At 46.5% G+C, this 129,076-nt stretch overlaps 4 protein-coding genes across 6 annotated transcripts; 1 reads left to right on the forward strand and 3 right to left on the reverse strand.

The window, feature by feature from the left end:
• Window positions 1–11,965: 11,965 nt before the first annotated feature.
• On the forward strand, window positions 11,966–16,916 carry DAZAP2 (DAZ associated protein 2). Of its 2 annotated transcripts, none has more exons than XM_023211090.2 (4): window positions 11,966–12,175; window positions 13,600–13,718; window positions 14,128–14,373; window positions 15,457–16,916. In XM_023211090.2, the coding sequence occupies exons 1-4, from the start codon at window positions 12,163–12,165 to the stop codon at window positions 15,583–15,585; spliced, it is 507 nt and encodes a 168-aa protein (XP_023066858.1). In that variant the 5' UTR covers window positions 11,966–12,162; the 3' UTR covers window positions 15,586–16,916. The 2 variants fall into 2 exon arrangements, with proteins under 2 accessions (XP_023066858.1, XP_023066859.1); XM_023211091.2 differs by having other exon boundaries at window positions 12,028–12,175; window positions 14,128–14,296.
• Window positions 16,917–18,730: 1,814 nt separating this feature from the next.
• SMAGP (small cell adhesion glycoprotein) lies at window positions 18,731–44,730 on the reverse strand. Its single transcript, XM_023211092.1, has 4 exons — window positions 44,540–44,730; window positions 43,729–43,800; window positions 20,111–20,188; window positions 18,731–19,495 (listed from the first exon to the last, which is right to left on the reverse strand). The coding sequence occupies exons 2-4, from the start codon at window positions 43,760–43,762 to the stop codon at window positions 19,317–19,319; spliced, it is 291 nt and encodes a 96-aa protein (XP_023066860.1). The 5' UTR covers window positions 43,763–43,800; window positions 44,540–44,730; the 3' UTR covers window positions 18,731–19,316.
• A 10,507-nt stretch (window positions 44,731–55,237) lies between these two features.
• Window positions 55,238–97,490, reverse strand: BIN2 (bridging integrator 2). 2 transcript variants are annotated; one of them, XM_023211089.2, is made up of 13 exons: window positions 97,258–97,490; window positions 87,163–87,243; window positions 77,535–77,589; window positions 77,133–77,227; window positions 76,465–76,560; window positions 74,083–74,190; window positions 73,683–73,768; window positions 71,260–71,335; window positions 70,011–70,093; window positions 66,563–67,313; window positions 63,560–63,640; window positions 59,859–59,930; window positions 55,238–55,729 (listed from the first exon to the last, which is right to left on the reverse strand). In XM_023211089.2, the coding sequence occupies exons 1-13, from the start codon at window positions 97,336–97,338 to the stop codon at window positions 55,700–55,702; spliced, it is 1,695 nt and encodes a 564-aa protein (XP_023066857.1). In that variant the 5' UTR covers window positions 97,339–97,490; the 3' UTR covers window positions 55,238–55,699. The 2 variants fall into 2 exon arrangements, with proteins under 2 accessions (XP_023066857.1, XP_026310467.1); XM_026454682.2 differs by having other exon boundaries at window positions 66,563–67,310; window positions 97,258–97,488.
• Window positions 97,491–101,971: 4,481 nt separating this feature from the next.
• On the reverse strand, window positions 101,972–121,521 carry CELA1 (chymotrypsin like elastase 1). The gene is made up of 8 exons (XM_023211088.1): window positions 121,482–121,521; window positions 120,699–120,781; window positions 118,644–118,744; window positions 117,453–117,578; window positions 115,849–115,985; window positions 114,479–114,624; window positions 103,404–103,553; window positions 101,972–101,989 (listed from the first exon to the last, which is right to left on the reverse strand). Exons 1-8 carry the CDS (start codon window positions 121,519–121,521, stop codon window positions 101,972–101,974), a joined length of 801 nt encoding a protein of 266 aa, XP_023066856.1.
• Between the last annotated feature and the right edge of the window lie 7,555 nt (window positions 121,522–129,076).

Raw genomic sequence — 129,076 nt, forward strand, 5'->3', positions numbered from 1 at the left:
CTCCCAAAGTGATGAGATTCCACCATACCTGTGGAATAATTTTTCAAGATGAGAAAACAGCCTCAGAAAACTGAGAAAGATAAGCAAACTGAAACTCACAAGTTATGTGACTTGTCCAATGCCAATAAGCTTATGAGAAACAGAACTAGGGCTAGAACCTAAACTTCCTTCCACATCCCATGTTTTGTTTATTTATTTTTGTAGAAACAGAGTCTTGCTATATTGTCTGGTCTCAATGTAGGCTGGTCTCAAACTCCTGGCCTGAAGCAATCCTCCTTGCCTCAGCCTCCCAAAGTGTTGAGATTACAGGGGTGAGTCACCATGCCTGGTCCACATCCCGTATTCTTTTTTTTTTTTAAGACAGATTTTCGCTCTGGTCACCTAGGCTGGAATGCAATGGTATAATCTCGGCTCACTGCAACCTCCACCTCCTAGGCTCAAGTGATTCTCCTGCCTCAGCCTCTTAAGTAGCTGGGATTCTCCTGCCTCTGCCTCCTGAGTAGCTGGGATTACAGGCATGAGCCACCATACTCGGCTAATTTTGTATTTTCAGTAGAGACGGGATTTCACCATGTTGCCCAGGCTGGTCTCCAACTCCTCACCTCAGGTGATCTGCCAACGTTGGCCGCCCAAAGTGCTGGAATTACAGACGTGAGCCACAGCGCCCGGCCTACAACCGGTGTTCTTTAAATTCTGTCTTACTAAGTCCTCTGGATGGTAAAACCCACCATATGAAATAAAACACCAATGAAATATCTGAAATAACAGGTATTTCATTGTGTTCTCTATGAACCACTGATTTTATTTTCCTTTTTTAATATCTTTATTATTTCTGTGGAATACAAAAGCAATATACGCTTGAAAGCACTAAACAATACAAAGTTCTGTAGAATAGAGAATAACAAACGTCCCAGCTATGGACAGGCAGCATATGGACTGCCGTGACTGCCAATGTCTACAGCCACCTCCATTTCCATAGGAAAAAGTGGGAGATGTTGTGATCAGGCCAGACCCACAGATATAGGTTAAGATCTGGGCATGGTCACTTACTGGTATATAATGTTGGGCAAATCAGCCTCTTTAAGCCATCATTTCCTTATTTGTAAAATGGGGCTAATGCCGACTCTTGAGGTTTTTGTGTTAAGTGAGATAATGTATATAAAATCCAGATGTCAGCATTTTCCTCCATTTTAAGGGTTACTTTTCTTGAGTATATTTGAAGTGGGATGGGAGCCAAGGTTTGTCTCATGCCTTTCCCTCGAGTCTTCTGCTTGACACTCTCTTCCATTCTGCCTTGGGCCACTCACTTGCCTGCTGGTTACAGCCTGGAACTCCTGGTGTGGTTCCTCTACATGAAAGGCCCCTATATTCACAGTGGGACACAGGTCTGAATTCTTTGCATCATAACTGCACAAGGTTGTTCTTTACTAAAGTGTTGGGGGACAAGTAAAGAGAATTACAATAGTGGAAAGTATTAAAACTTGGTGGGTTTTTGTTTTTGTTTTTTGAGACAGAGTCTTGCTCTGTCGCCCAGGCTGGAGTGCAGTGGCGCGATCTTGGCTCACTGCAACCTCCAACTCCCAGGTTCAAGCAGTTCTCGTGCCTCAGACTCCTGAGTAGCTGGGATTACAGATGCGCCACCACGCCCGGCTAATTTTTTCTATTTTTAGTAGAGATGGGGTTTCGCCATGTTTTGTTTTGAGACAGGGTCTTGCTGTCTCAAGCAACTCCTGGGCTGTCTCAAAGCAACTCCTGGGCTGGAGCGCAGTGGCGTAACTGCAGCTCACTGCAGCCTTGACCTCCTAGGCTCAAGCGATCCTCTTGCCTCAGCCTCCCAAGTAGCTGGGACCACAGGTACCCACCACCATGCCCAGCTAAACTTTGGTTTTAACTTTCCCTATAATCAAAGTGAAAAGCTGCCAAGAAGTTTAACCTTTATTAGGGAGTGTCAGGTCTACCCTGGCTCCCTGTCCTCAGGTCTGCTTCCCTCACTAGGAACTCCTTTAACCCTCCATTCCTTCCTGGGAAGCCCCAGGCCCTGCCTCTCTCTGGTCCCTCAGCTGTCCCCAGAAACACACTTCCCCAAATCTGACCCATTCAGTCCATATTCAGTCTAGATTCTGGATTTAAAGCTAGAGGGGTGAGAGTGAGTGAGTGACTGTGTGTGTGTGTATGTGCATGGGGCCTGGTGCAACAGGGAGAAGGTGGAACAGCAGCCTTGTGGGAATGAGCTTTGGCATATAGTCCCTCCAAGTAGGACTGTCTCGGGGAGGCTGGTAGTCCAAGTCCTGATCCCCTCCAGTCAGACACAGATGAAGCTCCGCTCTTCTGAGTGCCCTGGATAACTTTTGGTCTCGAACTACCAGCCTCAAGCAATCCTCCTGCCCCGGCCCCCTAAAATATTGACATTACAGATATGAGCCACTATGCTTGACCTTTTTTTTTTTTTTTTTTTTTAACTTTTTTTAGTTTTTAATTTTTTTAGAGTCAGGGTCTCACTCGTCACCCAGGCTGGAGTGCAGTCATGCGATTATAGCTCACTGCAGCCTTGCACTCCTGAGTTCATGCAATCCTCTTAACCCAGCCACCCTAGTAGCTGGGACTGCAGGCCTGTGCCACCATGCTTGGCTAACTGGTTTACATTTATTATGCACAGCAGTATTAGTGCCTCTCCTACAAGGCTTGCCAGGAATAAGAAATGAGGGTACATTTTTTTTTTTTGAGATGTAGTTTTGCTCTGTTGCACAGTCTGGAGTGCACTGGCGTGGCATGATCTCTGCTCACTGCAACCTCTGCCTCCCAGGTTCAAGTGATTCTCATGCCTCAGTCTCCCAAATAGCTGGGATTACAGGTGCATGCCACTACACCTGGCTAATTTTTATATTTTTGGTAGAGTCGGGGTTTCACCATGTTGGCCAGGCTAGTCTCAAACTCCTGACCTCAAGTGATCTGCCCGCCTCAGCCTCCCAAAGTGCTGGGATTACAGGTGTGAGCCACTGTGCCTGGGTCTAAGCCATGTATCTTATAATAGCTGTTCCCTCAGTTACACAATGACTAGATAAAGCTTTGAAAAAGTTGCTTCAACAAGGACAGGCACAGTGGCTCACATCTGTAATCCCAGCACTTTGGGAGGCCAAGGTGGGTGGATCACTTGAGGCCAGGAGTTCAAGACCAGCCTGGCCAACATGGTGAACCCCATCTCTACTAAAAATACAAAACTCAGCCAGGCGTGGTGGCACGCACCTGTAAACCCAGCTGCTCGGGAGGCTGAGGCAGGAGAATCGCTGGAACCCAGGAGGTGGAGGTTGCAGTGAGCCAAGATGGTACCACTGCACTCCAGCCTGGGTGACAGAGTGAGACTCCGTCTCAAAAAAAAAAAAAAAACAGGTTGCTTCCAAGAGTGACTGGATTCTTTCACAAAGCTTCACCTCTTTCTTTGGGCTGGGAAATGGGTTGTTTTGTTCTTCTGGTTACGTAAGAGCACAACACATAGTAGGTGTTGAATAAAGGTACATAAACAACTGTAGTCAACCTAATTAACTGGGACTAGGGTAAGCTTGTCCAGCCCTTGGCTTGCAGACAACATGTGGCCCAGGACAGCTTTGAATGTGGCCCAACACAAATTTGTACACTTTCTTAAAACATTATGAGATTTTTGGGTGATTTTTTAGTTTTGTTTTTAGCTCATCAACTATCATTAGCGTTAGTGTATTTCATGTGTTGTCCAAGACAACTCTTCCAATGTGGCTTAGGGAAACCAAAAGATTGGACACCCCTGGACTAGGAGGCCTAGCAGGAAGAGTCACTATCATTCTGTGAGCCTTCACATCACAGCTTACCCATCTCCAGTGTGGCACTTACCAAGTGCTGCTGTAATTTTCCTTTTAGCATCTGTCTTGCCCAAGGCACATTAAGATTCATTAGCTGGGCACAGTGGCTCACGCCTATAATCGCAGCACTTTGGGAGGCTGAGGCAGGCTAATCTCTTAGCCCAGGAGTTTGAGGCCAGCCTGAGCAACATGGCAACACCCCATCTCTACAAAAAATACAAAAATGAGCTGGGCACGGTGGTACGTACCTGTAATCCCAGCTACTTGGGAGGCTGAGGCAGAAGGATGGCCTGAGCTTCTGAGAGCAAGGCTGCAATGAACCATGATCGTGTCACTGCATTCCAGCCTGGATGACAGAGTGAGACCCTGTCTCAAAAAAATAAAATAAAGAAATAAATACAGCCTGGGCACAGTGGCTCACACGTGTAATCCCAAAAATGTGGAAGACCAAAGTGGGCGGATCACTTGAGGTCAGGAGTTGAGGCCAGTCTGACCAACATGGTGAAACCCTGTCTCTACTAAAAATACAAAAATTAACTGGTACTGTGGTGGCACCTGTAGTCCCAGCTACTCGGGAGGCTGAGGCAGGAGAATCACTTGAACCTGGGAGGTGGAGGTTGCAGTGGGCAGAGATCATGTCTCTGCACTCCAGCCTGGGCAACAGAAAGAGACTCCCTCTCAAAAGAAAAAAAAAAAAAATTGATTAGCCATCATCCTTGGCTTTTCCCTTTTCCTCATACCAACGTTATTATTATTATTATTTTTTTTTTTTTTGAGGCGGAGTCTTGCTCTGTCACCCGGGCTGGAGTGCAGTGGCCGGATCTCAGCTCACTGCAAGCTCCGCCTCCCAGGTTTACGCCATTCTCCTGCCTCAGCCTCCAGAGTAGTTGGGACTACAGGCGCCCGCCACCTCGCCTGGCTAGTTTTTTGTATTTTTAGTAGAGACAGGGTTTCACCCCGTTAGCCAGGATGGTCTCGATCTCCTGACCTCGTGATCCGCCCGTCTCGGCCTCCCAAAGTGCTGGGATTACAGGCTTGAGCCACCGCGCACAGCCATTATTTTTTAAAAAACGCCTTATTGAGGTATAGTTAGTTGACATAAAATAAACTGCTCATGTTTAAAATATACACCGGGCCAGACAGGCGCAGTGGCTCACGCCAGTAATCCCAGCACTTTGGGAGGCTGAGGCGGGTGGATCACGAGGTCAGGAGATCGAGACCATCCTGACTAACATGGTGAAACCCCGTCTCTACTAAAAAATACAAAAAATTAGCCGGGCGTGGTGGCAGGCGCCTGTAGTCCCAGCTACTCAGGAGGCTGAGGCAGGCAGAAGAATCGCTTGAATCTGGGAGGCGGAGATTGCAGTGAGCTGAGATTGCGCCACTGTACTCCAGCCTGGGCAACAAAGTGAGACTCTATCTAAAAAAAAAAAAAAAAAGGTACACCCATGAAACCATCACCGCAATCAAGGCAATGAGTATATATTCATCAGTTCCAGAACTTGCCTATATTCCATTTGCAATCTCCCTCCTTCCCCTTCCGCTTCCCTTCACAGCAACCATTGATCTGCTTTTTATCATTATAGTTTGTATTCCTAGAATTTTATATAAATGGAATCCAAGGGGCACAGTGGTACATGCCTGTAGTTCCAGCTACTTGAGAGGCTGAGGTGGGAGGATTGCTTCAGGTTAAAGGCTGCAATGAACTATGACTATGACCATGCCTATGCACTCCAGCCTGGGCAATACAGCAAGACCCTATATCTAAAAAAAAAAAAATTCTATAGTATGTATTATTTTAAAACTCTGCTTCCTTTACTGAGCATGGATTATCTATGTTGTTTTGTGGATCTGTACTTTATTCCCTTCTACTGTATGGCATTAAATTTGTTTATCCATTTACCTGTTGGTAGAAATTTTCATTGCTTCTGATTTTTGGATATGACAAATAAAGCTGTTATAAATATCCATGTATAAGTCCTTGTGTACCCATGTGCTTTCACTTCTCTTGGGTAAATACCTAGGAGTGGAATGGCTAGATCATATGGTATATGGATGTTTAACTTTTAAAGACCCTGCCAAACTGTTTTCCAAAGTGGTTGCACCATTTTATTCTTTCTTTTTTCATTATGACCAGTAGTTTGCCCTGACACAGGTTGCACCATTTAAGATTTTAACCAGGGCCGGGTGCGGTGGCTCAAGACTGTAATCCCAGCACTTTGGGAGGCCGAGACGGGTGAATCACAAGGTCAGGAGATCAAGACCATCCTGGCTAACCCAGTGAAACCTCGTCACTACTAAAAATATACAAAAAACTAGCCGGGCGAGGTGGCGAGCGCCTATAGTCCCAGCTACTCGGGAGGCTGAAGCAGGAGAATGGCGTGAACCCGAAAGGCAGAGCTTGCAGTGAGCTGAGATCCGGCCACTGCACTCCAGTTTGGGTGACAGAGCGAGACTCCGTCTGAAAAAAAAAAAAAGATTTTAACCAGAAGTGTGTGAGAATTCTAGTTCCTCCACATCCTCTCCAACACTTGATGTGGTCAGTCTTTTATTTATTTTTATTTTTTAAAATTTAAACAGAGATGGGGTCTCACCACGTTGCCCAGGCTAGTCTTGAACTCCTGAGTTCAAGTGATCCTCCCAAAGTGCTGGGATTACAGGTATGAGCCACTGCACCCTGTCCAGTGTTAATATTAGCCATTGAACAGGGAAGCCAACATTGTTTTAATTTTTTGACTAGGTAAGCATTCACATGGTTCAATTTTTTTTTTTTTTCTGCTCTTGTCATCCAGGCTATAGTGCAATGGCTCGATCTCGGCTCATTGCAACCTCTGTCTTCCAGGTTCAAACGATTCTCCTGACTTGGCCTCCCAAGTAGCTGGGATTACAGGCATGCGCCACCACACCTGGCTAATTTTTGTATTTTTAGTAGAGATGACGTTTCGCCATTTTGGCTAGGTTGATCTCGAACTCCTGACCTCAGGTGATCCGCCTGCCTCGGTCTCCCAAAGTGCTGGAATTATACGCGTGAGCCACTGCGCCCATCCTCAATCTTTTTTTGAGACAAGATCTTGCTGTCATCCAGGCGGGAGTACCATGGTGCCATTATCCTCACTGCAGCCTCGAACTCTTGGACTCAAGTGATCCTCCCACCTCAGCTTTCCAAGTAGTTGGAACTATAGGTACGTGCCACCACGCCAGGTTAATTGATGTATTTTTGTGTGTGTGGAGATGGGGTGTCATTATGTTGTCCAGGCTGGTCTCGAACTCCTGGCCTCAAGTGATCCTCCTGCCTTGGCCTCCCAAAGTGCTGGGATTATAGGTTCAAATATTTTTAAACATCTAAAAAGTATATAGTAAAAAGTCACTTCCACCTTTGTTTCACATCCTCCACTCTCTCCCCTTTATGTAACCACTTTTACAGGTATTTTGTGTATCCTTCCAGAATTTCGTTACTCAAATTCTAATGAATATTCTTGGTTTTCCTACTCTTTGACATAAAAAGTATCATATTGGCCAGGTACGGTGGCTCACGCCTGTAATCCCAGCACTTTGGGAGGCCAAGGCGGGCAGATCTCTTGAGGCCAGGAGTTCAAGATCAGCCTGACCAACATGGCAAAACCCCGACTGTACTGGAGATACAAAAATTAGCCAGGCATGGTGGTGCACACCCGTAATCCCAGCTGCTTGGGAGGCTGAGGCACAAGAATCGCTTGAACCTGGGAGGCGGAAGTTGCAGTGAGCCAAGATCATGCCACCGCATTCCAGCCTGGCTGACAGAGTGTGACTCTGTCTCAAAATAAAATAAAATAAATAAAATAAAATGTATCATACTAAGTATATGGTTTTGAATCTTTCCCCTTTTTATTTAAAGAACACTTTGGAGTACTTTCTCATTCTCTGTTGCAGCCACATAGTATTTTATTGTATGGATGTATCAAGATTTACTTTGCCTGTTTCCTATTGATAGAAATATGGGTTATTTATAATCTTTTGCTGTTACAGAAAAGCTGCAAGGAATAGCCTTATACATACGTTTCTCGTGAGTGCAAATATATCTGTAGAATCACTCCCATTAGTGGGAATGGTTTGTTTGCAAGTTTGATGGATTTGTACCAATTTTCACCCCCATCACCAATAAATTAGAATGCCTGTTTATCCACAGCCTTGCAAATAGAGTAATGTTAGCAAATGTTTGGATTTTCGCCAATCTGATAATATCTGCAGGGTTTAATTTGCCTTCTGATTATGACCCAGGCTGAACATCATTTCATGTGTTAGGGAGTCATTTGTTTTTCCTTTTCTGTGAACTGTCTGTCTGTAAATGTCATTTGCTATTTTTTTCTAATGGTTGATCATATTCTTACTGATGTCTAAGAGTTCTTTACATGCCCTTTGTGATGTAAATTGCAAATACACTTTTCCAATTTGTCATTTGACTATATGGAGTTTTGACTTTGTAGAGTTTTTGTCCCTGACATTAGTCCTGGAACTAGTCCAGTTGTTTCTGCTTCCTGCATATTTCTGGAATTCCCCCATTTCTCTCTACTGTACTGCCTCCTCCCTAGGCCAGTCTGCCATCATCACCCCTAAATGACTAAATTTGATTCTAACTGGTATCTCAGACATACCTCCACTCTTGCCCCTTCTCTAACCTATTCTATATTCTTTAGCCATCAGAGGGATTTTTCCTTTTATTTTTTTGAGTAGCCTCTGTCACCGAGGCTAGAGAGTACAGTGGTGCGACCACGACTCACTGCAGCCTCGACCTCGCAGGCTCAAGCAGTCCTCCCATCTCAACCCCTTGAGTAGCTGGGATCACAGGTGCGTGCCTCTATGCCTGGATTATTTTATTATTTATTTTTATTTTTATTTTTATTTTTTTTGACGGAGTCTCGCTCTGTCGCCCGGGCTGGAGTGCAGTGGCCGGATCTCAGCTCACTGCAAGCTCCGCCTCCCAGGTTTATGCCATTCTCCTGCCTCAGCCTCCTGAGTAGCTGGGACTACAGGCGCCCGCCACCTTGCCCGGCTAGTTTTTTGTATTTTTTAGTAGAGACGGGGTTTCACCGTGTTAGCCAGGATAGTCTCGATCTCCTGACCTTGTGATCCGCCCGTCTCGGCCTCCCAAAGTGCTGGGATTACAGGCTTGCGCCACCACGCCCAGCCCCTGATAATTTTTTAGAAATTTCTTGCAGAGATGGGGTTTCACCACGTTGCATAGGCTGGTCTTGAACTCTTGGGCTCAAGCAGTCCTCCCGCCTTGGCCTCCCAAATTGTTGCGATTACAGGCATGAGCCACTGTGCCCAGCCCAGAAGCATTTTTCTAAAATAAAAACACAGCCAGGAGCACTCTAGGCAACAAAGTGAGGCTCTGTCTCTACAAAAAAATTAAAATTAGCCAGGCATGGTGACAAGCACTGACTGTCCCAGCTACTCGGGAGACTGAGGTGAGAGGATGAACTGAGACCAGGAATTCAAGGTTGTAGCGAGCTGTGATTGCACCACTGCACTCCAGCTTGGGTGACAGAGCAAGACCCTCTCCCAATTAGTCAAACAAACAAACAAACACAAGATCATATCACTTTCCTGTTTAACATTCTTCAGTGACTAACTTGTGACCTTAACACAGAATCCAGTATCTTCATGTGGGATCTCACATGGGCTCTAAGGCGTCCCCCCACAGTTGGGCTCACAGTTCTTCAGCGTCATCTGTTTTTTGTTGTCGTTGTTTTGTTTGTTTGTTTTGAGACTGAATCTCGCTCTGTCGCCCAGGCTGGAGTGCAATGGTGCGATCTTGGCTCACTGCAACCTCCGCCTCCTGGGTTCATGCAATTCTCCTGCCTCAGCCTCCCAAGTAGCTGGGATTACAGGCACGCACCACTATGCCAGGCTGATTTTTGTGTTTTTAGTAGAGACAAGGTTTCACCATGTTGGCCAGGCTGCTCTCGAACTCCAGACCTCAAGTCATCTGCCCACTTTGGCCTCCCAAAGCGCTGGGATTACAGGCATTATTCACCATGCACGGCTCTTCAGCGTCATCTCTTATCAGTCCCCTTACCAGTATGCTCTGGCTACACCAAACTGTTTCATGCCCTACCCCTCTATAAGCTTTCTCACCTCTAGGCCTTTGCATAAGCAGTTCCCTCTTCCAGGAACCCTCTTCACTTGCTTAACTTGTTCTCACCCTTCAGATTTCATCTCAAACATCCCTTGCATCAGGAAACCTTCCCTGACTATCAGAATAGAGGAGGTGCCTCACCTACGTGTTCTCCTAACACCCCATGCTGTCTTTATGTCAGCACTAATCATTCTATGTTATGTGTTCACTTTTCTGTCTCTCCCATTAGGTAGACCATAAATTCCAATGGTAGACCATAAATTCCATAAGAGTAGGGACTATGCCAGTCTCTTCATTATGATTTCCATAGTGCCTGTCACAGGACCTGGCACATAATAGGTGCTCAAAAAATATTTGTTAAATTAATGCAAGAAAGAATGTTTGATAAACGACCAAATAAACATCTTCATCTCATTGGGCAATCTACGAGAATGAAGAAAATGTCAAAGCTTGATCCCGTCCAAGAAAGTAGCTAGTTACTACTACTTTTTTTTGTAGAGACGAAGTCTCACTATGTTGCCTAGGCTGGTTCTGAACTCCCGGCTCAAGGGATCCTCCTGCCTAGGCCACCCAAAGTGTTGGGATTACAGGTGTGAGCTGTTGAACCCAGCCACCATTTACTTCTTAATTCCACCTGCCACAGAAAGCATTAGCCTGCAACTCTTTTCGTTTCTGTTGGTAATTTCATTTGGCTCTGCCCTGGTTTTCCCAATGCCCAGGTCCCTGTGACAAGCAAAATACCCAACGACCTGCAAAGTAGGTTCTGACCAATCCGAGGGCAGCTTACATGAGCAGGAGGTAGGCCCAGGAGAGTTCCTGGGTCCTAAGAGTTAACGCTTTAATCATTGGACAATGCAGGTGGAACTATCCCTTGAGGCCAGGAATTCAAGACCAGCCCGGCCAACACAGCGAGACCCCATCTCTGTATTAAAAAATGAATAGCACGCGCCTGTAGTCCCAGCTACTTGGGAGGCTGAGGCAGGAGAATCGCTTAAACCCGGGAGGCGGAGGTTGCAGTGAATCGAGATCACACCACTGCACTCCTGCCTGGGCGACAGAGCGGCAGTCCATCTAAAAAAATAATAATAAAATAAATAAATAAATAAAAGAATAAAATATATGTATATATATATTTTTTTAGAAAGAAAGAAAACCAGCCTGGCCAACATTGTGAGACCCCTACTAAAATACAAAAATTAGCCCGGGATGGTGGCGTGCGCCTGTAGTCCCAGCTACTCAGGAAGCTGAGGCAGGAGAATTGCTTGAACCCAGGAGGCAGAGGTTGTGGTGAGATCGCGCCGCTGCACCCTAGCCTGGGCAAGAGCGACACTGTCTCAAAAAAAAGAAAAGAAAGACACTTAATCGCTGCCCTAAAGGATGCCATCTTTGCCCTTACGGGTAATTAAGTTAGAAAGCAAAGCCATACGTAGAGAAAAATAGAGGTGCCATACAGGTCACCTGTAACAGGTGCTAAAAAAGGGCAGGGCCACAAGAACTCCATGGGGACTGCAGGTATGTCAGTTTCAGTGCCAGCTGTTGCGAACACGGAAAACATAACCCCTTCCTGTACGTGAGAAAAAGAAACGAACACGAGAACATGCCGACAGCCTGTCCTGGAGCAGACAGGACGGCGAAGATTCCAGTGCAGGTCTCATCCAGGAAAGGATACATGTGAGCTAGAGTGGCAAAATAAATTTTAACGGAGCTGAAGCTTAAGTTGGGCTTGGTGGGGAGGGACGCATGATAAACTAAGGTGTGAGGAGCCGATTTCAGGCAGTGCGACAAATTTCCAGAAATATAAGCCCCTCGTGGAAGGTTGCCAAGGTGAGGTGACCTTGAGTGAATGCGTGTAGGCAGAGAAAGGTTCTGGGGAATGCTTGCATCGTTCTGCCGCCCAGCGTCCAACAGAGAAAAGATCCTGAATCGAGACAATACCTGCGTTTGCTTTTTCTCCAGCTGAGGGACACCGGTAGGGGGTGGAGGACGGGAACGAGCAGGGGGTGGGGCCAAGGCGAGTGGGCGGGACCGCGCCGACCCTCCCGCGACCAACTGGAGGCCGGGCGCAGAGGCGGAGTTTCCGGCGGCAGTGCCACTCGGGCGTCGGGTGACGCTAGGCGGACGGAACATCACGTGACACGGAAGTAGCTCCGAACAGGAAGAGGACGAAAAAAATAACCGTCCGCGACGCCCAGACGAACCGGACCCGCAGCCACCATGAACAGCAAAGGCAAGGACCAAGGGTGGCAGAGGCCGTCGGGGGGAGTACTGCTGGCCCAGAGTGAGCGGGTCCGGAGCCCAGGGTCACCAAACACCAGGTTTGGGGTGGGCTGCGTCGCGCTCCTTGGCCAGCTGCAGTCCACGGCGCTGCGCCTGACGCCTTCGTCATCCCCAAATTACGGCTGCTTGCTGCCTCCAGGCCCTTTCCTCCGTAAACTCTGTGGCGCAGTTTGGAGCTGCGGGCTCGGGTGGTGGGGGGGCTTGACATGATGGGCATCCGCAGGAGCAAATAGAGCGCTAGCGCAGGCATTCGCGTACGCCAATGGAGAGCCGGAGGAGGCGGGGCGCCGCGCTCCGGAACCCCCGGCAGGGCCCGAACTTAACTAGTGAGTTGCTGGAGTAGGCGCGTGGGCAGGGGCCTGCGAGGTCTGTTTTCTCCTTCCCTTCGCACCCCCTCGCCCTTCGCTGGCGGTATCAGAACTTATCCCCTTCTCTGTGGTTGTACCAGTGTGTCTGTCAGAGTATGATTCCTACAACCCAGGAATAGGGTGGGGGTGGAGGGCGGGGGAAGGAATAGAGAAAAAAAAAGAACAGGCCGGGCGCGGTGGCTCACGCCTGTAATCCCAGCACTTTGGGGGGCCGAGGCGGGCGGATCACCTGAGGTCAGGAGTTCGAGACCAGCCTGGCCAACGTGGTGAACCCCCGAGTCTATTAAGAATGCAAAAATTAGCTGGGCGTGGTGGCGGGCGCCTGTAATCCCAGCTACTCCGGAGGCTGAGGTAGGAAAATTGCTTGAACCCAGGAGGCGGAGGTTGCAGTGAGCGGAGATAGCGCCACTGCAATCCAGCCTGGGTGACAGAGCGAAACTCCGTCTCAAAACAAACAAAAACCCAAACATGATCCCCCGCTTTTCCAATGAGGACATTCCTCCTCAGCCCTCAGCCCTGCACCCTTTTCCCGGTCTCACGGTTCACTTCCATCATTCACACCCTTTGTTTGGAAGTCGACCTTGAATAGTAATTCTGTAAGGAAAATCAGAACTGTTAGCCACGAAGTCTGGGCTGGTTGTAGACAGGCTGTGGAGACTACCTAAAGCAGAGGCACCCTTGATAAGCCAGAACAGCAGCAGGCCAGAACCCCAGACCTGTCCTGCATTCCAGAGGGAACTTGTGCCCAGCTAGACTTAATCCCTTACTCCTGTGTTAGTAGGAGCAGTGAGCAGTGCCTTTCCTGTCCCGTCAGAATCCAGCACCTTCCATTTTAAGGGTGCAAAGACAATGCATATTTTCTTAGTTCCAGGAATCAGGCCCTCTGAGGCAGACTATTTGCAAATCCCCTTCTGCTTGCTCCCACTAAGTTAGCTACCCGGTATGACCTCTCTCATTTTGGTAGCTCTGTGTAGTAGGCAACTTGCATTTTTTTCTTGTCTTTCAGGTCAATATCCAACACAGCCAACCTACCCTGTGCAGCCTCCTGGGAATCCAGTATACCCTCAGACCTTGCATCTTCCTCAGGCTCCACCCTATACTGATGCTCCACCTGCCTACTCAGAGGTGCTTCCAGTTTGCCAGACTTGACCTAGCTGAGAATACTCTTAGAGTGGTCCTTTAGTCCTTAGCTACGTCTGACTTTACATGTTTACTCTTCACAAATGCTCACATGAATAATCTAAAACACTGTATAATTTGGCAGTTTTTGTCGGAGTTGAAAGTACATTATTTGATGATTTTGTGTTATTTGGCACAGGCTGAGGTGCAGAAGATGAATTTGCGTTCTGTGAGCCCAACATTAGCTATAGCAGGAAGTGATCCAGGAGAATATTGAAGGCCAGTGGAAAGGCAACTTGTATGATCTTACAAAAAGTATAACCTGCACAAGGAGAATTAAGAATTGGCTTATTAAAGAGATCTCTAATAGGAATGTAATCAAGTAACATTTTGCCTTCTCTTCTGCCTTTTCTAGCTCTATCGTCCGAGTTTTGTGCACCCAGGGGCTGCCACAGTCCCCACCATGTCAGCCGCATTTCCTGGAGCCTCTCTGTATCTTCCCATGGCCCAGTCTGTGGCTGTTGGGCCTTTAGGTTCCACAATCCCCATGGCTTATTATCCAGTCAGTCCCATCTATCCACCTGGCTCCACAGTGCTGGTGGAAGGAGGGTATGATGCAGGTGCCAGATTTGGAGCTGGGGCTACTGCTGGCAACATTCCTGTGAGTATGACCTCATCAGAAAGTGTTTGAGGGGGCAGAACTGTGGCAAGTGAATAGCATCTCACTGGGGACTGAGTTAACCTGATTCTTTTGTTTTCATGTCTGTCGAGTCCTGCTTGCTGCTTTTCCAGTTCATTTTGGTACACTGAACTCGTCTAGTAATGCTTCTTATTCATTCCATAAGCATTTACTCAATATTTGCCATCAGCATGGTGTTTTTACTAGGAACCCGGATGATTAAAAAAGTAGAATGTATAATCCCTAGTAAGTAGCTTTTAGATAGATGCTAACAATGTTATCATTTTTTCCTACTTAATTCCCCAGTGCATGGGATGTAGAGCCCAAATGACTACTCCGTAACTACATGCTAGAGATGAGGCGAATATGTGTCATTAGTGAGCCTTCAGTTATCCAGTAGTTTCTTCAAAAACTATGTAAGGGCCGGGTGCGGTGGCTCACCTGAGGTCAGGAGTTCGCGACCAGGCTGGCCAACATGGTGAAACCCCAACTCTACTATAACTACAAAAACGAGCTGGGCATGGTGGCAGGCGCCTGTAATCCCAGCTACTTGGGAGGCTAAGACAGGAGAATCACTTGAACCTGGGAGGCGGAGGTTGCAGTGAACCCAGATCCCACCATTGCACTCCAGCCTGGGCAACAAGAGCGAGACTCTGTCTCAAAAAAATTAAAAAAAAAAAAAAAAAATTAAAAACGATGTAGGGAGCATGTGGGATTCATCCATGGACTGGCACCCTGTCCCTGTTTTGGGGATGTGAATAGGGCAGTGGTTCCCTACCCTCCAAATGACTGTTGGTCTGGCCTGTTCATGTGCAGAAGCTAGCCATAGGCTTCCTCTTAGAGCTGGAACCCTTTGAATGAGTGGTAGGCTCCCTTTTCTCTTTGTATCTTTGGGTTCATGTGAAGTATAGACCTACTTTAGAACTCAAATTCATGGTGGAACTAGCTCCTTAAAATGCAGCTGGTTAGCACATTGCCTCATCCTAACAGGCTTCTCCTTCCCCTATGTCCCCTTCGCTTATATTAGCCACCCTGTGCCCATTCTATTATATCCTTTCCTTTCAGCCTCCACCTCCTGGATGCCCTCCCAATGCTGCTCAGCTTGCAGTCATGCAGGGAGCCAACGTCCTCGTAACTCAGCGGAAGGGGAACTTCTTCATGGGTGGTTCAGATGGTGGCTACACCATCTGGTGAGGAACCAAGGCCACCTTTGTGCCGGGAAAGACATCACATACCTTCAGCACTTCTCACAATGTAACTGCTTTAGTCATATTAACCTGAAGTTGCAGTTTAGACACATGTTGTTGGGGTGTCTTTCTGGTGCCCAATCTTTCAGGCACTTTTCAAATTTAATAAGGAACCATGTAATGGTAGCAGTACCTCCCTAAAGCATTTTGAGGTAGGGGAGGTATCCATTCATAAAATGAATGTGGGTGAAGCCGCCCTAAGGATTTTCCTATAATTTCTCTGGAGTAATACTGTACCATACTGGTCTTTGCTTTTAGTAATAAAACATCAAATTAGGTTTGGAGGGAACTTTGATCTTCCTAAGAATTAAAGTTGCCAAATTATTCTGATTGGTCTTTAATCTCCTTTAAGTCTTTGATTTATATTACTTGTTATAAATTGAACGCATTAGTTGTCTGCCTTTTCCTTTCCATCCCTTGCCCCACCCATCCCATCTCCAACCCTAGTCTTCCATTTCCTCCCACCAGTCTCCATTGAATCAATGGTGCAGGACAGAAAGCCAGTCAGACTAATTTCCTTCTTTCCTCGCACTTCTCCCCACTCGTCATCTTTTAACTAGTGTTTCACAAGGATCCTCTGAAACCCTCTCTGTGCCCCAAGCACAGATCCCATTACTTCTGCTTTCGTATCTCCTCAGGCAAAAGTGGAGGGTGCCTTATGGGCCCTTCTCATAGGTTGTCTCTGCATACACGAACCTAACCCAAATTTGCTTTGGTGCCAGAAAAACTGAGCTATGTTTGAACAAAGATATCGTGTAAAGTGTACTGTGAACAACAGTTGGTTTAAAATATGAGGGGCAAGGAGGAGGATGCATTTCAAAAGCTTGATTGATGTGTTAAGAGCCAAATTAAGAGGAGTTTTCATATCAAAAATTGGTTACCATTTTTTGTCAGAGTGTCTGATGCAGCCACTCATTCGGCTCCCCAGAATTCCTAGACTGGGTTAATAGGGTCATATTGTGAATGTCTCACTACAAAATGACTTGAGTCCAGTGAAATTTTATTAGGGTTAAGAATATTTCAGGGATCCTTAATGTTTTGATTTTTGTTTTCTGAAATTGGATTTTATTTTATTTTATCTTATAATTTCAGTTCATCTAAATTGTGTGTTCTGTACATGTGATGTTTGACTGTACCATTGACTGTTATGGAAGTTCAGCGTTGTATGTCTCTCTCTACACTGTGGTGCACTTAACTTGTGGAATTTTTATACTAAAAATGTAGAATAAAGACTATTTTGAAGATTTGAATAAAGTGATGAAGTTGCATTACACCTCACTGCAAGGATTCTTTACTTAGCTTGTTTTTAGATTTCTTCTATATATATTTTATTTATATCCCATCTAGAATTCAGCTAGGTGCTGCTGCTGCTGTGTTTCCTTTGATGACACTTTGAAATAAAGGCAGGAGTACAAGCCTAAGACTTGACCATTTTCATGAATTCCATTCCAGATGTTCAACTTTTCATCATTTTACTCCCTAACCTCTTCCAAATTTTGGAATTTAGGACCTAAACTTAGAAATGAGGAACTATTGGCCGGGCACGGGGCTCAAGCCTGTAATCCCAGCACTTTGGGAGGCCGAGGCGGGCGGATCACGAGGTCAGGAGATCGAGACCATCCTGGCTAACACGGTGAAACCCCGTCTCTACTAAAAATACAAAAAATTAGCTGGGTGTGGTGGCGGGCGCCTGTAGTCCCAGCTACTCGGAGGCTGAGGCAGGAGAATGGTGTGAACCCGGGAGGCGGAGCTTGTAGTGAGCCGAGATCGCGCCACTGCACTCCAGCCTGGGTGACACAGCGAGACTCTGTCTCAAAAAAAAAAAAAAAAAAAAGAAATGAGGAACTATTGATTCTCCTAACTTGCTCTAAAGTTTGGCTTGAAGAAAAGGTTCTGGTATAGCAATTTGTATATGTTGAGGATGACCTTCAGTTTCTCCAATGTTCTGTGTGGAGAAATACTGAAAACTCATAGAATCTAGGCTGTCAAGATAGATTCCTCAGCTTATTTATTTATTTAGTTATTTTTGAGATAGAGTCTCCCTCTGTCACCCAGGCTGGAGTGCAGTGGCGCAACCTCGGCTCGCTGCACCCTCTACCTCCCAGGTTCAAGTGATTCTCAGCCTCCTGAGTAGCTGGGATTACAGGCAACCTGCTACAACACCTGGTTCATTTCTGTATTTTTAGTAGTGACAGGGCATCACTGCATTGGCCAGGCTGGTCTCAAACTCCTGACCTCAAGTGATGCGCCTGCCTCGGCCTCCCATAGTATTGGGATTATAGGCAATAAGCGACTGCACCTGGCCAGATTCCTCAGCTCTTAATCTTAACTTGGTTGGGTTCGCGCTTAGACAATGGAGGCAATACATTAAGACTTCAAAGGAGATGTAGCTTAATTCCAAAGTGAACAACAACTCTTGGCTTGATTCAGAGGATACACTGGGAAAGGCGGTAGGTTGATTTTTCCTGGTTCCTTCTGTATATACATAGAAGGGATTCTAGGAAATTCTGGCCCTTGCCAGGATGGAGGCTTGAACCAACTCATCTCCCAGGGTATGTTTATTTATTTTATTTTATTTTTTTCCGAGACGGAGTCTCATTCTGTCGCCCAGGCTGGAGTGCAGTGGCGCAATCTTGGCTCACTGCAAGCTCCACCTCCCGGGTTCACGCCATTCTGCCTCAGCCTCCCAAGTAGCTGGGACTACAGGCGCCTGCCACCATGCTCGGCTAATTTTTTGTGTATTTTTAGTAGAGACAGGGCTTCACTGTGTTAGCCAGGATGATCTCGATCTCCTGACCTCGTGATCTGCCCGCCTTGGCCTCCCAAAGTGTTGGGATTACAGGCGTGAGCCACTGCACCCTGCCTTCCCAGGGTATGTTTCTAATGACATTACTCTGGAACAAGCTTTCCTGCACCATCTTTGTCTCAAATCCCTGAGATAGTTCTGCAAACTTCTAGAACTTTCCTAAGGTTCTTATTGCTTGGGAGAGACCATATGCAAACGCATTAAATAGGGAAAAGAAAATGTCAAAAATGTTTAAGGAAAAATAATTCAAAACGTAAAGGTAGTTACTTCTTGCACATGAGAATCGGACTTCTGTAGCAATGAAAAATTTTAATTTGGATAAAAATCACGTAAGCATGAGGTTGTCAGCGAACATGGAAAGGAAGGGCTCAGATTAGGGGATGTAGCACATTTATCAGGAGTTAAGATCTCCAGAGTCTCCTACCCCTCCTGGCCTGGCCTTTTACTGTGGTATCCAGCCTCTGGGAAGACCTTGTATGGACAGTATCTCCACGGGAGCTATCACTAGGTAACCAGGTAGGGGACAGAGTAGAGCAGCCAATGTCCCTAACGCTCTTTTCTCTCCCTTCAACCTGTGAAAAAAGATGACTGGGCACATACTCAGATGTCCCCTCATATAGCCCCATCTTTTTGACCAGTCACAAACACCAGCTCTAATAAGAGGGCCTGGTTAAAGATACCATAAACAACTTTCTCCATGTCCCTGGTCCCTGGAGTCAGTGATGTCGGCATTTGGGACTGCGACCTGGCTGGAGCTTGGATTTGCCCACATCAATCAATGCTTCTCCCTGGCTTCAGAGAAAACTTTCATAATAAGCAGTCAGTATGTTAGCGCTGGAGCCAGGAATAAGCTCCTTGGGGCCCAGGAGTCATTAGATGAAATATTCCTCCTTCTCCCTGCCCTTGGCCAAGTCACTCTCCATCTGGACGATGGCACTGGGCTCGCCTTCTGTAGGTTCATAGGTGACGTAGCTGCCTTTGTTCTTGTACAGGTAAAAGAAGATCAAGATCATGACCGAGAGCAGGGTGAGGAAGACCACGGTGATAACAACTTGGAAAGGAGAGGGAAAATGTAGAGATGTTTCAGGATTGAGGATGTCTCAGTAATTCCTGGAGTCATCTGATTTAGTCACTGTTTTCATAAAGATCCTCTTGTTTTCATTAACTAGTGTCCACTTCCATCCAAACCATGTTCCCCCACCAACCCCAATTTCCATGGCACATAACAGCTGGAGTCTGCTGGTGCTTAAGTTAAGCTAAGGACACATGCTTTTGATTTCTGACAAAACTGAACTTCCTCCCAAACCAGTTCCTGATTCTTATAGAAACGGGAAGGAGGGAACAGGAAATGGCTTATCCTAACAGGAAGTGGTTTCTCTGATCCTCCCCCTCTTCCTCACCCACTCAACCAACCACATATACCCTCGTCCCTACCCATGTACTCGAGTGTAACGTCCGTATGCATATCTATTTGTGGCCACCTCCCAACCTGTCATTTACTGGTAGTGCCTCTGACAGAAGCCTCTGAGTCTTTTATAGCTCTCTCTGTGTGTGTAATATAACTTGCATGCCAGAGTGAGCCCATTAATGGATTTGGTCAGGCTCTCTCTGCAGAGAGATGCCCTTGATCCAGAAGGTCCCTTGGAGTTGGCTCAGAGTCTATTACCTGCAATAAGTGCTGTGCTGGCTCCATCTTCTGGGGACAGGGCCTCAGTGGGCCGTAAAATTGGGGTGGTCATCAGTTCTGGAAAATGTAGAAAAGTGGAAAAGGAAATGGGGTAAATTCTTTTGTTTGAAAGCATATATTTGGCTTTTAAATTTCACCACCCCACCTTCTCTGCTATTCAAAAGTTTATCATTTAACTCCTATAGTAAATCCAAATAGAAAATCCTGGAGAAGAGAGAAGAAAAAAACCACCACCCAAAGACAACATGTTGATGGATTTCTCCCTGCATAATATCATGGTTAAGAGTAGGGCCTATAGGCCGGGTGCGGTGGCTCAAGCCTGTAATCCCAGCACTTTGGGAGGCCGAGGCGGGCGGATCACGAGGTCAGGAGATCGAGACCATCCTGGCTAACACGGTGAAAACCCGTCTCTACTAAAAAATACAAAAAACTAGCTGGGCGAGGTGGCAGGCGCCTGTAGTCCCAGCTACTCGGGAGGCTGAGGCAGGATAATGGCGTAAACCCGGCAGGCGGAGCTTGCAGTGAGCTGAGATCCGGCCACTGCACTCCAGCCCGGGCAACAGAGCAAGACTCCGTCTCAAAAAAAAAAAAAAAAAAGAGTAGGGCCTATAGAGCCTGACGGACTGGGTTTCAAATATGAACTCTGTCCTTTACTAGCTGTGTGACCTTGGGAAAAATTACCTAACCTGTATCTGCAAAATGGAGGTAAGAGTACCTACTTTAAAAGGTTGTTGTGACATTTAATAAGTAACTCAGTAAGGATAAGCCATTATTAGGAATGCATATGTTTACACAAGTGAGATCAAATGAGATGTACATGCGCATATATTTACATTATATTATATAGCATGTGCATTTTCTTGCAGCATTCTTACAGACTCTTTGTAAACATTATTTTAACATAATGAAATAGTGCTCCTCTCCTATTAAAAACCCTTTTCTACACTTCCAGGATAGGCCCTGCAATTTGAAAGGTTCTGAAACAGGCCTCTCCTCTGCCCTAAAATAGATCCTGCGCCCCCTCCTGCTACGGGTTTATTTATCCTTCAGCGCATGAAAGTCCCACCCTAAAGTCATTACCCAGGGACAGAACATGACAAAATGAGTGGTCTCCAGAAGTCCCTTTTAAGTGTTTACAGAGGGAGTCAGGAAGCCCTTCTGTTCTTTCCTATTAGCATTTTAATGTAGAGGTTACTGCAGGATAGAGGTCTCCTGGGGAAAACCGGCTGGCTGACCCTGGCATCACCCACAGGAGGCACCCCGACCTGACTGGCATCCCACAAACAGCAACACTCACCCACTGCCTCCTCTTTGCTAGGCCCTGTGCTAGATGAAAGGTCGAGCAAAATGGACACGGGCCAGCTTCCCGGGGCTCACCCTCCACAGCACCCTCCACAGCTTGCACGGTGAGGAGCTGCCGTAAGTGCACTTAGGAAAGTGTGTGGCCAAGGGCCCTGATCTAGTCTTCCAGCCAGGAGTGACCTCCCAAGGGAGGAATATCTGAGCTGGGAGCTGAAGCAGGGGTAAGAGTTTACCAGGTAACAGGGATGGGGCACATTCCAGGCAGAGAGAAGAGCCTGGGTCAAAGCTCTGAGACTGGGGGACTCAAAGGCCAGTGTGGCTGGAGCGTGGTGTGAGCATGACTCCCATCCAGTGCCTGACACATGCAGGTTTCCATCCACAGCAAGTGAAATGAGGGCATCAGTGGTGGTCAGGTGGGCCTGTGCTAAGAGGGGCCAAGACTGTTGAGGGGTCTTTCCACGCAGGCCCAGGGAAGCCTGATGAACCATTCTGGTCCCGCAATACAGAAAGCAGAGGCAGGCTGTGCAGAGCACTTCCCCTTCCAAGGCCAGGCCAAACCTTTTTCCACTGGTCCCCGCTCTTTGTCTAGGAATGGTAGTACCCTCAACCACTCTGTGGCCTTGGGCAAATGGTTACTGTGGTGTTTTTTACATATATACATACACACACATATTCTAGGTCTTCATCCACAGTTCCTGGCTCCTAATTCCCACAGCCCGTTAGCCTTGTGTTATGATGTGGGTGTCAGGAAACGGAATCTCTCCGGCCTTTTCCTGCTTTTCCCTTCACCTGCCCCAAGGCAGGACTCTCATCTTCCCCTGCCTTTCCGATAGTGCGTCATAAGATCCTCATTCCAGAGGGAGAATTTGGGAAAGTAATGCTGACATCATGAAGCTTCCATTAAAAACCCAAGAGGACTGGCCTCAGAAAGCTTCCGCATAGCTAAACATGGCTGGGCATGGTGGCTCATGCCTATAATCCCAGCACTTTGGGAGGCCGGGGTGGCTGGATTTCCTGGGCCCAGGAATTTGAGACCAGCCTGGGAAACAGCAAAATCCCATCTCTACCAAAAATACCAAAAAAAAAAAAAAAAAAAGAATCAGCCAGGTGTGGTGGTGTGGTACTTGGGAGGCTGAGGAATGAGAATCGCTGGAGCCCAGGAGGTCGAGGTTGTAGTGAGCTGAGATCGTGCCACTGAACTCCAACCTGGGTGACAGAATGAGACACCATCTAAAAACAAAAACAAAAACAAAAACAAAACGCCAAAAAACAACTAGCTGAACATGCAGAGGTTCCCGGAGGGTGACACACCCAGGGAGGGCATGGAAGCTCCGCCCCTCCTCCCCGCACCTCACCCTACACATGTCCTCATTTGTATCCTTTGCAATATCCTTTATAAAAAACCAGTAAACATTGCTTCCCTGAGTTCTGTGAGCTACTCCAGCAAATTAATTGAACCCCAAAGCAGGGGTTGGCAGGGGTGGGAACTCCAACTTGAAGCTGGTTGGTCACAAGTTTTGGAGGCCTGGACTTGTGACTAATGTCTGAAGAGAGGTGGAGCCTTGGGGACCCAGCCTTCGACCTGTGGTATCTGACACTGGCTCCAGGTAGATAATGTCGGAATTGATTAGAAGACACCCACTTGGTGTCTTTTTGAGACAGAGTCTCGCTCTGTCGCCCAGCCTGGAGTGCAGTGGCCGGATCTCAGCCCACTGCAAGCTCCGCCTCCTGGGTTCACGCCATTCTCCTGCCTCAGCCTCTGGAGTAGCTGGGACTATAGGTGCCCACCACCTTGCCGGGCTAATTTTTTGTATTTTTAGTAGAGATGGGGTTTCACCATGTTAGCCAGGATGGTCTTGATCTCCTGACCTCATGATCCACCCGCCTCAGCCTCCCAAAGTGCTGGGACCACAGGCATGAGACACTGCGCCCGGCCTGGGGTCACAGAAGTCTTTTGTGTTAACTGTTGTGTTGTGAGAGCTGAGGAAAAATGGTTTTAGAGTTTGTCTGGAACAGGTATACATTTTTTATTTCAGATGGAGTCTCACTCCATTGCCCAGGCTGGAGTGCAGTGGCATGATCTCAGCTCCTCCACCTCCTGGCTCAAGCGATTCTCCTGCCTCAGCCTCCTGAGAAGCTGGGATTACAGGTGTGTGCCACCATGCCCAGTGAATTTTTGTATTTTCAGTAGAGACAGGGTTTCACCATGTTGGCCAGGCTGGTCTTGAACTCCTGGCCTCAAGTGATCCACCTGACTCGGTCTCCCAAAGTGCTGGGATTACAGGTGTGAGCCACTGTGGCTGGCCTATACATTTGATTCATTCATCCATTCTCATCTGTTACCTATAGGAACTATATTAACCAACATTGTAGTTCTACTGTGAAGATTAAATGAGAGAACATGTAAGCATCATATAGTAGCTACTACTTAAATATTATTTAAGGTGACTTTGTTACTATGCTTAGTCATTAAAAGGGAAAGCTGGCCAGGCATCGTGAGTCACGCCTGTAATCCCAGCACTTTGTGAGACCAAGGTGGGAGGACTGTTTGAGGCCAGGAGTTTGAGACCAGCCTGGGCAACACGGCAAGACCCTGTCTACAAAAAAAAAATGTAAAAATTAGCCAGGTGTGGTAGTATGTGCCTGTAGTCCCAGATACTCATGAGGCTGAAGTGGGAAGATTGCATGAGCCCAGGGGGCTAAGCCTGCAATGAGCCAGCACTGCATTACTGCATTGTTGGGCAACAGAGTAGTGAGACCCTGTCTCAAAAATAAATAAATAAATAAATAAATAAAAGGGAGAGTTGCTCTGGGTTTGAATCCTGCCTAAGCATATTACTAGGTGACCTGGAGGAAGTTCCTAAACCTCTCTGAACCTGTTTCTTTTTTTTTTCTTTTCGAGACGGAGTTTTGCTCTGTCGCCCAGGCTGGAGTGCAGTGGCACCATCTCGGCTCACTGCAAGCTCCGCCTCCCAGGTTCATGCCATTCTCCTGCCTCAGCCTCCCGAGTAGCGGGGACTACAGGCACCCACCACCACATCTGGCTAATTTTTTGTATTTTTAGTAGAGACAGGGTTTCACCGTGTTAGCCAGGATGGTCTCGATCTCCTGACCTCGTGATCCACCTGCCTTGGCCTCCCAAAGTGCTGGGATTACAGGTGTGAGCCACACGCCTGGCCTTTTTTTTCCTTCATTTTTTTTTTTGTAGAGACAAGGATGATCTCACTATTGTCCAGGTTGGAGTGCAACGGCGCAATCTTGACTCACCGCAGCCTTGACTTCCTGACCTCAAGCAATCTTCCTGCTTTGGCCTCCCAAAATGCTGGGATTACAAGCATGCACCACCGTGCCTGGCGGTACCTCAGTTTCTTGATTTGTGAAATGGCAGTGTGGTGTACAGCTTCTGAGATGGCTCACAATGATTTCTGCCTCCTGGTATTGACATCCTTGAGCATGCCTCTCCTCTGGTATATGGGTTGAACCTGGTGACTTGCTTTTAACAGACTATGGCAAAAATGATGGTATGTAACTTCTGAGATTAGGTTATACAACACTGTACTCCCATCAAAGGGAAGCTCTGAAGTTTATCTACCTGGTCATGACTTCACACCTTTCACCATGCACTTTCCGCCCCAAATCTCCCAGGGCTGCAATCCATGTTCCTACCATGGATCTAGAGTTCTATACAGTTGTTCCTAGTTTTGCTTTCTTTAAACATTTGAGAATTTAGGATGTACAAAGCATTGAGTAGATTAATGTATGTCAGAAGCTTGAAGATGAGTAATTTCTGTTCAATCACCAACAATAACTTACTTTGTACATTAGGCTGAGTGTGGTGGCTCACACCTGTAATCCCAATACTTTGGGAGGTGGAGGCAGGAGAATTGCTTGGGGCCAGGAATTTGAGACTAATCTGGACAATATAGTGAGACACCATCTCTATTTTTTTTTTTTTAATAATATATGGAGGAGGCCAGATGCACTGGCTCATGTCTATAATCCCAGCACCTTGGGAGGCCAAGGCAGGTGGATTGCTTGAGCCCAGGAGTTGGAGACCAGCCTGGGCAACATAGCCAGACTCCCATCTCTACAAAAAAAAAAAAAAAAAAAAAGTTAGCCAGACATGGTGGCACACACCTGTAGTCCCAGCTACTTGAGAAACTGAGGTGAGAGGATCACTGGAGCCCAGGAGGTCCAGGTTGCAGTGAGGTGTGATTGTGCCACTGTACTCTGGGTGACAGAGTGAGACCCTGTCTCAGGGGGGAAAAAAAAAAAAGGGATAAAGGTGGGAGGAAACCAGATGATCACAATTAAATACAGACAGTTGTGCTACAAAGTGCTTCTTTAACATGAACTGGCTGACTGGTGATAGGTAACTTAGGGAATGATGTCAGTGTAATGCAGAAGTCATGCTAATTTATATGTAACTTCTTTATTTTTAGTTTATTTTCAGTTATTTATTCTTTAATTTTTAAAAAATTGAGCAGCCCCTAGAACCAAAAGAGGTTCAGAGGACTCCCCTCCTCTTTATACCTTTAATGTTTAACATGATCAAAAGCAAGCTTTCTCACTAGAGAATATTTTAGTCAAACAGGAAGACCTTAAGAAAAAAATTCTACAGAATGCCTTGCCGGGATGCAGCTATTAGTCGGTTTCCACTTATATGAAGCCATTGGGTGAAGCAGAAAGTGCAGATGAAGAAAGGTGCAAAGAAATTTACCTCAATATTTAAACAATGGCAAGAAGGCAGACTCTACATCAGATTTTTTTTTTTTTTTTGAGACAGAGTCTCGCTCTGTCACCCAGGCTGGAGTGCAGTGGCACAATCTTGGCTCACTGCAACCTCTGTCTCCCAGGTTCTAGCGATTCTCCTGCCTCAGCCTCCCGAGCAGCTGGGATTATAGGAGCGTGCCACCACGCCCGGCTAATTTTTAATATTTTTTTAGTAGAAACAGGGTTTCACCATATTAGCCAGGATGGTCTCGATCTCCTGACCTCGTGATCCGCCCACCTCGGCCTCCCAAAGTGCTGGGATTACAGACGTGAGCCACCGTGCCCAGCCTATTATTATTGTTTTTGAGACCAAGTCTCACTGTGTCGCCCAGGCTGGAGTGCAGTGGCTTTATCTCGGCTCACTGCAACCTCTACCCCCTGGGTTCAAGCAATTCTCCTGTCTCAGCCTCCCAAGTAGCTGGGATTACAGGCTGTGCCACCATGCCCGGCTACTTTTTGTATTTTTTTCGTAGAGACAGTTTTGCCATGTTGGCTAGGCTCGTCTCAGACTCCTGACCTCAGGTGATCCGCCTTCCTCAGCCTCCCAATGTGCTGGGATTACAGGTGTGAGCCACTGCACCCTGTGAAGGACAATTTAAAAAGCGTTATATCTGGAACAAGAACAAAGAAAAAGCTAGGCTTGTTTGGGCCTGAGGGGTCAGGTTGGAGGTAACAGAGAAAGCAGAATTCCCTCAGGCCTTTTCACCTCTGTCTCCTATCAAAGAGAATCATTTTTTTGTACTAAGGAGCAGTGGAGCCTTTGGGGACAAGGGGGAAGTGAGCTCAACAGAAACAAAGAAACTCAGCAAGCACCAGACTAATCTAAAAGGACCAGATATGACAGCCAAGGGCACTGCAAGAACTTGTAAATGGGATTTCTGTTAGTGACACAGGAGCTTCTGAGAAAGAGAGAGGGATTGGGAACCTGAAGGGGCCATGGAAGGAAGGTGGATTCCGCAAAGATGTGGTGAGCTTGATGTGATTCCCCAGCAAAGCTCTAGAACACATTATTACGGCCTGTTTGGAGGGCTTTGAACTTGAAACAGCAAGCATTGGAAGTCATAATGGGACTACTGAGAGCAAGCTGGGTCAGACAACCTGCACAGCCTTCTTAGACTGAGATTCTAGGTTCTTAGATAAGGAAATTAAACAGTTCAAAAAGAATTTACTGAGTGTGTACTCTATGCCAGGCTCTGGGCTTCTATCAGTGAACAACACAGGCAAAAACTCTTATCTTTAGAGTTCCTGCCAAGAGTAAACAGAATTACCCAGCAATCTCATTGCTGGGATGCTGGGTACGATCCCGCAATCCCACTTCTAGGTATATACCCAAAAGAAATGAATGGACTTCAACTGATACTTGTATATCATGTTCATAGGAGCATTATGCAATACCTAAATAAAAGGTAAAATGGACCGGGTGTGGTGGCTCACGCCTGTAATCCCAGCACTTTCGGAGGCTGAGGCAGGCGGATCACGAGGTCAGGAGATTGAGACCATCCTGGCTAACACGGTGAAGCTCCATCTCTATTAAAAAAAAAAATTAGCTGGGCGTGGTGGTGGGCGCCTGTGGTCCCAGCTACTCGGGAGGTTGAGGCAGGAGAACGGCGTGAACCCGGGAGGCAGAGCTTGCAGTGAGCCAAGATTGTGCCACTGCACTCCAGCCTGGGCGACAGAGCAAGACTCCATCTCAAGAAAAAAAAAAAAAAAAGGTGAAACAAACAACCCAAATGTCCATCAATAGATAAATGGATAAACAAAATGTGGCATAAACATATCCTTAAAGAGGAAGGAAATTCTGTAAAAAAAAAAAAAAAAAGGAAGGAATTCAGACATATACTACAACATGAATGACTTGAGGACATGACACTAAGTGAAATAAGCCAGGCACAAAAGGACAAACATTCCAGTCTGGCTAACATGGCAAAACCCTGTCTCTACTAAAAATACAAAAATTAGCCGGATGTGGTGGCAGGTGCCTGTAATCCCAGCTACTCGGGAGGCTGAGGCAGGAGAATCACTTGAACCCAGGAGGTGGAGGTTACAGTGAGCCAAGATCGTGCCACTGCACTCCAGCCCAGACAACAGAGCGAGACTCTGTCTCCAGAAAAAAAAAAAAAAAAAAAAATTGTATGATTCCATTTATATGAGGTGCTTACAGTAATCAAATTCATAGAAACAGAAAGTACTACAGGAGATTGTAAGGGGCTAGAGAAGGGGAAAATGGAGAGTTAATATTTAATGGCTATAGAGTTTTAGTTTGGGAGGATGAAAAAGTTCTGGAGATGCGTGGTGGTGTTGGTGAAGGTATAATAACGTGAATGTACTTAATACTGCCGGACTGTATACTTGAAAATGGTTAAAATGGTCAATTTTATGTTATGTATAATTTTACCACAATAAAAAACCCTCTCTTTATACAATTTACATTTTTAGAGGGGGAAGACAGACAATAAATAAAATAAGGCCGGGCACGGTGGCTCACGCCTGTAATCCCAGCACTTTAGGAGGCAGAGGCGGGCGGATCATGAGGTCAGGAGTTGGAGACCAGCCTGACCAATAAGGCAAAACCCCGTCTCTACTAAAAATACAAAAATTAGCTGGGCGTGGTGGCGTGCACCTGTAGTCACAGCTACTAGGGAGGCTGAGGCAGGAGAATCACTTGAACCCAGGAGGCAGAGGTTGCAGTGAGCTGAGATCGCGCCATTGCACTCCAGCCTGGGTGACAGGGAGAGACTTCATCTCAAAAAAAAAAGTAACAATAAATAAATAAATAAGTAAAAGGTATGCTATATTAGATGTGAATTAGCACTATGTAGAAATAAGCAGAAAAGGGGATGGAAAGCTGGGATGTGGAGTTGTGGTTTTAGAGAAGGCTGTCAGGGGTGACTTGAGTGAAGACCTAAAGAAGGTGAGGGAGGCAGCCATGCAAAGAGCTGACTGAAGAACATTCCAGGCAGAGGGGACAGCAAGTTCACAGGAAGGCTGTCCACAGCACTGAAAAACACCCCGGGGCCAGGCATGCTTGGCCTGTTAAATGCACAGCATGGAGGCCCCTGAGTGGCAGCAAGGGGGAGAGGAGAAGCAGAGAAAGTCAAGGAGGCCTGCACAACACAGGCCTCGTAGGCCAAGGTACGGGCTTTTTCAGTGAGTGAGGTAGGAAGCTTTTACAGGTTTTGGGGCAGAGACTGATCAGATTTTTATTTTATTATTTATTCACTTAATTATTTTTGAGACAGGGCCTCAGTCTGTCCTCCAGGCTGGAGTGCAGTGGTATGATCGTGATTCACCGCAGCCTCGACCTTCTGGGTTCAAGTGATCCTCCTGCCTCAACCTCTGGAGTAGCTGGGACTACAAGCATGCACCACCACGCCTGGCTAATTCTGTATTTTTAGTAGAAATGGGGCTTCACCATGTTGACCAGGCTGGTCTTAAACTCCTGACCTCAAGTGATCTGCCCACCTCAGCCTCCCAAAGTGCTGGGATTACAAGTGTGAGCTACCGCACCCAGTCCCTTTTTCTAATTTCCATGACAGCATTAATTGCTTTTGCAGCAGCTCTGAGAAAGTGGTGGGATTCTGAATATAATCTGAAAAAAAGACTGACAGGATTGGATGTGGGGTGGAGTCAAAGATGAAGGCATGGAGTTATAGGAGAGGGGGAAGCCTGCGGGAGGAACAAATTTGGAAGAAACATGATTGCTTACTAGATATCAAAGTTCAGATGTCAAGACTAGAATTTGGAGGTGGGGTGCGGTGGCTCACGCCTGTAATCTTAGCCCTTTGGAGGCTGAGGACAGAGGACCACTTGACCTCAGGAGTTCAAGAGCAGCCTGGGCAACATAGTGAGACCTCATCTCTATTTAAAAAACAAAAACAAATAACCCCCCCCCCAAAATATATATATATATATAAAATACAGATATATGTATGGTACTGGAGGTTGAAAAGTCATTAGATAATTAGGACCATAGACTGGGTGAGATCACCCAGGAGTAAGCGCAGATAAAGAGAACCCAAGACTGAGCCCAAGGAGACTGGGGAGCAGCAGCCAAACAGTTTTTGCCATGCAGAGATCATAAATGACCTTTACAAGAGAAGTTTTGGTGAAGTGCTGGATACAAACCCGTAATTTAGGGTGGGTTCAAGGAAGAAATGGAAGGAGAGGAACTGGAGGCAGAGTATAAATAAATGCTTACACAAAATTTCTCTGTAAAGGTGAGCAGAGAAATGAGGCTGTGACTGGAGGGGAAAGGGAGTTCAAATTTGTTTGTTTTTCTGATAGGAGAAATGCCAGCGTGTTTGCATACAGATAAGAATGACTCAGATGAGAGGGACAACTGATGATGCACAAGAGTTCTTGAAGAGACGAGATCTAGAGCACAGAGGGGCTGGCTGCAGACAGCAGCAGAGACAGTACCATTGGAAGGAGGAAAAGCAGAGTAGATGGGCACAAATGCAGGTGGCAGGTTGATGGTGGGGGTGGGAGCCTTTGGCAGTTCTCTTCTGAGAACTTTAATTTGCTCAAGAAAATAGGATCTTAACTGGGCCCAGTGGCTTGTGCCTATAATCCCAGTACTTTGAGAGGCCAAGGTGGGAGAACTGTTTGGGACCAGGAGTTCAAGACCAGCCTGGGCAACATAGTGAGACCCTGTCTCTTAAAATTTTTTTTTTTTTTTGAGACGGAGTCTCGCTCTGTCGCCCAGGCTGGAGTGCAGTGGCGCAATCTCGATCTCGGCTCACTGCAAGCTCTGCTTTCTGGGTTCATGCCATTCTCCTGCCTCAGCCTCCTGAGTAGCTGGGACTACAGGTGCCCGCCACCATGCCCAGCTAATTTTTTGTATTTTTTAGTAGAGATGGGGTTTCACTGTGTTAGCCAGGATGGTGTCAATCTCCTGACCTTGTAATCCACCCGCCTTGGCCTCCCAAAGCTCTGGGATTACAGGCGTGAGCCACCGCGCCTGGCCTCTAAAGTTAAAATAAATTTTTTTTTTTTTTTTTTGAGACAGACTCTTTGCTCTGTCACCCAGGCTAGAGTGCAGTGGTGCCATCTTGGGACACTGTAACTTCCCCCTCCCGGGTTATAATCATTCTCTGCCCTTGGCCTCCCAGGTAGCTGGGATTACAGGTACCCACCACCACACCTGGTTAATTTTTGCATTTTTAGTAGAGATGGGGTTTCACCATGTTGGCCAGGCTGGTCTTGAACTCCTGACCTCAGGTGATCTGCCCGTCTTGGCCTCCCAAGGTGCTGGAATTACAGGTGTGAGCCACTGTGCCCAGCCTACCCATTCTAAAATAAGATCTTAACTGGGCCCAGAGGTTTGTACCTATAATCCCAGCACTTTGGGAGGCCAATGTGGGAGGATCGCTTGAGGTCAGGAGTTTAAGATCAGGCTGAGAGCAACATAGAGAGACCTCCATCTCTACAAAAAAATAAAAATAAAGCAATAGCCAGGTATGGTGGCACACGCCTGTAGGTCCAGCAGTTTGGGAGGTTGAGGTGGGTGGATTTCTTGAGCCCAGGAGTTTGAGGCTGCAGTGAGCTATGATTGTGCCATAGCACTCTAGCCTAGGTGACAGACCCTGTCTCTCAAAAAATAAATAAATTAACAATTACAAAATAGGATGTAAGATAATCAGTTGAGAGTGAGGATGGGAGGGGCTTAAGGAGAACTGAAGGTGCTACAAGAGTAGATAGCATCAGAAAACATCATAACATTATTTATAGGCCAAGCACAGTGGTTCATGCCTGTAATCCCAGCATTTTGGGAGGCTGAGGGCAGACGAATCACCTGAGGTGATGGAGGCTGGGAGTTTGAGACCAGCCTGGTTAACATTGTGAAACCCCGTCCCTACTAAAAATATAAAAATTAGCTGGGCATGGTGGTGGGCACCTGTAATTCCAGCTACTCAGGAGGCTGAGGCAGGAGAATAGCTTGAATCCGAGAAGCACAGGTTGCAGTGATCCTAGATCACGCCATTGCACTCTAGCCTGGGCAACAACTCAAAAAAAAAAAAAAAGGCCAACTCAAAAAAGAAAAAAAGTGAGTGAGTGAGACTCCAACTCAAAGAAAAAAAAAAAAAAAAGGCCGGGCGTGGTGGCTCACGCCTGTAATCCCAGCACTTTGGGACGCCAAGGCGGGCGGATCACAAAATCAGGAGATCAAGACCATCCTGGCTAACATGGTGAAACCCTGTCCTACTAAAAATATAAAAAACTAGCCGGGCGTGGTGGCGGGCGCCTGTAGTCCCAGCTACTCGGGAGGCTGAGGCAGGAGAATGGCGTAAACCCGGGAGGCGGAGCTTGCAGTGAGCCGAGATCGCGCCACTGCACTCCTGCCTGGGCGACAGAGCGAGACTCCGTCTCAAAAAAAAAAAAAAAAAAGAGTATAATATCCTTGTGGACAAGGAAGAGAAATACAGACTGGCTATAAGGCCTAAGTGAGGCAGTAATGGATTGTTAAGGGATGAAGTGATGCCAGTCTAGACAGAGACTCTTTCACTGGGGTTTAACCTTAGTCTTTTTGAATTGATATTGTTACGTCAAACCATGCGAGGACCAAAATAAGGCCTTTATGTAATTCAAAATAAAAAATATTAAATAATAAAACTAGTATAACAAAGTCCAAGGCTGGGTGCAGTGGCTCATGCCTATAATCCCAACAATTTGGGAGGTTGAGGCAGGACGACTGCTTGAGCCCAGGAGTTCAAAACCAGCGTAGGCAACATGGGGAGACCCTGTCTCTACCAAAAAAAAAAACAGCTGATACTTGAACCCTGAGGAGGACTCAAGAGGACCACTTGAGTCTGAGAAGCTGAGGCTGCAGCAAGCCGTGTTTGCACCACTGCACGCCAGCCTGGCTGACAGAGTGAAACCCTGTCTCAAAAAATACATATTGAACTTCAAATTCTTTTCAAGATTTTTTTTTTTTTTGGTCTTATGCTTTATTGGTGCCTTCTACACAGGCTGAGCTGAATGCCCGTTGGGTAAATGCAGATCCTGCAGACCCAGGGAAGATTCAACAATTTAAAAATTTTCTGTACAGATGGAGTCTTACTGTGTTGCCCAGGCTGGTTTTGAACTCCTGGGCTCAAGCGATCCTCCTGCCTCAACAATACAAAGTGCTGGGATTACAGATGTGAACCACTGCGCCCAGCCCTGAGAAATTTGTTAAAGGCTTCAAAGCTGAGGGGCAACTAGTAAACTGATAAACACAGACACATTTCAAATGTCTAAAGAAACACACCAAATTGAACAAGATGAGAATTTAACACATTCTTGCTCTTAGGTTCAGGAAGCCAACTACTCACAAAGAATGGGGAAGCTATGGCTTAGCAGCATCACATATAAAGTACTTACAGGGGGTCCCTAAAAAACCACTAACACTGGAAGGATATACTCCAAAACAGCAGCAGGAGTTACAGGTAGGTTGTGGAATTCTCAATGATTTTGATTTTCTTCTTTTTTTCTTAGAGACAGGGTCTTGTTCTGTCACCCAGGCTGGAATGCAGTGATATAATCATAGATGACTGTAACCTTGAACTCCTGGGCTGAGGCAATCCTCCCACCTCATCCTCCTGAGTAGCTGGGACTATAGGTGTGTGCCACCATGCCTGGCTAATTTTTACAGTTTTTAGTAGAGAGGGAGTCTTGCTATGTTGCCCAGGCTGGTCTTGAACTCCTGGCCTTAAGGGATCCTGCCACCTTGGCTTCCCAAAATGCTTGGATTACAGGTGTGTGCCTGAATTTTGTTTTGTTTTATGTGCTTTCCTTTATATTCCAAATTTCTCACAATGATAAATAATTACTGTTATAATCATAAAAAATTTAAAATTACTGTTATTTTAGGCACCAGTAATATAAATATGGTCTAAAAATGGAGGCGACAGTACTGCTCTACTTCGTACCACTCCTAGACTGCTGAGTTCATCTGGGTGTCATTCATGATTTCATTTCTTTTTTTTTTTGGAGACAGGATCTCTGCTCACTGCAGATCTTGGCTCGCTGCAACCTCCGCCTTCTGGGTTCAAACGATTCTCCTGCCTCAACCTCCTGAGTAGCTGGGAGTTACGATGTGCACCACCATGCCCGGCTAATTTTTTTTTTTTTTTTTTTGAGATGGAGTCTCATTCTCTGGCCCAGGCTAACATGCAATGGTGCGATCTTGGCTCACTGCAACCTCTGCCTCCCGGGTTCAAGCGATTCTCCTGCCTCAGCCACCCAAGTAGCTGGGATTACAGGCGCATGCCACTATACCCAGCTAATTTTTGTATTTTTAGTAGAGACGGGGTTTCACCATGTTGGTCAGGCTGTTCCTGAACTCCTAACCTCGTGATACACCTGCCTTGGCCTCCCACAGTGCTAGAATTACAGGTGTGAGCCACCGCGCCCGGTCTTATTTTTTTTCTTTTTTTTTTGAGACAGAGTCTCACTCTGTCACCCAGGCTGGAGTGCAGTGCTCGATCTCAGCTCCCTGCAACCTCTGCCTCCCAGGTTCAAGTGATTCCAAGTAGCTGGAATTACAGGCACCCACCTCTATGCCCAGCTAATTTTTTGTATTTTTAGTAAAGACGGGGTTTTACCATGTTGGCCAGGCTGGTCTTGAACTCCTGACCTGGTGATTTGCCCGCCTTGGCCTCCCAAAGTGCTGGGATTACAGGCATGAGCCACCGTGCCCAGCCTGGGTGTCACAGTTTTGAGGTGAGCAGGCAAACCATGTCAGATAAGGAAAGCTTGCAAGAAAAAGCCCAGAGAAAAAAGGGAGCCTAGAACTTAAATTCTGTCTTCTAATATGCCAAGGCATGACCTGTACAAGAGAACTAACAGCGGAAACTCGAAAAGACAGATGTCTCCCCAACAGAAGAAAGAGCAAAACTGGACAAAAGCAAGGCAGCATCTTGGAGAGAGAATTCTAGTACAGAATGGCTAGTTGAACTAGCTGAGCATCAGAACCCCTCTCAGTCTTAGTTTTTGAATTTTTATAAATGGAAAGTGTTCTATTAGAATTCTCACTGAAATCAAATTTTAAAATAAAAAATCCAGACATACTTAGAATGGCTATCTGGAGAGGAATGATGAAATAAATTATAGGCCATGCATTGTAGAAACAGTTGCTAAAAAGAATATGAGATGTACAATATTACTGGGAGAGGATAAACGGTTAGATGAAAAAAGCAAATTGCCAGGTGGTATGTCTAGTAGGAATACATCTTTGTTTTGAAAAAAAAAAAAAAAAGTAAATTGGCAGGGTGCAGTGGCTCACACCCATCATCCCAGCACTTTGGGAGGCTGAGGTGGGAGGATTGCTTGAGACCAGGAATTTGAGTGCAGCCTGGGCAACATAGCAAGACCCCTGTCTCTCTGTATATTTTTTTAAGTAACTTTTAAAAATCCTATAAATATGCATATACATGTTTGTACATAGAAAAGGTCTAGAAAGCTATTCTCTGAGGGGCATGTATTACCTTTTAAACAAAATAACATGCTTGGCAAGGTGGTTCACACCTATAATCCCAGCAATTTGGGAGGCTGAGGCTAGAGGATCGCTTGAGTCCAGGAGTTCAAGACCAGCCTGGGCAACATGTCAAAACCCTGTCTCTACAAAAATACAAAAATTAACTGGGCATGGTGGCACGCTACCTGTGGTTCCAGCTACTTGGGAGGCTGAGGTGGGAGGATCACCTGAGTCTGGGAAAGTCGAGGCTGCAGTGAGCTGTGATTGAGTCACCGCCCTACAGTCTGAGTGAAATCGAGGCCCTGTCTCAAAAAAAAGAAAAAAAGAACAACAAAATAAACTAAGTTCAGGAAAACTGGCATAAAAGGAGGAAATGGCTTATAGCTTTTCCTCCATTCTCTCCTGTTTCTACCCCATTTCTTTCCCATTTCTTTGTCCAAACAAAGAAATAATTATTAAATAGCACTACAGTCTTTCCAAACCTGAGCAGGGAAGGTTTGGAAAGACTGTAGCATCATTTTTCTTGTAAGTGGAATGTCAGGACAAAGGACCATAAGATTGAAGGCCCCACCCAAATCCTAACCAATAGCAAATGACCTTCAAGATCTATTCTGTTTACTCACTCTTTTTTTTGTTAACCCAGATACTGGCTGGCTTTCTTGTGGCCCTTGTTCCCAGGCTGAGCTAAATCTCTTATCACTGAGACATCAGATCTTTTGCCACCTGAGTCTGCCAGCCTACTTATTTGCTCTAGACCTGTCCAACAAAAGGTGGCTCCCCCAGTTCTTTCCATGGGAAGCCACCCTGGAACTCGGCCCCCTTTCTTCTGCCTTCTCTTTCATGTGCACCAACCAGCGAGTTGGGTGGAGTGAGACCTTGGGAGCAGTCCATCATGACAGAAAGAACACAGGCTTTGCAGTAAATCAGACTTGGCATAAAATCCTGCCTCTGCCATTACTAGCTGCATGACCTTGGGAAATTTTTTTAAATCTTTGAAAATTTCACAGTGGCTCATGCCTGTAATCCCAGCACTTTGGGAGGTCAGGGTGAGTGGATCACTTGAGATCAGGAGTTCGAGACCAGTCTGGCCAACATGGTGAAACCCCATCTCTACTAAAAATTTAAAAAATAGCTGGGCATAGTGGTGGGTGCCTATAGTTCCAGGTACTCCAGAGGCTGAGGCAGGAAAATCGCCTGAACCTGGGAGGCGGATGTTGCAGTGAGCCAAGATTGCACCATTGCACTCCAGCCTGGGCGACAAGAGGGAAACTCCATCTCAAAAAAAAAAAAAGGAAAAGAAAACTCCTAGGCCGGGCGCAGTGGCTCAAGCCTGTAATCCCAGCACTTTGGGAGGCCGAGACGGGTGGATCACAAGGTCAGGAGATCGAGACCATCCTGGCTAACACGGTGAAACCCCGTCTCTACTAAAAAATACAGAAAACTAGCCAGGCGAGGTGGCAGGCGCCTGTAGTCCCAGCTGCTCGGGAGGCTGAGGCAGGAGAATGGCGTGAACCTGGGAGGCGGAGCTTGCAGTTAGCTGAGATCCAGCCACTGCACTCCAGCCTGGGCGACAGAGCGAGACTCTGTCTCAAAAAAAAAAAAGAAAAAAGAAAAAAGAAAACTTCTTAACTTCCCTGAACTTCAGTTTCTCCTTCTGTAAAATGAAAATAAAACCTGTTTCACAGGGTTGTGGTGAGGAATAAGGGCAATGAAAAATGCTGCTTTGGAGGCTGAGCTGGGAGGATCACTTGAGGCCAGGAGTTTGAGACCAGCCTGGGCAATATAGCAAGACCTTATCTCTACAAAAAAATTTTTTTAAATAAAATAAAATAAAATAAAGAAAAATGCTGGCCGGGCGCGGTGGCTCATGCCTGTAATCCCAGCACTCTGGGAGGTTGAGGGGGGCGGATCACGAGGTCAGGAGATGGAGACCACGGTGAAACCCCGTCTCTACTAAAAATACAAAAAATTAGCCAGGCGCGGTGGCGGGCGCCTGTAGTCCCAGCTACTCCGGAGGCTGAGGCAGGAGAATTGCCTAAACCCGGGAGGCGGAGTTTGCAGTGAGCCGAGATCGTGCCACTGCACTCCAGCCTGGGCGACAGATCGAGACTCCGTCTAAAAAAAAAAAAAAAGAAAAGAAAAATGCTAAGTGTCTAATACAGGGTGAGGACAACCTAGGCAGTAGCTGGTACAATTCTTTGGTGGCAAGAGATAAGCTTTACCTGGCAGGGTGGGCAAAGCCCACAAGGCACAGTTCCACTGCCCTACTTCCAATAGGGCTGACTTATGCGCTAGGCACAACAGGCACAGTGCCCTGGGCCCACAATGCTTCTAAAGGCCCATGAAAATGTTTTAAATGATTTTTATTTCTTTTATAATCAGAAGGAAAAAAACCAAAATTTTAGGTCAAAGAAATATTAAGGTTGTTATGTGAATTACTAATTATAAATATTATTATATTATCATATTCTTTACACTGATAGTTGTAAAATATGATTTTTAATATTTTTTAAGTGAAGGAGGAGCCCACAAAGACAAAAGTGCCCAGGGCCCGGGAAAGTCATAATGTGGCCCCTACTTTTTTTTTTTTTTTTTTTTTTGAGACGGAGTCTTGCTGTCGCCCAGGCTGGAGTGCAGTGGCCGGATCTCAGCTCACTGCAAGCTCCGCCTCCCGGATTTTACGCCATTCTCCTGCCTCAGCCCCCCGAGTAGCTGGGACTACAGGCGCCCGCCACCTCGCCCTGCTAGTTTTTGTATTTTTAGTAGAGACGAGGTTTCAGCGTGTTAGCCAGGATGGTCTCGATCTCCTGACCTCGTGATCCGCCCGTCTCGGCCTCCCAAAGTGCTGGGATTACAGGCTTGAGCCACCGCGCCCGGCCAGGAAGTCTTTATAGACTTTATTGCTAGGGGTGATGGTGCATGCCTGCAGTCCCAGCTGCTCAGGAGTCTGAGGTGGGAGGATCCCTCAAGCCCAGATGTTTGAGTCTGCAGTGAGCTAGGATTGTGCCACTGTACTCCAGCCTGGGCAACAGAGTAAGATCCCATCTCTTAAAAAAAAAAAAAAAAAAAACAAGAGAGGCCAGGCGCGATGGTTCACACCTGTAATCCCAGCACTTTGGGAGGCCGAGGCAGGTGGATTGCCTGAGCTCAGGAGTTCGAGACCCGCCTGGGCAACATGGTGAAACTCCATCTCTACTAAACTACAAAAAATTAGCCGAGCATGGCGGCGTGCACCTGTAATCCCAGCTACTCAGGAGGGAGGTTGAGGCAGGAGAATTGCTTGAACCCAGGAGGCAGAGGTTGCAGTGAGCTGAGATTGCACCACTGCACTCCAGCCTGGGTGACAGAGCAAGACTCCGTCTCGGAAAAAAAGAGAGACAGAGAAAGAGAGAGAGGGCTGACTCAATAATCAATTTTAAAAAAAATTTTTAAAGGATATAAATATACAGCTGAACAATAACAAAACAGCTCAACTAAAAAATGGGACAAGACTTGAATAGACATTTCTCTAAAGATGTACAAATGGTCAATAAGTACATGAAAAGATGCTCCACATCACTATCACTAGGGAAATGCAAATCAAAACCACAGTGAGATACCACCTCACACACATTAAGATGACTACTATTAAACAGAAAGTAACAAGTGTTGGCAAGGTTGCAGAGAAACTGAAACCTTTATGCACTGCTGGTAGGAATATAAAATGGTGGAGCCGCTGTGCAAAGCTGTATGGTGGATCCTCAAAAAAATTAAACACAGAATTACAACGATATAGCAATTCCACTTCTGAGTATACATCCCAAACAACTGAAAGCAGGGTCTCAAGAAGATATTTGCACACCCATGTTTATAGCAGCATCAGTCACAATAGTCAAAAGGTGGAAGCAACCCAACTGTCCATCATAGATGAATGGAGAAACAAAACGTAATATACACATACAACGATATCACTCAGCCTTGAAAAGGTAGGAAATTGGGACATGCTACAGTATGGATGAACCTTGAGAATATTATGCTAAGTGAAGTTAGCCAGATGCAAAAGGACTATTGTATGATTCTACCTACATGAAGTACCTAGAGCAGTCAAATTCATATAGACAGAAAATAGAACAGTGTCTGCCAGGGGAATGGGGAAACAGTGTTTAATGGGTGTCAAGTTTCAGTCTGGGAAGGCAAAGTTCTGGAGATGGATGGTGGTGAGGAACACGAATTACTTAATACAGTAGTCTCCCCAGGGCCGGGCGCTCGCCTGGAATCCCAGCACTTTGGGAGGCCAAGGCAGGTGGATCACGAGGTCAGGAGAGCGAGACCATCCTGGCTAACCCGGTGAAACCCCGTCTCTATTAAAAATACAAAAAATTAGCCAGGTGTGGTGGCGGGTATCTGTAGTCCCAGCTGCTTGGGAGACTGAGGCAGGAGAATGGTGTGAACCCAGGAGGCAGAGCTTGCAGTGAGCTGAGATCGTGCCACTATACTCCAGCCTGGGCGACAGAGCAAGATTCCATCTCAAAAAAAAAATACAGTAGTCCCCCCTTATCTGTGGTTTTGCTTTCCCAAGTTTCAGTTACCTGCGGTCAACTGCAGTCCAAAAACATTAAATAGAAATTTAATAGAAAAAGAAAATTCCAGAAAGGAACAATTCATACATTTTAAATTATGTTATGTTCTGAGTAGCGTGATGAAATCTCACACCCTGCTCCATCCTGCCTGGAAAGTGAATCATCCTTTGGTATCCATGCTATAAATGCTTAGTAGTTGGCTGTCACAGTATCACCACACTTGTGTTCAAGTAACCCTTATTTTACATGACAATGGCCTCAAAGCACAAGAATAGTGATGCAATTTGGACAAGCCAACAAGAAGTGCTTCCTTTAAGTGAAAAGGTGAAAGTTCTTGACTTAATAAAGAACAAAAAAAAGAATTGCATACTGAAGTTTCTAAGATCTATAGTAAATAAGGTATTTTAAGCGAGAGAGACCACTTTCACATAACTCTTATTATGGTATATTGTTATAGTTGTTCTATTTTATTATTGTTAATCTCTTACTGTGCCTAATTTATAAGTTAAGCTTTATCCTAAGTACGTATGTAGAGGAAAAAAACATAGTACAGATGGGTTCAGTACTATCTGAGATTTCAGGCATCCGCTGGGGCTTTTGGAATGAATCCCCTGTGGATAAGCGGGGACTACTCTACCACTGAACTGCCTGTGAAAAAGTGGCTAAAACGGTAATACCCATACTATGTTTATTTTACCGTAAGTTTTAAAAAAAGAAAAAATGGCCAGGTATGGTGGCTCATGCCTGTAATCCCAGCACTTTGGGAGGCTGAGGCAGGCAGATCACTTGAGGCCAGGAGTTCGAGACCAGCCTGGTCAACATGGTGAAACCCTATCTCTACTAAAAGTACACAAATTAGCTGGGCGTGGTAACGCACGCCTGTAATTCCAGCTACTAGGGAGACTAAGGCAGGATAATTGCTTGAACCCAGGGTCGGAGGTTGCAGTGAGCTGAGATCAAGCCACTGCATTCTAGCCTGGGCGACACAGCGAGACTTGGTCTCAACAATAATAATAATAATAATAAATAATAAAATTTTTAAAAATGTAAACAGTTCCCCTTTGCCGAGGTTCTAATCCCTCAGCTAGCTACCAAGGTATCGCCTTTTCTCCCTTGTGGGCAGGCTTATTCTGGAGGTCCTTTGCCCACACGCTTCCTGAACATCCTCCAGGGTAAATTGTTTCTGTAGCTTCACACATGGTATGAGGTATTCCACCTTTATCTAGAGCAGATACGCATAGAAAAGGTATTCCACCCTTCTCTAAGATACCTGCTGCGCCCCTTTGCCAGTACGAACCTTGTCCATCTTTCAAGGGCAAGACTCAGATCCCTTCCTCGCCTACTCATGAAGCCTTTGCTGACCCATTTCTCCCCACTACTCCGTACCCCCCCAAGTCTTTTTTTTTTTTAGACAGGAACTTGCTCTGTCACCCAGGCCAGGGTGCAGTGGCATGATCTCGGCTCATTGCAGCCTCCATCTCCTGGGCTCAAGGGATCCTCCCACCTTAGCCTTCGGAGTAGCTGGAACCACAGGTGTGTACCACCGTGCCCGGCTTTTTAAAAAATTTTTTTGTAGGGACGGGGTTTCACCATATTGCCCAGGCTGATCTCGAACTCCTGAGCTCAAACCATCTGCCTGCCTTGACGTCCCAAAGTGCTGGAATTATAGGCATGAGCCTCCACACCCGGCCATTTCTCTCTTTTATCTCTTCTCACCAGAAAACTAAAAGTCTGAATTGTGTGCATTAGCAGTCACAGAGGACACTGTCTTAGACTTCCACTGGTGTTGTCACTCACCTGTTTCTACACAGTAAAAGCAGGGAATGTCTGTCTTAATGACAAATGTGACTGTGTATAGGAAGACAAAGGTGTATACACCAACCATTGTTCCTCTCTCTCCCTAACTAGCACATGCTGAGAATAGTCAATAAATAACTGATAGTTTGGCCGGCCCAGCCTGATGATGAACTAAAAGGTGGGCATCCATTCTCAGAGTGCTGAGCAGTAGAGACCGGCCTCCACACACCTTCAGGGAACAATGGGGTTTTGATGCTGGGTCTGTATCATAGAATGGAATTAGAAAGCCAGCAGAATCCCTTTCAAGGGATTAGTACTAATAACCAATGTGACTGAGTGCTTACGAGATACTACACACTCTTCTAGGTGTTTTATATGGGCTGTCTCATTTAATCTTCATAAATCATAAGATAGGTCCTATTTTCCCTATTTTGTGAATGATGAACCTGGAGCTTAGAGGTTAGAAATACTATCTTTAGCAGGTTTTTAAAAAACGATTTCCCTGTTATCTTTAAGATTCCTTTTCCACATTTAACTATAAGGCTTTCTGCTACATTCTTTGCCATAGCTATAAATTATTAGAGGGATGAATGTAAAGCCCTTCCTTTAGGCTTATAAAAATCAGTCTTCCGGCCGGGCGCGGTGGCTCAAGCCTGTAATCCCAGCACTTTGGGAGGCCGAGACGGGCGGATCACGAGGTCAGGAGATCGAGACCATCCTGGCTAACACGGTGAAACCCCGTCTCTACTAAAAATACAAAAACTAGCCGGGCGAGGTGGCGGGCGCCTGTAGTCCCAGCTACTCCGGAGGCTGAGGCAGGAGAATGGCATAAACCCGGGAGGCAGAGCTTGCAGTGAGCTGAGATCCGGCCACTGCACTCCAGTCCCGGTGACAGAGCGAGACTCCGCCTCAAAAAAAAAAAATAAATAAAAATAAAATAAAAAAATAAAAATAAAAATAAAAATCAGTCTTCCTTCCTTCCTTTCTTTCTTTCCTTTCCTCTCTCCTCCTTCCCTCCCTCCCTCCCTCCCTATTTTTTGAGACGGCTCTCACTCTGTTGCCCAGGCTGGAGTGCAATGGCACGATCTCAGCTCACCTGCGTCTCCCGAGTTCAAGTGATTCCCATGCCTCAGCCTCCTGAGTAGCTGGGATTACAGGTGTGAAACCATCTCTCTACTAAAAATAAAAAACTAGCCTGGCTAATTTCTTTGTATTTTTAGTAGAGACAGGGTTTCACCATGTTGGCCAGGCTGGTCTCAAACTCCTGACCTCAGGTGATCCGCCCACCTCGGCCTCCCAAAGTGCTGGGATTACAGACACGAGCCACCACACCTGGCCTCTTTCTTTCTTTTGAATTAGAGATGGGGGCTCTCACTATGTTGCCCAGGCAGGTCTCAAACACCTGGCCTCAAGAGATCCTCTTGCCTCAGTCTCCCAAAGTCCTGGGATTACTGACATAAAATCATTGGATAAACCGAGGTTACACAGCTTTAAGTGGTAGTGAAGTCACCATGTCCATGTGACTTCAGATTAAAACAGTACTAAAGGGCACACTCTAGAGTTTCTGCTTCCTCCCAGGCCTTTTCCGTGTGAGACAGGCAGAGAGAGGCGGGAGTCTTCCCACCAGGGCTGAGGCTTCCAGGACTGGTCTGGGGAAGGGGGTGTTGAACAATTCTTTCTCACTGGGATTAGGAAAGGCCTTCGCCTACCTCTCGGAGAAGGAGTGGTCAGGAGGCTGGTCATTGTCACTAGTGGTTGAGTTCCTTGGAGAAGAGGCAGATCTGTAGGAAAAGGGGCAAAGACAGGAATGCAGCGGGTGGGCCCCTGGGGCTTCGAGTCCTGGAAGTCCCAGGAACGCCTCTGGTGCCAGGTTTTCCCAAGTCCCTTCCCCTTTTCCTCTTGCCCACTTCTGGTTTCCCTAAGTATCTTCTCAGGCGCCAAGTACCAAGGGCTCTCCACAGGAGCAGGTCTGAGGCCACGTGCACTTTACCGGGGTGTTACCTTCACACGCTCTCTCCCGATCCTTTCAGTGGGCCACCAAATTTACCTAGGAGATCTCTCAAGGCCTGAGAAAGTCAGGCAAAGGTTCGCAAATCAGCAGCGGACCCAGTTTCGCCAAAGCGCGCTAACAGGTACCCTAGGGTTCCACAGCTCGGAGTTCTGGTGACGCCATCCACCAGGTGTCAGGAGAGGGCCGGGAAGGTCAGGACCCGCGCCTAGGCTCCGGAGCTGAGTGGGCGCAGCGCGGCAGCCGGGCCGGGACCGGGAGGCGAGGGCCGTGGGCCGCCTTCTGGCCCGCCTCGGACGCAGGAACGCCGGGCTGGCCGCCCCCTCCGGGCCTGCCTTCGCCATCCAGGGCGCGGTCCGCGCACAGCCTGCCGAGCCTCACTTGGCTCCTGCCCGCGCCTCGCGTCCCGGAGACCCTCGACGCCCCGGCGAACGCGGGGTGGACGCGGCGGGCTGGGTTGGTCCTTGCCCCGTGGTCCCGCCCCCGTCCCCGCCCGGAGCCCCCCGCGTTACCAGCACCCGGCGGAGCGCGCTGCGCTGGGAGCGGCCGGTGCGCCGGCGAGCGTCGTTCCCAGCCGCCGCGACCCTCGGTCCCAGCGGGGCGCTGAGCTTCGGCCGCTCCGGGTTTCGGTTCCTGCCGCGGCCGAGGTGGCTGAGGCGAGTGTGGGCGACCCGGCTTTCCGGCGCCCCCGCCCTCCCCTCGTGCTCACCTTTCCAGTCCGACGGGCTGCCGGGGGAGGGCCGGCGCCGCTCCGCGCGTCCTTTTGAACTCAATGGGGGCGGGCACCGCGGAGTAGCGGAGGCCGGCAGAGGCCGAACGAGGACCCCGAGAGGAGGAAGCCGCTGGCGGCGCGCGGGCTTGGCGCAGAGGCCGGAGGGGGTGGGGGGCAGGCCGACGGGGTGGGACAGGAAAAGCGGAGAGAAACCGCCCTCTGCAGGTCCCCTCGGCTCCCCCGGGAGGAAAGGCAGCCTGCCCTTCTCCGATTGTCACTTTACTCTCCATCCGGAGCCGCTTCCTCTCTCGGCCCGAGGCTCGGGGTGGCGGGGGACCGGATTGGAGCCGCGGGCTAACTGGGATTAGTCCCATTTCCCTGGGCTTGACGTTCTCTGAATTTTTAGCTAACGTGGAAAGTTACATTTATTTGCATTTGTTTATCACTTGCTCACATAGGTCTGTGTCCCGAAGCTTGGCAGATGAGCGAACTTAGCCAACACACCCCCGGCCGTGAAGCAGGAAGGTGAAGCGGGGAGAGCAACGAGCCTCCCCACCCCGCCCGCCCCCGGGTCTTGCCAGCTGGACGTTCTTGTGGGGCAGCATTGAGCAGCGGTTAGGAGTGTCGTGGACTTTGGATTCAAACAGCCCCAGCTCCTCTGCTTGCTAGCTGGGTGACTTTGGACAAATTAACATCTCGAAAATCTGTTTCCTCATTCCTAAAATGCGGGGCTGAAAGTGATCATGCCTGTAAAGTCATCTCATATCCATGGTTCTAGAGCATGGTGAGCACCTCAATTTGAATAATCAGTGCCATGCTTTATTTACCTCTTGACTCACTCGTTTGTGGCAGGAAATGTTCCCAAACTAATCAGAAGAATTCAGTGACTAAGAGGATGTAATAGTATATAACACAGGCACTGGAATCAGCTCTGCTGTGTGATCTTGGACAAGTTGCTTCTGTTTCATTTATCTGGGGCAATACCTGTCTGATAGAGTGACTGTCAGGACGAAATAAGTTAGTAAATATGTACTGTAAGGCATTAGAACCTTGCCTGGCACATAGTTAGTGCTCAGTACACGGTAGCTCTTGTTATCTTGGCTTCCTGTTTAGGATTGGAACCTTTGTGATTATTCTTTCCCTCCCAGTGACAGACTTCTGTGCTTACTTTGCAATTCTGTGCTTTCTGTAGGTTTTATATTTATACAGAAATACTTTCTATAGAAAGACAGGCATCATCAGATTGTGCATGTTAATCCGGGGAACAGACTGAAAGAGGTCTCAGAGGAGAGAGGCATAAAGGGAGAAAACAAAACAAAGCCATAAGCAAAGCAAGAGTAGTTGCTTTTATTCCTAAAGTGTTTGTTATAAAAGAAACCAGAGGGCAGGGCAGTGTGGCTCACGCCTGTAATCCCAGCACTTTGGGAGGCCGAGGCTGGTGAATCACTTGAGGTCAGTAGTTTGAGACCAGCCTGGCCAACAAGGTGAAACCCTGTCTGTACTAAAAATACAAAATCTGCTGGGTGTGGTGGTGTACGCCTGTAATCCCAGCTACTCCAGAGGCTGAGGCAGGAGAATCGCTTGATCCTGGGAGGCAGAGGTTGCAGTGAGCCGAGATTACACCATTGCATTCCAGCCTGGGCAACAACAGCATAACTCCGTCTCAAAATAAATAAATAAATAAATAAAAAACAATTAAAAAGTGATGAAATTCATTTTATGTAAATATATTGAGAAATACATGTAAATATATGCATGGGAAAATGCCAATCCAACCAAGAAAGGCAAAGAAAGTGACATGCCAGCTATGCATAAGTAACTTAATAAAAGAAAGGTGAGCCTGGCTTGTCCTCAGACAAGAGAATATCCAAGAGAAAAGGAAATTACAATCCTAGAGGGCTAAATCCAAAAGAGGACAATTGCTGGCATTGACATACTTTAGCTGACCACCTTGATCATGAATTCCAGAAGTTGATATCGTTCTTGTACCTGGGTCTGTCTCTTTCACATTTTCTATTATGTGTTGAAGATTGTTTAGAACTACAGATTCGGCCGAGCGTGGTGGCTCACACTCGTAATCCCAGCACTTTGGGAGGCCAAGATGGGTGGATCACGAGGTCAGGAGTTTGAGACCAGCCTGGCCAACATGGTGAAATCCTCTCTCTACTAAAAATATAAAAATACAAAAATTAGCTGGACGTGGTGGCAGGCACCTGGAATCCCAGCTGCTCAGGAGGCTGAGACAGGAGAATCGCTTGAACCCGGGAGACGGAGGTTGCGGTGAGCCGAGATTGTGCCACTGCACTCCAGCCTGGGCGACAGAGCTAGACTCTGTCTCAAAAAAAAAAAAAAAAGACAGACTCAGAGGCTGTCTGGCTCAACTGACTGACTCTATTGATTTGCTGTCACTTCAACAATTTCAACAGTTGTTAGTAATGTTCTCTCAATAAGCATCTTTTATTTTTCTCTTTAAAATGTAACTGGCGGGGCGCAGTTGCTCACGTCTGTAATCTCAGCACTTTGGGAAGCCAAGGCAGGCAGATCACCTGAGGTCAGGAGTTTGAGATCAGCCTGGCCAACATGGTGAAATCCCGTCTCTACTAAAAATATAAAAATTAGCCGAGTGTGATGACGGGTACCTGTAATCCCAGCTACTTGGGAGTCTGAGGCAGGAGAATCCCTGGAACCCAGGAGGTGGAGGTTGCAGGTAGCCAAGATCACACCAACTCACTCCAGCCTCGGCAACAGAGTGAGACTGTGACTCAAAAAAAAAAAAAGTAAACTTACACCTATAATCCCAGCACTTTGGGAGGCCAAGGTGGGCAGATCACTTGAGCCTAGGAGTTTGAGACCAGCCTGGGCAACATGTTGAAACCCTGTCTCTACAAAATACAAAAAAGTCAGGAGTTGTGGCATGCGCCTGCGGTCCCAGCTAGTCGGGAGGCTGAGGTGAGAGGATCGCCTGAGCCCGGGGAGTAAAGGCTGCACTCCAGCCTGGGAGATACAGCAAGACCTTTTGCCCCAACCAAAAAAAAGTAACCTTAGGGAGGGAGGTGGGGATGATTAATGGGTACAAAAAAAAATAGAAAGAATGAATAAGACCTTAAGACCTACTATTTGGTAGCACAACAGGGTGACTATAAATAATAACTTAATTGTACATTTAAAAATAACTAAAATAGTATAATTGGATTGTTTTTAACACAAATGCTTAAGGGGATGTATACTGCATTCTCCATGATATGATTTTATTATGCATTTGCATGCTTGTATCAAAACATATCATGAGGCCGGGCGGGGTGGCTCACACCTGTAATCCCAGCACTTTGGGAGGCTGAGGTGGGTAGATCACGAGGTCAGGAGATCAAGACCATCCTGGCTAACATGGTGAAACCCCGTCTCTACTAAAAATACAAAAAATTAGCCGGGCGTAGTGGCGGGCGCCTGTAGTCCCAGCTACTTGGCAGACTGAGGCAGGAGAATGGCGTGAACCCAGGAGGCGGAGCTTGCAGTGAGCCAAGATCGCGCCATCGCACTCCAGTCTGGGTGACAGAGCAAGACACCGTCTCAAAAAAAAAAAAAAAAAAAAAAACTCATGTACCCCATAAATATATATACATCCTATGAACCCACACAAATTAAACATTAAAAAAATAAAAATAGGCCAGGCGCAGTGGCTCACGCCTGTAATCCCAGAACTGTGGGAGGCCGAGGCGGGCGGATCACAAGGTCAAGAGATCAAGACCATCCTGGCCAACATGGTGAAACCCCATCTCTAATAAAAATACAAAAATTAGTCGGGCATGGTGGCACATGCCTGTAATCCCAGCTACTCAGGAGGCTGAGGCAGGAGAATCGCTTGAACCTGGGAGGCGGAGGTTTCAGTGAGCAGAGATCACACCGCTACACCCCAGCCTGGCAACAGAGTGAGACTCCATCTCAAAATAAATAAATAATAATAATAAATAAAATGTAACCTTAGAAGGTTTGCCGATACTTGATTTTTTTTTAATTTTTATTTTTTACTTTATTATTTTTGAGACAGAGTCTTGCTCTATTAGCCAGGCTGGAGTGCAATGGTGTGATCTCGGCTCACTGCAACCTCCACCTCCCGGGTTCAAGCAATTCTTCTGCCTCAGCCTCCCAAGCAGCTGGGATTACAGGCATCTGCCATCGGGCCCAGATAACTTTTTGTATTTTTAGTAGAGACAGAGTTTCGCCATGTTGGCCAGGCTGATCTCGAACTCCTGACCTCAGGCGATCCACCCACCTCGGCCTCCCAAAGCGCTCGGATTACAGGTATGAGCCAGCACGCCTGGACTGATACATGATTTTTTTTTTTAATGTAGTCATATACCTCATTTTATTTTTTGAGATGGAGTCTCACTCTGTCGTCCAGGTTGGAGTGCAGTGTCTCCATCTCAGCTCACTGCAACCTCTGCCTCCTGGGTTTAAGTGATTCTCATGCCTTAGCCTCTGAAGTAGCTGGGATTACAGGCGTGCACCACCATGACTGGCTAACTTTTGTATTTTTAGTAGACAGGGTTTCACCATGTTGGCCAGGCTGGTCTCAAACTCCTGACCTCGAGTGATCCACCTAAAGCCTCCTAAAGTGCTGGGATAACAGGTATAAGCTACTGCTTAGCCTCCTAAAGTGCTGGGATAACAGGTATAAGCTACTGCTCCCGGCCAACATACCTCATTTTAAAAGTGTAGTCATATAGAAAAATAGGATCCAATATGCACACGCTCAGCCCCCAGTTTGGTGTAAAATAAAGACTATTGTAAGCAGTATGCGTATTATGCTCTCTGGTGCATGCTGTTTATCTGGATATGTCATGTCTCGAGTTCTCTGCATGTCTTACCTAGTCTGTCAGTATGTCCTTCAAACTGCTGGAGGGCAGTGACTGGAGAATGCTCTTGCAATTAATTCTATGTAGAAAGGCATACAGATAGACGATGAATGAAGCCTCATGGTGGTAAACTACCAGTGTTCTCCAAGGATTAAATGCTAAACCTCAGAAACTGTAGCAGCCGTCCTTTTGTCAACAGACCTCAAGGGGCCTCAGGGGACGGGACAAGAGACATTCATCTCCACCCAGTTTTATTGGCCTCCAGCCCCACCTTGTGCTGCTGCCAGGATGGCAGTCTTTCCCCCTGACGTTACCATTTTGTCAGGGTAAACAAGCTGTTGCCCAAATGGCACCATCCACCCTCGGTAAGCATACGGGACCTTTCCCCTACCTCCTTGGAGCCCTCAGTAGGGTTATATGCAAACCAAGTGCCAATCTCACAATTTAGTAAACTTTTCCACTTCAGGTGTGCCTCTATTGCAGCAGTTACTGCTTGTCTGCCCCACCAGACTGTAAGTCCCTAGAAATCTCTGGCACATGCCAAAGAGGATCAGTCTCCTGAGGAGAGGAGGGAAAGCCCTGGAGAGAAAAGGGTTGAGGGCCTTGTGCAGCTAGGAGGGCCTTGTGCAGCTAGGAGCCTCTGTTCCCAGCATTTCCCCTGTATCACTCGCAGCAGTGATTCTGAATGCCAAGGGAGTGGAATATCTTTATTTTATCTTATTTATTTAATCTTTTGAGATGGAGTCTTGCTTGGTCACCAGTCTTGCTTGGTCACCAGTCTTGCTTGGTCACCAGGTACAGTGGCATAACCTCAGCTCACTGCAACCTCCGCCTCCTGGGTTCAAACGATTCTCCTGCCTCAGCCTCCTGAGTAGCTGGGACTACAGGCACCCGCCACCACACCTGGCTAATTTTTTGTATTTTTAGTAGACGTGGGGTTTTACTATGTTGGCCAGGCTGGTCTTGAACTCCTGACTTTGTGATATGCCTGCCTCGGCCTCCCAAAGTGCTGGGATTACAGGTGTGAGCCACTGTGCCCGGCCAGATGATGCTTTTTAAAGGGTAACATCAGCCTGGCTATCATGGCAAAACCCCACCTCTACAAAAAACACAAAAATTAGCCGGGCATGGTGGCACGTACGTGTAGTCCCAGCTACTCAGGAGGCTAAGGTGGGAGAATCACTTGAGCCCAGGCAGCGGAGGTTGCAGTGAGCCTGAGATGGTACCACTGCACTCCAGCCTGGGCAAGAGTGAGCCCTCATCTCAAAAAAAAAAAAAAAAAAAAAAAAGAAGAAGAAAGAGAAAGGAGTAACAGGATTAGATTTTAGAAAAAATGAGTCCCAAGTATAAACATGTATTTCCAGCTCCTTAATGAACATATCTACTGGAACATCCTGCAAGGACTACAAATTCCTTGCATCCAGTGCTTGTAGGGGTCACCTAGGGTTTGTTTTATAGCTTAATCAAGGCATAATTGATGCACAGTAAATTGCACATAAAATACACAATTTGATAAGCTTTGATACATGTGTATACCCCTAAAACTATCACCATAATTAAAATTAAGAACATTTCTCGCTGGACGCAGTGGCTCACGCTTGTAATCCTAGCACTTTGGGAGGCTGAGGCAGGCGGATCACCTGAGGTCAGGAGTTCGAGACCAGCCTGCCCAACATGGAGAAACTCCATCTCTACTAAAAATACAAAATCAGCCGGGCATGATAGTACATGCCTGTAATCCCAGATACTCGGGAGGCTGAAGCAGGAGAATTGCTTGAACCCAGGAGCACAGATCATGCCATTGCACTCCAGCCTGGGCAACAAGAGTGAAACTCCATCTCAAGGAAAAAAAAAAAGGACATTTCTTCATCCCTCAAAGTTTCCTCATGGACCTTTAAATTCACCCTCCTCGACTAGGCGCAGTGGCTCACACCTGTAATCCCAGCACCTGGGGAGGCCAAGGTGGGCAGATCACTTGAGGTCAGGAGTTCATGATCAGCCTGGCCAACATGGTGAAACCCCATCCCTACTAAAAATACAAAAATTAGCCAGGCGTGGTGGCGTGCGCCTGTAATCCCAGCTACTAGGGAGGCTGAGGCAGAATTGCTTGAACCTGGGAGGCGGAAGTTGCAGTGAGCCAAGATAGCACCACTGCACTCCAGCCTGGGCAACAGAGTGAGACTCTGTCTCAAAAAAAAAAAAAAAAGGCCGGGCACGGTGGCTCAAGCCTGTAATCCCAGCACTTTGGGAGGCCGAGACGGGTGGATCACGAGGTCAGGAGTTCGAGACCATCCTGGCTAACACGGTGAAACCCCATCTCTACTAAAAATACAAAAAACTAGCCAGGCGAGGTGGCGGGCGCCTGTAGTCCCAGCTACTCAGGAGGCTGAGGCAGGAGAATGGCGTAAACCTGGGAGGCGGAGCTTGCAGTGAGCTGAGATCCGGCCACTGCACTCCAGCCTGGGCGACAGAGCGAGACTCCGTCTCAAAAAAAAAAAAAAAAAATTCATCCTCCTTACCATGCTCCCCTCCTATCACTGGTCTTCTTCCCATCACAGGCACTAACATGTCTGGTAATAGTGCCAGTCACAGTTCGCCATTTCCCTGGCCACAGGATGGACACATCATGCAAATTGGGCCGGTTGAGTTTTCTCTAAGGAATGTAGATCTGGAGAAAACACAGTGGCAGAAGGTGGCAGCTGCTGGAGGGGCTGTCCACATATTCCTACTGCAGACATCTGGGAGCTGGCTCTTGTCCTTCTTGCAGCCTGGTTCTTCTTTTGGCTCTGTGAGCTGTCTAATATCAACACATCCTTTTTTCTTTTTCTTTTTCTTTTTTCTTTTTTGAGACAGGGTCTCACTCTGTTGCTCAGGCTAGAGTGCAGTGGCACAATCTCAGCTCACTGCAACCTCTGGCTCCCACATTCAAGCAATTCTCAGTGCCTCAGCCTCCAGATTAGCTGTGACTACAGGCTCGCAACACCATGCCCAGCTAATTTTTGTTATTTTTTGGTAGAGACGGAGTTTCATCATGTTGCCCAGGCTGGTGTCAAACTCCTGGGCTTTGCCATGATATCAGAAGCGATCTGCCCATCTCAGTCTCCCAAAGTGCTGGGATTACAGGCATGAGCCACCGTTCCCAGCCCCAACATATTCATTTTTTTTCAGTCTCGCTCTGTTGCCCAGGCTGGACTGCAGTGGTACAACCATGGCTTACTGCAACCTCTGCCTTCCAGGCTCAAGCGATCCTCCCATCTCAGCCTCCCAAGTAGCTGGGACCACAGGTACATGCCACCAGGCGTGGCTAATTTTTTGTAGAGATGGGGTCTCACTATGTTACCCAGGCTGGACTTGAACTCCTGAACTCAAGCAATCCTCCAGCCTCTGCTTCCCAAAGTGTGGGATTACAGGTGTGAACCACCACGCTCAGCCCCAATATATCCTTTATTACTTAATTTTGTCAGTTTGTTGCTTGCAACCAGAGAACCCATATAAATGTACTTCTTTCTGTGGTCACTGTTAGAGGGAAAGACACCACCAAGTTCTAGTCTCTCAAGCCTAGCTTAGAATAATTCCTGGCCAGGTGTGATGGCTCGCACCTGTAATCCTAGCACTTTGGGAGGCCATGGCGGGTGGATCACCTGAGGTCAGGAGTTCGAGACCAGCCTGGTCAACATGGTGAAACCCTGTCTCTACTAAAAATACAAACAGTTACCCGGGCATGGTGGTGGGCACCTGTAATCCCAGCTACTTGGAAGCTTGGGCAGGGAATCACTTGAACCAGGGAGGCAGAGGTGGCAGTGAGCCGAGACTGCGCCATTGTACTCCAGCCTGGGCAACAAAGCGAGACGCCATCTCAAACAAAACAAAACGAAACAAAACAAAAACACCTCCGTTTTCATCATGTGTCCCCTTCTGGCCCATCACTAAATCTTGCCCATGCTGCTCCCTGCTCAATAGTCTATCTCATTAAAGATCTTATTTTTACCCCCCTCATCATTATTTCCCTCATTCCTAGTACTAGTACTCAGTGCTTGGTAGACAGTTGATGCTCAGTAAATGCTTGCAGAATGACTGAACGAATGGTGGTATCATCACTCTAAAAACAAGAGCAAGGATGGAAAGGTTTTGGCATTTATCAAGGTGGCAGGTCTTCAGAGCTATTTTGAAAATGTTTTCACAGATATTTTCATATAAAGTACTGATAGGACTTGAATCCAAGACTTCCTTTTTTAATTTTTAATTTTTTTTTTTTTTTTTTGAGACAGTGTCTTGCTTTGTCACCCAGGCTGCACAATCTTGGCTCACTGCAACCCCTGCCTCCTGGGTTCAAGCAATACTCCTGCCTCAGCTTCCCGAGTAGCTGGGACTACAGGTACGTGTCACCACGCCCAGCTAATTTTTGTATTTTTAGTAGAGACAGGGATTCACCATGTTGGCCAGGTTGGTCTTGAACTCCTGACCTTGTGATCCACTTGCCTCAGCCTCCCAAAGTAGCTGGGATTATAGGCGTGAGCCACCGTGCCCAGCCTTTTTTTTTTTTTTTTTTTTTTTAAGACAGGTTCTCCCTCTGTCACTCAGGTTGGCATGCAGTTGTGTGATTGTTGCTCCTTGCACACTCAACCTCCCAGGCTGGAGTGACCCTCCCTCCTCAGCCTCCTTCCTAAGTGGCTGGGAGTATAGGTGCACTCTACCGTGCCTGGCCTAGTTTTTAAATTTTTTGTAGAGAGGGGAGTCTATGTTGCCCAGGCTGGTGTCAAACTCCTGGGCTCAAGTTATCCTCCCGCCTCAGCCTCCCAAAGTGCTGGGATTAAAGGTGTGAGCCACCATACCCAGCCCTTTAAAATTTTTTTTAAAAATAAGAGATGGAGGTCTTACCATCTTGCCCAGGTTAGTCTCCAACTCCTGGGCTCAAGCCGTCTTCCCCCGTTGGCCTCCCAAAGGAATCCAGGACTTCTGACTCCAAATTTCATGCCATTTCCAGGATATGATTTTTTTTTTTTTGAGACAGAGTTTCGTTCTTGTTGCCCAGGCTGGAGTGCAATGGCGTGATCTTGGCTCACTGCAACCTCCGCCTCCTGGGTTCAAATGATTCTCCCGCCTCAGTCTTCCAAGTTGCTGCAATTACAGGCATGCACCACCACACCCAGCTCATTTTGTATTTTTAGTAGAGATGGGGTTTCTCCATGTTGGTCAGGCTGGTCTGGACTCCCGACCTCAGGGGATCCGCCCGCCTCAACCTCCCAAAGTGCTGGGATTACAGGCGTGAGCCTCCGCACCCAGTGGATATGATTGTTATTGTTATACTTTGTATCCTTTCAGTTTCATATCTTCCTCTCTTGTGCTCAGACCCTTACTCATATCAAGTACTAAACTGTAAACACTAGATCTAGCTCTAAAATGTTATTACCCCTTTCCAAGTGTATCTGCTTATCAACAAAAGTGGGAAGTACATGCTGGATTAAGGAGAAGAGTCTGTGGCCCTTGGTATCATAAAAGAATTACAGTCAGGAGTTAGGGTGAGCTGGGGGTCAGGGATGTGACTAAAGCTTTCTGAACGTAGGGCAGAACCAATAACCGTACCTAAGTGGAAAACAGTGTGCTGGGCTGGAACAATGCCCTGTGTCAAATAAACAATCCACAGATAGTCAGAATCAGACTTTATTTAACAATCTGAAAATGTGTTCTTCTGGCTTTAAGTCTTGCAAAATGGGTCATAAGTCAAAGACAGATTTGTTCACTATCCTCTGAGTATGTGTGGTTATGTCGCTGTGTAGACAAGTGTCTGTGTCTATAGATACTTTTGGTTTTTATAGTGATTAAAGCTCCACTTTAGTTAATGTATAAAGTCTTATTCCAATAATGCTAAAACCAGAATTAAATATTTCCTGAATCTAATGTTCTCTTCTCCCCAGCCTGCCTCCCTCCATCCCTCCCACAAGGCTGCTCCTCCACCTTGATTAATGCCAGGTCTTTAAGACAGCACCAGCATTCCCACTGAGAACCCAGGAATAGATGCTGGCTCTTATTTCCCTCTGACCTATACCCTCTGGTTGAAGAGCTTCTCTGGGGAGGTGTGGGGCAGGGGGAGTCTTGGCAGTTTCTCTTTAGAGTTGTGGATTTTCACTTGTAGACACCTGGAAAGTAAACATGATTGTGTTAGGTGTTAACCTGCCTTCCCACCAACCACTTATGGAGGGGTTAAACTCAATCTGCTTCTACTGAATTATACTTCATGTAATGCCACTGGCCTCTCTTGAGGGAGGCAATGTGAAACTGGTTGTTGGGATTATTGCAAGGACTTGTTGCAGATATTGTTCATTACATCATTCACAATCTCTTTAAGATGTTTCACAGGAGAATTTCCTTTTTTTTTTCTTTCCGAGACATAGTCTTGCTCCCTGGCTGGAGTGTAGTGGCACAATCACAGCTAACTGTATGTAGCCTTGAACTCCAGGGCTCAAGTGATCTCACCTCAGCCTCTGAGTAGCTAGGACTACAGGCGCACACAACCATGCCTGGCTAATTTATTTAAAAAAATTTTGGGCCGGGCACGGTGGCTCACGCCTGTAATCCCAGCACTTTGGGAGGCTGAGGCGGGTGGATCACGAGGTCAGGAGATCGAGACCATCCTGGCTAACATGGTGAAACCCTATCTCTACCAAAAATACAAAAAATTAGCTGGGCGTGGTGGCGTGCACCTGTAGTACCAGCTACTCGGGAGGCTGAGGTAGGAGAATGGCGTGAACCCGGGAGGCGGAGCTTGCAGTGAACCGAGATCGCACTCCAGAGTGCAGTCGCACTCCAGCCTGGGCAACAGAGCGAGACTCTATCCCCCCAAAAATAAATAAATAAATAAATAAAAAATTTTTGTTGTCTAGAATGGTCTTGAACTCCTGGGCTCAAGTGATCCTCCCACTTTCAGCCTCCCAAAGTGTTGGGATTACAGGTATGAGCCACAGCACCCAGCCTCTTTTTCATCTTAGTAGGAGTTGTTGTTCTCTTAAGGAATGAGCATCATGAATTGGGTTAACTGATCAGGTTTTTCTCTTCTTGGATTTTAGAAAGTCTGAAACTAATTTCATGGTCATCCTTAGTAAGCTTATTTTATAGAATGCATTTTTTATACTTGCCTAATTCATGGCTCCATTTTATATCACTATCCTGTCTCATATAATTCTGAGTTTTTCTGCTATATATTGTGTATATGTGTGTATGTTAATAAACATATATATATGCAGTTCACGTACCACATAATGACGTTTTGATCAACAATGGACTCTATATACAAAGGTGGTCCCATAACATTATAATGGAGCTGAAAAATTTCTATTGCCTAGTGACGTGGCTGCTATTGCTAACACTGTAGCCTTCATAACATCACAGCACAACACATTACTCACATATTTGTGATGATGCTGGTATAAACAAACTTACAGTGCTGCCAGCTGTAAAAAGTACAGCACATGCAGTTATGTACAGTACATAATACTTGATAACAATAAACAACTATATTACTTGATTTTTTATTTATTTTTTGAGATGGAGTCTTGCTCTGTCACCCAGGCTGGAGTGCAGTGGGCGTGGTCTCGGCTCACTGAAAGCTCCACCTACCGGGTTCACACATTCTCCTGCCTCAGCCTCCCGAGTAGCTGGGACTACAGGTGCCCACCACCACGCCTGGCTAATTTTTTGTATTTTTAGTAGAGAAGGGGTTTCACCATGTTAGCCAGGATGGTCTCGATCTCCTGACCTCGTGATCCACCCGCCTCGGCCTCCCAAAGTGCTGGGATTACAGGTGTGAGCCACCGTGTCCAGTCACTTGATGTATTTAATATACTATGCTTTTAAAAATAATTTTCTATATATATTATTTTTGAAACAGAGCCTCACTCCATCACCCAGGCTGGAGTGCAGTGGCACAATCCTGGCTCACTGTAGCCTCCATGTCCTGGGTTCAAGTGATTCTCATGTTCTCATGCCACAGCCTTCCAAGTAGCTGGGATTACGGGTGTATGCCACCATGCCCGGCTAATTTTTGTATTTTTAGTAGAGATGGAGTTTCACCATGTTGGCCAGGCTGGTCTTGAACTCCTGGCCTTGAGTGATCTGCCTGCCTCAGCCTCCCAAAGTGCTGGGATTACTGGCATGAACCACCACACCAGGCTTACAATACTTTTTATTATTATTTTAGTGTGTATTTCTACTTATTAAAAAAAAAGTTCTGCTTATTGGCCAGGTGTGGTGACTCACGCCTGTAATCCCAGCATCCCAGCACTTTGGGCGGCTGAGGCAGAAGGATCACGAGGTCAGGTGATCGAGACCAGTCTGACCAACACGGTGAAACCCCGTCTCTACTAAAAATACAAAAATTAGTGTGGTGGCGCCACCAGCTGTAATCCCAGCTACTCAGGAGGCTGAGGTAGGAGAATCGCTTGAACCCAGGAGGCGGAGGTTGCAGTGAGCTGAGATTGTGCCACTGTACACTGTACTCCAGCCTGGGCGACAGAGAGAGACTCTGTCCCAAAAAAAAAAAAAAAAAAAAAACCAGTTCTGCTTATTAAAAAAAACATTAACTGTAAAACAGCCTCAAGTAGATCCTTCAGGAGGAGGCGTTGTTATTACAGGAGATGACAGGTCCATTTGTGGTAGTACCCCGAAGACCTTCTAGTGGGACAAGATGTAAAGGTAGAAGACAGTGATATGGGTGATCTTAACCCGAGGCCAATGTGTATGTTTGTGTGTTTTTATTTATTTGTTTATAGATGGTGTCTAGCTATGTTGCCCAGGTTGTATTTGAACTCGTGGGCTCAAGTGATCCTCCTGCCTCAGCCTCCTGCATAGCTGGAACTACTATAGGCACATGCCACCACACCCAGCTCTGTGTCTTAGTTTTTAACAAAAAAGTTTTTAAAAGAAACAGAAAAAATATGGGAAAAAAGCTTATAGAATAAGGACATAAAGAAAATTTTTTTTTGAGACAGAGTCTCGCTCTGTCGCCCAGGTTGGAGTACAGTGGCCGGATCTCAGCTCACTGCAAGCTTCGCCTCCCGGGTTTACGCCACTCTCCTGCCTCAGCCTCCCGAGTAGCTGGGACTACAGGCGCCCGCCAACTCGTCCGACTAGTTTTTTTTGTATTTTTTAGTAGAGACGGGGTTTCACTGTGTTCGCCAGGATGGTCTCGATCTCTTGACCTCGTGATCTGCCCATCTCGGCCTCCCAAAGTGCTGGGATTACAGGCTTGAGCCACCGTGCCCGGCCATACAGAAAATATTTTTTGGCCAGGTGTGGTGGCTCACGCCTGTAACCCCAGCACTTTGGGAGGCCAAGGCGGGTGGATCACCTGAGATTGGGAGTTCAAGACCAGCCTGACCAACATAGAGAAACCCCGCCTCTACTAAAAATACAAAATTAGCCGGGTGTGGTGGCGCATGCCTGTAATCCCAATTACTCAGGAGGCTGAGACAGGAGAATCGTTTGAACCTGGGAGGCCAAGGTTGTGGTGAGCTGAGATCATGCCATTGCACTCTAACCTGGGCAACTAGAGTGAAACTCCATCTCAAAAAAAAAGAAAAATATTTTTAATGGTGTAGCTTAAGTGTACAGTGTTTATAGTCTAAGTAGTGTGCAGTAATGTCCCAAGCCTTCACATTCACTCACCACTCACTGACTCACCCAGAGCAGCTTCCACTCCTGCAAGCTTCACTCATGATAGTGCCCTATACAAGTGTATCACTTCTTACCTTTATAGGCATTTTTACTCTACTTTTCTATGTTTAGATACACAAATATTAACCACTGTGTCACAACTGCCTACAGAATTCAGTAAAGTAACATGCTGTATAGGTTTGCAGCCCAGAAGCAATAGGCTATACCATACAGCCACACATAATGACAAAATCGCTGAATAATGCATTTCTCAGGGCATATCCCTGTTGTTGAGCAATACATTACTGTATAATATGACCTTTCTGTATTTTTTAAAAATATCTTAACCTCTTTAACTCCTTTTTGAAATAACTTGAGATTTAATTAAATAAATACCTAGAAGATAGGGCCAGTTTAAGGTCAAGTATTGGGAAATGGGCACAGAGACACCATGAAGTCCCAGTTCATTCTTGTTTCTTCTGGTTCCCACCTGCTTGACTGCCCTAAGGGTATTGTTCCCTGCTGGATTCCCCTTGTAGCCTGTAGTGAAGATTCCAGCCTGTTCCCAAACCCCTGTCAACCTAATGCCCAATCTATTCTCTGTATATCTGGTCTTACCTCTTCTTGAGGTTCAGGTGCTGTGAGGTTGTTGTTTTCTGGTACCGCGGAGACTTGAAGCTGGTCTTGGCCCTACAAAGAGAAGAGTTCTGTTAGTAAGAGGTGGCTCAACCTTTCCAGCCTCTCAGCGTAGAAGTGTCTTCTGTGCCTTATACTTTACAAGGGTCTCAGTATTTGTACTATTACAAAGGGCAAAATACAGGCCAGGCGCGGTGGCTCAAGCCTGTAATCCCAGCACTTTGGGAGGCCGAGACGGGTGGATCACGAGGTCAGGAGATCGAGACCATCCTGGCTAACACGGTGAAACCCCGTCTCTACTAAAAAATACAAAAAGAACTAGCTGGGCAAGGTGGCGGGCGCCTGTGGTCCCAGCTACTCGGAGGCTGAGGCAGGAGAACGGCGTAAACCCGGGAGGCGGAGTTTGCAGTGAGCTGAGATCCGGCCACTGCACTCCAGCCCGGGCGACAGAGCGAGACTCCGTCTCAAAAAAAAAAAAAAAAAAAAAAAAAAACAAAGGGCAAAATACAATGTTGTTTCACCAGAGCCTGAAGGCATCGGGAAAGGCTTTCATCCATCCTCTTTTACAGATGAAGAAACAAGAAACTAAGATTCAAAGGGTAAAAAGACTTGCTGGGACAGGAAACCAGGTCTTTGGATTCCAGTGCTGTTTCCACGATCAAACACCACGTAATCTGTGTGACATGGTGTGGATGTGTATCTACAAGGGAGTGCGAGGTCTTAAAATTACTACCTGCCATTTTTAGATGAACCCTCCTCAAGAACATATTGCAACTCTCACACTTAAGTGATCCTAATCCATGACATGCAGTTAGGAGAAGCAAGTGGTAAAATGATTTCTTTGGGAAAAATTTTAGGTTCTGAGATGGGAACCCAAGGTGTAGGAAGCCCGGTCTAGGCCATGTGCAGGGGTGCTGTAGTCCCAGCTCCTCGAGAGGCTGAGGCAGGAGGATCACTTTGGGCCAGGAGTATCAAGGTTGCAGTGCACTATGATTGCACCTGTGAATACCAACAGCAGTCCAGCCTGGGCAACATAGTGAGATCATCTCTAAAAATATAAATTTAAAAAAAGAAAGAAAACCCTGACTAGAAATTGCTATGCTAGGGGAAGATCCTGTGAGGTTTAAAACAAGTTTTTAAAGAATGAAATTTAATTCACAAACTATAAAATCCATATTTTAAAAACAGAACCAATTTCTTTTTAATTTTTTTATTTTATTTTTTATTTTTATTTTTTTTGAGAAGGAGTCTGGCTCTGTCACCTAGGCTGGAATGCAATGATATGATCTCAGTTCACTGCAACCTCTGCCTCCCAGGTTCAAGTGATTATCCTGCCTCAGTCTCCCAAGTAGCTGAGATTACAGGCTCCCACCACCATGCCTGACTTTTAGTAGAGATGAGGTTTCACTCTGTTGGCCAGGCTGGTCTCAACCTCCCGAACTCAAGTGATCCACCCCCTCAGCCTCCCAAAGTGTTGGGATTACAGGCGTGAGCCATGGCGCCTGGCCAACAGAACCAATTTCTAGCAGTGTGATAGTCACTTGAAATTCCATGATTTCTCCTTGAAGGACATTTTCTTTCTTCTTACTCCCTCCTCCCTTTCCAGGTCATGAATTAGCTCAAAGGTGATGTTATATCACCTCCCAGAAAGTTATCAAAACATTCCGTCTCTCTGAGATGATTCAAATGGTAAGCAAGAACAGATTTTTTCCCAGTAATTTTTTTTCAAAAATGGCTGTTTTTTCCCAGTTATATTTATATTTACCCATTTTTATATGTGACATGTCCATAATTCTGCCTGAGAGAAAATATGATTTATAATGCATCTGCAAGGGAAGTGAGCATACATAGGCTTCAGAGGATTGATAACACGAATAGGCTAGGATCTAAGATGCTCTAGTTGCTTAATTCTATAGCAAAAATATTTCTCCTTAGCTGATGAACAAAGCAATCCCACCAGAGAACTGGAAATATTATAAATCTCAGATATAAGGAGAAAGACACAGGGGAAAGGAGAGTGTATCCTGTACCTCTTTTTCAGGGATGACAGTGTTACTAGCCTGTTTGTTAAAATGGTCAGAAAGAGTCTTGGCTCCTATAAACTCTTCCCTTTAAAAAGACTACTCAAAGAATGCAAGCTTGTTTTGTCATTCCCCAGAGGCAAACAAAAGGTCACTCTATTACTTTCTCCATCTAAAATCATATAATACATTATAAAACCAAACTGAAATCAATTCAACCACTGAGTTGCTCTTTTCAGTGCAGAAAAATGAGAAGTGGCTATGCTTACCTACTCAAAACCCTGCATTTATCTTGCGCTTATTCACTATCCACATGTCCTGCCTCTCTCTCTCCATCGGCACAGTTGCCTCAGACTAAAACCCGACCAAGGAAAAGTTATTTTTATTATTAATTTAAAAAATCTTTTTCTGAGATGGGGTCTCACTCTGTTGCCCAGGCTGTAGTGCAGTGGCGTGATCACAGCTCACTGTACCTTTGACCTCCCTGGGCTCAGGTGATCCCACCTCAGCTTCCCAAGTAGCTGAGGCCATAGGCATGTGACACTATGCCTGGCTAATTTTTGTATTTTTTGTAGAGATGGGTTTTTCCTATGTTGCCCAGGCTGATCTTAAACTCCTGGGGTCAAGTGATCCACCTGCCTCAGCCCCCCACAAAGTGCTAGGATTACAGCCACTTTGGGAGGTTGAGGCACTGCACCCAGATCTTTTTATTAAAATTTTTTTTAAAGAGATGAGATCTCACTGTGTTGCCGAAGCTGGAGTGCAGTGGCTATTCACAGGTGTGATCATAGCATACTACAGTGTCGAACACCTGGGCTCAAGTGATCCTCCCGCCTCAGCCTCCTGAGTAGCTGGGATTACAGGTTTGCACTACTGAGCCTGACTTAAGGAAAAGTTTTTTTTTTTTTTTTGAGACGGAGTCTCACTCTGCCGCCTAGGCTGGAGAGCATTGGCACGATCTCGGCTCACTGCAAGCTCCACCTCCCAGGTTCAAGCCATTCTCCTGCCTCAGCCTCCCGAGTAGCTGGGACTACAGGCGCCTGCCACTACGCCCGGCTAATTTTTTTGTATTTTTAGTAGAGACGGGGTTTCACTGTGTTAGCCAGGATGGTCTCAATCTCCTGACCTTGTGATCCGCCCGCCTCGGCCTCCCAAAGTGCTGGGATTACAGGCGTGAGCCACCGCGCCCGGCCGGAAAAGTTTTTTTTTTTTTTTTTTGAGACAGTTTGCTCTTGTTGCCCAGGCTGGAGTCCAATGGCAAGATCTCGGTTCACTGCAACCTCTGTCTCCCGGGTTCAAGCAGTTCTCTTGCCTCAGCCTTCTCAGCTGGGATTTCAGGCGCATGTCACCATGCACGGCTAATTTTTGTATTTTTAGCAGAGATGGGGTTTCACCACATTGACCAGACTGGTCTCGAACTCTTGAACTCCTGACCTCAGCTGATCCACCCACCTTGGCCTCCCAAAGTGCTGAGATTACAGGCGTGAGCCACTGCGCCCGGCCTAGGAAAAGTTTTATATCTTGCTCTGTTAGGGCCCTCAGTGCTTCATGTGAATCAGGACTGAGGGCCTCTGAAAGATATACTTCTGGAAAAAGAAAAATAAATTTTAATATGTAAAAACAATAGGGCATAATCATGTAGATGACTTAGGCTTTTAGTACCTCTGAGGAGTCAGCTGAGATAAGCTTATCATCCTCTTCCTTGTCTTCCATCTTCTTTGCCTCTCCAGGCTCTGAAGCAATCTGTGAATCAAAGTGAACAGTGGAGGAGAGAGTCCCACACCTTCCCATCCTGGGGGCCATCCCTGTGCCCCTGGTCCATATTAGCTTCTTTCAGATAGCAGGAGGCTCCTGAGGTAGCCTCGATCAGACACAGGCAGTAGTAGGGTGGGATGACCTGATGAGTGCCAGATATCTCACACACTTCTCCCAGATACACACACGGCTCATGTGCTAGCCTTCCGCATTGCTCACGTCACCGCTGACTGCTCTATAAACTTGCAACTCAGCTCCCACTCCCTGTGCCCTTCCCTACTTAATTTTTCTTTGTATCACTTATCATTACTAGATCGTAATTTTATTTATTCTTTTTTTTTTTTTTTTTTGAGATGGAGTCTCGCTCTGTCTCCCAGGCTGGAGTACAGTGGCGCGATCTCCGCCCACTGCAAGCTCCGCCTCCTGGGTTCACGCCATTCTCCTTCCTCAGCCTCCCGAGTAGCTGGGATTACAGGCACATGTCACAATGCCGAGCTAATTTTTTGTATTTTTAGTAGAGACGGGGTTTCACCATGTTGGCCAGGATCTCCTGACCTCATGATCCACCCACCTCAGCCTCCCAAAGTGCTGGGATTACAGGCGTGAGCCACTGCGCCCGGCCCTTAGCTCTTAACATCAAGGAAAGATAACTAATTCTTAAGGCGGCCCATCCCACTTTTTTTTTGGTCAGCCCCTTGTGTCTCCTTTGCCCTTCCACAATATTTTTTTCATCCCATTTTAAAAATTGAGCTAATTGTTGAAAGTTCCTCTTGTATTGATCCAAAATGTATCTTTAAAAAAGTCTTTATACATAGTTTATGCCTCTGCCCTCTGGAGTGTCACAGAACAAGTCAAATCCCTATATGATAGCCTTTCCATATAATGTGACTAGAATATGACTTGAGGCCCAGCATGGTGGCTCACACCTGTAAGGCCAGCACTTTGGGAGGCAGAGACGGAAGGATCACTGGAGCCTAGGAGTTTGAAACCAGCCTGGGCAACAAGGCGAAACCCCGTCTCTACCAAAAATACAAAAATGAGGCAGGCGTGGTATGCGCCTGTAGTACCAGCTACTTGGGAGGCTAAGGAGGGAAGATCACTGGGGCCCAGAGAGGTCTGCAGTGAGTCGTGATCATGCCACTGCACTCCAGCCTGGGTGACAGAATGAGACCCTGCCTCAAAAGAAAGAAAAAAAAAGAGTATGACTTGATTTACAGATCCTTCACAGAACTATTTGCTCTTCAATGGGTTGGCATCTCTCAATTTTTTTTCAAAAGCCTTAAAAATTTTTTTTGAGAAAGAGTCTCACTCTGGTGCTCAAGCTGGAGTGTAGTGGTGCTCACTGCAGCCTCAACCTCATAAGCTCAAGCAATCCTCCTGCCTCAGCCTCCCAAGTAGGGAGCAGCCTTTTTAAAAGACTGTCTTTTTTGCTTTACTTCCCTCTGTGAGTTCCTGCTTCTAGGTCTTCTCATCAGAGAAGACACACTCTGGAAATTTGCTGCCATTTTTTTCAGGGTCTATTTACCATAGTCACAGGTATAATGAAATGAAGTGAGACCCACCCTCCTGCCCCCACTAAAGAAGGTAAAGCTCAGGATTCCAACTACTAGTTCTTCTTTGGTTTAAATTTATTATTTATTTTTTTATTTTTTAAATTTTGTGTTAATTTTTTTTTTAACTTTTTCTTTTTCTTTTCTTTTCTTTGAGACACAGTCTTACTCTGTTGCCCAGGCTGTAATGCAGTGACGTGACCTCGGCTTACTGCAACCTCTCCCTCCTGGGTTCAAGTGATTCTAGTGTTCTTGTGCCTCAGGTCTTCCAAGTAGCTGAGACTACAGACGCCACCATGCCTGGCTAAGTTTTGTATTTTTAATGGAGACAGGGTTTCACTATGTTGGCCAGGTTGGTCTTGAACTCCTGGCCTCACGTGATCTGCCTGCCTCGGCCTCCCAAAGTGCTGGAATTACAGGTGTGAGCCACGATACCTGGCTTCAACTACAGGTTCTTTATACTAGGAACTCCCAGAACTTGGAGGAAAAGAAAGAAATTAGTAAGAATCTGCTCATTAACACTACTAGAGATAAGCACCTTATAGAAATCAATTACCGGCTGGGTGCGGTGGCTCACGCCTATAATCCCAGCACTTTGGGAGGCCGACGCGGGTAGATCACGAGGTCAGGAGTTCGGGACCAGCCTGACCAACATGGAGAGACCAGCCTGGCGTGGTGGCTCACGCCTGTAGTCCCAGCACTTTGGGAGGATGAGGAGGGTGGATCACGAGGTCAGGAGATCGAGACCATCCTTACTAACATGGTGAAACCCCATCTCTACTAAAAATACAAAAAATTAGCCGGGTGTGGTGGTGTGTGCCTGTAATCCCAGCTACTCTGGAGGCTGAGGCAGGAGAATCGCTTGAACCCAGGAGGCGGAGCTTGCAGTGAGCAGAGATGGCGCCACTGCACTCCAGCCTGGGCAACAGAGTGAGACTCCGTCTCAAAAAAAAAACCAATTACCCTAAAAGTAGATTACTAAATTGCTATGAAGACATGAAACAATCCCCAGAATCCAAAAAGGTGTCCAAGAGTATTCTGACTTTAGTAAAGATACCTACATGGAGGTTATAAAAGGATATAAAGACACTACCAGAGCCGGGTGCAGTGGCTCACATCTGTAATCTCAGTACTTTGGGAGGCCAAGACAGGAGGATCACTTGAGACCAGTAATTCAAGATCAGCCTGGGCAACATAAGGAGACCCTATCTCTACTGGGGGAGGATCACTTGAGCTTGAGAGGTTGAGGCTGCAATGAGCTGTGATTGCACCCCTACACTCCAGCCTGGGTGCCACAGTGAGACCCTAACTTAAATAAATAAATTAATTAAATTAAATACCCAACCAGAACTACTCTTACCTGAGATGTCATTAAGGTGGGGGAAGTACAAAGTTCTTCAGGGTTCTGATTGTGGATGTTTTCATTTTCTTTGGCCTCAGGAGTTCTCACTGGCTTCTCTGGTGTTTCTGGATTAGGAGAGACCTCTAGGGAGGTCCTAGGACTTGGAGTCCCAGTCCCCAAGGAGGCCCTAGGGCTGGTGGGTGAACCCCCTCCAGAGGCTGGAGGGCTGGAGGGTATGTTCCCTGAGGAGGGCCTGGGGCTTGCAGTGGCTCTAGGTGGAGGAGGCCTACTAGGGGGTGCTGAGGTCCTCTGGAGAGAGGCTCTCTTCTTTGGTTGTTCGGATCCTTCACTTGCGGTGCGGGTTCGGAGGACTACTTCTGCGGCAGATGATGAAGGCTGCCCTGAAGGGCTCAGGGCTCCGCCAGGTGATGGAGCTGGGGAGCTGGGGAGAACTTCCTCCTGGGACTTGACACTCTCAATGGTAAGAGAGGGCTGGGCCTGGGCGGGGCCATTGCAGGCTGGTAGAGGCTCTTCTTCCTCAGAGGAGCTTGCTTCAGATCCTTCCTTCTCTATTTCCTCATCTTCTAAGAGCTCCTTGATCTCAGAATTGTCGTCCCCCTGGGCTGCATCAGGTGCCAGATCTTCAGTTGCTGAGACAGATTCACTCTCACTCTTCAAGGAAAGTGTAGAGGGACTAGTAGGTGAGGAAAGAGGACTGGAGACCATAGTTGTCTGAACTGGGGGAGAAATGACTAAAGAGCGCCTGCTGCTGATAAAAAAGGAAGATGTTCAGATTCAGAATGGCTAAAAACCAGAAGCAATGTAAATATGCAAAAATAAATTATGATGCATATAATAAACAGAATAAAGCAATTTAAAATGTTAGAAAGTTTGCATAATTTACAATAACACTTACAGAGTGAAGTGAAAAAAGGCCAAAATTTTATCTATATCATGAACTCAATTATGTAAAAATATGTACAGAGAAAGAGACTGGAAAGAAACACTGCAAAATGTTAGCAAATATTTTCTCTGGGGCAAAGATTAATGGGTGATATACAGTTGAACTACACAGATTTCATATTTGTGAATTACCTACTTATTTATTTGGAACCCCCAAATCAATACTTGTGGCCCTTTCCCAGTCACTATTAGACATGCACAAGTAGTGAAGAATGAGTTGCTTGGCACCCACTTTCCAGATGAAGTCTAACAAGACAACCATCTACCTTCTTGCTTCCGTTCTCAAACTGTAAACAAGTGTCCTTTCCACCATGTTTTCCTAACTTTGTGCTTTTTGTTGGTGATTTTGCTATTTAAAATGGCCCCCAAGCTGTAGTGATAAGTGCAAAAAGACTGTGATGTGCCTTCCAGAGAAAATACATGTATTAGATAAGCTTCATTCAGGCATGAGTTACAATACTGCTGGTTGTGAGTTCAATATTAATAAATTAATAATATAGATTAAATAAGGTGTCTTTAAACATAAACTCACATGAAACAAGGTTATATGTTGGGTGGCTGATGAAAATTTTGTGATCAGGGGCTCACAGAAACCTGTGGTTTGATGTTCAGTGAGTGTGGCAACTTTATAGAACAAAACTACCATGAACAAGAATCAACTATAACATTTATCAAGTACCTACTATGTGCTGGATGCCATGCTTATCCTTGAGCATCCAGGATTAGAATCTAGAATATATCAGCAAACAAAAACTTATATAGATCAATTGTTTTATAAAAGGTCAACAACCCAATTGAAAAATGGGAAAACAATATATAGGAAAGTCACAGAACAGGAATGTTAAATGGCCAATAACATGAAAAGATACTCAAGGTAATTAGCAATTATGAAGCTATGACTTAAAACTTTAAAAAAATTCCGTTTCATACCCATGAGCTTGTAAGAATGAAGAAGTCTGACAATTTCTCATGTAGTGAGAATGTGGACTCATGAGGGCTCTTACTCACTGCTAATGGGTAGTAAACTGGAATCATCACCTTGCAGAGCAATATGGCAATATCTCATAAGGGTCGAGAAGCCCCATGACAGATCTTATGACTCAATAATCCTGCTTCAAGTATAGACCCTAAAGAAACTCTTGATAATATTCACAGGGACAAATGTAAAACTTGTTCATCACAACATAATTTATAATAGCAAAAACCTAGAAGGTAATTCAAATGCCCCAAACTAGCAGGAGGATAAATAAATCATGAACTAGGCATACAATAACAACTATAGAAAGGAAACAGCAGAGTTACTATAGCAACATATAGTAATAATGAAAAATCTTACAAACAATACTAAAAGAACAAAAGAAGTTGCAGAACAATACATACAGTATAAGTCCATTTATATAAAGTTTAAAAACATGCAAAACAGCCAGGCATGGTGGCTCATACCTGTAATCCCAGCATTCTGGGAGGCCAAGGCGGGCAGATCACGAGGTCAGAAGTTCAAGACCAGCCTGGCCAACATAGTGAAACCCTGTCTCTACTAAAAATACAAAAATTAGCTGGATATGGTGGCGTGCGCCTGTAATCCCAGCTACTTGGAGGCTGAGGCAGGAGAATCGCTTGAACCCGGGAGGCGGAGGTTGCAGTGAGCCAAGATCGTGCCATTGCATTACAGCCTGGGCAAGACCCTGTCTCAAAAACAAAAAAACAAACAAAAAACACACAAAAAATGCAAAACAATATTTTATGTATGCATGTATGTGTGAAACAATACAATGTGTGCATGCTACATTTAGTATTATTTAGTATTTCCATGTGTGTTATGTGTGAAACATACATGCACACATAAAATAAAACAACACACATGGAAATGATAAATACTAAATGTAACGTAGTGGTTACCTTTAGTGGTGTCAGAAAGAAAAAGTGAGTGGAAAAGGAACAGCTATATTTACAACATATTTACATGGCTATTTGTTATATTATTCTTTATACATTTAGTTATGTCTGAAATATTTAATTTTTATTAATTGTTTTAGAGACAGGGTCTTGCTCTGTCCCCCAGGCTGCAGTGAAGTGGCATGATCACAGCTCACTGCACCCTCAAACTCCTGCGCTCAAGTGATCCTCCTGCTTCAACCTCCTGAGTAGCTAGGAGTACAGGTACGCACCACTGTGCCTGGCTAATCTTTATTTTCTTTTAATCTTTTTTTTGTAGAGATGAGATTTCACTATGCTGCCCAGACTGGTCTCAAACTCCTGGTCTCAAGTGATTCTCCTGCCTCAGCCTCCCAAAATACTGGGATTATAGGCATGAGCCACCATGTCTGGCCCTGAAATAATTTAGTAAAAAACAAAATAAATTATATAGGAGCATAGTATAAACAACAAACATCATCATGCACATGCACATAGGGACAGGTCAGGATTCTGGACTGGAGATGAAGATTTTGAATACGTTCACACATGGGACAAACGAAGCAAAAGAGTCTTGGACGGTGCTCACCTTGACAGTCCCTTCACCACAAAGACTTTATTGGAATGTTGCTTCTCCAGTTTGCTCATCACCTCGTAGAGATTGTGGTTCAGCTAGAGCCAGTAAGAAAGTAGGGGATGCTAGCCAATTGGGAACCCGAGAGTGGCATATCCCTTCTCCCCTTCCCTTCAGACAGCTTCCCAAAATAAAACCTCCCCCTTTCAACTCTGATCTGAATTCCTCTTCATCTGTCTAGCATTAGACTCCAGGGTCCTGTCCCACCACCCCCTCCTTCCTTGTCTCTCTGTGTTCTAAGTTCTGCCTCTTCCATCGGACTGGCAGCTGTCTCAAGGCAGGGTCCATAACCGATGTCTGATTTGAGGTTCCAGCTTCTCACAGGTGATCCAGGGAATGAAAACTCATTTTTAGGTTGGGCGCGGTGGCTCAAGCCTGTAATCCCAGCACTTTGGGAGGCCGAGGCGGGCGGATCACGAGGTCAGGAGATCGAGACCATCCTGGCTAACACAGTGAAACCCTGTCTCTACTAAAAATACAAAACAATTAGCCGGGCGTGGTGGTGGGCACCTGTAGTCCCAGCTACTTGGGAAGCAGAGGCAAGAGAATGGCGTGAACCCGGGAAGTGGAGCCTGCAGTGAACCGAGATTGCGCCACTGCACTCCAGCCTGGGCACCACAGCAAGACTCCGTCTCAAAAAAAAAAAACAAACCTCATTTTTAATATTAACTAGGCAAATCACACGTTAGCCAAATAAACTACGGAGAGTGGTATGTGTAGCTGTGTGTGAATATAACTAATGTTGTAGTAGCAAAGATCCTGGAATCCCAGGACTAGAAAAGACTTCATAAATTATGTTATATGGCTGCCTGTCACTGAGAGGATTAGTCTTATTTGAGACTAACCACCTGAGAAACTGACTTGTCCTTAAACACTGCACTCTCCAGTCCCCAGCAACAATAGATAGAGATTTCACAATGGGATTCCCCATTTTAATTGCTCCTTCCATAGGCTTAACCTCCTTTATTCATGCTAAAGCTCAAATTTGGATGCACTTACTCAGTTGTTAAGGGAGATGAAGAGGGCCCTCTGATGTGTTTTAATACAGTTAAATATACAATGAAGTGCTCTTATTTCATCATGAGATAGAAGTCAAAATCTGTGGTGCCAATATGCATATTTAAAGAAATTATGTAAGTCAAGGCTACCTTCATATTTACTAAAAAACACACCCACAAGCCTCAATTGACCAGACGCTTCTCACCTTGCTCATTTCCCTGTAGAAGACATCCCTCAAGTTGGAAATGTTTTGGAAGATGGTCACATAGCAGCCAATACGACTATTAGGAAGCAAAATAACAAACACACGGGTAAGGCATGGGAAAGGAGTTCTTTGTTTGAAATACAAGGTATGACCTTAAGCCAAAACCAGCCACCAAGGCTCCTAAAAGAAAGCATCCCACTGGGCATGGTGGCTCACGCCTGTAATCCCAGCACTTTGGGTGGCCAAGGCAGGTGTATCACAAAGTCAGGAGATCGAGACCATCCTGGCTAACATGGTAAAACCCCACCTCTACTAAAAATACAAAAAAAAAAAATTAGCCAGGTGTGGTGGCACGTGCCTGTAATCCCAGCTACTTGGGAGGCTAAGGCAGAATCACTTGAACCTGGGAGGCAGAGGTTGCCGTGAGCCGAGATCACACCACTGTACTCCAGCCTGGGCAACAGAGTGAGACCCCATTTAAAAAAAGCCATCCCACATCCCACACTCAGGATGTTCTGGGATCTGGATTCATCAGAGCTAGGCCAGGAACACACCTGATTCTTAGAAGCAGGAAGGCCAGGGGAGATAGTATCAGTTCAGGTTGACACCAAAGTTTAACAGTTTCATGGAGTTATCTGATTTGGGCTCTTGAAGAGCTGAGCAGACATGAAAGGGGTTTGAATAATTTTTTAAAGGGCTATATAAATATAAGGCCACCTAATTATAATTATTACAGTAAGTAATTATTCTTTCCCATTATGCAATACAGGACAACTTCTACGCCTGTATGTACATTAATGGAATTCTCCTGTAAGTGAATCAAGGAAGTATACTTTTAAAGAAACCATATTAAATTTCATTTCTAGGCCAGGCACCGTGGCTCATGCCTGTAATCTTAGCACTCTGGGAGGCTGAGGCAGGTGGATCACTTGAGGTCAGGAGTTTGAGACCAGCCTGTCCAACAGGGTGAAACCTGTCAAAAAATACAAAAATGGCCAGGCACGGTGGCTCACATCTGTAATCCCAGCACTTTGGGAGGCCGAGGTGGGTGGATCACAAGGTCAGGAGATTGAGACCACCCTGGCCAACATGGTGAAACCCCATCTCTACTAAAATACAAAAAATCAGCTGGAGTTGGTGGCACGCGCCTGTAGTCCCAGCTACTCGGGAGGCTGAGACAGGAGAATTGCTTGAACCTGGGAGGTGGAGGTTGCAGTGAGCCGAGACTGTGCCACTGCACTCCAGCCTGGGCGACAGAGCGAGACTCTGTCTCAAAATAAAACAAACAAACACAAAAATTAGTCAGGTGTGGTGGCATGTGCCTGTAGTCCCAGCTACTCAGGAAGCTGAGGTGGGAGAATTGCTTGAACCCGGGAGGCATAGATTACAGTGAGCCATACTGCAGCCTGGGTGACAGAGTCAGACCCTGTCTCAAAATAAATAAATAAAATAAAATAAAAAATAAAATTTCAATTTTATTTTAATTAGGAGTCACATAATGTTTTAGAATACATGTATTCATTACAAAGGCTCCATCCTATGTACACCAATAAGTGACAATATAAAATATTCTGACTACAGTTCTATCTATTATGCCTATCTTGTACAATAAAAAGAAAAAAGGATACAAATGGAGTTTCTGCTCAGATTTCTCTTTAAATGTGGAAAATTTGGCTGGGCATGTTGGCTCATGCCTGTAATCCGAGAACTTTGGGAAGCCAAGGCAGGGGGATCACTTGAAGTCAGGAGTTCGAGACCAGCCTGGGCAACATGGTGAAACCCCATCTCTACTAAAAATACAAAAAAAGGGCCGGGTGCGGTGGCTCAAGCCTGTAATCCCAGCACTTTGGGAGGCCGAGACGGGCGGATCACAAGGTCAGGAGATCGAGACCATCCTGGCTAACCTGGTGAAACCCCGTCTCTACTAAAAAAAAAAAAAAAAAAAACTAGCCAGGTGAGGTGGCGGGCGCCTGTGGTCCCAGCTACTCGGGAGGCTGAGGCAGGAGAATGGTGTAAACCTGGGAGGCGGAGCTTGCAGTGAGCTGAGATCCGGCCACTGCACTCCAGCCTGGGCGACAGAGCGAGACTCCGTCTCAAAAAAAATAAAAAATAAAAATAAAAATACAAAAAAAAAAAAAATTCAGCCAGGCATGTTGGCACAAGCCTGTAATCCCAGGTACTTGTGTGGCTGAGGCACAAAAATCACTTGAACTAGGGAGGTGGAGGTTGCACTGAGCTGAGATTGAGTGTTACTGTACTCCAGCCTGTGTGACAGAGTGAGACCCTGTCTCAAAAAAAGGGGGGCAGTGTGGGAATTTAAATCTAAAACACTTTTATCTACCTACTCTCAAGGCACAAAAGGTGCCTTTGCTTCACACAAGCAATTTCAGTCATTACCTGTTATAAAGAATTTCAGTCATTACCTATTATAAAGAATAGGCAGCTCCTCTAGTAGTTCTTGGTTCAGATCTTCAAACACAGTCTGGGCTTTGTTGAACTCTTCCTCTGCCTAGGTGGTAAAAGAGACAAGACAATCTCCCTCAATTCTGAACCCAGTACTACAGCATGCCCCCTTCATTCTCTGCATTTTTTAGGCACTAGGCTTACTAGGAGCCATCCCTCTTCTTTCCCTGAGCATGCCCTCCCCAGGCTCAAGACCCTGACTATCCTTACAGCATCAGTGTCAGAAGAAACAGATTTCCTTCAGGACACTGGATGCTGAATTTATAATTTCCTATACCCACGTTGGCCCAGCCACCTGCCACCACCATGGGGAGGAGAACAGGAAGAATTTACCAGTTTTTGTTGTTGTTTTTGCTTTACCTTGGCAGTCTTGGCCTCATCTTTCTTCTTGGCATTCTGCACTGCCTCCAAGTGATGTCGGGTACTGTCATAGTCCACGAGTTTCCGACCCCGCTTGGCAATTCTCTCCTGACCCAGGGTAATGAGAAAGGGTGTGGATACTCACTTTTTAGTGGCCAGGATGTAGGTAACAGAATACCAAACAGAGAGCAAGATTCTTGGATCCTACTATCAAATTTCACTTTCGCTGTTTTTTGTTTTTGTTTTTTTTGAGACAGGGTCTTGCTCTGTTGCCCAGGCTGGAGTGCAGTGGTGCGATCTCAGCTCACTGCAACCTCTGCCTCCCAGATTCAAGCAATTTTTGTGCTTTGGCCTCCCAAGTAGCTGGAATTATAGGCATGTGCACCAAGCCCGGCTAATTTTTGTATTTTTAGTAGAGATGGGGTTTCGCCATGTTGGCCAGGCTGGTCTCGAACTCCTGGGCTCATGTGATATGCCCACCTTGGCCTCTCAAGGTGCTGGGATTACAGGTATGAGCCACTGCACCCGGCCCCAATTTCACTTTCTAATAGGGTTTTGTGCCCATGGGGTCTCCCTCAGTATCTGGGAAGAATGGGGGATTCTCAGAGGGAGATAGAGTCCTACAGAGCATGTGGAAATCTGTATTAATTATATATAGTATATATATAAAATAAAATACATATATATATTTCCACCTCCACCTCCCCCTGTATTAAATTTTAATATTTCCTATGAACCCATTATAAACTGCTTCAGTCTCCAGGAGAAATGGCCTGGAGAATCACATGAAAGTGAAAGTCTGGATTTTTCGGAATTAGTCCCAAATCTGCCATTCATTAGCCTGTGGCCAGTGGCAAGGCACATCTCTTTTGGAGCCTCAGTAGCCCCATCTTCCCTTATACAACTGCTATTTGAAAGACAGAATGCTGAATACAAAGTGCTCTGAAAGCTCTAAAACACAATAAAAGCTATAAATTACTCTGACCACTGAGAGAAAGTCTACTCAGCCTTATCCAAACTATAAATTATACCATTGAGAAGCAGACTATGTCATTGAACCGTTTCATTCTCTCAGTCACAGAATTTGAAAAGATCTTAGCAATTATCTGGTCCAATTTCCCATATAATACATGAGGCTTCTCTATAACATCCAAGATAAGAAGTAGTTTGACTGCTGTTTGCACAAAGAACAGACAACTCACTATCTTTGAATCTATTTCATTTCATTTTTGGAAAGCTTTAACTATTAGGAACTTAAGTCAGACTCCCTCTAACTTCTTCCTCTGAATCAGCACAGTGCCTCACAGAGTAGGTGTTTGACAAATACTAGAGCTGGGTGCAGTGGCTCACGCCTATAATCCCAGCACTTTGGGGGGCCGAGGTTGGCGGATCACCTGATGTCAGGAGTTTGAGACCAGCCTGGCCAACACAGAGAAACCCTGTCTCTACTAAAAATACAAAAACTAGCTGGGCATGGTGACGCATGCCTGTAATCCCAGCTACTTGGGACGCTGAGGCTGGAGACTCGCTAGAACCCAGGAGGTGGAGGTTGCAGTGAGCCAAGACGGCGCTATTGCACTCCACCCTGGGCAACAGAGCAAGACTCCATCTCAGGAAAAAAAAAAAACCTAGCTGAATGAATAGATGAATTCTAATTCTGCTTTCTGGAACAGTTTAGAATAGGTGGAATTCCTCTTTTACCTAACAGATTTTCAAGTATTTGAAGATAACTATTTGATTACCCCATGTTTCTTCTTCTATATAATAAACATCTTTAGTGCTATCAGCTGTTTCTCACAGCTAAAGGGGATGCCTCTAACTTGGATCTAATTTGAAATCAGCCCAAATATAGCTCACTGAAATCTAAGTTTATTTTATTTATTTACTTATTTTGAGACACCAGTCTCTGTCACCCAGGCTGGAGCGCAGTGGCATGATCTCGGCTCACTGCAACCTCTCCCTCCCTGGCTCGAGTGATCCTTCACCTCAGTCTCCTAGGGTGGCTGGGACTACAGACGCACACCACCACACTGACAAATTTTTTTTGTATTTTTTGTAGAGATAGGGTTTTGCCATGTTGCCCAGGCTGATCCTGAACTTCTGGGCTCAAGTGATTCTCCTATCTCAGCCTCCCAAAGTACTGGGACTACAGATGTCAGCCACTGTACCCAGCCTTGAAATCTAAGTTTAAACATAAACTTCACACTACTTCTGACCTTATATCCTAACCTCTTGTCTAACCCTCAACCTTAATCTTTCTCCTAACTTACCCAAACTTCATTCTTAATTGAGCTCTAATTCTACTTATAATGTTTAACCCAATATGTTCTCTAACCAGGATGGATTATCCACAAGCCAACCATGATTCTGTACATCGAGTACCTTAATTTCGCTGAACTGGGCAACGTAGTTTTCCATGGTCCTCACAGCCTGGTCAGCCAGTTTCTCCTCGTAGTCTTCCCAAAGGAGATCATTATTCTGTGGGATAGAGGCAGAGGCTGGTGAAGGCTCCACTCCCAACAACAACTGCCTACCAGGGAAATACCCAAATTCTCCCTGCAAAAACCTTCTTTTTTGTAGCACTGTATTTAGAATACCACGTTGGATTCCGGGGAATAGTCAGAGGAAGAAAAGAAACAGCCCCTACCCCAAGGAACTGCTCTATGGGAGTCTGAACATACATTCAGAGATTACGAACAGGGCACAAGGTTAAAGCCTTGGACTCCAGAGCTTATATGGGAAAGTTTAAGAGTATATAACTGCATGAACTTTGTTTTAAAAAACAACCCATCTTTAGGAGGTAAAACTTCTCATAATGTTTTAAAGAGGGGAAGAGAGTCAAAATTAGAGGAATCCACAGATTAGGGGAAACTTGTTTTTACCTTAACAGTTGTAGCTTCTTCCTACCACCCAGTGACTGAGGCTATACAAATGCACAGTGTGAACTGGCTCCTTTGTTTTCCTATTTTCTTGGATAGAGAAGCTAAGCTGAGGTTGAGATGCAAACAGGAATAAGTGCCAACAAGTTGTAAAACCCAAGCCACTCTTACCCCTACGATGGTCTTCAGCTCCTCATGACCGTCCCACTCGCTGTTGTAGATCTCCTGCAGGGTTTCTGACACTCTTTTTGAACTTTCATGCATCACTGAAAGGAGAGAATTCAGTCCTACCATCACGTTTCCCCAACAGTATTTGGTGTAATCACATGGGTGACAAATCAGTGGTTCCAATTCAGAAGGACAAACTCAGAAGGTTTAGGTTATGTAAGCGAGGAAAGCTGGATGGGGCTGAAAGGAAAAGTCACTCTTCCTCAGCCCACAAAGTTCCAGGAGTCAAGAGTAGACAAATGATAAAATGACAAAAACATGGGGGTATGGCTGTTGTTTTCCACCCCCAAACCTCTTAGTAGCTGTATAAATGCCCTCTGGATTCTCCCATGCTGCAATGCCCACCTTTGACTGCACTAAGGAAGTTCTTCAGGTCCTTGTACAGCTTGTAGCCTTCTGCCTGAAAGAGAAAAGTACATTTGGTGACTAAAGAGATTCATATTTCAAAAGATGCTCCAGAGGTCAAAGTCGAAAAGTAGGTTAAAAGCAGAAATCACACCTGAAATTTCTTCAAATATTCACAATTGTTATAAGTTAGCCTTTACTTTCTTTACCAACATGTTGTAGGTGGTCTCCTTTGTGTTAGTTTTTAAGATAGGGGCTTGCTAAAGCCCCCATTACACTGGCATCTTCCTTCCAGTGAACAAGAGCCTATACCCAAGTTCCCCTGTTGAAATGTAAGTGTTCTCCATGTGACACTATGCGATTCTCTGGCTTGCACCCTTCTCTCTGGGTAAAGTGCTACCATTTTCTGCAGATACCAGGCCTTCTTCTTTCTCTGAACCCCAACACAGACATTCCTCTCCCCCCCAATATCCTTCTCTCTTGCCTCACTTTACCCTTCCCTTCCATCAGTCACCTGCTTTATGCTACTCCAAGTAGCCTCATCATTGCTTCTCCTCTTCCACCCCGAATGTCTTCATCTATAGCTCTATCTACCCCTGCTTCCATCTTTGCTCCTGTGTCTGAAATCTCATTTTTTAGCCTAGGAATCCCAAGTTCAGACAACGGCTCCTCCTCCTTCTAAAAAAGGAAAAGAAGGTATCTTTTAGATTTGGAAGTTTAAATCTCAATCTGATAGATGAACTGCTTTTGTTATTATTCTGACAAATGTTCATTTAGCCTCTGCTTCTCAAATACTTCCAGGAACTGGAAACTAACATCTTGCCTGAGACAGTATCACTTGATTTTAAACGAGTTCTGTTAAAACTTTTTCTGGCTGGGAGTAGTAGTTCACCCTTATAATCTCAGCACTTTGGGAGGCCAAGGCTGGTGGATTGCTTGAGGTCAGGAGTTCGAGACCAACCTGGTCAAAATGGTGAAACCCTGTCTTTAGTAAAAATGCAAAATATTAGCCGGGCGTGATGGCGCACATGTGTAGTCCCAGCTACACAGGAGGCTGAGGTAGGAGGATCGCTTGAACCTGGGAGGCGAAGATTGCAGTGAGCTGAGATCGGATCGTGTCATTGTACTCCAGCTTGGGTGACAGAGCAAGACTCCATCTCAAAACAAACAAACCAACTTTTTCCTATGAGTCTTGGGTTGGCCTTCTGTACCCATAGAGTAGATCTAATTTCTCTTCCACACATGCTTGAAGACAATTTGCATGTGCCCTTGACCAAGTCTTTCTCATAGGTTTCCTCAGTTGTTCCTTATGGTGTTTAGACCCTCTTCCCATTTTGGTCTCCTTCCTATGTGTAAACTCATTTTGAAGAGTTGGTTGGGAATTTAAGCCAGACATCTGACATTCTGGAACCTGATTTCAGGACTGTGGACTGTAGGGATGGACTGAGAGGTGCAGCCCACTTTAAGGGTACTCTATGGAGCCAGCCTACAGATCAGAGCAGACCAGTTCAGGGGATGTTGTACTTGAAAGCCAAGTTGCATTATTCAGTACACCATAAAATTCTTGTTGTGAATTTGTTTATTTGTTATTTGCTGTATTCATTACTTGAGAGGCTACTGATGATACCAAAAGTATAAAAAATTATGGGGCCGGGCACAGTGGCTCACACCAGTAATCCCAGCACTTTGGGAGGCCAAGGCAGGTGGATCACCTGAGGTCAGGAGTTTGAGATCAGCCTGACCAACATGGTGAAACCCCATCTCTACTAAATACAAAAAATTAGCAGGGTGTGGTGGCAGGCACCTGTAATCCCAGCTGCTTGGCAGGTTTAGGCAAGAGAATCTCTTGAACCCGGGAGGCGGAGGTGGCAGTGAGCCAAGATTGTGCCATTGCCCTCCACTCTGGGCAACAAGAACAAAACTCCATCTCAAAAAAAATAAAAATAAAAAATTATGGGAGAGGCCAGGCGTGGTGGCTCACACTTGTAATCCCAGCACTTTGGGATGCCAAGGCAGGCGGATCACAAGGTCAGGAGTTCAAGACCAGCCTGACCAACATGGCGAAACCCTGTTTCTACTGAAAATACAAAAATTAGCCAGGCGTGGTGGCATGCACCTGTAATCCCAGCTACTCAGGAGGCTGAGGCAGGGGAATCACTTGAACCCAGGAGGCAGAGGTTGCAGTGAGCCGAGATTGCACCACTGCACTCCAGCCTGGGCAACAGAGCAAGACTCCACCTCAAAAAAAAAATTATGAGAAAAAAATGAAAATTCAGAAAATACACTGCACTCCAGCCTTGACGACAGAGTGAGACTCCATCTCAAAAAAAAAAAAAAATTAAGACTTTTAAATTCTTTCTTGAAGGATAAAAAAGGACTCAATTTTTTACTTCACCATGGAAATTTTATTTCAAAAATAAATATAATAAAGTAATAAAAACCAGCAAATTACCTTGCATAGGCCAGGCGCTGTGGCTCACACCTATAATCCTACCACTTTGGGAGGCCGGGGCGGGTGGATCACCTGAGGTTAGGAGTTCGAGACCAGCCTGACCAACATGGTGAAACCCTGTCTATACTAAAAAATACAAAAATTATCTGGATATAGTAGCATACGCCTGTAATCCCAGCTACTTGGGAGGCTGAGGCAGGAGAATCGCTTGAACCTGGGGGCACAGAGGTTACAGCGAGCTGGGATTACACCACTGCGCTCCAGCCTGGACAATAAGAGCAAAACTCCGTCTCAAAAAAAGAAAAAAAAAATTACCTTGCACAATTTCTACAAATAAAATTCCTAATTTTTTCCCATTAGTTATCATATGACCTGAAAAATCAGATCAGTAATCAAGGTTACCATGCATAAATGCGCAGTGTTCAAAACTAGGGGGTACTCTATCACAGCCCAGAAAATGAATGCCTTCTGCTTTCCACTGCAGCTCACAAAAGCCCAGTTCCATTTCTGTGTTTTAGGATCAACCTTTTAGTTACAAAGTTCTCCTTTATGCTCTTGCTCTTTCTTTTGAGAAGATGAAGTATGAGTGTGAGAGTGTGTGTGTGTGTGCGTGTGTGTGTGTGGTAGTGGTGTGCACTGGGGGAGGAGGGAGAAGACAGGTCAGCAATAGGTATCATTTTCTTTCTCTGACCTACCTGTCCTCGCCTGGAATATCTCCAGGCTGAATAATCCCAACATCTTTCTCCTTTCCTGACAGAGGTGACTCTCATAGTCTTGGGTTCTCGCTTGTCTGGGAGTCAAGAAACTTGGCTCTACCACCAACTAGCAAGTTACTCCACTTCTCTGCCTTCCATTTCTTCAACTATAAATGCAGGGTAAGGCCAGTTCTAGCTCTAAATCTTATGATTTTATCACTTCTGCTCTCTGAATCCTTGCCAAATTCTTGGCATTGCCATAAAGAGTCTGAGTCAGTCCTTCCCACCCATTATACAAACAGGCCCAACCCTCAGTTAATGAACCACTCATACCAGAAGCTTGTCCTGAGCAGTAAGGTGGACAGAGCTACGTCTTAAGAGACTGGGGTACTGAGGATGGAGAAGGTTCTTGTCCTGGGGTTCCCTACTTTCTGGAGAAAAATGGACTCGGACACTCAGCAAAACAAGTGTAAACAGCATGCCCAAGTGTTGAAGTGATCAAGTATTGAAAGTGCTTGGTTTAATGTAGATCCAGGAGGGAAAGATGAAGCTAGATTATTAGATTGGATTTTAAAGGTAGAGAATTGGAAACAGCTGTCACTACCAAAAATAACAGGTTAAAGTGTTGCTTGAGGAAAATAATCCTTCCTATGTAATACACTCTGAAGAGAAGGAAAAGGCGGAAGCAAGTAGAGCCTCAAATAAAAATTACCTATAGAAGAAATGTGATCAGAGCTGGGTGCAGTGGCTCACACCTGTAATCCCAGCACTTTGGGAGGCCGAGGCGGGTGGATCACTTGAGGTCAAGAGTTCGAGACCAGCCTGGCCAATATGGTGAAACCCCATCTCTACTAAAAATACAAAAATTAGCCAGGCATGGTGGCGCACACCTGTAATCCCAGCTACTCGGGAAGCTGAGGCAGGACAATCACTTGAACCCGGGAGGCAGGCGTTGCAGTGAGCTGAGATCATGCCACTGCACTCCAGCCTGGGCGACAGAGCAAGATTCCATCTCAAAAACAAAGCAAACAAAAACAAAACAAAAAAGAAATGTGATCAGGAATGTGGGCAAGTGGCAAGACTTTGAAATTAGGCTAGGAAGTTTGGTATTGATAGGCTAAGCTATTAATAAAAAGTTTACCTGCAAGCTAACTGTGGGTGAGGGATAGGGCACATGACCAACCGGTTCAACTTCGGGAACACTCCACTCACACCTGTAATCCCAGCACTCAAGGAGTCAGAGGCAGGAGGATTGCTTGAGCCTAGGAGTTTGAAACCAGCCTGGGCAACATAGTGAGACCTCGTCTTCACAAAAAGAAAAAAAAAATCCTTGACCTTGTCCTTTTTCCTCCTGTGTGTCTTTGCCACCCCAGGTCCTCAGGTCAGACATGACTGTATTGTCACTGTCTTCCTTCTGAAACTAAGAGCCTTGAGGGCAGGCAGGTTGTCTCATTCATGTTGAAGTCCCAACACCAAACACAGTTCCTGGTACTCAGCAGGTGCTCATAAAACGTTTGTTAAATGAATTTACCAAAAAGAGAATTTCAAAAGCATATTCAATCAGCACTTATTATAGGTGTATCATTCTCTCAATCAAGAAGTTTTTCCTTATTTACTTTTTTTTTTTTTTTTTCTGAGACAGAGTCTCGCTCTGTCGCCCAGGCTGGAGTGCAGTGGCCAGATCTCAGCTCACTGCAAGCTCCGCCTCCCGGGTTCGCGCCATTCTCCTGCCTCAGCCCCCTGAGTAGCTGGGACTACGGGCGTCCGCCACCTCGCCCGGCTAATTTTTTGTATTTTTAGTAGAGACGGGGTTTCACCGTGTTAGCCAGGATGGTCTCGATCTCCTGACCTCGTGATCCGCCCGTCTCGGCCTCCCAAAGTGCTGGGATTACAGGCTTGAGCCACCGCGCCCGGCCTTATTTACTTTTTTTTATAGAGACAAGGTCTCACTATGTTGCCAAGGCTGGTCTTGAACCCCTAGCCCTTCCGCCTCAGCCTCCCAAAATGTTGGAATGACAGGCATGAGCCACTGCACCCAGCTAGAAGCTTTTCCTTATTCCCAACCTAACTCCATTTCATTTCTTAAACATATTTTCCCCCTTAAGTGATGTTTAAATGGTGGGCTTCCACAGGGAATTCTGAGGGGATTGTCCCATCGGATCTTGTTCTTCCTGATGGTCCTGCTTCATCTCTTACCTTTTCTACCTACACATCTGCTCTTAGAGAGAGGACAGAGGGACAGAATGGACCAAGAATCAGAAACCTTCCACAATGGCTGTCAACTTACTGATTTTTCTTCTATTCATCCTGGAGTTGGAAATAGAACAGTAAGAAGAGTTGAGAAGAGGCCCAGGGAGGCCTCCTAGTAAGGCATAGTGAAAAAAGCTGAGTTTACGTCTAAATCCTAGCCCTGCAATTTATATGCTGTTACTTTACTATTAACATCACAAAAAAAGGAGACAGACTTTATGTGCCTCCTGATGGAAGAATACAATAACACCTACTAAGTATTCTTGCCATCAAAACAAAAACCTGAATCTCATCAAGCCTCTAAGTCTATAAGCCATTTATAGAAAATATAGAAGACATAGGAACATATTAGACAGTATCATGGGAATTCAATCAGCAAAATACAGACTGTAGGAAACTGCAGGACAAACAACCTAGTATCATTAACAAATAAGCTACAAGAAGGGAGGGATTAGAATATAGATTAAGAGATACAACCTTAAATCTAAGAAACTTAAAACAAGCCGGGCGCGGTGGCTCAAGCCTGTAATCCCAGCACTTTGGGAGGCCGAGACGGGCGGATCACGAGGTCAGGAGATCGAGACCATCCTGGCTAACACGGTGAAACCCCGTCTCTACTAAAAATACAAAAACTAGCCGGGCGAGGTGGCGGGCGCCTGTAGTCCCAGCTACTCCGGAGGCTGAGGCAGGAGAATGGCATAAACCCGGGAGGCGGAGTTTGCAGTGAGCTGAGATCCGGCCACTGCACTCCAGTCCGGGCGACAGAGCGAGACTCCGCCTCAAAAAAAAAAAAAGAAACTTAAAACATGTCAATGAGTTGCTGATTTAAACAAACCGTAACAAAGTGAGACAGGGTCTCACTTTGTCACCCAGGCTGGAGTGCAGTGGTGCAAACAAAGCTCACTGTAGCCTCAACCTCTGAGACTCAGGCAATCCTCTTGCCTCAGCCTCCCAAATAGCTGAGAATACAGGAGCATACCACCATGCCCGGATGATTTTTGTATTTTTGTATTTTTTGTAGAGATGGGGTTTTGTCATGTTGTCTAGGCTGGTCACAAACTTCTGAGCTCAGCACTTTGGCCTCCCAAAGTGCTGGGATTATAGGTGTGAGCCACCATGTTCAGCCTATTATTAATTTTTAAATTCATTTCTTTCTTTTTTCGTGATGTGGGAGCTGCTTTTTTTTTTTTTTTTTTTTTTTGAAACAGGGTGTTGCTCTATTGCTTAGGCTGGAGTGCAGTAGCACAATCACAGCTCACTGCTCAGTAGCTGGGACCACAGACCTGCACCACCATGCCCAGCTAATTTTTCTTATTTTTTGCAGAGTGAAGGTCTCCTGTGTTGCCGGGTTTGTCTCAAAATCCTAGTCTCAGCAATCCTCCCACCTCGGCCTCCCACTGGGAGGTGTGAGCCACTATACCCAACCCCCAACCATGTACTCTCTGATTTGTTGTAATGAATACATATTTTATTTATACTTACTTGTTTATTCATTTTTGAGACCAGGTCTTGCTCTGCTGCCTAGGCTGGCATGCAGTGGTATGATCACAGCTCAATGCAGCCTGGAATTCCTGGGGTCAACCAATCCTCCTACCTCAGCCTCCCAGGTAGCTGGGACTACTGGGACTACAAGCATGTGCTACCATACCTGGCTAAGTTTTGTATTTTTTTGTAGAGACAGGATCTCGCTATGTTGTCCAGGCTGGTCTTAAATTCCCAGGCTCAATTGATTCTCCTGCTTTGGCATCCCAAAGTGCTGGTATTACAGGCATGAGCCACCATGCCCAGCCAAGTAAAGGTTGTATAGAAAAATGTTTTGAGGTGTGATAATGGTATTGTGGTTACATTTTAAAAGAGTTCTATTTTTAGAGATTAATAATGAATTTTTTTTTTTTTCCTTTTGAGACAGAGTATCACTCTGTTACCCAGGCTGGAGTGCAGTGGTGCTATCTCAGCTCACTGCAACTTCTACCTCCCAGGTTCAAGCGATTCTGCTTCAGCCTCCCAAGTAGCTGGGATTACAGGCATGTGCCACCACGCCCAGCTAATTTTTGTAGTTTTAGTAGAGATAGGGTTTTACCATGTTGGCCAGGCTGGTCTCGAACTCCTGACCTCAGGCGATCTGCACGCCTTGGCCTCCCAATGTGCTGGGATTACAGGCGTGAACCACTGTGCCCAGCCTCATAATGAAATTTTTATAGATGTGTAAATGTTGTTGGAATCAAAATGGAGTCATTAGTGTTAAAAAAAAAAAAAAAAGTCTGATAATACAGCCAGGGGAGGCTACGAAGACAGTGTTCTCATGCTTATATGCCTGGTACGAATTATCACAAAAGACCCCATGAAAATCACGACCTTGCACAAAGGCCATCACAACCTTATACAAAAAATATTTCCGCAAGGACTTCTGCTCAGACTTCTGCTCAGTAACTACATGTTCAACCTTAGACTGGTGTCACCCTTATTATTGATCTTTGTAGCCAACGATAATTATTTTCAAACAATCATGTAATCCTTCTCATTTTTTCCTTTGAAAACATTTGTCTTCCTTTACCTCCCTGAATACCGCATAGTTTACTATGGTACACGTATTCCCACATAAATACCTTTTTCTCTTAGACAGCCTCCCTCTTTTCGTTACTTAGGTTGACGAATGAAATGATATACCTGGAACTTGTTTCATAATAATCAAGGATAGGAGAAAGTGAGTAGGGACACAGTGAAACATGATTGCCCATGAGTGGATAAATTATGGAAGCTGAGTGATGAGTACACGTGAATTCATTATACAAGTTTATCTGCCTTTGCACATATTTGAAATATTCCATTAAAAAAAAGTTTATCAGGCCGGGCGCGGTGGCTCAAGCCTGTAATCCCAGCACTTTGGGAGGCTGAGACGGGCGGATCACGAGGTCAGGAGATCGAGACCATCCTGGCTAACACAGTGAAACCCCGTCTCTACTAAAAATACAAAAACTAGCTGGGCGAGGTGGTGGGCGCCTGTAGTCTCAGCTACTCGGGAGGCTGAGGCAGGAGAATGGCGTAAACCCGGGAGGCGGAGCTTGCAGTGAGCTGAGATCCGGCCACTGCACTCCAGCCTGGGCGACAGAGCAAGACTCCGCCTCAAAAAAAAAAAAAAATAAAAAAAAAGTTTATCAGATCTAAGATGGTAAACCAACAACAACAAGTTTAAAAGCAAGATTCCCAGGCCCTACTCCCAGAGAACTTGCATTTAAAAATATTTCCCAAATGATTCTGATATACACTCAGCTACCGAATTTGATGATAGCTAATAACCCATTAATATAATTTTAAAAATTATTTTCTATATAATTCAACTAACTTGATACTTATATAGTAAAGAATTTGTGGGCCAGGTGCAGTGGCTCATGCCTGTAATCCCAGCGCTTTGGGAGGCCTAGGTGGGTGGATCATGAGGTCAGGAGTTCGAGACCAGCCTGACCAACATGCTAAAACCCCGTCTCTACTAAAAATACAAAAATTAGCCAGGCGTGGTGGCGCGCACCTGCAATCCCAGCTACTCAGGAGGCTGAGGCAGGAGAATTGCTTGAACCCGGGAGGCAGAGGTTGCAGTGAGCCAAGATCGCACCATTGCACTCCAGCCTGGGCAACAGAGCAAGACTCCATCTCGAAAAAAATAAATAAAATAAATAAATAAATAAATAACATTTCTCTGTTCCCCAAAATGACAGTCAGCAGCAAGAAAAAAGATAAATTCCTTTATTTTTAACTCTACTTTTTTTTTTTTTGAGATGGAGTTTCATTCTTGTCACCCAGGCTGGAGTGCAATGGCAAGATCTCTGTTCACTGCAACCTCTGCCTCCCGGGTTCAAGTGATTCTCCTGCCTCAGCCTGCCGAGTAGCTGGGATTACAGGTGCACACCACCACGCCCAGCTAATTTTTTGTATTTTTAGTAGAGGCAGGGTTTCACCATGTTGGCCAGGCTAGTCTCAAACTCCTGACCTCTGGTGATCCACCCACCTCGCCCTCCCAAAGTGTTGGGATTATAGGGGTGAGCCACTGTGCCCGGCCGGTACATTTCTTTAGTTCACCGAGGAAGGATAAGCAGCAGATCACCCTGTAGCCCTTAACCCTAGGGGGAGGGTGGCTTGGTGGGGATATTTGCCAGTTTGTAGAACTTATTGTTCTTTTGCCACTCAGCCCTCTCCTTTCTTCTTCCAAGCTTCCCTCCCCTGCCCTCCAGATTACCTGTTGTTGGTAGAAGTTGTTAGCGCTTTGTTCAAATCGTTCATCTTTGGTTTCTACAGCTTTCCCCAGTTTCTGCAGCACCTAGGGATATAAGTCAGAAAGGCCCTTAAGGTTATGGTCAAGTCTCTCTTACCTGTTGGCCTCATATGACCCTGGCTTCAGTCAAGAATCTCACAACTGAAGGGCTGTGTTTGTTTGTTTGTTTGTTTGTTTATGAGATGGAGTCTCACTCTGTTGCCCAGGCGGGAGTGCAGTGGCATGATCTCAGCTCACTGCAACCTCTGCCTCCCAGGTTCAAGCAATTCTCCTGCTTCAGCCTCCAGAGTAGCTGGGATTACAGGTGTGTACCACCACGCCCAGCTAATTTTTGTATTTTTAATAGAGACGGGGTTTCACCATGTTGGCCAGGCTGGTCTCCAACTCCTGACCACAAATGATCCACCCGCCTTGGCTTCCCAAAGTGCTGGGATTACAGGCGTGAGCCACCATGCCTGGCCTTGAAGGGCTATACTCTTACTGGACCAACAGAATTAGGAATGTAACAAACTGCTGAAAAAACAATCCTGTTTTGTTGTTCTTTTCAAATTAGGGGTAGCTCTAGGGGGTACATAGTAGTGAGCTAGAGGATATATATTAATATAAAGCTCAGAAAAAATAAGGTATATCTGGCCAGGTGTAGTGGCTCACGCCTGTAATCCCAGCACTTTGGGAGGCCAAGGCAGGTGGATCATCTTAAGTCAGGAATTGGAGGCCAGCCTGACTAACATGGATAAACCCCGTCTCTACTAAAAATATAAAATTAGCTGGGCATGGTGGTGCATGCCTGTAATCCCAGCTACTTGGGAGGCTGAGGCAGGAGAATCACTTGAACCTGTGAGGTGGAGGTTCCAGTGAGGCAAGATCGCGCCATTGTACTCCAGCCTGGACAACAAGAGTGAAACTCTGTCTCAAAAAAAAAAAAAAAAAGAAAGAAAGAAGGTATATCTTTCTGAATATCACTGTTATTATTATTATTGTTATTTTATTTGAGACAGGGTCTTGCTCTGTTGCCCTGGCTGTAGTACAGCGGTGCAATCACAACTTACTACACCCTCAACCTCTCTGGGCTCAAGCAATCCTCCCACCTTGGCCTCCCCGGTAGCTGGGACCACATGCTCACACCACCACACCTCGCTAATTTTTAAAATTTTTCTGTAGAGACAGGGTCTCACTATGTTGCTCAGGCTGGCAGAACTCCTAGGCTTAAGTGATCCTGCTGCCTCAGCCTCCCAGCGTGCTGCAATTACAGGCATGAGCCACCAGGCTGGCTGGCATTGTTATTAATATTTAAAGTGGGTTTTTGAGAAGGAAGGAGAGCATTATATTAAAACAAGTATTGATGAGAAAAAATATAAAATGTGCATGGCTTTTAAGTAAAATGTTAGCTTTGAAGACATTTTTTACTTGAGAGACTGTTTTCAACTATAGCCATAGGTTCCTCTAGATAGATGAGGTTGGAGAGGTTAGGCAGGGACATTTCTCTCATGGGGGCTTTTGTGGAAAACTTTGAGAGGCCCCAATATAATGCATTTGAAACTCAGCTACACCTGAATGCTATCCATGTATATCGCCTCTCAACTAGAAAACCTGAGAGCCAAACCATCATACTGATGTCAGTGCGAATGCAAAAGACATGTGGATGGATAAGACCCAGTCTCTGTTCTAATAGGACACTCACTTATAAACAGGCAGTTACATGTAGCAAGAAAGCCCTGACTCTTCTGCCTATAACCCCCATCTTGGAAGGAGATACCATCATCCTGCCAAGCCCAAGTTAGAATCTCAAGAGTTGCCTTCAACTACTTTTCATCCTTTTCATTGAATCCCTCGCCATGTCCATCTCTAGAAACCATCCTATTCCCCTGGTCTCACTGCCATAGTCTTAGTCTAGGCCCTCACCGTTTATTACCTGGCCTGCTGCAATAGGTCTACCATGTTGCCACTCCTTAAAATCTTCTAACGGTTCCCCATTCATCTGTTCAACAAATTTTTATTAAATGCCCAATATGGGCTGGGCACGGTGGCTCACGTGCCCAGCCTTGGGAGGCCGAGGCAGGCGGATCACTTGAGGTCAGGAGTTCGAGACCAACCTGGCTAACAGCATAAAACCCTGTCTCTACTAAAAATGCAAAACAAACAAACAAAAATTAGCCAGGAGTGGTGGCAGACACATGCAATTCCAGCTACTCGGGAGGCTGGGGCAGGAGAATCACTTGAGCCTAGGAGGCAGAGGTTGCAGTGAGCCAAGATTGTGCCCCTGCACTCCAGCCTGGGTGACAGAGGGAAATTGTCTCAAAAAAAAGAAAAATAAAAAGTCCAATATGTATCTTGAAGTAATAGTTCAAATTCTAGCATGCATGCAGGTCCCAAGGATCGGACCCTGCATTAAGTCTCACCTCTCACACTCCTCCTTTCTGCAGGTCTCCTTCCCTAACACTTTTTTAGTTTCCTGAATAACACATACTGTTGCTTGTCAGAGATGCTGGTCCCTCTTTCTAGAATGCCTTTCCCCACCTTGTCTGCCATGCAAGTATCTTACAAAACCCAGTTCGTACTCCGTATCTTTTGTGATACTTAACCACATCCACTTCATCCCATTGATCGATTATTCACTCCCTCTCAATTACTTGCAACTTCTGTATCTTGTATACAGTTCAATTATTGTTTTATTACTATTATTATTACTATTATTTTGAGACAGAGTTTCACTGTTGTTGCCCAGGCTGGAGTGCAATGGCGCGATCTTGGCTCACCACAACCTCCGCCTCCTAGCTTCAAGCAATTCTTCTGCCTTAGCCTCCCGAGTAGCTGGGATTACAGGCACGCACCACCACGCCTGGCTAATTTTGTATTTTTAGTACAGATAGGGTTTCTCCATGTTGTTTAGGCTGGTCTCAAACTCCCGACCTCAGGTGATCTGCCCTCCTCGGCCTCCCAAAGTGCTGGTATCACAGGTGTGAGCCACCCTGCCCAGCCTGTTTTATTATTTCTATTTGTTTATTCTCCTAAACTATAGGCTCCTTAAGGTTTAGGTACTTGCTTTGCTCATTTAGATTTCTCAGTATCCAGGAACCAGATATGTGACAACTGTAACAGGAAGGAGAGTAAGACTGATACAGGATGGGATGAATGAGTGGAGCCTTGGAGTAGGATTTTGCTAGATTGAAATAGAGTATAGGGGCTGGGCACAGCTGCTCACGCCTGTAATTCCAATACTTTGGGAGGCCAAGGCGGGTGGATCACCTGAGGTCAGGAGTTTGAGACCAGCCTGACCAACATGGTGAAACCCCATCTCTACTAAATACAAAAAAGATTAGCTGGGGCTGGGCGCGGTGGCTCAAGCCTGTAATCCCAGCACTTTGGGAGGCCGAGACGGGTGGATCACGAGGTCAGGAGATCGAGACCATCCTGGCTAATACGGTGAAACCCCGTCTCTACTAAAAAATACAAAAATCTAGCCGGGTGAGGTGGCGGGCGCCTGTAGTCCCAGCTACTCGGAGGCTGAGGCAGGAGAATGGCATAAACCCGGGAGGCGGAGCTTGCAGTGAGCTGAGATGCGGCCACTGCACTCCAGCCCGGGCGACAGAACGAGACTCTGTCTCAAAAAAAAAAAAAAAAAAAAAGATTAGCTGGGCGTGGTGGTGCATGCCTGCAATCCCAGCTACTTGGGAGGCTGAAGGCAGGAGAATTGGTTAAACCTGGGAAGCAGAGGTTGCAGTGAGCCAAGATTGTGCCATTGCACTCCAGCCTGGGCAACAGAGTGAAACTCTGTCTCAAAAATAAAATGAAATAAAAAAAAATAAAAAGAAATAGAGTATAAAGTGTGGGAGTAGAAAGAGGATTCCAGTTAGAGACAACAGCATCAGCAAAATCATAGGAGTACACAGCTTCACGAGCTGGTTCAGCATGGCTGTTATGGGGAGTGGTGGGGAATGAAGCTAGAAAGGGAGACGGGAGTTTCATTATGAAGGGCTTTGAATGTCATGGAAGACTGCCCAGATCTGGGGAGTGTGGCAGGTTCTGTGAAGAGACTCTGATTCATATCTCCATTCTTTTTTTTTTTTTTTTTTGAGACAAGTCTTGCTCTGTCGCCCAGCCTGGAATGCAGTGATGCCATCTCAGCTCACTGCAACCTCTGCCTCACCGGTTCAAGTGATTCTCTTGCCTCAGCCTCCCAAGTAGCTGGGATTACAGGCGCCCACCACCACATCTGGCGAATTTTTGTATTTTTAGGAGAGACGGGGTTTCGCCATGTTGGCCAGGCTGGTCTTGAATTCCTGACCTCAGGTGATCTGCCCATCTCAGCCTCCCAAAGTGCTGGAATTACAGGCGTGAGCCATCTTCGCCCGCCAGTATCTCCATTCTTAATCTAGGGTGTGTGTCTCATTCCTGGAGCTCTTGATGTAGTGGATAAGATCAAGCACACTGGAGTTAGACAGATATGGGCTCCTATCTTGGCCTTTCTACTTACTGACTGTAAGTCTTCAGGTAAGTCATTAAACCTTTTGAGCCTCAGTTTACAGAACTCCCTTTCCCTATTAGATAATATGTATCTCCTGGAGTTGTCAGGAAGATTAAATATTTTTGCATGTAAATTGCCTTCTCAGAGCTGCCCTACAAAGAGCACTCAAGAGGTACTCACTGTCATTCTGTTTAGTTTTGCTCCCTTGCCTGTAAATGCTTGTATTTTTGGTTTGGCCATATCTGTTTGTGTCTGTCTCTAACTGTACCTCACTTGCCACCCAGCCCTGGATGTGCAGAGTCTGCCATCCTCCCTGGCTCCACCCTTCCCCGCTAACAAAACACTGTCCTCTACCAGAAAGTTGCAAAACCACCTTGTTTAGTAGTAAGTGCAGCTCTTAACTTCCTTTCTGCTACCCCTCCCTTCCTTTGCCCCTAATTTAGTTCTTCTTAGGTAGAGAGGATAGAAAAAACAGAAAAGAGAAAACTCAGTCTAGAGTCAGTGTAGATGACTGGGGCAGACCAATCTCCCCAGTCCCCAAAAGGCTCAAGGACAAAAGACTTGGAGGGTGTGTGGTCAGGGGTGGAGGGTACTGAGAGAAACTTCCTCACCTTCCAACTCTGAAAGTGAAAAGGTGTTACCACCCTGAAACATACCCCAGTGCTCTGAGGCCAAGGTAATTTGTTGCCATAAGCAACAGGTACATGTTAGGGCACTTATACTATGTCATGAGTGTTCTTCCCAACGAAAGACCTTGAGGGAACAGGGTGTACAGATGCTAAACAGATGTTTGTTGAGACAATGAATAAATTCTACTTTTGGATCACTTCCTAATGAAAACCCATATAATGCTAATCCCTAAAATCCTGCTTTGAGAATTCTGTCCCAATTCACCTGGCCTGGCAGCTAAATTAGAATATAGATATTTAAGGAGAAAGAGCAAGAGCAAGGCAAGAAAGTAAATGTGGCAAAATGTTAACACTTGGTGAATCTGTATGAAAAATATTCCAATGTTCACTGCTTATTTATAACTTTTCTGTAGATCAGGGTTGGGGTGGAAATAGAGCTCTAAAAAAAATTACTACATATATCTTTGGTGGCTACAGTTCCTTACCATTGCCTCTCCCATAATCATTTATTATATTTTAGTTAATTCCCTTGATTGGGGTAATTTGCATAGGGCCTGGATATTTGATATTATAAAATTTTGCTAATATTTTCTCTTAGGTGCAGTAAATTTTTGTGGTTATGTAGGAAATTTTCTTTCTTTTTCTTTCTTTTCTTTCTTTCTTTTCTCTCTCTCTCTTTCTTTCTTTCGAGACAGAGTCTAGCTCTATCACCCAGGCTGGAGTGCAGTGGCACAATCTCAGCTTACTACAACCTTCACCTCCCAGGTTCAAGCGATTCTCCTGCCTCAGCCTCCAAGCAGCCAGGACCACAGGCACGCGCCACCACACTCAGCTAATTTTTGTATTTTTTGGTAGAGATGGGATTTTGCCACATTGGCCAGGCTGGTCTCGAACTCCTGGCCTCAGGTGATCTACCCACTTCGGCCTCACAAAAGTGCTGGAATTAGAGGCATGAGCCATGACGCCTGGTCAGAAATCTTTATTTTTAGGATATATGATAAAGTAAGCTTTCCTTAAAAGGTCCTAATATACTATTTCCAGGCTTTTCTCTGACCACTCCCTGTGCTTCAGCTGAGCTGTATTTCTCACTCCAGGGTCCATGCCTTGCTTATGCTGGCATTTGTCAGCTAGAATACTCTCTGACCACTTGTCTGAAAAACTACTAATCGTCCATAATTCCTATTTCAAATTCAGCCTCCACTATAAAAGCTCTCGATTCTCCCCAATCCTTTTGTCCTCTGAATTCCCATAGACCTGCATCTCTCAGGTCAGTTATTTTATTATTATTATTATTTATCTTTTTTTTTTTTTTTTGAGACGGAGTCTCGCTCTGTCACCCAGGCTGGAGTGCAGAGGCCGGATCTCAGCTCACTGCAAGCTCCGCCTCCCGGGTTTACGCCATTCTCCTGCCTCAGCCTCCTGAGTAGCTGGGACTACAGGCGCCCACCACCTCGCCCGGCTAGTTTTTTGTATTTTTTTAGTAGAGAGGGGGTTTCACCATGTTAGCCAGGATGGTCTCGATCTCCTGACCTCGTGATCTGCCCGTCTCGGCCTCCCAAAGTGCTGGGATTACAGGCTTGAGCCACCGCGCCCGGCCTATTATTTATCTTTTTAACTAGATTGTAAGCTTTTGGCAAAGCAAGAGTGTCTCTTACCCCTAAATTCCCTGCTGGGTCCAGCCCAGTACCCTGAACAAAGGAGTTTTTCTGTAAATATTTGTTGAATTTAACCCTTTGGGATTTAAGCTGAGTAGATGTCAACAGAAGAGAAGAGCAACAAAGGAGAGGTAAACAACCCCCCCTCTCAGGGGGATCTGAGAGGTTTGCCATAGAGAAATCACAAACAGATGGTGAAAGCAGTACTGTAGTTGGAAACGAGAATATGTATCATACTAAAAACACACACACACACACACACACACACACACAATAAAGTCAGCTTAAATTCAGTCTCATGTTGCGTTTGGGCGGGAAATCAAAAACAGACCAAGAATGTTTCATCCCTATTGTGTTTAATGGTCACCAGACCTCCACTCCCAGCTTTTCAGAGGATGCCTGAACAAAAAGTTTCTCTACTCCTGAGCTCTGTTCCTCAGAGAGGATCAGGAAGTGGGGGAGGCACAGATGTGAGAGTGGCTTATCAGGAACGTTGTAAAGCAGCAGCCTCAGTGAGGTTAGGATTCAGAGGCAGGACACCTGGGTTTCAGTAATATTTCTGCTACCTACCAATCTCTTTTGAGCCTTGTTTCTTTATTTCTAAAACAGAGATGTCAGTAACCTGCTTTTAGAGGGTTGAATAGATGAAGGGAGATGACATCGGTAGAATGTTGGCTCTGTAAAGGGAGAGATAATCACTTTCTTTCTTTTCTTTTTTTTTTTTTTTTTGAGACAGAGTTTCACTCTTGTTGCCCAAGTTGGAGTGCAATGGTGCAATCTCAGCTCACCGCAACCTCTGCCTCCTGGGTTCAAGTGATTCTCCTGTCTCAGCCTCCTGAGTAGCTGGGATTACAGACATGCACCACCACGCCTGACTAATTTTATATTTTTAGGAGAGACGGAGTTTCTCCATGTTGGTCAGGCTGGTCTCGAACTCCCGACCTCAGGAGATCCACCCACCGGGCCTCCCAAAGTGCTGGGATTACAGGTGTGAGCCACTGCACCCCGCCAATAATCTCTTATATCCCTGTTTCTGGTCCATAATAGGTGCTTGATATTTGACACATATTGCTATTTGACACATTAGCTATTACTTATTACTCAGAAGATTACATCCAACCCAACTGCTTGCAGAAAAAGCAATAAGTGTTGAAAGGAATCCTTTCATTTTAGTGCAAATTTCTCCCGCTTTATCTTGCTCTCAATAATTTCCCAAGACTCAAGGACTGGCCTCAGGCTGACTGAGCTGAGCTCCCTTCTGGCATTCCAGGCCATTCCCACCTTATCCAAGTTCAACCTCTGCCTACTCTTGTGTCTGATCTAGATTCAGAATATCTTGTTTTCTGCATCAACTGGGAATTCCCCATGGCAGATATGAGTTTGCTCCTCTTTCTCTACTTCCTCAGGGTTCAGGCCAGAAGAACCTGAGAGGCTGGTTCTCTCTTTGGGAAGTATTTGACTCTGAGTCAAATGTGACTCCTTTTCAATTTAGTGTTCTTACCATATTGAGTTTCATCAAGAGCATCCACCCTCTCATTTTACAGGTGCAAGATCTGAAGCCCAGAGCAGGACACTATTTAGCCAAGGCTTGGAGTCTATGCTTACAAAGGAGTGAAGGCCCAAAGCAAGGTCATAGTGTTGACAAGAGGCCACATGAAGACAGAAGATGCAAGAGTGAAATACAATCAATTGTATGTCTTTTATTTTTATTTTTTGAGACAGAGTCTCCCTCTGCTTGAGTGTGGTGGTGTCATCACTGCTGACCGCAGTCTTGATCTCCTAGGCTCAAGCAGTCCTTCCACCTTGGCCTCTCAAAGTGCTGGAATTACAGGAGTGAGTCCCTGTGGCTGGCTTGTATGTCTTTTTAAAATTACTATTATTCATGAGTGTTTTGTCTTTTAGGGCTTTTGTTTTGTTTTTTTTTTTCAACCACAGTGTGGCCTTCACTACCTCCAGTACCTCCTGCTCGTTCACACTGTTTCTAGCTAGACCTTCCCATAGCCCCTGCTCTCAGGTCTACCAGATTTGTAAGCCTTTTTGAAACTAGGATCAAGGTGAAGTTAGGGTAAGTGAAGTAACAAAGTCTGGCAACACAAACTCTTTCCCTTTTCTTCCTCTCTTTCACATGACCTCAAATGACAGAAAAAAAAACCTCCCTTCCACTGTGGTCTCTTAAAGTCAGGAGCTACATCTATATTCCATCAGTTTTCTGCTGATAAATCAACTCTGGAGAGCTGGTTGCCTTTAAGCCTTCCCAGGGCTCAAACCAGTGCTCCACCTTTAGAAGATAATAGGGATATTTCAGTTGTTAAGCAGAGCTGTTCATCCAAATGCTTCTAAGTCCATCAGCTCTTAGAAAACCAAAACTTCTCCGTTGTAGAAGGTGGGTAGGCTTAATAAAGAGAGAGAGAAAAAAAGGCAAACCGAAACTCTATCTCAGGTCCTTCTTGTCTCTCTTCCCCCGCTCTTTCTTCTGGCTGACATGTCTTCCCAAACCGCCTTGTCTACTAGAGGGTTGGTAGGTGGAGAGCAGAGGTTCAGGTTAGAAGCAAAGAAAATATTCTGGACAGGTAGAAACAAAAATGCCATCAAAATGTGTAGAGAATGTCCCCATGATCTAGATTGCCAAGCAAGTAATAGATAGGCTATCTAAATGCCAGTTCTGGGGCAGGGCTACCTGGCACTAACCAAGGACACACTCTGAACACAGATGTGGTTCATCACCCTGGGAGTTGTACTCCCCAACGCCAAAGGAAGGGTACAAGAAGCAGATTTGGGCTTCTGCTTACATCAGCCGAAACACCACCCAGAGGCCAGGCAGAGAGAGGTAGGGGGAGAACTATGCAAGACTATTCCAGCCTTCGGTGGGGGGTGCACGCTGGCATCCCGCTGCATCGCTGTCTTTGGGGAAATTGCCCTCTGAGGAAAATTACCCTTCAATTTCATCAACTGTCAAATACCAATTTTGGATTGCTAGCACAAAACTTGATACAAAGGTGGCCACGCCGTCACTTCCTTTCTTTCACCTTTTCTGGGTCAGCCTGAGGGTTGTCGAAGGTTCTGCCAGAGACTTGTCTCCCCAGCTTCCCTCATCCTTGCCCAAGATCAGGTGGCGGTCTCCGACCTCTCTCCCATCTGCCAGTTTTCATGGAAGCCCACTCCTCGCTTCCGTTTTCCTGGGAGAGCGGGAGACCCTTCTCGTCAGCCCAGGCCCTTCGGGGCCCCTGAGCGCCCTGCCCACCCCTCCTGCCCGCCTGGGCTAGGCCTCGGCTCCTGTGGGCCAGATAAACGGCGAGGCCCGGCCACCTACCTTCTCCTGGGCCCTGCTGAACTTCTTCTGCACCTGCTTGGCGAAGAGGCCGGCCGCGCCGCCCGCCTTGCCCTCTGCCATCGTGCCGGCTCCCCGGGGGCCGCCGCCCTAGCCCAGCGCCCTGTGGTTTTCTGAGGCCCCCGAGGAGGAAGTGCGGGCTCCCGGCATGCCTCGCATCCGGCCCTGAGCCACTTCAGGCCGCCCCTGGCCAGCAATGAGGCCCGCCCCGCGGCCCACCACTGTCAGCCGGAGTGGGCCGGCTCGGAGGGGCAGGGGCAGGGGCAGGGGCAGGGGCGGGGGCGGGGCCTGCCCTCAGGCAGCGCTCGCTCGAAGCCAGCTTCCGAGCTCCAGCCCCTGCCAAAAGCCTCGGCCTCACTGAACCAGATCCTCAGCGGTGGGCCCAAACTCATTCGCTCCGGAAAGCCAGTTCCCTTCACGCCGAGCACTGGAAAGTAACTGCAACCGCAGGGTAGAAAATGGTGTGGGTTCCACTCAGCGAGAGGACGTACCCTATCGAAAACACATTTAGGTTCTGTCAGTATGCATGCGAGGCCGCCATGTAAAGTGCGTTTCTTGTTCTAGGTGGCGGTGCAGGCGCTAAGCCTGGAACTGGTAGGGATGAAGTGCAGAAAGCGGTCAGGACACCCGATCCTGCCTTGAAAGAGAGAAACAGGCCAGACTGACGCAGTGGTTCACGCATGTAATCCCAGCACTTTGGGAGGCCGAGGCGGGTGGATCGCCTGAGGTCAGGAGACCAGCCTGACCAATACGGTGAAACCCTGTCTCTACGAAAAATACAAAAATTAACTGGGCGTGGTGGCGCACGCCTGTAGTCCCAGCTACTCGAGAGGCTGATACAGGAGAATTGTTTGAACCCGGGAGGCAGAGGTTGCAGTGAGCCGAAATCGCGGCACTGCACTCCAGCCTGGGCGACAGAGCGACACTCCGTGTGAATAAAAAAGAAAAAAAGAAAAAAAAGAAAGGGAGGACCAACAAAGCTGGAGATAGAAATAGGGTAGGGGGCTAGTTCTTAGGCAAGGGAATGATCGCATTGAAAAAAGGCTGAGGAGGATAGTATGGACGCCCGTGCCGGGGATGAAGAGCAAGTTTTTCTAGTTGGAGTACAGTGTACTGGATGGATGCAGAATGTGAGATGTGAACACAGACAGATTGTGCAAATTGGGGTGGGGCTGTTGAGATGACAACTATTGTTTCTCTAGGGAGAAGTTCTCCAAAACATTCCTCCCTGACCTGTTTGAGGGGATTGCTGGAGATTAGGACACTAGGCGTGGAGGAACCACGTACTCAGATTTTACGGTGCAGGTAAAATTTCCTCAAGGAAGGGAAGAAGGTCAAAATAACACTTCCTAAAGAGTGGAGGGGGAAGCTGGGGGCCTGACAGAAAATTAGAGGCCCTTGTATGCTATTGTGTTGCTCTTCTTTCTCCAAAACAGTCATTACTGCACTCAAGATCAACTGTGTAGCAGGCATTGCTGGGTGTTCTGAAACCAAGGATGAATAAAATGCAATCCCTGACCTTAAGATGCTTAATAAAGTCTGGCCAGGCACCATGTCTCACACCTGTAATCCCGACACTTTAGGAGGCCAGGGCAGGCAGATTGCTTGAGTCCAGGAGTTTGAAACTAGCCTGGGCAACAGCAAGACCTTGTCTCTGCTAAAAATACAAAAATTAATTGGGCATGGTGGCACACACCTGTATTCCCAGCTATCATGGAGGCCGAGGTGGTAGGATCACCCGAACCAAGGGAGGTAGAGACTGCAGTGAACCCTGATGGTGCCGCTGCAGTGAGCCCTGATGGTGCCACAAATAAATATTAATAAATACAAATAAGTATATAAATAAAGATGCTTAAAGTCTGGAGGTGGAGATAGGTAGGTAATCAGGTGATTATAATGTAATGTGCTTAATTCATTTGTAGAGATGGATACAAAATTTTCTGGCAATAGGTGATTAGGGTTTGTTTGTTTGTTTGGAGACAGGGTCTTGCTTTGTTGCCCAGGCTGGAGTGCAGCAGTGCCATCAGGGCTCACTGCAGCCTCTACCTCCCAGGCCCAAGTGATCCTCTCACCTCAGCCTTTGGAGTAGCTGGGACTAAGGTGCATGCACACCACCACTCCTGGCTACCCAGGCTGATCTGGAACTCTTGAGCTCAAGCAATCCACCTGCCTCAGCCTCCCAAAGTGCTGGGATTACAGGTATGAACCATTGTGCCCTGCCAGGCGATTAGGGTTTATTCTGGATGTTAGCTTTGGTGATGCCCTGGAAGGGTGACGAAAATGGAATGTCTTGATGTTGGATGGGGAGAAGTGGGGAGAAGCATGGAGAATAGCAGTACTGCAGGAACACTGAGGGTAGATGGCAATGCTCACAGGTGTGTCACTGGCAGAAGGAGGCCAATACCTGTGTCCCTGCCAGGACTACATGGCATCCTCAGCAATGCAACCCAGCCACTGTCTCCTAAGAAACTCTGTTTAGTGCCAATATCTTGCAAACTGAAATTGATGGTCTCCAAATTATGTAGTGTTAGAGAAGAAACAACCTTTAGAAGTTAATTAGATAGGGAAATTGAGTCACAGAAAGGGCTGACGACTTGCCCACAGTCACCCAGCTCCTCAGTGGTGGAACTGTGATGGCAACAGACTCAGCCTCTTATAGCACACGGAGTATTCTAGAGGCCTCTGCTGAGCCTGCCAATTCCAGGGTCTGCCTCAGCCAGTTTCTCCTTCTGTAATGTTTAATATCCTAGTCCTTTTTGTCTGGTCTTCAGTGATTGACATGAAAAACTGCTTCTCATCCTTTTTAGCCTTCCCCTTTCAGTTCCCCCTTTGCTTTCTCATAGGCCACTCTAACAGACTGAGCCCTGGCCAGGATACAGCAGAATTATCAGTTTCCCAGTTCTCTGTGGTTTATAGAACCCTGGATCCGGTTGCCTATTTTAGTCCCAGCCTTGAAGTGCTGATTCACACTTAGCTTGAGGCCCTATGTTGTTGTCGCCTCTTCCTTTCTGTTCTGCCTCTTCCCCTCAACCCTTTCCTTTCTTTGTTTAGTATTTTCTCTTCTGTCCTTTTTTCTATTCTTAGCTCTCCAGTCTCCTTTTTTTTTTTTTTTTTTTTTTTTGAGACAGAATCTCACTCTGTTGCCCAGGCTGGAATGCAGTGGTGCAATCTTGGCTCACTGCAGCCTCCACCTCCCAGGCCCAAGCAATTTTCTCCAGTCTCCTTTCTAATTTGTCACTTTCTTAGTCTGCTGGTATCTGCCCTGCCTCCTAATCTTACACTTCTATCTCTGGTGTATCCTAGTAGTTGCCATCATCCGGAAACTTGGAGTGGGCACTCGTTTTAGGCACTAAAGGGGGTAACAAAAGAAGGATGAACCCACGGTCTACCTGGGAAAGTTAGGGCACATTCAGTCACTCAGGAACTTTTTTTGTTTGTTTGTTTTGAGACAAGAGTCTTGCTTTGTTGCCCAGGCTAGAGTGCAGTGGCACGATCTCGGCTCACTGCAACCTCCGCTTCCTGGATTCAAGTTTTCCTGCCTCAGCCTCTTGAGTAGCTGGGATTACAGGTGCCTGCCACTACGCCCAGCTAATTTTTGTATTTTTAGTAGAGATAGGGATTCACCATCTTGGCCAGGCTGGTCTCGAACTCCTGACCTCGTGATCCACCCACCTCTGCCTCCCAAAGTACTGGGATTACAGGTGTGAGCCACCGCAACCGGCCCACTCGGGAACCTTTTTTTTTTTTGAGATGGTCTTTCGCTCTTGTTGCCCAGACTGGAGTGCAATGGTGCAATCTTGGCTCAGTGCAACCTCCACCTCCCGGGTTCAAGCGATTCTCCTGCCTCAGCCTCCTGAGTAGCTGGAATTATAGGCGCCCACCACCACACCCAGCTAATTTTTGTATTTTTTTTAGTAGAGACGGGGTTTCACTATATTGGCCAGGCTGGTCACGAACTCCTGACCTCAGGTGATCCACCCACCTCAGCCTCCCAAAGTGCTGGGATTACAGGCTTGAGCCACCGCATCCAGCCCACTCGGGAACTTTTTAAAGCACTCTGTGCCTTCAAATATAGTAAATGTCCACAGGAATAGGGCAGATGGACAGATTAGTGGATAGGTAGATCCTAAAGTAACCCAAAATGTATAACATAAAACTACTCCCACTGGGTTTGTGTTGTGGACTGGTAGAGGTAGCAGCAAAGGGAAGACCCTGCCCACAGATGTGGTGAAATACAGCTTGGATCCTATAACTGCGTTTCTTCTAAATCAGTGGTCCCCAACTTTTTTGGCACCAGGGACCAGTTTCATGGAAGACAATTTTCCACGAACCAGGGTGGGGGATGGTTTCGAGATGATTCAAGGGCATTGTATTTATTGTGTACATTATAATATATAGTGAACTAATTTACAACTCACTATAATGTAGAATCAGTGGGAGCCCTGAGCTTGTTTTCCTGCAGCTAGACGGTCCTGTCTGGAGGTGATGGGAGACAGTGACTGATGATCAGGCATAGGGACCCTTGCTCTGGAGGGCTTAATTACAAATAGACACAGTATGATAATGTATATCCAGTTTTATTTGCTTTTTTATCAAGGGCTCAATAGTCTTTTAGAATGTTTTTTACTTGATGATCGCAAGTCCTGTTGCAGATCTAAGAACTATTTTGGGAAGGTCATTGGACTCAGGAAAATGTTCAGTTGGAGGCAATGGTCTGAAGGAAAGACAGTTATGTCCACAGTCAGTAACTCCTGCCTACCTCCTTTCTTATTTCCTCAGGGTTCCAAGTTAAGTATGGTTTTGTACTGGGTTTATGGGAAGTTGACAGGGTGTGGAGGACAGGGCGGCAGGAAGTCAGCCTCAACTGTGATAGGACAGCTCAGTGTTATAGGTACATACCCAGAACACAGTGGCAAAGACAGACCTTAAAATGGCTGTGAGCCGGCCGGGCGCGGTGGCTCAAGCCTGTAATCCTAGCACTTTGGGAGGCCGAGACGGGTGGATCACAAGGTCAGGGGATCGAGACCACCCTGGCTAATACGGTGAAACCCCGTCTCTACTAAAGAATACAAAAAACTAGCCGGGCGACGAGGCGGGCGTCTGTAGTCCCAGCTACTTGGGAGGCGGAGGCAGGAGAATGGCGTAAACCTGGGAGGAGGAGCTTGCAGTGAGCTGAGATCCGGCCACCGCACTCCAGCCTGGGCGAGAGAGCCAGACTCCGTCTCAAAAAAAAAAAAAAAAAAAAAAAATGGCTGTGAGCCAAGATTAATACATAAGGCTCCAGAATGTGTTTGAAGGGTGGAGGGCACAGTGACATGTGTTGTGTGGCCTTTCTACCAGGTCAGTGTAGGCAGAGCCTCACCTAACTCTCAAGCATTATTTAAGGTGGTAAAACCTTTCAAAAATTAGAGTAGGCTTGGCGCTGTGGCGCTGTGGCTCATGCCTGTAATCCCAGCACTTTGGGTGGCAGGTGGATCACCTGAGGTCAGGAGTTCAAGACCAGCCTGACCTACATGGTGAAACCCAATCTCTACTAAAAATACAAAAAAAAAAAAAAATTTAGCCAGGTGTGGTGGTACATGCCTATAATCCCAACTACTTTGGGAGGCTGAGGCAGGAGAATCACTTGAACCCAGGAGGCAGAGGCTGCAGTGAGCCGAGATTAAGCCACTGCACTCCAGCCTGGGTGACAGACTGAGACTCCGTCTCAAACAAAAAGTTAGAGCAAATTATCCTAATGTCCTTAGAAAGACCTTGTGGGAGAGGAAGTCGGTGCCTCCTTCCCTTGCCTAGGAGTACGCAGGCCTTTCAGAACCTGTTTTTCCCTGGGCTTCGACTTAGAAAGGCACTGATATGTGCCTGGTTCAGATTTGATGTTGCCACTGTCTTACCCTAAGCAATAAATAATACAGTAAAGTCTGCTCTGTGCGTATGTGGAGGGGAGGGAATTCAGGATGGCAGCATTATTGAGGGAAAGTATGCTATGGAAGGAAGAGAAGGGAGTAAACACATGAATGTAGTAAGGAAGATGACGGCTTGCCCAGTCCATCCAACTTTTGTTCCCCAACCCAGCCAGTGTGTGAGTCTCCAGGTGACCCCATTTCAACCCATCATTTGAGAGGACTCACTTTATTTATCCAGGAAATGTAAGCAGAGACCCGGGTGAAGACTGTAGGCTTCTTGGAAACATTACAACCCTGCTTGGACACAAAGCTGGTCACTCCATGGACAGAATACTTGCCATTCACCAAGCAATGGAGGGGACCCCCAGAATCACCCTGCAGGGAGGAGAAACAGAGTCCTGACACTCCAGATCTTTGGGCTTTTGCTTGCACTCCCCCCGCCCTGTGTCTCTGGTTGTGAAATTCTGTACAGTTTTAAAGCTCCAATGCAAATCTCCACTTCCTTCATGTCCCCACAATCAAAATGAATCTCTTCTTCCTTTCTAAACAACCACAATACTTCTTCTCTTTTGCTGCACTTCTTTCATGTTCTGCCTTGTATTTTGGTTTCATAATTTGTTTCTGCCTCCCACACATGTCTATGAGCTTCCTGAGACAAAAACTCTTACCAAGATCTTTCCTCTCCACAATGCTAGCATAGAACTTTAAACATCTAAAGTTCAGTTGCTTTTATTGGCTTAAATTGAACTTGGGGTGGCAAAAATAGGGCATTCTAATAATTTCTTTATCCCCAGCATTTACACCAATGGATATAATTAGACCAAGTATTTAGACTTGGTAGTCAACACATGCTAAACTAAACTGGAATGAAGAGGAAAGTGATGTATTGGGTTAGTGCTCAATCGGGAACCTGGGTTTATGGAGTATGATCTTGCCTCCCTTCTTACTCAGCTTCCAGAATGCCAGGTCCATAATGCCACACATAAAACGGGAAGATACTTCTCTGGAAAAACTGAACAGCCCGCCGGGCACAGTGGCTCACGCCTGTAATCCCAGCACTTTGGGAGGCCGAGGCAGGTGGATCACGTGGTCAGGAGATTGAGACCATCTTGAATAACACGGTGAAACCCTGTCTCTACTAAAAATAAAAAATAAAAACAATTAGCCGGGCGTGGTGGCAGGCACCTGTAGTCCCAGCTACTCAGGAGGCTAAGACAGAAGAATGGCATGAACCTGGGAGGCGGAGCTTGTAGTGAGCCAAGATCGCGCCACTGCACTCTAGGCTGGGCGACAGAGTGAGACTCTTGTCTCAAAAAACAAAACAAAACAAAACTGAACAGCCCAAGAGGAAAGACCTGAAGATACTGACATTGGAGGTCCTCCACGAAAGTGGCCTAGCCAGATCGTCTGACAGAGAATCCACTATTGATGAACCCCATCTGAGGCTCAGAGCTACCAATCAGCCCACCCATTCTAGATAAAAATACCACCCCCAGTCTGAAAAAAGCAGATGGTTAAGGATCACTAAACATCTAAAGAATGCCTCTAATATAAAAATAAAGATTGAAACAAAGAAACAAGGAGCTAAATAAAAAATGAAGGCAACCAAGAAATAAAACCATCACTAATAGGCCAGGCACGGTGGCTCACACCTGTAATCCCAGCACTTTGGGAGGCTGAGGTGGGCAGATCACCTGAGATCAGGAGTTCAAGACCAGCCTGGCCAACATAGTGAAACCCCATCTCTACTAAAAATACAAAAATTGGCCGGGCCTAGTGGCACATGCCTGTAATCCCAGCTACTCAGGAGGCTGAGGCAGGAGAATCGCTTGAACCCAGGAGCTGGAGATTGCAATGAGCTGAGATTGTATCACTGCACTCCAGCCTGGGCGACAGAGCAAGACTCCATCTCAAACAAAACAAAACAAAAAACACGACTAATATGCATCCATGATAGAAGAATGGCATACTACTAAACAGAACATTCAGACAGCAAAAAGAGCCTTTGGAAATTATAAATTTGATAGATTTAGAAATGATAGACTAGAAGACTTGGAATATAAGGTAGAATAAACAAGACATAGAGAAAATAAGAGGACCAGCTTAGGAGGTAAACATGTGAATGACAGAAATTCTAGAAAGAGAAAAGAAAATAGAGTGGGAGGAAATCAACAAATAAACAACATTTTCTGGATCAAAGGTCTGGAGTTTCCAGGAAAACCCACCCATTAAGTGTCCCTCACAATGAATGCAAATAGATCCACATAGACCACTAGGTCAAGAGAAGATGATACAGGTCACTTAACAAATTAGTGGAGAGTGTGTGGGGTTGAATTAATGAAAAATTGACTATATTAAGCAAATAAAAAAGATACTTATTAACAGGGAAAATTGAAAAGTTGTGCAGTGAGGGCTGACCATGGTGGTTTAGGACTGTAATCCCAGCACTTCGGGAGACTGAGGCAGGAGCACTGCTTAAGCTGAAGCCAGGAGTTTGAGACAAGCCTGGGCTACAAAGCGAGACCCCCATCTCTATAAAAAATTTTTTTTAAATCAGCTGAGTGTGGTGGCATGTGCCTGTCTTCCTGGCTACTCAGGAGACTGAGGTGGGAGGATTTCTTGAGCCCAGAAATTCAAGGCTGCAGTGAGCTGTGATTGTCTACTACTATACTCCAGTCTGGGTGACAGAGTAAGATCCTGTCTCAAAAAAAAAAAAAAAAAAAAAAAAAGTTATGCAGCAAATGAAAAGTAAACCTAGAATATATTACATGATTTTGTTGTAAATAGTATTTTGTATAATCATAGTAAATACCGAATGTTGATCTAACCAAAATATTTTGAGAGGTTGAGGTGGTGATCAGAAAATGTCATGCTTGGAGGGCAGGTATATGTATATAAAAAATGGAGAGAATCACATCTGCCATAATGTCTGAACTGAAAAATAGCAGTGTAAGTATGTAATTTTAAAGATATAGATGTAGACACCAAAAGAATCAGCTGAAGAGTTGAAAGTGGCCTCCCGTGGGATGGGAGAACTAGAGTAGCTATTCTTTTCCATTATTGAGCTCCATAATCTTATTTGCCAACTTAACCTACAATAAAAAGTAAAACTTGGGGCCAGGTGTGGTGGCTTACACCTGTAATCCCAGCACTTTGGGAGGCCGAGGTGGGCGGATCACGTGAGGCTAGGAGTTTGAGACCAGCCTGGCCAACATAACGAAACCCCGACTCTACTAAAAATACAAAAAAAATTAGCCAGGTATGGTGCCTATCATCTCAGCTACTGAGGAGGCTGAGGCACAAGAACCCAGGAGGAGGAGGTTGCAGTGAGCTGAGATTACCCCACTGTACTCCAGCCTGGGCGACAGAACAAGACTCTGTCTCAAAAACAAACAAAAGTAAAACTTAAAAAAAAAAAAACTAGGGAAAATTTCAAATTGGGATAATTCTGTATGTGTGTTTGTTTTGTTTTGAGACGGGAGTCTCGCTCTGTCACCCAGGCTGGAGTGCAGTAGTGCCATTTCGGCTCACTGCAACCACCACCTCCCGGGTTCAAGTGATTCTCCTGCCTCGCCCTCCAGAGTAGCTGGGACTACAGACGTGTGGTCCCATGCCCCGTTAAATTTTTTTTTTTTTTTTTTGAGACGGAGTTTCACTCTTGTTGCCCAGGCTGGAGTGTAATGGCACAATCTCAGCTCACTGCAACCTCCACCTCCCAGGTTCAAGAAATTCTCCTGCCTCAGCCTCCCAAGTAGCTGGGATTACAGGCATAAGCCACCACACCCGGCTAAATTTTGTATTTTTAGTAGAGACGGGGTTTCCCCATGTTGGTCAGACTGGTCTTGAACTCTTGACCTCAGGTGATCCATCCCCTGTGGCCTCCTAAAGTGCTGGGATTACAGACATGAGCCACTGAGCCTGACTTTTTTTTTTTTTTTTTAAAGACAGAGCCTCTGCCCAGGCTGGAGAGCAGTGGTATGATCATAGCTCACCGCACTCTCAATCTCAGCTCAAGCAGTCCTCCCACTTCAGTATCCCAAGTAGCTGGGACCACAGTGTGCGCCACCTTGCCTGGCTAATTTTTTAAATTTTTGCAGAGACAGGGTCTCCCTATGTTGCTGAGGCTAATCTCTAACTACTGAGTTTAAGTGATCCTCCCACCTCAGCCTCCCAAAGTGCTGGGATTATAGGCATGAGCCACCGTGCCCAGCCAGGGGTAATTATTTTAAAGTGGAGCTACCTGTACTCGACCCTAACTGCTATTTAGGAAAGGATGTTTTTTTTAGATTATTGTACTCAAAACAAAACAGTCTCTTCCACCTAAATTCTATTAGGGATTCGAGAGTATTTCAGGGGCTAGAGGAATGATAGATAAATGAATTGTATATAATACTACTGTCTTGTACTAATTGACCTGAAAAGAGACCAAGCCTCTGGAGAGCTGGAGGGTGGGGCTGAGGATTTTAGAGCAGAAGGAATAGTTGGAAGAGAACTCAGTAGGGATGGGCTGATTGAAATGGGAGATTCTAAGTGAATCCAGTCTGAGGAGAAGGGTTGGAGACCCAGAACTCTGAAAGCCCAGAAGACACAGTATTTGAGAAACTCCAGTGGGGAGAGACCTGCCTCTGAGAATTGTCAATTTGGAGTGGCAGCCAGAAGAAAAATACTCGTTTTTTAGAGCTCAGGGCTTATGGGAGAGCACAGCCATATGTATTCACTCAGAAAGGTTAAACCTTAGGAAGTTATAGGTGAAGCTGGCTGATGAGGGCCTAGAAGAGGTTGCATTATGCATTAGTCTCTCTATTTTACCCCTTATTTCCAGGTAGAGTCCCTGGGATACAGAACTTTTAAATGTTAATACCAGGAAAGTCTAGGGCAAACTAGGATGAATTGGCTAGTTTATTTCCATTGTTCTTTACACTCATACACCCAAAAAACTTTTTAATCCTTTTTTTTTTTTTTGAGACGGAGTCTTGCTTTGTCGCCCAGGTTGGAGTGCAGTGGCGCGATCTCGGATCACTGCAAACTCTGCCTCCCGGGTTCACACCATTCTCCTTCCTCAGCCTCCCTAGTAGCTGAGACTGCAGGCACCCGCCACCACGCCTGGCTAATTTTTTGTATTTTTAGTAGAGACAGGGTTTTACCATGTTAGCCAGGATGGTCTCGATCTCCCAACCTTGTGATCTGCCCACCTTGGCCTCCCAAAGCACTGGGATTACAGGCATCAGCGACGGCGCCTGGCCTAACCCTTTCATTTTATAGTTTCAGCCAGCCTGCCAGCCTCCTGCTAGCTTCTCTTTCTCCTCTATCTAGTTTGGACCTTGCAGTTGATCTGTAATCCTGTCCTTTTACCCCAATCATACAGGAAATTGTCTTTGAGTAAAACAGAGTGAATCATATACCCATGTGGTCATAGTCTGGTCTCCAAACAACCAATCAGCAATATCTTGGAAGACAATCCTCCCATTCACATTAACTATTCCAGACCCATACAACCCTGTCCCCTTCATTTTCAGCAGTCAAATTGACTCCTCCTAGTTCATGAGTAACTACAAGCAATAATGTAGAACACCTGCCAATGTTCGGCTACCTTTTCTGCAAAAATCCTGCAAACTGTTCCATGTCTGTGTCCACATCTGGTATCCCTCTTCCTGTTCAGAGCCAGCTCCATCTGTGCTCTTAGTTCCATATCTTTCTTCTCCTGTGGGATCTTGTGCCATCCATTATTATTATTACCTCTCTCTGACTACAGGATTCTTTCCTTTCTGCCTATTTATTTATTTATTTTTTTTTTTTTTTTTTTTTTTTTTTGAGGCGGAGTCTTGCTCTGTCGCCCGGACTGGAGTGCAGTGGCCGGATCTCAGCTCACTGCAAGCTCCGCCTCCCAGGTTTACGCCATTCTCCTGCCTCAGCCTCCCGAGTAGCTGAGACTACAGGCGCCCGCCACCTCGCCCGGCTAGTTTTTTTTTTTTAGTAGAGACGGGGTTTCACCGTGTTAGCCAGGATGGTCTTGATCTCCTGACCTCGTGATCCGCCCGTCTCGGCCTCCCAAAGTGCTGGGATTACAGGCTTGAGCCACCGCGCCCGGCCCTTTCTGCCTATTTATGCACTCAGTTTTCTTTTCTCTTTTCTTTTTTGGGACGGAGTCTCACTCTGTCGCCCAGGCTGGAGTACAGTGGCGCGATCTCGGCTCACTGCAAGCTCTGCCTCCTAGGTTCAAGCAATTCTCCTGCCTCAGCCTCCTGAGTAGCTGGGATTACAGGCACGTGCCACCATGCCTGGCCAATTTTTTGTATTTTTAGTAGAGACAGGGTTTCACCATGCTGGCCAGGCTGGTCTCGGACTCCTGACCTTGTGATCCGCCTGCCACGGCCTCCCAAAGCACTGGGATTACAGGTGTGAGCCACTGCGCCCGGCCAATTTTTTTCTCTTAGAAGATCCATTCCCTCCTTGACTTGCTGTCCTTAAAGCTACCAGACATTTTTGTTCTCCCTTTTTTTTTGTCCTCTTTTGAGACAGGGTCTCACTCTGGTCCCAGGCTGGAGTGCAGTGGTGCGATCATAGCTCACTGCAGCCTCGAACTCCTCGGCTCAAGTGATCTTTCCACCTCAGCCTTCCAAGTAGCTGGGCACTCCACCACATCCAGCTAATTTTTTTTTTTTTTGAGACAGAGTCTTGCTCTGTTGCTCAGGCTGGAGTGCAGTGGCACAATCTCTGCTCACTGCAAGCTCCACCTCCAGGGTTCATGACATTCTCCTGCCTCAGCCTCCCCAGCAGCTGGGACTACAGGCGTCTGCCACCACGCCCGGCTAATTTTTCGTATTTCAGTAGAGACGGGGTTTCACCGTGTTAGCCAGGATGGTCTCGATCTCCTGACTTCATGATCTGCCCATCTCGGCCTCTCAAAGTGCTGGGATTACAGGCATGAGCCACTGTACCTTGCCTAATTTTTAAAATTTTGTAGAGATGAAGTCTCCCTATGTTTCCCAGGGTGGTCTCTAACTCCTGGGCTCAAGTGATCCTCCTACCTCAATCTGCCAAAATCTTGGGATTATAGGCATGAGCCACTACACCTGGCCAGTTATATTTCTTATTGCCTCTTTATTCCTTACCCTTCAGACAAGCTTCTGCCCTCACCACTCCACTGAAACTGCTCTTGCCAAGGTTACAATTGCCAGAGTGGCCACTTTCAGCTCTTATCTACTGTGGCTTCTGGGTGAATTGTATATTATGTGATATCTGTAAGTACTTCCTGAGATTTCATAATACCCTTATTACCAGATTTTTATCTTACATCTACTTCTCCTTTCTTAGATCCTAGTTGTTTCTTTGTCCTCCACCTATCCCTGAAACACTCAAGTATTTATGTTCTGACAGTTCTTTCCCAACCCACTGCTCTTTTCTCATTCAACAGTTTTTCCCTGGGATGGGATCTGATTTGTTCTCAGTGGGTATCTTTAGCCCAGTTCTTCCCCGAGGCCCCACTCTTTCTATCTAATTTCTTGGCCAGGCGTGGTGGCTCATGCCTGTAATCCCAGCACTTTGGGAGGCTGAGGTCAGGAGTTCAAGACTTAGCCTGGCCAACATGGGGAAATCCCATCTCTGCTAAAAATACAAAAAATAGCCAGGCATGGTGGCACATGTCTGTAATCCCAGCTACTCAGGAGCCTGAGGTAGTAGACTCACTTGAGCCCATGAGACAGAGGTGGCAATGAGCTGAGATAGCGCTACTGCACTCCAGCCTGAGGGTGAGAGAGGGAGACTCAAACACAAACAAACAAACAAACAAACAAAAGACAACAAATTTCTTACCAGTTGCTATACCTGAATTTCAGGTATAGATCTCAGACAAAGCTTGTCCGGAACCAGACTCATCATCTTCTCTCTCAAACTCTGTAAATCTTGTCTCAGGGCAACAATGCCCTCCCCCAAATCACTTAAACCAGATGCTTGACTGTTGTTCGAGATCCTACTCCTTCCCTCCTCCGGTTCCTGTCACCACTGCCTTAATTCAGGCCCTCAAACTTCTTGCCTAGATCATTGCAATAGCCCTCTAAGCAATCTCCCTGCCTTTCTTGCCTTCTTCAAAAACATGCCTAAAGAACACTTCTAAAAGGTGAATCTGGTTGTACTAGTCCCCTGTTCAGAAGTCTTCGATGGCTTCCCAATGCCCAAGAGATAAGGTTCATGTCCCCAAGCCTGGCATTTGAAGCCCTGACTTGTACGGCTCTTGCTTGCCTCTCTAGTCTTGCCTCTTGACATTTCCTAGTATGGTGGTAGCTTCTATTCTAGCCCAGGGGTCGGCAAACCTCTTCTGTTAAGGGCCAAATAGTACATATTTCAGGCTTTGCAGGCCATACAGTCTTGGTTGCAACTACTTTGTGTTGTAGTACAAAAGCAGCCATAGGCTGGGCATAGTGCCTCACGCCTATAATCCCCATACTCTAGAAGGCCAAGGCAGGAGGATTGCTTGAGGCCAGGAGTTCAAGACCAGCCCGGGCATCATAGTGAGACCTTGTCACTACCAAAAACAAAACAAAATTAGCTGGCTGTGATGGCATGTGAATGTGATCCTAGCTGCTTGGGAGGCTGAGGTGGGAGGACCATTTGAGCCCAGGAAGTTGAGGCTGCAGTGAGCCAAGATGGCACCACTGCACTCCAGCCAGAGTGATGGAGCAAGACCTTATCTCTTCAAAAAAAAAAAGCAGCCATAAACAGTTTGTAAATGAGCAACTGTGACTGTGTTCCAATGAAATGTTATTTATGGGCACTGAAATTGTATATATTTTTCATGTGTCATGACATATTATTATTCTGATTTTTTTTCCTTGCCATTAATAAATGTAATAATCCCAGCCTGGACAACATGGTGAAACCCTGTCTCTACAAAAAACACAAAAAATTAGCTGGGTGTGGTGGTGTGTGCCTGTAGTCCCAGCTACTAGGGAGGCTGAGGTGGGAAAATCACTTGAGCCCAGGAGGCAGAGGTTGCAGTGAACCATGATGGTACAACTGCACTCCAGCCTGGGCAACACAGTGAGACCCTGTCTCAAAACAAACAAACAAACAAAATATATATATATATATATACACAGGAGAGAGAGAGAGAGCGCGCCAGGCGCGGTAGCTCACGCCTGTAATCCCAGCACTTTGGGAGGCAGAGGCAAGTGGATCACGAGGTCAGGAGTCCGAGACCAGCCAGTTCGAGACCAGCCTGGCCAACATGGTGAAATCCTGTCTCTACTAAAAATACAAAAATTAGCTGGACGTGGTGGTGCGTGCCTGTAATCCCAGCTACTCAGGAGGCTGAGGCAGGAGAATTGCTTGAACCTGGGAGGCAGAGGTTTCAGTGAGCTGAGATTGCGCCACTGTACTCCAGCCTGGGTGACAGAGTAAGACTCCATCTCAGGAAAAAAAAAATACATACACACACACACACGCACATATATATATATATAAATAGAAATGTAATAACTGTTCTAAGCTCATGGGTCATACAAAGCAAGCAGGGAGCTAGATTTGCCTTGTGGACCTCCAGCGTCTGCTCTACTGTAGCCTTAGGGAATGCCCCATAATTCTGTATGTACTCTAGGTTGTTTCTTGGCCCCCTGCCTTTATTCATGCTGTTCCCTCCCTCTGAATGTCTTTTCTCCTTTTTGCCTGGCCTATTCCTGTTTACCCCTCAGGACCCGCTACAGATTCTACTTTCTTGGGGAAGGCAGGTCTTTTCTAGCCCCAGTAGGTAGAGGTAAGTACCTACCCTTGGGCTTCCGTATCATCCGTGCACATCCTGATTATTAACACTTAACCACATTGTGTTACAATGTTTTATTGTATGTCTGTGCCTCTAGTTCCTTTACTTGACACTGTTTGATCCATCTTTGTATCCTCAGCAGTTAGCACAATGCCTGGCATATAATAGATACATAATGAACAGTTGTTAAACTGCATTAAGAAATCTAGGGTGGGGCATGGTGGCTCATGCCTGTATTCCCAGCACTTTGGGAGGCCGAGGTGGGAGGATCACTTGAGCCCTGGAGTCTGAGACCAGCCTGGGCCACAAAGCAAGACCCTATCTCTATCTTAAAATAATAATAATAAAACTTAAAAAGAGAAATCTGTAAGATGGTTTATGGCTGATTGATCTTGTCAAAATAGAGGAAGGTTCTATTTGTTATATATAAGCTATTATAAAATTATTTTGTGCACTTTCCCCTATCAAACTCACCTGTACGTACCGCCAGAAATATCACTGGGATAAAGGGACGGTGGTGGAGGAAGTGCAAGAGAATTTGGACTGATGGGTGAGGGGAGGCAGGGTACTGCTTATACACCATCATGACCACCTCTCCAGGCTCGGTCCATCGCTTCCTTAAAAAATCTAGGTAACAGGCCGGGCGCGGTGGCTCAAGCCTGTAATCCCAGCACTTTGGGAGGCCGAGATGGGCGGATCACGAGGTCAGGAAATCGAGACCATCCTGGCTAACCCGGTGAAACCCCGTCTCTACTAAAAAATACAAAAAACTAGCCGGGCGAGGTGGCGGGCGCCTGTAGTCCCAGCCACTCGGGAGGCTGAGGCAGGAGAATGGCCTGAACCCAGGAGGCGGAGCTTGCAGTGAGCTGAGATCCGGCCACTGCACTCCAGCCTGGGCGACAGAGCCAGACTCCGTCTCAAAAAAAAAAAAAAAATCTAGGTAACAAATTCTAAGAACACACACATCGGCCGGGCACGGTGGCTCAAGCCTGTAATCCCAGCACTTTGGGAGGCCGAGACGGGCGGATCACGAGGTCAGGAGATCATCCTGGCTAACCTGGTGAAACCCCGTCTCTACTAAAAATACAAAAACTAGCTGGGCGAGGTGGCGGGCGCCTGTAGTCTCAGCTACTCGGGAGGCTGAGGCAGGAGAATGGCGTAAACCCGGGAGGCAGAGCTTGCAGTGAGCTGAGATCCGGCCACTGCACTCCAGTCGGGGCGACAGAGCAAGACTCTGCCTCAAAAAAAAAAAAAAAAAGAACACACACATATACCAACAACAACATAAAAATGTTGGGCCACGTACAAACTTTGAAGTGAGGGCATTGAGCGAGATCAATTTTAACGTTCTTTTCAACTTTGAGTTTCTGTGTGTATAGAGTTACCAGCACAGAATCATTCTCACTTAGACGCCAGAGTAGAAAATTGAGTCTGTGTAGGACTAAGAGTAAGTGTGGAATATGGAGGTGAGGAAGAGGGGTGGAGGGATAGGCAGAGAGTGGTGGGACCTGGGGTGGGACTTCTGACACCCCCTGCAAGTGTTCACCTGGCATCCGGAGTGAACTCCATCTCCACCAGCACACACCATGGTGTTCTTCACAGTGGAGCCCCAGTAGGAGGAGCTGGAGCAGATGGCGTAGTCCACAGAGGGCAGGTAAGCCTGCTGCAGGGTCTGGGCCAGCTCCCCATTGGCTGAACAGGACACATAGCATTGGCGGTCAGCTCCAAATGTTGTCCAGTGGAAAAACCTTCCACCCTTGCCACACCTTCCCAAACTCTCGTGAAAGCTGAACTCAGGGCAAACTCCTTCTGTCTGCCTGTTGCATGTGGTGGATCCTTCTGTCTTCTCTCTTTATATAGCTGCACAGGACCCTTCCCTCAGGGAGGCGGCCTTGCTTACTGTACCTAGGCTCCAAGTCACCAACCCTACTCCTGCTTCTTTCCACTCGTGGATAACTTAGTTGCACTATGGAATGGCCTTATTTGTGGATGATTTATCTGTCTGTTCCGTTTCCTCCTGCAGGCTCCATGGAGCAGAACTGGGATTGTGCATGCTTGTTTCCATTTCTTTTTTGAGATGGAGTTTCACTCTTGTTGCCCAGGCTGGTGTGCAATGGAGCAATCTCGGCTCACACAACCTCTGCCTCCTAAATTCAGGCAATTCTCCTGCCTCAGCCTGCCGAGTAGCTGGGATTACAGGCATGCACCACCATGCCTGCCTGATTGTGAATTTTTAGTAGAGTTGGGGTTTCTCCATGTTGGTCAGGCTTAAGTGATCCTCCTTCCTCAGCCTCCTGAGTACCTGGGACTACAGACTCATGCCACCACGCTCAGCTAAGGATCCTTAATTTCTTTGGACCTTGGTTTCCTCATGTATAAAATGAAGGGCTGTCTGGGAGCAGTGGCACATGCCTGTAATCCCAGCACTTTGGGAGGCTGAGGTGGGAGGATTTCTTAAGCTCAGGAGTTTGCGGCCAGCCTAGGCAATATAGTGAGATCCCATCTCTACAAGAAAATTTAAAAATTAGCTGAGTGTGGTGGTACATGCCTATAGTCCCAGCTACTCAGGAGGCTGAGGTGGGAGGATCACTTAAGCCTAGGAAGTAGAGGTTGCAGCCTGGGTGACAGAGTGAAACCCTGTCTCTAAATAAATAAATAAATTTTTAAAATGAGGGGCTGGTAACAAAAAAAATTATATGTGGTAAAGTTTTTTTTTTGTTCTAAGAGTCCATGAATCTGTCAAGTATTTCACAGCCCATTCTTAGCTTGATATAATGCATCAGTTACTGTATCTATGGTTCCTTTAGCTCCTGATCTCTGGCCATAAGCACCTAGGACCACAGAAAAAGGTGCCTTAGAAGCTCAGCTATGTAATCAAGATCCCCGTGGTGGATTGTGCCAATGTAGGCAACTTACTCTTGGTCCTGCCCCAGCCTGTGATGTAGCAGGGACTGTCGTTAGCCAGGATGGCTCCCTCCTGGGGCAGAACACCCAGCTGGACATTGCTATTGAGGGTAACGCTCTGGGCCAGGCGCAACAGGGCGATGTCATAGCTGCAGGAGAAAAGGAGACTGCTCACTCATGGGATCAGCTCTTCCCTGAGGTCAGCATATATACTAGGCCTCTTTAAGCCTTTGTATCCCTGTGCAATTGGAAAGTGACAATTTTGAAGAAGGACGGGGCTCACTTGCTAAACCTCAAACTAGAGCAATTACAAGTGAACAGGTAAACATTCTATGTTTAACAGCAGCATCTGCTGGTGGGACATTGGTATTGCAGCCTAGCTCTGACCTTTGCAACGCAGGAAGTTGAGAATGGGGGAATCTAAAGGAGCAGAGTGGCGTGATCTTGGTGGCAGAGTTCTCAAACAAGAAAAATGTAAAAGGCTGAGTGGCTCTACAAGCTCAGCAGAATATCCCAATTCCTTGAACCCATCCCCACCTCCACATGCTATAGAATTGACCAACATTTTAATGATTTATTTTCCAGAAGTTTACAACTCAACTTGAAATTTTCCCGTGTAAGATTCACTTTAGGAAATTTACTTATGCTGATGGAGTCTATTCTTTTCTTTTTTTTTTTTTTTTTGAGACGGAGTCTCACTCTGTCACCCAGGCTGGAGTGCAGTGGCCAGATCTCGGCTCACTGCAAGCTCCACCTCCTGGGTTTTTGCCATTCTCCTGCCTCAGCCTCCCAGAGTAGCTGTGACTACAGGCACCCGCAACCTCGCCCGGCTAGTTTTTTTGTATTTTTTTTTTGGTAGAGACGGGGTTTCACCGTGTTAGCCAGGATGGTCTCGATCTCCTGACCTCGTGATCCGCCCGTCTCGGCCTCCCAAAGTGCTGGGATTACAGGCTTGAGCCACCGCGCCCTGCTGGAGTCTATTCTATAATGTGAATAATAAATAATGATAAAACCCCTCATAGAAACAGAACATTAAAATCCAATCCTAAAGGTCTTCAAAGATTCTCAAGCCCTCCAGAACCTCAATTCTCTTATGAGACAGAGTCTCACTCTGTCATCCAGGCTGGAAGTACAGTGGCGCGACCTCAGCTCACTGCAACCTCTGCCTCCTGGGTTCAGGCGATTCTTGTGTAATCAAGTGATTACAGGCGGTGCCACCACGCCTGGCTAATTTTTTTTTTTTTTTTTCATATTTTTAGGAGAGACAGGGTTTCACTATGTTGTCAGGCTGGTCTCGAACTCCTGACCTCAGGTGATCCGCCTGCCTTGGCCTCCCAAAGTGTTGGGATTATAGGCATGACCCACCGTGCCTGGCCCAGAACCTAAATTCTCAAAGTTCTCCCGGATGAATGAGCCAGCTCATTGCTCCCTCTAGGACATGGTGCCCTCTCTCAGGCTCAGTTGGGCTCCTTAACTAAAGGCCAGGCCAGGAATCATTTTCCAGGCTTCAGGCCATGCAGTCCCTCTAGCTCTCTGAAAGAACAGGTGAAGGCAGCCAGTTGTTGGCTAGTCAGGCCTCACCACCCAGCCCAGGGCCAGCTTGGACTTGCTCCTACCCAGCAGCCACGTTATTGCTGTCCCAGGATGGATGCACCACGATCTGCTGTACACTCACGTACTGCTCGGTGCCATCGTTCTGGCTCAGGTTATGGTCTCCAACCACCACGCGGAAAGTCTTCGGGCTGGTGTGAGAGAAGGAAGCCTTGAGTCATCCAGGGGACTCAAACTTTCTCTTTCCCCCACTTAGAGAAAAGTTGGAAAACCATCCTTTTATTATTACTATTATTATTAAAGAAATTTTTTTTTTTTTTTTTTTTTTTTTAAGAGATGGGGTTTTGCTGTGTTGCCCAGGCTGGCTTCAAACTCCCAGGCTCAAGTGATCCTCCCACCGCAGCTTCCCTAGTAGCTGGGACTACAGGTGTGAGCCACTGTGCCCAGGTTTTGTTTCTTATTTTAGGACAGGAATCCATCTTACCTGATCCAGGTAGAGGAGGGATATAAGACTCTCCAAAATGAGAAAGTAACAAGCTTTCATTCCCTAATTGACTAACTTGTGGAAGTGAAAAAAACTACCATCATCTTTCATTTTCTCAGTTTAACATCATAGGCTGAATATCTTGTAACCTGGGAGAGGTGTAGTGCGCATAAATGAAATAATGGCTCTCAGCCACCAGTATTTTGAAGGAAGCATAGACTTCTAGGCTAGTCATTTTTAAAGTGTGGTTCCTGGGCCAGCAGCATGAACATCACCTGGAAACTTGTTAGAAATGCAAATTCTCAGGCCTCACCCTGGACCGACCAAATCAGAAACTGCTGGGTGGGGCCCAGCAATGTGTGCCTTCCAGGTGATTCTGACACATGCTGAAGTATGAAAACCATTGCCCAAGACAAATAGGAAAAAACAGTCACCAGTCAGATGTTGACTAAGCACTTACATATTTACTCAATCCTCACAACATTTCTACAGAGTAAATGTTCTTAGCCCATTTTAGAGATAGGAGATTGGGGGCATAGTTGCCCAAGGCTATATAGCTAGAATTTGGTGGAGCAAGATTTGAATTTGAGCTTCCCTGGCTCCAAAATTTGTACTTTCACCATACTACCTCCCTGCAGGCCCTGAACAGGAAAGGGGCCACTGCCCAGTCCCTGAAATGCTGTCCAGAGAGGGCAAAGTTATGTTATCCTTCAGAAGGGTCAGCCCCTTCCCCTTCCAGGGACCCAGGAAAGCTCGTCTTTGTTTTTCTTACGAATCCACGCAGTGAGCAGCTGTCATCACCCAGTTCTGTCTGATGAGGGTCCCTCCGCAGGTGTGATACCAGGAACCTCCAGATAGGTACTGGAGGGAAATCTAGATGGGGAGGAAAAAAAGAAGGGATAGGTTGGTGTTTCTCAAAAGGTTTTGCCCCAGGTCGGACGCAGTGGCTTATGCCAGTAATCCCAGCACTTTGGAAAGCTGTGGCGGGAGGATCAGTTGAGCCTAGGAGCTGGAGACCAGCCTGGGCAACATAGTGAGATCTCACTTCTACATCAAAAATAATTAAATATAAAAGACTTTGCCTCAAACTACATGTCACCTCCTTAAAGTCCTGCTGTCCTTCAAAACATTCTTTTTCTGGGCTAGGGATGGCAAATAGGTTTCATCTGACCTGCCAATTACTACTAATTGGTTGGTAGTGGCCACCTGGAGTATGGCATTGATAAGGGGTGTGTAGATGCTTCTGGGGTCAGCAGGAAGGGATGCTCCATCATTTGGTGATGTTTGCTGTGTACGTGAATGAGGCGTAAAGGCACACAGTGTATTTGGCATTCTCTCTCTAGGTTGTTGCAATGGACCTAGAACCCATTGCAACTCCTTTTTTGGAACTCCTTCTACCTCTGTTCTCCCTTAAAGAGGAACTGTAGGCCGGGCACCATGGCTTACGCCTGTAATCCCAGCACTTTGGGAGGCCAAAGTGGGTGGATCACGAGGACAGGAGATTGAGGCCATCCTGGCCAACATGGTGAAACCCCATCTGTACTAAAAATGCAAAAGTTCATCGGGCATGGTGGCACGTGCCTGTAGTCCCAGCTACTCGGGAGGCTGAGGCAGGAGAATCGCTTGAACCCAGGAGGTGGAGGTTGCAGTGAGCCAATATCGCGCCACTGCACTCCAGCCTGGTGACAGAGCGAGACCCCATCTGCCCCCCTGCTGCCCCCACCAAAAAAAAAAAAAAAAAAGAGGAACTATAGCCAAAGATTTGCTCCATCACCTAAGCCCCACAGGCTTAGGTCTCCAGAGCTCTACCTTCAGTGTTTTCAAGACATCTCCTGAATCCCCACTTCAGGGAATACTTAGAAATACCAATGGGAGGTCAGGCGCGGTGGCTCACGCCTGTAATCCCAGCACTTTGGGAGGCTGAGGTGTGCGGATCACGTGAGGTCAGGAGTTTGAGACCAGCTGGCCAACATGGTGAAACCCCATCTCTACTAAAAATACAAAAATTAGCTGGGCCTGGTGACAGGCACCTGTAATCGCAGCTACTCAGGAGGCTGATGCAGGAGAATCGCTTGAACCCAGGAGGCAGAGGTTGCAGTGAACTGAGATCATGCCATTGCACTCTAGCCTGGGCAATGAGAGTGAAACTCCATCTCAAAGAAAAACAAAAGAAAGAAATACCAATGGGATGTTCATTTTTATCAGTTCATGTCTCTTCCTCTAGCACCTCATATTATGTAATAGCTCTACTCCTGAAAACTGGGGCTCAGACTTTTATAAGCTAAAACTCTGGTTGCAGTGATATCCTCTCAAAGTGTGGATCTTCGTCACTTAATTTGCCAGGTTTACGTGTTTAGATCGCTTAAATCAGGGCCCAGCTGCCCTGTTAGGAAAGTGGAAACTCTAAATAGCCAACTAAGTCGCATGCTGTGTGTGTGTGTGCACACGTGCAAGCATTGTGACACACACAGTGTGGCAATGTGGAGTGGTGTGCATGTGAGTTTCAAGGTATGTGGAGTCCAAGGTGTGTGTCTGGCACCCAGTCTTTCTTGCCTGGCACAAGTGCTGTCGCTGGGAATACAAATGTATCTTGTGTTTGAGTGTGTGCCTTGAAGAGGGAGTGTGGTTGGTGTATAAATCCCCTCCTCCAAGCCCTTTTGCATTTAGAAAACCACCTAAGCCTGATCCCATTCATATTTAAAATCTAGAACCTAGACAGTTGGAGAGCTGCTTGTTGATAGGGACATGCACAAACACACATGATACCTTTTGTCATGCACTGCGCTCTTATTTGGGTGGAAGTGTGGGGCTGGGAAGGAACACCCACCTGAGAGGGCCATGAATTCCTCCCAGCCTCAGTCCCTCCCACTACGCGGGCGTTGGTTTCCGGAAAGTCCTGGGTGCTGTGTCCTTTGTGGGGCAGAAGAAAAGTGAGTGATGACTAAGCGTGGGGTCAGCCAGGGGTAGGGGTGGGGGGTGGCGGTTGTGTTTCGAGGAATGTTAGCCTTGTCTGCAAATTCACAGCTCCTCTCTAATGAATGAGGGGCCCAGCTGTGGGTTCTCTGAGCTCCTTTTGAAAGCAGGGGTGCCTGGGTGCCTCCTGTTTCCCCCGGGTGTTCCCAGAACTCTGGCATGCTATGAAGGACCTCTCTCAAACCACAAGACTAGGCCCCAGAGGCTCCTTGTGGTCTCCTCCTTGCTCAAGATCACCTTTGGCCTGAAGAGACCCCCCCATTCTTTGACCCCCCCCAGCCCCCTAATGCTTTGGCAGGATTCTCCAGGGTGCAGGGCCTGCAGTGTACACCCCAGCCAGGCACCTGCTGAGGAAGCGCTCCTGTCAATGGGGGTGGTGGGGAAGCCCAGGGACCCACCCCACTACCAGAAGGGGCTTCTCTCTGCTTTGTGGCCCAGGGACCTGCCACCCAGAGGGTCCTGAACAGCCAGTGGCCCTGACCTTTTCTATCTTGGCCTCCAGGAGAGTAAAGGACTCTGCAGGCAGAGTGTCCCACCTGCCCTGGGACAGGGTGCTGGCCTGGGCTTAGGGAAGTTTTGCTGACCCTCCTGCCCAAGTCCCCCTCCTTGTAGACCTCAGGCCACATGATCCACTTACCATAAAGGACCAGGGTTGCGAACACCAGGAAGTGCAGCATGTTGCCGACGGACTAGGCCACTGCCCTCTTGCTTGGACCAAGCCCTCTTTACGCTCCTCTTAGCAGCAGCTTTGCTGACCGTCTTCTTGCCAACTGGCAGGGCTGAGGGTGCAAGGCAGGGAAAATCACAGGTGACATGGAAATACAAATAAAATATTTCTTTTCAAGTAAACTAATGTATCTGTTATTCAGACAGAACAAGGCCAGAGCTGAATTAATCATCTGCTTTTAATTGAAAAGTAGCCAACAAACTCTTTTTCAGAAATAAGATGGAGAACCAGGGCTGGTTTTTCCCTAAGGGAGCACCCCTCATCATCCATCACTCCCTCATTGTCCTCAGTGGCACCGTAATTGCAGAGACTTGCCCCGTGCACTAGCAGCTGGAGGCCAGGTGGATAGTGGAGGAGGGGGCAGTGGTTAGCAAGGGCAAGGAAGACACAGCAACTCTCTCTGCCCAAAGAGGGAGATGGCACATGCCCCCAGGATGCAGGTATAGGTGTAAATGCAGACACAAAAGCCAACTAGATGCAGTGGAGAGAATTCTGGGGGAGGAAAGTACTGAGAAACAGGCTTGGGCCCTTTCAGATGGAGAGCCAAGAAGGGGCTCCCAGAGGAGAATGTGGGGCAGGGTAGAGGAGGGGATCCTCGGGATGTGAAGACAGTCTGAGGGCTATGAGGGTAGATGGAGGGTGAAGAGCAGAGGGAGAACGAGGGGAGGAGCTGAGGTTCCTGCAAGAGATGAAAGGCTTTGTCACAGTTCGTAGAGGAAAGAAAAAGGAGTTGCGGCAGGGTGCAGTGGCTCATGCCTGTAATCCCAGCACTTTGGGAGGCTGAGACGGGCAGATCACAAGGTCAAGAGAGCAAGACCATCCTGGCCAACATGGTGAAACCCCACCTCTACTAAAAGTACAAAAATTGGCCGGGCGCAGTGGCTCACGCCTGTAATCCCAGCACTTTGGGAGGCCAAGGTGGGCGGATCACAAGGTCAGGAGATCGAGATCACCCTGACTAACACGGTGAAACCCTGCCTGTACTAAAAAATTGCAAAAAATTAGCCGGGTGTGGTAGTGGGTGCCTGTAGTCCCAGCACTTTGGGAGGCTGAGGTGGGCGGATCATGAGGTCAGGAGATCGGGACCACCCTGGCTAACACAGTGAAACCCCGCCTGTACTAAAAAATTACAAAAAATTAGCTGGGTGTGGTGGTGGGCGCCTATAGTCCCAGCTACTCCGGAGGCGGAGGCAGGAGAATGGCGTGAGCCCGGGAGGCAGAGCTTGCAGTGAGCCGAGATCACGCCACTGCACTCCAGCATGGGCGATAGAGCGAGACTCCGTCTCAAAAAAAAAAAAAAAAAAAAACCCAGAAGAAAAGAAATAAAAATACAAAAATTAGCTGGGCATGGTGGCGCACTTCTGTACTCCCAGCTACTCAGGAGGCTGAGGCAGGAGAATCACTTGGACCCGGGAGGCGGAGGTTGCTGCACTCCAGCCTGGAGACAGAGCAAGACTCTGTCTCAAAAAAATAAAAAATAAAAATAAATAAATAAAAAGAGAGAGAAAGGCGTTGCAATGTGCCTTGAGGTGGGCAGAGGACCCTTGGGTTGGCCACAAAATGATCAGAGCCACTGCAGGCTCCAGAGCAGAGGACTGGTAGCTGGGTGCAGCAGTCATGGTAGCGACGCACAGGGTTTGGAATTAGGCAGGGAGAAGCGAGGAAGCTAGACAGAAGCAGGACTATCACCTGCCCACCCAGGGCTTTTGTTGCCTAAACACTCCAGAATCCAAGCTTCATGGCTGCAGGGGTGGGAGAGGCCTGGAAAATGCTCGTTGAAGGAATCTGCACGGTCACATTTTCAGGGTCTTGAGCTGTTCGGGGTGGTTGCACTTTGTTGCTCAGATAACCTGAAGAGCTTGCTCTCCAGCCTGCCCTTCAGCATTCTGGCACAAAGTGAACCTCAGGGAAGGGGGGTGAGCTGTGCTAGGGAACCCAAGGCCTCTCTTGTCATTCTCCTCCCACTTCCCTGCTTCCTCTGGCCCCAGGATGAGGAGTCCAAGAGGAGGCTTGAGGGCCTCCTGAAGGTTACCTCTTGACATCACAGCAGGACCGGATCACCTGAGGTCAGGAGTTCCAGACCAGCCTGGCCAACATGGCAAAATCCCGTCTCTACTAAAAATACAAAAAGTAGCCGGGCATGGTGGTGTAATCCCTGTACTTGGGAGCTGTAATCCCAGCTCCTTGGGAAGAAGCTGAGGCAGGGAGAATTGCTTGAACCCTGAAGGTGGAGGTTGGAGTGAGCCAAGATTGTGCCACTGCACTCCAGCCTGGGCGACAGAACAAGACTCCATCTCAGGCCGGGCGCGGTGGCTCAAGCCTGTAATCCCAGCGCTTTGGGAGGCCGAGACAGGCGGATCACGAGGTCAGGAGATCGAGACCATCCTGGCTAACCTGGTGAAACCCCGTCTCTACTAAAAAATACAAAAAAACTAGCCGGGCAAGGTGGTGGGCGCCTGTAGTCCCAGCTACTCGCGAGGTTGAGGCAGGAGAATGGCGTAAACCCGGGAGGCAGAGCTTGCAGTGAGCCGAGATCGCGCCACTGCACTCCAGCCTGGGCCACAGAGTGAAATTCCGTCTCAAAAAAAAAAAAAAGACTCCATCTCAAAAAAAAAAAAAAAAAAGAAAAAGAAATTATTACTCTTAGGGTTAGGCATAGACAATGGCTTAAATTTTTTCTTTTTTTAAGACAGGGTCTCATTCTGTTGCCCATGCTAGAGTACAGTGGCATGATCTCAACTCACTGCAACCTCTGCCTTCTGGGCTCAAGTGATCCTCCCATCTCAGCCCCTCAAGTAGCTGGAACTACAGGTGCCAGCCACCATGCCCGGCTAATATTTGTAGTTTTTGTAGAGACGAGGTTTCACCATGTTGCCCAGGCTAGTCTCAAACTCCTGAGCTCGAGTGATTCACCCACCTCAGCCTCCCAAAGTACTGGGATTACAGGCGTGAGCCATCCGCCTGGCCAGACAATGACTTAAATTTTGAGGCATTGCATTTCTTCTGACGTTGCATACCGATTCTAGGAATGAATTCTTTTGAGATAAACTCTGGTCAGGCATGGTGGCTTATGTTTGTAATCTTAGCACTTTGGGAAGCCAAGGCGGGAGGACTGCTTGAGGCCAGAAGTTTGATACCAGTGGCAACATAATGAGAACTTGTCTCTACAAAACATGAAAAAAAACATGGTGGCACATGCCTGTAGTCCCATTACTCGGGAGACTGAGGTGGGAGGATCCCTTGAGCATGGGAGGTCGAGGCTGCAGTGAGCCATGATTGTGTCACTGCACTCCAGCCTGGGTGACAGAACAAGACCCAGTCTCAAAACGAAACAGGCACAAAAATAAATGTTCAAGGTTGTGGGTTATAGTATAGTTTGTCACAAAGCTTGTTGCAAAATTGGAAAAAAACTAAGTATTTATCAGTAGAGGAAGACTGAATAAAGACTGAAAAAAAGGTTTAACCCTGCTATGGAATACTATGTGCAGCTTTATCATTTTTTTTGAGACAGAGTCTCTCTCTGTCGCCCAGGCTGGTGTGCAATGGCACAATCACAACTTACTGCAGCTCTGACCTTCTGGGCTCCAGCGATCCTCCCACCTGAGCCTCCCAAGTAGCAAATTTCACCTTTTTAAACCTGACTTTTCTAGATCACTTGACTTTACTTCACAGTATTACTTTTTTTTTTTTTTTTTTTTTTTAAATACAGAGTCTCTCTCTGTTGCACAGGCTGAAGTGCAATGGCGCAATCTCAGCTCACTGCAACCTTCACCTCCCAGGTTCAAGCGATTCTCCTGCCTCAACCTCGTGAGTAGTTGGAATTATAGGTGCCCACCACCACGCCCAGCTAATTTTTGTATTTTTAGTAAAGATGGGGTTTTGATATGTTGGCCAGGCTGGCATAGTATTACTTTGGTAATTAAAAATAAGAATAAATTCTGGGACATCTAGCTATTTGTGGCAATGGCCCCAATACTCCTCATGTGGGAAGTGGATCCCCAGAGAGGCCTAGCTCTTTAATGCTAGAGTGAGAGACTCCTAGAGCCAGGAGATAGTAACACAGGGCTAGCAGCAGGGTTTTAACAGGTAGGGGCAGGTTAGCTGAGAATGGTCAGAGGGGTGGGTTTTAAGGAAGAATACGGGTGTTGTTACGGCCAGGCCAGGCTTGACTAAGGAAAATGCCATGAAGAAGCTAGTTTCTTGTTTGTTTGTTTGTTTGTTTGTTTGTTTGAGACAGAATCTCACTCGGTCACCCAGGCTAGAATGCAATCTTGGTTCACTGCAACCTCTGCCTCCCCGGCTCAAGCGATTCTTGTGCGTCAGCCTCCCAAGTAGCTGGGATTACAGGTGCATGCCACCACGTTTGGCTAACTTTTGTATTTTTAGTGGAGGCTGGGTTTCGCCATGTTGGCCAGGCTGGTCTTGAACTCCTGACCTCAAGTGATCCGCCCGCCTCAGCTTCTCAAAGTGCTGGGAGTACAGTTGTGAGCCATTGGTGCCTGGCTGAAGCTAGTTTCTTGAGCCTTCCCAACACTTCTCCCTCTTCTCCACCACCTCCCTTCCCTAGTTCTCCCCTCATCCCTGAACCCAGACCTACTCTCTGGGCACAGCCTGTGTCTCCCTCCTGCTGCATCTCCCACTCCCTGGGAGTAACTCTTGGCTGACTGCACCTGGGAAGTGCTATGCTATTTGGGGGCAGGTGGAGCCTTCTTGACACAGCTGGGCACCTTGGTTGGGCTACATCATATGATTGGGCTGGGGAGCTGTTAGGTGATACCATAGACAGTATGAGGGATACTGGGATCCACGTTTGGATATTTAATGCAACCAAGAATAAGGCTAGGGTTAGGCTCCGTGACTCCCTGTGGCTTACCGGACCTACCAAAGCCTCTCTCAATTGGGCCCCAACCCACTCTTCTGCAGGGCTGAGTTACCCAGTAGGCATAGTAGGTGCAGTGCCCAGGGCCCATAGAAATGTTTTAGCTTCTTTTAAAACCAGAGTAAATAAAGAAAATACAATCAACCTGGATTACATTCATCTTTATACCAACATAGTCATAACATTAATTTTTTTTTGAATGGAGCAAGAGCCCCATGAAGGCGAAAGTGCCTAGGGCCCCTGAAATTCACAATGTAACTCTGATCTTCCAGCTTCTACACCCATCACTCCCTCACCCCAATGTCCTCTGGGTTTCTCAGACCCACTGGGGCCACATGTCCTCTGTGGCTTTGCTCCTGCCAGGCTGCTGCCTGTGACATCTCTGCTTATTGAGCCCTTCCCATCTGAGGACTCATCTTCCGAGGTCTTAGGTCAAACATTGCCATCTTTGTGAGGCCTTACCTGATTCCCTAAGTGGAAGGAATTGCTCCAACTCCTCCAGCACCTCTTGGAGCATCTCCAGGCTTGCCATGATTTGCTTACATTTAGCGTGTGAGTTCCACGGGGACAGGACCTCGTTTCATGTCTCAGGTCTCCACGTGCTTGACACAATACACAGGCTAGATTTATTTATTTATTTATTTTTTTTTTTGAGACGGAGTCTCGCTCTGTCTCCCAGGCTGGAGTGCAGTGGCCGGATCTCAGCTCACTGCAAGCTCCGCCTCCTGGGTTTACGCCATTCTCCTGCCTCAGCCTCCCGAGTAGCTGGGACTACAGGCGCCCGCCACCTCGCCCGGCTACTTTTTTTGTATTTTTTAGTAGAGACGGGGTTTCACCGTGTTAGCCAGGATGGTCTCGATCGCCTGACCTTGTGATCCGCCCGTCTCGGCCTCCCAAAGTGCTGGGATTACAGGCTTGAGCCACCGCGCCCGGCTACAGGCTAGATTTAGGTCCAGAGAATGTTTAAGGGACACGAGACAGTGGCTGTAACACAACTTTTCAGTTGTATGTGGTTCTTCATAGCCCAAATCAACTAATTTGGCTAAGGGTCAACACAGGTAAGAGGAACACAACGTGAGTTTCCTTGACCAATGCCAGAAAACCTTTATTTCCACTGAGATCTCTCATCCAATTCTCTTCTTTCCGGGAACTTTTTCCCTTCCCTACTCCAGGTCGTACCCTGGCCACTCTCTCCTCTCCTTTTGGCTGGCCTACCCAAGAATATCTCCTCTATAGGGTCCAGAAGGCTCTCAGGGATGTGGGAGGCCTCCTGCAGGGTTGAGTTGCATGGGAACAAGAGACAACTGTGGTCCCACAGCACCCTCATTTGGTGAAATCCTGCTACTGACAGTCCAAAGAAGCCTTCCTAGATGAAACTCGAGTCCTCTGCACAGCCGTGCTCTTCTTCCAGCAAAAGAGCCACGTGCAGTCTGGTCTGCTCCCCATGGGGCCTTGATGTAGAACCAGCAGTGGATCAGCCTTCCAGACACACTCAACTCTGCACACTCTTCCTCCTGCCTCAGGCTTTCCAGGACCCTTCCGTGCCTTATCAGAGTCCTTACCCTCAGGGCTACTGATACCTTGTTGGGTGACCTTGGACAGATTCACTTATCTGGACTCAGTTTCATAATATGAAAATGATAGGGTTGGGCTACATGATTTTCACGTTGTGCTTCCAGACCTTTAGAAGTTAGGGGCTGGAAGGCGTTGCCTGTCCCTCTCTTAATTTCACTCATGCTACTTTGTTTTTTTAATCTACGTTTTATATGGGGCTTAGAAAAAAGGGTTCTGGGACAAACTTGAGAATCACTGGCTCTAGGAGCTTTCTTTTAACACTAACATCCCAGGATTCCTAAGTGTGCTGTCTTCACAGTAGCTACCTGGCTCTGTTTTTCTTTTTTTTTTGGAGATGGAGTTTTGCTCTTGTTGCCTAGGCTGGAGTGCAGTGGCGCGATCTTGGCTCACTGCAACCTCCGCCTCCCTGATTCAAGCAATTCTCCTGCCTTAGCCTCCCGAGTAACTGGGATTACAGGTGTGTGCCACCATGCCCGGCTAATTTTTATATTTTTAGTAGAGATGGGGTTTCACCATGTTGGCCAGGCTGGTCTTGAATTCCTGACCTCAGGTTATCCACCTGGCTCGGCCTCCCAGAGTGTTGAGATTATAGGCATGAGCCACTGCGCCTGGCCCTGGCTCTGTTTTCCTATGCTCTGTGGAGGCCAGCCAGCTAGAAATGATCAGAATGGAGGAAGAGGGAACAAGAAGGCTGGTGGCAAGTGGTCTAGTGTTCTTGTGGTGCAGTGGAAGGAGCCCTGGCTCAGCATTGAAGAACAAACCTCAGTCTTGGCTCCAGCCATCTGCTAGCTATGGGACTACAGACAAGCCCCTTTACCTGTGTCTCAGTTTTCGTATCTGCAAAATGGGCACAGTGGTTTCTGTCCTTTCTCACAGGATTATTGTACAGATAAAGTAAGATAAAGGACACCTGTCAGGGAGATATCTGTAAATAGTTTACAGACTTTGGGTAATATTAGCAAGGGAGGATCTCTCAGACCTCTGATCCATCTGTTAGAATATATATATATATATACACACACACACACACACACACACACATATATATACA

The sequence above is a fragment of the Piliocolobus tephrosceles genome, chromosome 10, assembly GCF_002776525.5.
Source record: "Piliocolobus tephrosceles isolate RC106 chromosome 10, ASM277652v3, whole genome shotgun sequence".
In the NCBI taxonomy this organism is placed as follows: Eukaryota; Metazoa; Chordata; class Mammalia; order Primates; family Cercopithecidae; genus Piliocolobus; species Piliocolobus tephrosceles.

Excerpts from the sequence above, each read along its gene's own strand:
- BIN2 (XM_023211089.2), bottom strand. The coding sequence starts at position 97,338 with ATGGCAGAGGGCAAGGCGGGCGGCGCGGCCGGCCTCTTCGCCAAGCAG. Across the intron at positions 63,641-66,562 it reads CCACCTTAATGACATCTCAG|ATTGCTTCAGAGCCTGGAGA; the intron begins GTAAGAGTAGTT and ends TTTGATTCACAG. Across the intron at positions 55,730-59,858 it reads CACCTGAACCTCAAGAAGAG|GTGTCTACAAGTGAAAATCC; the intron begins GTAAGACCAGAT and ends TTTACTTTCCAG.
- SMAGP (XM_023211092.1), bottom strand. The coding sequence starts at position 43,762 with ATGACCAGCCTCCTGACCACTCCTTCTCCGAGAG. Across the intron at positions 20,189-43,728 it reads GACCACTCCTTCTCCGAGAG|AACTGATGACCACCCCAATT; the intron begins GTAGGCGAAGGC and ends TACATTTTCCAG. Across the intron at positions 19,496-20,110 it reads CAGCACAGCACTTATTGCAG|TTGTTATCACCGTGGTCTTC; the intron begins GTAATAGACTCT and ends CTCCTTTCCAAG.
- DAZAP2 (XM_023211091.2), top strand. Across the intron at positions 13,719-14,127 it reads CTCCACCTGCCTACTCAGAG|CTCTATCGTCCGAGTTTTGT; the intron begins GTGCTTCCAGTT and ends TGCCTTTTCTAG. Across the intron at positions 14,297-15,456 it reads CAGTCCCATCTATCCACCTG|CCTCCACCTCCTGGATGCCC; the intron begins GCTCCACAGTGC and ends CTTTCCTTTCAG.
- CELA1 (XM_023211088.1), bottom strand. The coding sequence starts at position 121,521 with ATGCTGCACTTCCTGGTGTTCGCAACCCTGGTCCTTTATG. Across the intron at positions 117,579-118,643 it reads GCTGCTCACTGCGTGGATTC|CCCGAAGACTTTCCGCGTGG; the intron begins GTAAGAAAAACA and ends CTCTCACACCAG. Across the intron at positions 114,625-115,848 it reads AGGCTGGGGCAGGACCAAGA|CCAATGGGGAGCTGGCCCAG; the intron begins GTAAGTTGCCTA and ends TGTCCTGTTCAG.